General features: G+C 44.7%; 1 protein-coding gene and 1 long non-coding RNA gene across 3 annotated transcripts; one reads left to right on the forward strand and one right to left on the reverse strand.

Moving 5' to 3' along the window:
* Positions 1 to 11193: 11193 nt before the first annotated feature.
* Positions 11194 to 26441, forward strand: LOC144584593 (uncharacterized). The gene is made up of 2 exons (XR_013538950.1): positions 11194 to 11232; positions 24654 to 26441. It is a non-coding gene; the product is annotated as an uncharacterized LOC144584593 (long non-coding RNA).
* Positions 15278 to 113990, reverse strand: INSYN1 (inhibitory synaptic factor 1). Of its 2 annotated transcripts, none has more exons than XM_020803677.3 (3): positions 112604 to 113990; positions 110814 to 111777; positions 15278 to 16057 (listed from the first exon to the last, which is right to left on the reverse strand). In XM_020803677.3, exons 2-3 carry the CDS (start codon positions 110973 to 110975, stop codon positions 15386 to 15388), a joined length of 834 nt encoding a protein of 277 aa, XP_020659336.3. In that variant the 5' UTR covers positions 110976 to 111777; positions 112604 to 113990; the 3' UTR covers positions 15278 to 15385. The 2 variants fall into 2 exon arrangements, with proteins under 2 accessions (XP_020659336.3, XP_020659338.3); XM_020803679.3 differs by having other exon boundaries at positions 112397 to 113990.
* Positions 113991 to 144179: the final 30189 nt, after the last annotated feature.

Consider the following 144179-nt stretch of genomic DNA (forward strand, 5'->3'; position numbering starts at 1 on the left):
GCCCATTAACTGCTGGACTCCAAAGCTTGGTGCTCTCTCTCTCTCTCTCTCTCTCTCTCTCTCTCTCTCTCTCTCTCTGTGTGTGTGTGTGTGTGTGTGTGTGAAGTCTGCAAAGAGAGCCCATTGGAGCGAATTCCTTGGCATTTTTAGCCCTGATCTGCTTTTCAGTCTATGCATAACTTTGCTGGGGTCTCCCTCCAGAGCCTTGAGCAATGTTCTTCCCTGTATAAACCATCTCTTCCTTCAGTTCACCTTGGAATCAGGAAAAGAACAGCGAACAAACAGATGTTGGAAAGGAAATCTCCAAAGCCTGATTTATGTCTGACTCCTGCCTAGCGGGCAGGGATGAACGACTGCACAAGGATAATGGTTCCTCCAGCATCCTTTCCCACACGTTTCTATTAAGAACAAATTTACAACAGTGTGAGCTTTATTTCATGCTCTCCAATAAATCCCAGCAATAGAGGCAGTAAGAACGGTATTAACCTTTACGATCAATGCAAGCAAAGCGCCCATAAGGCTGGGGTAAACAAGCCAAGGGAGGGGATAAGGGCTCTTCTCACCTTGGTGGAGAAAAGCTTCTCTGTGCAGAGGGGGAGTTATTAAAAATGTGGAGTCTGTTGTGTTGGGGGAAGGAAAAGAAAGAAAGAAAGAAAAGAAAGGGCAGTTGTCATGCAAGCCGTGAAGATGATGGAACGTGGAGGGGTTCACAGAATGCTGAACAGCTCAACAATAAAAGCCCTGCGCTTTTAGGCTGGCATGGACACTGTTCATTCCCACCAGATTTTGAGTTTCCCCACACCTTCCTGTCCCCTCTCGCTTTTGCCACGAGGCTGGCTTGCGGGAGCACAATTTATCTTGAAAACATGATTTATGCTCCTGTGTGCCTTGTAATTGTAATGGCATGTGTGCTTATAAGGTTTGCTTCTGTCACAGCTGGGTCTGCATAAGATGCGGTTTGCGAGATGTTCAGGAGGGCGTTGTAACTCCGTGTGCCCAGAAAATGAGCAAGCCGACTCTAGATGGACAAACCTATCATGAGGTTTCCTACAATAATTCCCCCCCCCCAACAGCAACAAAAAAGAGTATCTTTTTATCTTGCTTATGAAAAATGTGTAGGGTTAGAACATTCTTATATATACAAAAAAATTAAAATAAACAAGTCTTACCCATTATAATTTAGCAGTCATGACTGAGTCCCTGAATGCCTTTTTAAAGTTATGATAGTTTTTAATGTTCATGTGCTTTTGAGTACTCAACTGTATTTTAATTAGCTTATAGTTTAATTGTTTTTTTATTATTTTTCACTTATTGTATTTTTTAATTCTATTCTTTTTAATATTGTGAGCCACTTTGAGTGTCCTTATTGGGAGAAAGGTGGCCTATCAGACAAACAAACAAACAGACAGGCAGGCAGGCAGGCATTCAGGCAGGCAGGCAGGCAGGCAGGCAGGCAGGCATTCAGGCAGGCAGGCAGGCAGGCAGGCAGGCAGGCAGGCAGGCAGGCAGGCAGGCAGGCAGGCAATTCTCATCATGCATGCATGTTCTCTAGTGAGGACAAGGTAAACTCTTTCGACCAGCAGTTCCCAACCTTGAGTCCCCAAATGTTCTTGAACTACAACTCCCAGAAATTTTGGTCAACATGGCAAGTGGCGATGTCTTCTGGGGACCCAAGGTTAGGAATCACTGCTCTAGAGCAATGATCCTCAACCTTGGGCCTCCAGATGTTCTTGGACTACAACTCCCAGAAACCTTCATCACCACTTCTGTTGGCCAGGATTTCTGGGAGCTGACGTCCAAGAACATCTGGAGGCCCAAGGTTGGGGACCACTGCTCTAGAGGAAGTGGTCTTATATAGACCCTGGACTTCTGGGATGTAGGATACCGCACTCCCTGAAAGGGGGGCAGAGTCAGAAGAGGATCTACGCTGCCCCCCCCCCCGGTCGCTGATAATGGAAGACAATGAAGAACTAGGGTTAGGCGTCAAGTCCTCAGACTGAGCAGAAGGTCTTCATGAAAAGAAGCTCCTGCTCAAGCGTGGATGACCCATATCTGAGCCTTGGCCACGGTTTCCAACAAAGCTCATAGTCCACCCGTGTCTAGTGCTGGGAAGAAATTGTTCAACACGGTTCGAACCGGTCTCTGCCAAACTTCAAACTGTGCTGAAGAGTTTAACCCAATTTGTTCAACTGTCTGGATTCCTTGTACCCATGTCATGCACGACCTGGGCTGTTTACTGTTGTGCTTTATGTTTCTTCCATTGGATTATCATGATCTCTCCTGGCTGAGTCTAGCAGGACTGCCGTATCCATGGGAATCCATTCCAGCAGCTCCTCCATGCCAAAAAAAATATGCAGAAGTATCTAATGCAGAGACATTTTACGGTCTCTGCCTCCCTCTAGCAATTAGCTCTGGTAAATACACCTTGGATGCATTTACCTGAAATGTGTATTTCTGGGTTTTTTTTCTTTAGTATTTTCAGGCAGCAGATAAATGTATCAGTGGATACTGATCCTACGGATAGAGGGGTTCCTACTGTTCCCCTTAGTGTGAATATTCCTTGCTTGGAACAGCATTATTATCAGGATGTTACTGCTTGCTACTAAGGATGTGCAGGACCCCCTCCCTGGAGTACAAGCACTCTTATTGCACTGCCTAGCTCTTGCTGGTAGGGACCTGCTGCAGTGGCCCTTAAGAAAATATCTGCCTTCTCAAAATGTGCAAGTACTGATAATCCGAGAATCTAGTGCTACAGCAGAGCAAGCTTTATCAGTTGGGTGTCACCCATGCATTGGGAGGAGGGGTATGAGATTTAGCCCTTCCTCAGCATCCATGTTCTTGCAAATATGTGACTGGGCTATATATGCACTTCCCCGCCTATTAGGAATGTACTCATTGGTCGTTATATACCTGCATTTCCATGTAACAGGCAATTACTTAAACTGAGAAATATGGGCAATCAGAATGGCAAGTGGCACATCTGAGTGGCAGGGTTTGACTATGAATCTATGTATTGTGGAGAAGGGACCAGCGGGCTTACAATCAGGGATATAGGAATTCGTTGGCTTCATTTTTTTTTTACACAAATATCCAAAATCTATACCTGCCAAATTTATCAGGAAAACAGAATGCACTTGCGTGCGGAAACTGGCATTTTCCAGAATGTAGGAAGTTTGCAAGTCAAGAAGTTTGCACAAACACACCTGGACAGAAATGTTTGGACAAAAATATGTATATTAAAGGGGAAGTCCGTAAAGATGCATTCAACATTTCATGCAGCATTTTAAAAATAAACTTGGTTGCATTTGCTAATTCATGTGGATGCAGCCCGAAATGAAAATGCAGTCAGCGAAGTGAGAAATTCGGCCAAATTGGGAATGACAGATTTGCCTGCTTAAGTCAAGGCATGGATGGGGAAAATTTGTGTTCATCAGCTTTTCAAGTCCTTCTTCGTGTGCCATCATTGCTGAGTTGTCCTAGTTTTCTACTGCAGATGTTTTCTGTCCTTACATTATGCTGGAATGGTATGTGTGCATGTGTGTAGGGGTGGGAGATACAGCTGCAGACACAACAGGCTAAGGATGTCTGCTTTGCATCTTATTTTACTAGGAAATATTTGGGCCGCATAGATCCACTTGAGTTTGGATGCGCTGTGGCTTTGAACATGGTTGCTTTAGAGTTGAATGAAGCATTACACCCAGAGTGCGATGTTGAAATGTAATTCCTCGCTTGTCTCATTCCTGTGCAGGGGAATCTGTAACTGCAAAAATGTTCTCATTTGCTAGATGGTGAGGTATCTTCTGTCAGTACTCAGGGGTATTTTCATGAGACATATGCTTGTATAAATTGCAAGGAAGTATGACAGTTTCAGTCTTGTTTATGTGAACCTAGAAAAATTGGAAGCATAGGATGGTTTGCTTCAGTCTTTCTCATTCATTTGCTAGTCTTTCTGTTTGCTCTTTGTGTGCAAAGGTGTGTGGGCTTTGCTCTGCTTGTACATATTAAGCAAATGGAGGAAGGCTTGACAGATAAAAGGGGGACCTTGTCTTACCTTTGTTCAGGTGCCAAGAAATCATGTAAGAAACAGCCATTTCTTGACAGGCTGTCTTGGGATGGCAGGACAGTCCATCTCATCAAGATGTATGTTATAATGCAACCTGGGTTGTTGTGACTGAAGATTATATCACTGTGATCACAGAACTTGTCTCCACGAATTATTACTGTGTCGGTGGAAAAACGAAATGTCAGTTTGGGGAAATTTAGGTTTTGGACTGTGAAATGCAGAATCCACCAGTCACACACAACCACTGGAGAAATATTGGAATTATAGTCTGGAAAATGACATTTCCACAATCTGCCCAGTGTGCACACACGGCCATTTGAAAAGCGCCTCTAAAACAATTGCACAGCACTCAGAAAGCATTTGATGCCGGAAATGGACTCTCTCCTCACACAATTGACGCAGTTCCTTTTCTGGACTGTTATTTTGGACTTGGCTATTAGGGGAGGCTGAATCCGTCAGGTCTGGCTGTGACATCTGTTTTGTAGCTTGGTATCGTGGCTACAGTGAGGCTATAGTTTTTCAGCAGAATGCTCTAAAACCCATAGCTTGGGGAAGTTACTTTGGAGGACTACAGCTCTCCGAATTTGCTGGCCAGAGGCCATGGTGCCTCTGGCGTTCTGGGAACTGTAGTGCATATAAGGAACGATTCCCAGCTTTGATGAAATCACAAAGCTGGTGGTTGGTATATAAATGCCATCTAGTCCAACCCCAGCTCTATGTTAGTAATCCAGAATCAAAACACCTACAAGAACTCGTTGCCCAACTTCTGCTTGAAGTTGGCGATCAAGTCCAACCCCCTGCTCATCGCAGGAATCCGAAACAAAGCAGATCTGACAGATGGTTGTCCAATGTTGGAGGGCTCACCACCTCCCAAGGTAATCAGTTCCATTGTCGTACTGCTCTAACAGTTAAGACATTTTTCCTGAAATTCAGCCTAAATCTGGCTTCCAGCAGCTTGAACCCATGATTACATGTCCTGCACTCTGGGATGATCAAGAGCAGATTGATCTCCCCCTGTCCTCCTTTAATGCCATGGACTTGGAACCTGCTCAAATTTTCATTTGTGTTTTCACCTATCCGATAATGTTATAATGAACCTGCTTACCCCCGTTTTTTAGTAGCTCTCCATGTTCTAGGAACATAACTTGAATGGTAACGGAGATATTACTGGACTCAAAAACTGGTTTGTACTTCCTTCTTGTGGTGCGCAGTTTGCCGAAGGCTGCAAGGGTGGTAGGACCTACAACAGCCCTTCATGCTCTGGGTGACTGCCATTGCCCCCTTGTGCAGTAGGATTGGAACTCTTAGCCCCTTGTGTGCCTATTCATTAAGTCTACCAGTTGTAAAAGCTATTTGAGTAAAAAAGCCCACAACAGCCTGGAGCTAGCCCAGTCTATATACAGTGGTGCCTCACTTAACAACGATAATCCGTTCCAAGAAAATCCCTGCTAAGCAAAAACATCGTAATGCGGAAAAACCCCATTGAAACGCATTGAAACCCCTTTAATGCATTCTAATGGCGTCAAAACTCACCGTCCAGTGAAGATCCTCCATAGGGCAGCCATTTTCGCTGCCTGTCTTGCGAGGAATCCGTCCCAGAAAACAGTGTGGAGCCTTTTTGTTTACCCGGTGGCCATTTTGAAACTGCCGATCAGCGGTTTAAAAAACGTCGTTTTGCGAAGAATTGGTTCCCGAAGCAGGGAACCGATCATCGCTAAGCGAAATTCCCCCATTTAGACCATTGTTTTGCGATCGCAATTGCAATCGCAAAAAGATCGTCATAATGCAGTTTTGTTGTAATGCGGGGCAATCGTAAAGCAAGGCACCACTGTAATGCAGTATATATAAAACAAAATAGAAAGGCTTGCACAAAAATGCAGCATTTGTGAAGACGGGTGGTCTACTGCAGATCTGCCTCCTTTCTTCTCCTTCCCTACCCCATCCTTCTCTCCCTCTCGCCTCTCCCCATCATCACACCCCTAACTTGTGAACCATATTTTCTCATCACTTTCTGCTGCTGGTTCAGCTGAGGCAGACGTGCTCCGCCGATGTTCTTTTTGATAAGGGACCCAGCAAGGAAAGAAGCGGCAAACCTTTATCCTCAAGCGTACACACAGGGATTGTGAATTTCCCTGCTTTTGTGATTTCAGATTCATTTTCTCTGATTGATTAAAACGCCACCACTCCCCTCAAAATAATTAGCAAAGGAGAAGGAGTTGCTAAAGGTGGAAACCAAGACTGAAATCCCCAAGCTGGGGTGTATGAGAAAGCATGAAAGAAGCCAATTACAAGTTTTGGGGGCATATGCCTCTGTGTATGAATATATTTATTTATGATTTAATTTATCCCAAGGTTTTAGCATATATGCATATATGGACACACGCAGTCATCTCATTCTTAACAATTGGTGGCCCCTGTGTTTTTCCTTCCTTCCTTCCTTCTTGGGTGTGGGCTTGGCAAGGTGTTCCTAGCAGACTCTAGAAAAGTTATTTCTTTGAACTATGCAACCCTCCAGCCAATAGGAATTATAGTAAAAAAAGAGAGAGTAACTTGTCAAAGTTGTGGTTCTCATTAGTCTAGGTCTGCCTCCTAAATATAATAAGAGGGACTGCTATGCTTTGCCGTTACAGAACCCGGGAGTATCTCTGGATTTTCCTACAAGCCCTGAAGGATTCTTAGGTTCTAGTCTGGCTCCCCCACCACCATTTAAGCTGCTCATTGGTCCTCCTTCAACAGAGAGGGCTATAAAAGACAATGGATTTGGCTCCTTAGGCAGAGGAAATTCAGTGGTGCCTTGCTAGACAATTACCCCGCATTATAGTTTTTTTTGCTAGACATTGACTTTTTGTGATCGCTATAGGGATTCACAAAACAGTGATTCCTAGGGGGGAATTTCACTGGACAATGTTTGGTCCCTGCTTCGCAAACTGATTTTCGCTAGACGACAATTTTGACAGCTCCCTCCACGCTCGCAAAACAGGTGTTTTCGGGACCTAAGCTTCGCAAGACAGCGATTTAAACCGCTGATCAGTGGTTCACAAAGCGGCTTTCTTATGGCCGATCTTCGCTAGACAACGATGATTTTTCCCCATTGGAATGCATTAAACAGGTTTCATTGTATTCCAATGGGGAAATGCTTGTCGCTAGACAATGATTTCGCTAAACAGCGATTTCAGTGGAACGGATTATCATTGTCTAGCGAGGCACCATTGTATTTGTTTTTGTCAGTTGACAGGAGGCTGGGGAAAGTGTTGATAACTTGTATTCTTGAAGGCTTTCACAGCTGGGATCTGATGGTTGTTGTTGGTTTTTCGAGCTCTTTGGCCATGTTCTGAAGGTTGTTCTTCCTGATGTTTTGCCAGTCTCTGTGGCCGGCATCGCGAAACGTCAGGAAGAACAACCTTCAGAACACAGCCAAAGAACCAGAAAAACCCACAACAACCATCTTGATAACTTCTTGGAGGATGGAACTCACTGTGTACAGTAAACCTCCTGCCCCCGGCTGTACCACAGCATGATATTCTGTGGCCATTTTGAAACCCGACGATCAGCTGTTTGCTGATCGTCGTAAATAGAAAAATCAGTTCCCGAAGCAGGGAACCGATCAATGTTAAGCAAAATTCCCCCATCTAAACATCATTTTGCAACTGCAAAAATAATCGCAAAAATTCAACGTTAAGCAGATTCGTTGTCAAGCGGGGTAATCGTCCAGCGGGGCACCACTGTACTTCCTGGCTTCTGTGCACTTCTGTGGATCCTTACATTAAGTAACTTGTTTCCTCATTGCTGGCTCACACCTTGCCCCATGGGCCGTGGCACAGTGACAATCACACAGTGAAGCAGAAAATATGGGGAAAGGGGTGGGATAAGTCATTGGCGGTGGTGGTTTAATAGCAATTTTATTGCTTCGAAGCCTTTCAGCATAGCATGTGGTTGGTTCCTCCATTAGAAGCCAGAAGGAAAGACAAGAAAGAATCAGAATCCAGTAAGAAAATAAGCCGTAAGGTCTGGGAGCTGAGTAATATAGCTCTGACTTTAAGGCTCCAAACCTAAATAAATAGATTTGGGAATAAGTTCTATTAAGCTCTGAGGGACATGATTTAAGTAAATATGCCCAAGATTTGTCCAGAAGGCAATCAATGATACTGTTTGTGTGTGTTGTTGTTTTTGAATTCTCCTTGACAGCCCTGTGGGCCTGCAAATCAATTTGGAAAAGAAGGCAATGGGTCTATCAATTCAAGTATCGAACGGCATGAGGCAAATCAAATTCATCGTCTCTTCCCACCACGGGGCAGCTCTTTGTCCCAAGAGTATATGTCAGGAACTGGTTTTAATTCTGGACTACTTTTCCCCAAATCCCCCACAGGGACACAGCCAGCGGCCACATTGGTTGGGGGATGCTGGGATGCGTAGTCTAAACCTTAAAAAACCCCTCATCTTTTCCAAACTCTGCCCCAGGCGGTAGTAGCTTCTCTTTTCAGGTGAAAAGCAGCTTGGTGAAAGGCCAGAGAGAGATGGGTACCATCTGGAACATGGTATGGGAAAAGGGGCTGAAGTCCCTTCTTCCTGCGCTGACAGCAAAACTGGGCAGTGCTACCTAATGGATTAAAAGACGCCTGCTTCTTGAGAGGAAAATGATAAGAAACCTTGACAGCATCTTAAAAAGCAGAGACATCACCTTGCCAACAAAAGTCCGAATAGTCAAAGTTATGGTTTTTCCTGTCGTGATGTATGGAAGTGAGAGCTGGACCATAAAGAAAGCAGACCGCCGAAGAATTGATGCCTTTGAATTGTGGTGCTGGAGGAGGCTCTTGAGAGTCCCCTGGACTGCAAGGAGAACAAACCTATCAATTCTAAAGGAAATCAACCCTGAGTGCTCACTGGAAGGACAGATCCTGAAGCTGAGGCTGCAATACTTTGGCCATCTCATGAGAAGAGAGGATTCCCTGGAAAAGACCCTGATGTTGGGAAAGTGCGACGGCAAGAGGAGAAGGGGGACGACAGAGGATGAGATGGTTGGACAGTGTCACCGAAGCAACCAACATGAATCTGACCCAACTCCGGGAGGCAGTGGAAGATAGGAGGGCCTGGCGTGCTCTGGTCCATGGGGTCACGGAGAGTCGGACACGACTAAACGACGAACCTAATGGATACTTTGAGTTTTTCACTAATGGAGTTAAGGCATGTGCCTACATGGGTTTTTAAGCCCATTCTATTATTTAACTCATTCATCGACACATAAGCACTCTTGCAAGATTTAATTCTGTCATTTATTTTGCCAAAACCTGCGAGGGTTCTGGTCGTTATCCCAGGCAGAATGCAGATAAGAGCTTCATGTTTAATGTTCTCACTCATCTAATCTTGTCACTAGTCCTAAATTCCTCCAAGCATTTTTAAATGCTTCTCCTTCTGCATGGCTGGATATTTATTTTCTACAGGCATCGCTCTGCTTTGCTAGGAAGAAAGCGTATTGGGAAGAGGGGTTCTTTCACATTAGAAGGTAGGGATGATGAAGAGTTCGTCACACCCGTCTTTGTACATTCACAACCTCAAAATCAGTAGCACACCCAGAAGGGCAGGGCTAGATTACAGTGGTGCCTCGCTAGATGATGATAATCCGTTCCACTGAAATTGCTGTTTAGCGAAATCATCGTCTAGCGAAAAGCATTTCCCCATTGGAATGCATTGAAACCTGTTTAATGCATTCCAATGTGGAAGAATCGTCATTGTCTAGCAAAGATTGGCCATAGGAAAGCTGCTTTGCGAACTGCCGATCAGCTGTTTAAATCGCTGTCTTGAGAAGCTTAGGTCCCGAAAACACCCGTTTTGCGAGTGTGGAGGAAGCTGTCAAAATCGTCATCTAGCGAAAATCGGTTTGCGAAGCAGGGACCAAACATTGTCCAGCAAAATTCCCCCATAGGAATCACTGTTTTGCGAATCGCTATAGCGATTGCAAAAAGCCAACGTCTACCAAAAAAGCTGTCATGCGGGGTAACTGTCTAGCGAGGCACCACTGTACTTGCCCCAGCAGCCTGTACTTTTGAATTCTTTTCGGGGTGTGTGGCCATGGGGCGCCTCCACTTCTCCATCGCCCACTGCCCGTACGTGCCTTTTTATATTCTCCCCTATACCCCTTCACATTCTAGGCAGGCAAAGGAGCAGCTTTCAGACTGTCTCCTCGTTTCCTTCGGCTTTCTTTGATCGCCCCGACGCCGCTGTCAAATCCTCCTCGGCTAAGTGCAGGAGATGGGAGCATCGCCACCAATTTGTTGCCTTGACAAGTTCAGCCTGCCAAGAGGTGGCTCTCTGGCATGTTGTTTGTTTGGCATGAGGGACTGGGAAATAAATAAATAAAGGCAATGTCAGCCTCGGCTTCTCTCTATCAGCTGCTGCTCGTCATTTTGACTTTGCGACAACTGATCCCATCCTCTGAAAGCACAGACAGGATTCTTGCCATCGGCCTCTGCTCCTTGGCCTGATCATTTTGCTCCATGATGCTCCACTGGATTTCTTAATTATCAGTGAATAACATGACTGGCGTTTAAGGTCAGCCTTGGTAAAATTTAGACATGAAGTCGGCCGATCCCCAGATAATCACTGAGACTCAGTATGAGTTGATTAAGTCAAAGCAAGCTTTGCAAGAGAAGTCAGTTGCAGGCTACCTAAATGCTTATGAACATATGAACAGTGAAAGATACAAGTGGAGGGTGCAATGAGACAGTGAAATCCATTAGGACTTCCTCTCTATCTGTGAGATCAGTATCCACTGATTCACTTATCCACTGGCTAAAATATGAAATAAAAAACTTCAGAAATATGTATTTATATTCCCAGGGTGTATTTACCCAGAACTGGTACTAGAGGGAGCCAGAGACCATGCAATGAATAGTGTTTAATACTTCTGCATTTTCCAGCATCCACGGGGGGGGGGGGGGGAGTTTGAACTGATCCCCGGTGGACACTGCAGTTTTATGGTAGCTCTCTTTTTGGACCGCTTGTGGCCTGTGAACGATTCCCTGGCGATCACACCATGTACAGTACATGAGATCACAAACCTGCTCTAACCCTCTGATCCTTGCCAAGGTGGAAACTTTCTGCCTAGCAGAGACCATTTTATTCGGCTAAACTATTTGCAATCGTTTAGCTATTGAAGAAGGAATTTTTAGCTGGTAAGCGCTTGCTTTTTATTTTTGTCATTTCCTATTGGGGCACTTTTAAAATTCCCATTTAGTTCAGGGAGATGGAAATATTAAAATTTGTTTAATTATAATATAATATTGCAACTGCTCTGGGCCGTTTTATTTTTTGGGGGATCTGGTTTTTAAAAATTCTGCTATTTCACCTTTCTTTCTTGGGTCCCTGCCTTGAAAGAAAGGTGAGATATAAATAAGACAAATAAACAGGGAGACTGACTTGACTCACACTAGTCTGAATGACTACAGGGAACTTCTACCGTCTTGCAACGTTTATGCCTTGACATGTATGAGCCTCTAACCACCATCAATGGGAAGAGACAAATGTAGCAGAGTCTGGCTTGAGAGCCTAAGAAGAACATGCTGGATCAAAAATATATTTACCCCAGGAGCCTGTTTCTCATAGAGGCCGGCCAGATGTTTCTGGGGAACCCATAACTGCACCTCTGGACAACAACTCAGTGACTTAGCCATGCTGCTTCTGTAGAACCTTTATGTCCAGATTTAGATTGCAATAATGTGCCATCCAGTAAATTCTGATATGGTTTCAGGGTTTTCCACGAATACTCAGAAATGATTCCCCATTCCCTTCCTCTAGGGGGAGCCCTGGGACTGTGCAGCTTGCCCAAGGCCACCCAGGCTGGCTCTTCTCCCAGGAGACACAGTGGGGAATTGAACTCCCTACATCCGGCTCCATAGCCAGATACCTAACTCACAGAGCTATCCAGCCAGCCCATTATTACGCAGCTAAAACTGAGAGGTAATCTATGCCTGCACATGAAGTTTCTACAGACACACACATGACTAACAGTCATTGATGGGAAATTTGGCATAACCGCCTAGAAGCAGTCTAGTAGTTGCAGAAAACTTGAACAATGACTGCAAGCTTGTCCTCATTTTACTGGAAAACCCAGCCTCTCTAACTGGTCCTGGATCTGGAAAAACCTCCATTCAAAGTCAGTTCATTTGCACCACGGTATCAATTACCTTTCCTCGTCAGCTTCTCCTTCTGCAGAACGTGCATTAAGAATGTCCTTCAACAATTTTGTCAGAATGAGCCCCTCCTTTCTAACGTGGCACTGTGTAAAATTATGGTATCTTCAGCACAAGATTTAACCATTGTATGGATCAATGCTCTATTTTTTGTTTGATAACAATAATAGCCAAACACTCTCAAGTTGGTTTCAGTTAGTGGCCATCCTTTCCAGGGTTTTCTAGTTACAGAGGACTTGGACATGCACGGCCCTTCTCTTCCTCTGGGGGCAAGCAATATGGGACCATGTCTGAACGGGTTGGTTGGTCTCCTAGGGGGCACAGTGGGGAATCGATCCCCCAACCTCACTGCCAAGCATCCATCTCCATCAACTCTCCATCCAGCTTTTAAGTTTTCTACTTGGTTAATTATAAACCCGCCATCTGTAATTGTTTTCCCCATCCTACTACCTGGAAAAGTTTTGGGTCAGCTGCCAAGAAATACACCACGCGTCCCGGGAAAACCTTGCTGGAAAAGATGGTCAGTTCTTTGGGGTCATCTGGATGCCACAAGAAAGCTTGTGAGAGAATATTTTGCCATTACAGTCATTCCATTCAGAGCAGCTGGGTGATTTTATGAGACATATCCTTATGACCTCTTTGGGAAAAAAATGGTATCATTTCTCATGGGGGAGAATATGTTTCATTATATTTCGGTTTCCTGACTCCTAACAAAACACAGAGGAGGAATAAAACTGAGGCAGACCCTAGGGAGTGAGTAAACAGGGAGAGCTAACAGGAGTTTGATGGAGCTGTTTGGTGGAGGGAGACCAATGAGAAGGTCCCTAACAATATTTTTGGTTTCCAGATATAGTTATACTGTATATTAGTGGACTTTCTCAGATCCTTGAAGGCAGACAAGACAACGAAAAGGCACTCAGAGAAAAAGAAGTAAATAAAAAAGGTAAAAGGGATTATGGAGGGAAGAGATACTGGCGACCTGCAAAGTGTTTGTCTTCATGCTGAGAACAACACAGCATAGAGATACACCAAGTGCAAACTGGTAGCACCGTTAGAAGAAAAAGTGAAAGAACTTGAGCAGCAAGTGTCCATGGCTTAAGGCTAAAAGAGAAGATGAAGAGGACAAAGACTTAAATCTCAAGCAGCAGCTGCAGTCCTGTGGCTGGAAGAACAGCCAAACAAAGCAGAGGAGGAGAATGGTGTGAATAAACATAGTGGAGGAAGCACTGTCGAAAAGAACTGCAATTAGAAGCAAAAGAAGGAGAAGACACTCTTCGCCAGTGGAACTCATGTTATTGAGAACATCTGGATTAGGGTGAAAAACAAATGGATCATGGTAGTTGGAGTCTACCGTTGACTGCTCAATCAAGGAGAAGATGTGGATGAAACCTTTGAAAAACAGGTCACACAAATTTCAAAGAGACATGATGTAGTAGCAACGGGAAATTTCAATCATACTGATATCTGCTGGGAGGCAAATTCTGCCAAATATCGTCCTTCCAAGACATGCTTGGCTTGTGTTGCTGATAGTTTTTTCCTCCAAGAAGTGGTGGAAGAAACTAGAGGAGTAGCTATCCCGGATTTGATTCTAACCAATAGAGATGATTTGGTGGAAGAAGTGACAGTAAGGGGAATTCTGGGGGTAAGTGACCACATTTGACTTGACTTCCTGATTTCAAAAGAAACAAAAGCAGAGCGCTGGATTATAGGAAAGCCAATTTTAATAAACTTGGGGCAGTGGTAAGGTCCCATGGCAGGAGATCCTAACATGAAAAGAAGCCCAAGATGCATTAAAGTTTTTAAAATGGAAATTCTAAAGGTACAATTCAACAAGAAAAAAAAAGACAGAAAAAAACAACAACGTGGCTTCACAAAAAGCTCAGAGAGGACTTGGAAATAATAAAAAAAAGACACATATAAGATGTGGAAAGATGGCCAGGCCACAAAGGAAGGATACAGACAAATAGCAAAGAATTGCAGGGATGGCATTAGGAAGTCAAAAGCTGAGAATGAGCTGAGGTTAGCAAGAGTGCTAAAAGCAACAAAAAAGCATTCTTCAGGTATGTGTATAGCAAAGGACAGAGAAAAGAGATAATAGCTCAACTACTCAATGGGGATGGGAAAATGATAACAGATAACAAAGAAAAGCCAGAAGTGCTTAATTTCTACTTTAGCTCAGTCTTTTCCCAAAAGACAGTTTATGACCCTCCAGGCAAATGTGAAGTATACATGGAGGGGATAAGAGTGCAGCTTGAGATTGTTGAACAAATAGTTAAGGAACACCTTCTTATTTTGAACAAGCTGAAATCTCCCGGGCCAGATCAACTGAATCCAGGACTATTGAAGGAATTGGCGGAAGAATAATCACTGTCCCTTATTTTCTTGAAATCATGTAGGATGGATAAAGTGTTGAATGATTAGAGGAAGGCTAATCTTGTCCTTCTCTTCAAAAAAGGGCAAAAAGGAGGAATCTGGGAACTACTGACCAGACAGCCCGACGTCAATCCCAGGTCGTGCTTAACCTTGAAAAAAGAAGATTGAAGGGAGATATGAGAGCACTCTTCAAATACCTGAAAGGCTGTCATATGTACAGAGGAGCAGCAGGATCTGTTCTCAGTCATTATAGAATGCAGGACACGTCATAATTGGCTCAAACTATAGGAAGCCAGGTTTCCACTGAATATCAGGAGTAACAGTTAAGTGTCTTAACTGTTAGAGCAGTACGACAATGGAACCGATGATCTTGCAAGGTGGTGAGTGCTCCAATGCTGGACGTGTTCCAGAGAAAATTAGACCATCATCCATCAGATATTTTTTGTTTTGGATTTCTGAATTAAGCACGGAGTTGGACTCGATGGCCTCCTAGTACCTTTCCACCTCCAATATTCTAGGATTCTAGGATATTTGTGTATACACATAGCATTTATTAACCTGTGTGTGAGGGAAGTGCCATTCAATAAATAAAACATTTAAATTCCCTGAGTCTTGACATTATCATTATGTAGTTCATGATCATATCCTGTCACCATTTTTTTAATCATATCATTATTATTTATTGACTTAAATATATAGAGAGATTTATATATATTATCTGGAGCTTCCCCCACCCCACCCCGACTCCCCACGTTTCTAGTCCTCAGTTTTTGCTTTTGATTTTCTGTTTGCCCGAAATATAGGGCAGGACGGTCTGAGTGCTTTTGTCCGACACGGTCTGAGTGCTGCTGTTGCGCATCAGCTTCCTTTGCTGAGCGCTACTGAGGTGAGGCGACCGCCACGGCGTCGTCTTGGTGACGGGCCCGCCCTTGTGAGCCGCCTCACTCCCGGTCTCTTCTGGAGGGTCCTCTGGCAGCGGGCTGCTGTCCGCCTCTTCGTCGTCATCACAGCACAAAGCGTGATAGAGGACTTTGTCACTGAACCGCACCCGTTCCCTGGTGCCTGGCGTCCTCTGAGTTTTGTGGCTCAGGGCTGAGCTGAAAGCCTCCTCACTGGAAGAGTCCGGGGTCCCCACTCGGGGTCCATTGGGGATCAGCACCCCGCCGTTCATGAGCCGGTAGTCGGGGTTAAGCCCCTGTTGCTGCTGCTGCTCGGAGCCATCGCCGGAATCCGACGGAGTGGAGGCTTCTAGGAAAGAACAGAATTCCCAGCTGTCAGAGAGGATGTCGGAGGTCATGAAATCCAGGTGCCCGAGGTCAAACATGCCACCTCCTTTCTCGCTGCTGGATGTGCTGCTCACTGTTGCCGTTGTCCAGTCATCGGGTTCCAGTTCAAACTCAAAGTCCGAAGTCAGTTTGTCGATCTGGCTCACCACCTAGGAGAAAGAGAAAGGGTCCATCAGGAAGAGTCCTGCAATAGCTTTGGTCGTCCCCACCGGCTCCTTCCACCCACCATCCGGTGTGCTGGGCCCACAATGCCCAGTTTAATCCACTTGTCTCTTTTCCCAGACCATTGGCCGTGGCTAATATGAGGGGCTCAGGAACTCTGCCAGTGAGAATGTCATGCCTTCTTAGAAGTTATAAGAGAGGTTATGGGGTGGCTGGACAGGGGGCCACCAATGAACGTTTCCTTGGCATCCAAGTAGATGTTTGGACTGCCATTCCCAGAATGCCTCAATCAGCACGGCCGTTCCAAACAACCAGCATGGCGACCCAAACAAGTACATTTCTGTGTGAAATACGGAAAGAGCTAGAGGCCATCTATTCATCTCCTTGATGAAGGGGCTACTAGTTGCACACGCCAATCACAGTCTTTTGCAATCCAAAGCTCTGGTGTGGTTGTACTACTGTAAAAAGGCATGCAAACACAGCAAATGCTGCTATGGCATTCAGATACATAGCCAACGTCCACCAGTGAATGGCCAGATCTCCTCCTCTCACCTCGAGGCTCTTTTTGTTGTTTTTGGAGTTAGAGTATGATGGATTAGGATAGTGGTTCCCACTCTTGAGTCCCACAACTCCCAGAAATCCCAGCCAGCACAGCAAGCGGTGAAGGCTTCTGAGAATGGTAGTCCAAAGACCTCTGGATTCAGTGTACTAGACTATCAGGAGAACTAGGTTCAGATTCACTGCTCAACCACAAAACTCAGGGGAATCTATTTCACAGGATCATTCTGTAGGGTTGGTGTTGGTAAGATTCACCACCTTGTACTCCATAGAGGAAGTCAGGATAAAAATGTCATCCATCCACCCACCCACCCACCCACCCACTCATCCACCACGCTACCCACCCTACCCATCCATCCATCCATCCATCCATCCATCCATCCATCCATCCATCCATCCATCCATCCATCCATCCATCCATCCATCCATCCATCCATCCATCCATCCATCCATCCATCCATCCATCCATCCATCCATGTAATTAATTACATATTTATTGAGTGGGAAACTTCTAGCTGGTCAGGTTGCTGCCGGATTGCAGGTCCCATCAATCCAGCAATGTTGGAAGCAGCAGTGCCGAAAGCTCTCCAAGGATGTTTTGCCCATCCTTGATGAAAAGCAGTGCCTCATTAAACTCTTATCAATTTACTGAAGGCAACAGTTAAAAATACTATATGTGTTTCAAGAATGAATATACCACGGAGAATAATGGGGATCAGACCGAGCAGCAGCAAATCTTTTGAGACTTAGGGGGGAAAAAAATGACCCATCATTTTTTTTCTCCTGCCATTTCAACTCTGCTACAGAGGTTGTCTTTATAAAAGGTAGATGAAAACAACAAATGGTAAATGCGGATGTATATCAGATGACCCTCCTTGTGCCTTTCTAATTGTTTTCCTCTAAATGTCCAGTAGATGGAGACATGATCACGACAAGTCGTTCTAATAGCTTCTCGGAGAGGAGCAAGGCTTCCCACCATGGCTTCACGTACAGCCTGAGCAAAATCATTTTGATCGGGAAAAAATTCCTTTTGGAGCATCTTGCATCCTTTCAAAAGAAAAATGAGTGAAGAAGCATGTAATCTGAGCATCATGATCAGTGGTCCTCTTAGTGTAGCAAAACTGGAGGGCAGCACCACAACCATTTGGGGGGGGGGCTGTAGGAAATGACAAAAATGGAGACCCATCCTAAGACATTCTGGTGCTTGAGATGGAACAGCAAATGGTCCCCACCCATGCAAGTCAAGGTGCAAAACACCCCAAACCAGCCATGTTGCACTTGAGGTAGGAAAGAATCTCCAACATTGGCAGGGAAAATACAATTAAAAATACAGGAAATATCGAGCAGGCAGGCGTCCTTTCATGAAACCCAAATTTGCTGCCTCAGGTGGTTGTCTCGTTGTGCCTAACAATAGGGCCGGCCCTGGCTTCATTATGAATGCAAAACAAAAGAGAACATTTTTTTAATTTAATTTAATTTTTTACAGAAAGGGTGACATAGGAACATGGGAGTTAGGGTTTGTGAGGGAAGGGGATTTGTGAGGGAGAGAGGAAATCATAGCATACTAATATCCAATCTATACCTATTGCCATATCAAATCCAAAATCATTCTATTTACTCTTTTCTGCCTTGTGTATAAGGTTCTCATTTCACTATATATATTCAGCTACTACCTGTTAATTCAGTCCATTTATAAAATAAGTCCCATCTTTCTGTTGCCCTTCATGAGAGAACAGTAACATGACTGAAACGGCTTGGGTAACTCTGAGGGAGCGATGGCTCATCCATTAAAAGGTCCTGGACAAGAATCGTGCCCGTGTTTTCTCACCACAGGGCTTGTCTTGATGGATTATGTGAACTCACTGCAGCTATATGGTCAGTTCCTTCATGCAGCACTTCATTTTTTTTATTTTTGCTTTTCTTTAGCTTTTAGTGGATTCGTGGGAAAAACCTGCTGTGACCGTTTTGGTGGCTGCTGATTATCTTGAATGGCCTGAGTCACTAGAATTAGAGAGGGTTTTATGCCACAAGGTCTGCTCAGGTTTCTTTCTTTTCATTTCCACATTTTTTTCCCTTGTAAATTTGAGGAGCCTAACCTAATCTTCTTTTTGCCTTTTCTTCTAATGTATTTATTTGAGTAATCGCCTATTCGTTTTCTGTGGGCCTTAATGTGTGAGGCAGCCACACTTTTCTTTACCTCGACACACTCTACCTCATAAATCTGTAACCTGTACGCTGTTATTACAGCCTCTGAAAAATGAGGGTGGGTAATACCTTTAATAATCATCATCATCATCATGTGCAGTCTAGTCAATTCTGACTTATAACAACCCTTTTCAGAGTTTTCATGGTAGAGAATACTCAGAAGTGGTTTACCATTCCCTTCCTCTAGGGGGAGCCCTGGAACTGTGCAGCTTGCCCAAGGCTACCCAGGCTGGCTATTTTCCCTGGAGGCATAAGTAGGGAATCGAACTCTTAACACCTGGCTTCACAGCCCGATACCTAACTCACTGAACTATCCTTTATCAGACTATTAAAAATTCTTTGAACCAACCTTGATGGGGTTTGGTGGTAGTTTTCTGCATACCATAGCTTGTGTTTTGCCTTCTTTCACCCAATCAGCAGCCAACCCTCAGCTCTTCCTTCCTAAGCTGGTCCTAATCTTTCTCAGAATTTCTTGCTTATTCGATTGTGTGTCTCTGTTCATCTCAGTGTTATTTTATAGCACTTCTGTTACGAATAAAGGCACTTCTTTTATTCCCTTACACCCTCCCCACATTATGACCCTAATGTTTTAGGTTCTGTTCAATCTTGATTTCACTTTGTATTGCCCAGTGTGTCTGTGCTGTCTTTACGGAGTAGATCTTGTCAGTGTACAATCACTAGACATACATTACAGAGACAGCCACCATGCAGGAAAACAGCTTATACAGTGGTGCTTCACTTAACGACGATAATCCATTCCAGGAAAATCACTGTTAAGCGAAAACATCATAAAGCGAAATTTAAAAAAAACAATTAAAACACATTGAAAACCGTTGTGTTCCAATGGGCTAAAAACTTGCTGTCCAGCGAAGATCCTCCATACGACGGCCATTTTCAGTGCCTGTATAGCAAGGAATCTGTCCCTAAGCACAGCGGGGAGTCATTTTAAGCACCCGGTGGCCATTTTGAAAACCTGACGATCAACTGTTTTTGATCGTCATAAAGTGAAAATCAGTTCCTGAAGCAGGGAACCAATCATCGCTAAGCGAAATTCCCCCATTTAGACCATCATTTTGCAATTGCGATCGCAAAAACATTGTCGTAAGGTGGATTCATCGTAATGCAGAGTAATTGTTAAGCGGGGCACAACTGTATATTAAGCAAACTTGAAGCATATTTAAAAGGAGATTGTAAAGGTGTATAACATTGTAACCACTGCACCTATCTATATGGAACCTGCCAGAAAAGACTACACTCCCACATCACCACCCTTAATGCATTTATGATAAGCAAAAACAGTATTACTGTTTTAACAGAAAGAAAACCCATAGAAGTAGCCAACGCAAACCTATCTGGCTGGGATTTGGCAAGAAAAATACCCCTAAATGAACTGCTGTTGGACCGTTGTCCAGCCTCCCTGCTCATTTTTAAATTTTGGCTTTGCCTGTGTCTCCTAATCTGGAGGCTTCTTCAAGGCTTCTGTATCCCAGTTAGGTCCAGAGAGATCTGTGCCCTATTTGACTAAATTCTTGCCCCGAATCTAAACCAATTCACAAAATTTGTAAAGCCAATGTGTCAAAGAAGCAAAGTGGCTGTAATGTTTGCCTTTTGTTCTACACGAAATTTGGATACATCACGGAGCTTAAAGAGGGAAGGAAACCTGTTGAATTTCAGGTGCTGGGTTTCTGGGTTATATACAAAGCACCTTGAAAATTTGCGTTAAAAATAAGCGAAGAAAGAAAAGCAAGAGGCAGCAGCAATCTGTTCCTCATCTGATTCGATTTGTATTTTGGACACCAGTCTCTTTTAAAATGCATTTTGTTTCACTCCAGAACCAAATGTGGCCTTTCCTTTTTGATTCATACCTTGTGGAAATCATTCCAAATTATCTCAAATCAAAATTTGTCAAAATCCTGCCCCGATGTTTATGTATATCTAGATGAGGATAAAAACAGCTTCGGGTATAAGAATGGCACCCAAAAGGGTTTTCCTTCCTTCCTTCCTTCCAGTGGAAATGGAAAAAAAAAGAGAGAGTCACGTAGGGTGTGCAGTTTATTAGGTTTTGCTTTTATATGGAATGTAGGGTTATGCAATTAACCGAGTAGGCAATCCATGGGAATTTAAATCAAAGAGCGCACCAGTCAGAGCGCATTATAAGCTCTGCATAAAGAGCCAGCATGGAATGCTGTGACAAGACTGAGGTCAAAAGCTTCGATACTCTGGCAAACCATGTACTTGGCATGGCATCTGCCATGAATACGTCTGCAGCAGAGTTTGGCCAAGTTACTGTTGTGGACTGCAACTCCCAGAATCCCCCACATTCTGTAGAATTCTGGGAGATGTAGTTACAAAAAGAACTTTCCCAGGTTCTGAGAATGAGAGGATGTTACAGTCGCCGTGGCCTTATCTGTACACTTCCTCCCGTAATGCTTGTACAACACCACCCATCCTTCTATTTCCATTCTTCAGGCTGCAAATCCCAATCACGTTACTTATACAGCTAGTAGAGCAGCATCCACAAATATATGGAGGTCCAATTGTGCAGAGTGGACTGGCCATGCAATGCTGACTTTCTCTTCTTCCTCTTTTTCTGTGTACAAATGGTGCCTCGCAAGATGAATGTAATTCATTCCGCAAGAAGTGCTGTCTTGCAAAAAAATCGTCTTGCAAGATTCCCTATGGGAACCTCGCAAGACGAATGAAATGTATTCATCTTGCGAGGCACCGGTCTCCGGGAAAAACATGGTCATAGAAGAAACCATCTTGCAAGGCACCATAGCGATCGCAAAAAACAGTCGTCTTGCAGTTTTTCGTCCCATGAGGCATTCGTCTTGCCTCTGTACTGGGAGGGGGAAAAACAGAGGGAAGGTGGGATGAATTTGCTGGATTCCAAACAGGAGAGCTCAGCACTCCAACATCTTGTTGCAGCTCACCCTTCTGTTTTCTTCCTTTCTTAACTGGGGACCAAATTCTGATTCTTTTGATGGGAGAGGCCAAAGGAAGAGTGTGGAATGACAAAGCCAAGTGTGTGCACAGGCGAAGTGAAGAGGGCCAGATGGAAATCCTACCAAACTGCAGAAGCTTTGAAGAATGCAAAACCTGGCCAGTCGGCAAACAGGAATTCCTCCACCGGGCAAAACCTGACCAATGTGCAAACAGGGATTCTTCCACCATGCAAAGCCTTGCCAGTCTGCAAAGCTGAGCTTCTGTGCTGTGTTTATGTGTCACAAGGCAGTGCTCATGCAATGCTGAATATGGCCATGCTGCAGCCAATCAACGCGGATGTAGGACTGCTTTCCTGCATTAGTCCACCATGATGCTCAAGGAGAAGGGGAATGAGAATTTCCAGGGCAATTAGCCATCCTCCCAGAAGCCACTTTGAGTATGTCACTCTGAGAGATTTGGGGGCATGTTTGGCATGAGGATGAACCTTCTGAACACCTTGGCCAATAACCATCTAAGGGTGATTGCTTGTTCTCTTGAACGTGACTAATTCTCTTTGAAAAGCCAATTATCCTATTGGCCTTTGTAGCAGGCCACTGATCACTCGGTGTGTGTTTTGTGTCCGTGAAAATTCAGCTGCAGTAAGTGCAAGCGGCTGTGTTAGCTCAGCAACTTGCCTCTTTGACTGAATTCTTCCTAGGTCCAGTTTCATGGGAGGCAAGAAATAGCAGCTCCCTAGTCATTGGTCCAGCTGTACCACTAATGATCTTATATTTCTAACAGTGCCATTATACCCGTAACCTTTCAAAGAGTCTTTGTTCTTTCTTTCCTTTCTTGTTTCCTTCCTACAGACAAGTCGTGCCAGTTCGCCCATCACATCTGTTTTCCCCCTCTTTGTAACCATGCCTTAGTCTGCTATAGTCTTCCCAAGAACGTCTTGAGCAGAGGCTCAGAGGTTGAGGTTGCATGACTACAGCTCCCAGACGCCTTGACTTTTGATGGCTGGGGCTGATGGGAACTGAAATCAAACAGGCCATGACAGGGAGAGGACTACAACTCCCAGAATCACATGTTTGGTGTTTTGGAATTATTGCAAGTTTCATATGATGTCTTTAAGACAGTGTTCCCCAGCCTTGGGCCTCCAGATGTTCTTGGACTACAACTCCCAGAAGCCTTCACCACCACCTCTACTGGCCAGGATTTCTGGGAGATGAAGTCCAAGAACATCTGGAGGCCCAAAGTTGGGGACCACTGCTTTAAGAGGTTTTGGCTGGGAGGGACCTTTCTAGCCTGGGTTGGCTGTCAATCAATCCAGCAGCAGCCAATTGTTCCCTTTCTGTCTCAGATTTTGAAGAGAGCCACACCTCTCTATTTCAGAGTTCTTTTCCTGCTCTTTTGTTAGTCAGCCTGTAGGCAGCATTTGGTCATGCAGATAGTCATGTAGCTATGAGTCGGTGAACCTCTCTCCGTGTAACCAGTCATTATTTTTCTACAAAATGCAGTCTTTGAACTATTCTGAACTATGAGTAAATTAAGTGTTCTAATCTTTTTCTTATCAATGTTTCAGAGTGAGCTATTGAGACTGTGAGTGCCAGTTGATGAGAACAAAGAGAGAGGGGTGGTCTACTTTGGGGAGACTTGAAACGAATTCTGCTCTGTAGGTCACTGAACTTTTTTTCCACTGCATGGTTAGAGGTTTTTGGTAAAAAAATAAAAAAAATCTCTCACACTCTGCCAAGATGGTGAACACGCGAAGGAGGTCATGAGCTCAACACTATTTCCTGAAAATAAAAGCTCTGTGCAAGCTTTTATTTCTATAATACAGCTTGAACAATTTCCTGTTTTTACAACTACCATTCTTGGGATTCCCTTGGTCATGCTGCTTAGGAGGTGTTTCCGGGAGTTCTAACACTCCAAAATACCCTTTTCACTGTCTGGGAATAGGTGGAACTTTGGTCTGAGCTGGCAAGGCTATTATATTTTTATATCTGGGTGATGGTGATTCAGATTGCCTTATAAATCAATGCCCTCCTTTTAGCAAGCGGCCCAAAAGAAAAATCCCTCTCTGCTTATGCCCCCGAGGAATAGCTGATCCGCAGTGGCATGAGCAGATAGGGAACAAAGGGAGAAATATAAAAGGGTTATATTCATCACTTCATATTCATTGGGGGGTCTCTAGACCCCAAGAATACAAAGCAATGACTATCTGACAAATCAGGAATATTCGCTGAATATCCCTGAATTCATTCTTATATTCGTTCTCGTGTCTAGTAAGCATGATGGATGCTGAGCTGGGAGGCACCAGAGGGTAGCCAGCAGTCATTCAGGACGGCCTCTGAATACGAGCAATTCCAGGCTGACCCTCTTATTTTGGCATGTATTCCCAAGGGCAGATCGACCCGTACAAAGCACTCTGTCTTTTCACTGATTCAGCTGGCCTCTTCTCAACCCACGAGGGCTCTAGTAAGGCTTGAGTGTGCTTGACTTCTATTTCAGCGGTGAAGTGGGAATCCAGGGCTGTGTTTAAGCTGGGCAATGAAGAACATATTAATATGGTGATGATTGTTAACACGGAGGCATCAGGAGCTCCTCCTCTTTGGCCCACCAGTGGAAGTAGCACCTTACGTGGAAACATGGAAGAGGTCCTTCCGTATTTTGAGAATCGGGTGGGCCATGTCCTCTTCCCGGAGGCCTGATGGGCACCAAGACTGACCTCATTTCGGCTCAAAGTTCAGGCTTGGCTCTTTCCCTCAAAGCTTGGGCTGCCTTCTGATCACAGCTTGACTCTCCTCAATTGGGTTGTGAATGTCTGGGGATGGTTCGAGTTTGAAATTGTTTTAATTGTCTGACGGATGTATCATATTTAATTATCTGCAGGCCATGGCGAGTATAGATGGGCACGAACTGGAAGGCTGTGGCTAACAACGAACGACAACCCCCCACGAACCCCTAGAAAAATGAATGGATGAACAGTTCCTTTTCCGGATCATGCCGGGGGGGGGGCTACCTGCTGCCACCATCTCCACGGCCACAGGTTCGGAGGGAGAGGCAGGCTTTTTGCTGAAGCAAATGGAACACCAAAGGGGCGGGGGGGAAATCAGTATTTCATTTTGCATTGACACAATCCCTGAACCGGGTTGTGAAATGAATTGCAAAAAAGCTCAGTTTGTCATGTGTTCTTGGTCCATGGTTCCTTTCAAGCCCATCTCCAATGCCGAGGTCTGTAGATACCAGGTAGGATGGGAATACTTTAAAGCAAGCAAGTTAGCAAGGAAATTTTTCTCTTCTCCCCGACCCCATCCCTCTTACACACACATTCCCTAGAGCAGATCAACCCTGCATTGTGAGGATCTACAACATGGATTCTTTCAGGCCAACATCCTGCTTCCCTCGGTAGCCAATAAGATCCTTGTAAGACCTCTTCATAGTCAAAGCTATGGTTTTTCCAGTAACGATGTATGGAAGTGAGAGCTGGACCATAAAGAAGGCTGACTGCCGAAGAATTGATGCTTTTGAATTGTGGTGCTGGAGGAGGCTCTTGAGAATCCCCTGGACTGCAAGAAGATCAGACCTATCCATTGTGAAGGAAATCAACCCTGAGTGCTCACTGGAAGGACAGATCCTGAAGCTGAGGCTCCAATACTTTGGTCATCTCATGAGAAGCTTCCCTGGAAAAGACCCTTATGTTGGGAAAGAGTGAGGGCAAGAGTAGAAGGGGACGACAGAGGACGAGATGGTTGGACAGTGTCACCGAAGTTACCAGCATGAATTTGACCCAACTCCGGGAGGCAGTGGAGGACAGGAGGGCCTGGTGTGCTTTGGTTTGTGGGGTCACGAAGAGTCGGACATGACTTAATGACTAAACAACAATAAGACTTTCTTATCCTCTTCCTGGTTCTCCCTTTTGTCTGCTGTTTAAAGACACAGTATTCCTGTAGCTAGGAGGATTTCTGCAACTATCATGTGTAATAGCTATGGACAAACGTACTCTCCACAAATGCGCCTAATATCTTTTAAGTTGATGATTATCATCACACTCCAGGGCAGTAATTATGTTGTGAAGAACATCAGCAGGAGTGCTCCTGTTCCCTTCTCAAATAGCAGAATCGCCTGGGTCATCCTTGGCTTACAGGTATCTGCCCACACATTGCATCTAGCAAACTAAACAGAGGGAGAGGGAGGGAGGTCAGTCATACTGGCAGAAAAGGGTTATTTTCTTATTTCTCCCTTGATGATAGCAGCAAACATTGTAGAAAAATCAAGTCAAGACTCTTCACAGAATTCTCTTCCTTTATACAATTTGGAGATTTATCCCAATTTCCACTCCCAGCTCCTGTTACACCAAGTCTGAAAATGATTTCCCACCAATGGAAGGAACAAAACTGGAAGTGCCTGGACCCAGAGAGTTATATGCACAACACGGATATCATAGTTTGACTCCATATTAATTCCCACGACTCCATCTGATGGAATCTTGGATCTGACGTTTGGTGAAGGACTTAGATTTTTCTGCTCTGACTCAGAGGAGTGCCTCACCAAACTACAAATCCCAGCATTCCGTTTGACGTAGGCATGGCAGTGAAAGGGAAATCAAATTGCTATAATTGTACAGTACAAAGACACCCTGATTCCTACTCTTCATTGGAGGGGAGGAATGTGTAGAAACCTGATTTTTTTGTTGCCGGATAAAAAAGAAAGGGAGAAGGTATTGAAGGATTTCTGTGAGGTTTCAGTGAGTGTAAAAATTGCACTACCACCACCACCACCACCACCACCACCATCATCATCGAACTGCAGAGCTGGAAGGGCCCCTATGGATCATCAAGTGTAGCCCAAATCAAGGAGCCACAGTGGGGAATCGAACTTCCAACGTCTGGCTCCACAGCCAGAGACCTAAGCCCACTCCTACCTTGAAGCCTTTTAAATCTCCCCAAGAGCTTATTGGCAGTGAAGACTTTGTCCCTTTGCTACTCTGCACAGCTGAGATCTTTACTGAAACAACTGCCCTTGGTTCCTGGGAGGACACGCTGGCAGCTGTCCAAGGTCCTGAATTGCTTGACGTGGCCTTCACTGCTTGGAAGCTGGAGGTCTTGGGCTGGCTTCTCATTGAAGAGAGATCTCGGTAAAGCCTTTTTCCAGCCCCTGGTGAGCTCACAGCATTGCCAGGCTGGGATGAAACTGATCTTCCTGATCCGTCTCTAGGAGACGGCCCTTGCGTCTTCTAATCACTTTGCTTATTAAAGAACAGGAAATTAAATCCTTGCCAACCTTTTACACGTTGCGATTTGTCTTGGAGCTTCATACAGGCAGGTCAAACCAGGTCCTCCTGTGCAGAATATGGTGTAAGATGGGAATGAAAGAGCAACCTACAATGACCGGAGCAGGGAGAGCACGCCACAGACAACGTAAGGTAGTGTAAGCATGTGTGTGTGTATACATGCATGTGCACATATGTGTGTGTACCTACACATGACAGAGAGAAACATAACAGGGATGTGCAGATTTTAGCAGTAAGCAAAGCTTTAACACTGCTGCTTCTTGGGCTGCAAGAAGGCTCAACAACTTTCCAGGCATTAAATGATCGTGCAGGAGCAGCATTCAGCACTGCCGGTCAGAGGTTGAAAAACAGCTCTGAAAATTGCTTTCTGTTTGGATGAGAAGTGGTTAACTGCTATAAAAAAGGAGTCAGGGATTTTCCCTTGCATGGTGTCACTTTGTGAATGGCTGTGAGCAGAAGAGGGGATCCGGAAGACCCTCTGGACGGCTGCCGTCGGTGTTGTCAACATTCAGGCTGCCCTTGGCTAGGTCAAGCTTGGCCTCCTTTTTCCAGCTAGCAAGATGGGCATAATATTGTACATCAATGAGCCTCGTGGCGCAGTGGTTAAAACGCTGTACTGCAGTTAAAACTGTGCTCACGACCTGGGGTTCAAATCCCAGGTAAGCCGGCTCAAGGTTGACTCAGCCTTCCATCCTTCCGAGGTCGGTAAAATGAGTACCCAGCTTGCTGGGGGGGCAATGTGTAGCCTGTATAATTAAAAATTGTAAACCGCCCGGAGAGTGCTTGTAGTGCTATGGGGCGGTATATAAGTCCAATAAATAAATAAATAAATAAATAAATAAATATTGGGCCATTTCCTGGCTTTTTGAATTGTGGGTACAGAAACACAATATTCTACATTCATAAACCAGAATTTTTTCTTCTTTTTATTATATAAAATCCATCCATGCTGATTTTTGAAGACTTGAAGAGCGCCATTAACCACCAACCTCTGGATAGAGATTCCAGCAACAGAAATTTGGGGATCAAAGACTATAACACACCGGTTCTCAATATTTATTTCTTCTTGTTGTTATGTGGTGTGAAGTCAAAACTGACTTATAATGAGTGGGGTGTTTAAGAAGTGATTTTACTACCTCTACCCACCCTGTGAAGTCCCATGGCCAAGCTGGGGAATAAAATCCAGGTCTCCTGAGTCCTAGATCATTACTCTGTCCGCTAATCTACGACTGGAACTAATGTGGCACTAAGGAGGTTAAAAAATAGTATAGCTTAATGCACTGGGTGCCCGGCTTAAGAATCAGGGGCTGGGATTTTCAATTCCCTCTTTACCTCCCAGGAGAGAAGCAAGCCAAGATTACCCTGTGCGGCTGATGGCAATTACATGCCCCGCCTTATAAATGTTAAAGCTCTTTTGTTTTTTGCCCAGTTTTGATAGCTTTGTAGGAAAAAAAGAATTCTTCTGGTTCTCTTCTCTGGTGTAGTACCATTTAAAAAAAAAAACTCATTTTCTTGTAGACAAGGAGAATAATTTTGAAGTTTCTCATTTTTGCCTGAGGAGACACCCCTACACTAATAAGCAACAATTTCCATCTCTACTTACCTCTTAGTAACTGCATAGCTGGCATATTAGACGCACGCGCGCGCACACACACACATCCAACATTGCCTTCAATTCATGCTTAGTCTAGGAAGAATTTCTCCTTCCACTCTAGTCTGTGACTCTCCTTTCTATGATCAGAATGGTGAAAACAGCAAAGATGAGCATTTAGTCTCCAAATGGAAAGACGTCTACAAGGCGTGAATCCTCCTATGCAACTGGAGGAAGTACAATAGGACCCCATATCTGTGCGATCAGCATCTGCTGATTCACTTATCCACAGTCTGAACATATTAAACATATTATAAGAAAACTCTAAGAAATACTGTATATATTTCTAATGGTGAATCTGCCAGAACTGGACACTAGAGAGAGCCAGATACCATGCTATGTATAGTGTTCGCTGGAGTAATCTAGTGATGTCATTACCAGAACTGGCCATTAGAGGGCGCCAGGAACCTATGCATAGCGTTTGCTATAATCTGTGTTTTCCAGCATCCATGGGGGGGGCTTGGAGACAATCTCCCATGAATATGGGGGTCCTACTGTATTTCTTTCCATACCTTCCTACCCCCCAAGCTCAAACTAGTCATTCTGAATGCATTACCTGCCTGTAATATTTTACTTTTCAAATGAATGAGCGCTGCAATCCAAAGTACAGCGGTGCCCCGCATAGCGACGTCAATCCATTCCAGATTAATCGTCACTATCCGGAAACATCGCTATACGGATAGGAAAACCCCATAGGAACGCATTAAACTCTGTTTAATGCGTTCCTATGGGGCGAAAACTCACCGTTATGCGAAGATCTTTCAACCAGCCGCCATTTTTGCTGCCTCAGTAAGCGAGGAAATCACGCGAAAATGCTTGCGGCGACCATTTTGTTTACCCGGTGGCCATTTTGGAACCACCGATCAGCTGTTTTTAAACATTGCAATGCGAAGATCGGTAAGCGAAACACCACTCATCGCAATATGATGTTCAGCCATAGAAAACATCGCAATGCTGTCGTAAAAATGATTGCAAAAAACGAATCGCTATGTGGATTCATCGTTAAACGGGGCGCTCGTTATGCGAGGCACCACTTTTTGGCTGTTCCGCTTTTGTTGAAGCTGAAGACATGTTCCTGGGTTCTTCCCAATGGGGCATTTCTAGCACCATTAGTTCTGAGTTTTGCACTCATTGCATCAGTATTTTTCCAGATGACATGCTTCCCATCTCACCTCTCATCATTTCAGCCCTTGACTTCCCACACCTTTTGTGTGAGTATGTAAGTACGTGTATTCTGTCAAGCTGATTCTAACTTATAGTGGCCCTTTCCAGAGTTCCCATGTGGAGAACACACAGAAGTGGTTTAGCATCTTTTTCTGGGGACACCCTGGGACTATGCAGCTTGTCCAAGGCTACACAGGCTGGCTCTTCTCTCAGGAGGCACAGTGGCTTTCAGAAGCTTTTAAATACATCTTGGCTCATATTATTTGCTCTACAAGACTCATAAGACTCCATGATCGGCTTTGTCTATGGGACAGCTCACTTGAAAACACTTATCATAATGCCATTGAATGAGCTTTCTCTAGGACTAAACCGTACCGAATTCCTACATTTAGGTGGGCTGACAGTATGAGCCTAGCATTTTTAATTGCCACCCATTTTTAAACATAATGATGTCAATTTAAATTTTACTTTTAAATATCTTTATGTTGTGTTGCTATGTTGTGTTACTAGATGGGCGAAATAGAATGAATGAATGAATGAATGAATGAATGAATGAATGAATGAATGAATGAATGAATGAATGAATGAATGAATGAATGAAGAACTAAAGAAATAAATAAAACCTTTCCTCATAAAATTTGATATCCAGAGCCTAAGTCCATTTAGTCATACCAGTTGGGTAGATCCATTGAATCAAACACTGAATGGCTTGTCAGCACATAAGTGTTGTTGTTGTTTCGTCGTTTCGTCTTGTCTGACTCTTCGTGACCCCATGGACCAGAGCACGCCAGGCCCTCCTGTCTTCCATTGCCTCCTGGAGTTGGGTCAAATTCATGTTGGTCGCTTCGATGACACTGTCCAACCATCTCATCCTCTGCCGTCCCCTTCTCCTCTTGCCCTCACACTTTCCCAACATCAGGGTCTTTTCCAGGAAGTCTTCTCTTCTCATGAGATGGCCAAAGTACTGGAGCCTCAGCTTCAGGATCTGTCCTTCCAGGGAGCACTCAAGAGTTGATTTCCTTTAGAATGGATAGGTTTGTTCTCTTTGCAGTCCAGGGGACTCTCAAGTAATACATATCAATCCAGTGGATTTTTTTTCCTACTAGACTTGGCCGTAACATCTGGCTATTTACTTTTGAAGTGTGAAGGGACCTCACCAGATTATAAGGCCTCTTACTAAGTGCAGCTGTATAAGGCCTCTTATTAAGAGTGACACCTGGTCCTCCAAAAAGCACCTCAATGTGAGAAGCAGGACGAGTGGGCATGATCCCACAGCTCCTTCCATGCAGGAAACACATTAGGGGATGCTGCACTAGCCCCTCTGAAAATCAGTCTTCTGGATTCTAAATGACGCTGGTCTCTGGGCAGATCTGAACCATTCTGTGCCATGGTGATATAGCCACACTGATGGGCCTGATCCCTGATGGACTGCTATCACTCCAGAAAGGAGAAAGAAGTTTTCCCCATGGAAGAAAAGCCAACAAACCAGAAATGGGAGTACTGGAAAGATCTGAATGCGGAAACACTGAACATTTTCCATGGTGGAGGTGTTGTTAAGAAGTCATTTTCGCCTTCCGGAAATGCTGTTTTCAGCAGAAAACAAAACAAAGCAAAAGTGACCCAACTTTTACAGTTCTAAGAATGGGGAATGATAATGGGTATGGTCGTAAAAGCTATTGAGAAGCCCATGAGCTGCTGGTGTTGGCAGCTCACCAGTCAGGTCTCTCAGCACAAACACATTTAGCCGCCCTTGTCATATTGAATAATGGATGCCTACTTATGTCCTTACACATCTTGTTTGGCTAATAAATATTCATGCTTCCTCTGCGCCGGGCTGCATGCGCTGGGAGAGGGAGCTGTTGAATATTAGCACAGAAATCCAGGTGACCACAAATGAAGCTCCCGAGCACAGAGTAGTTCTGGTTTTCAGCTTTTCAGGACTACTTCTTCCAATAGACACCAAATCTAGTGTAGTAGATAGAGTAATGGACTACGAACCAGGAGGTCTGGGTTCAAATTATTGCCTACCCATGGAAATTCACGTGGGTGTGGAATTGGAAAACAACTCCTTAAATATCTCACTGACCTTGAAAGCCCTATTAGGGTCACCATAAGTTGGTTTTGACTTGAAGGTAAAGGTAAAGGTTCCCCTTGACAAGTTTTGTCCAGTCATGTTCGACTCTAGGGGGCGGTGCTCATCCCCGTTTCCAAGCCACAGAGCCAGTGTTTTTTGTCCGAAGACAATCTTCCGTGGTCACATGGCCAGTGCGACTTAGACACGGAACACTGTTACCTTCCCACCGAGGTGGTCCCTATTTATCTACTTGCATTTGCATGCTTTCGAACTGCTAGGTTGGTGGGAGCTGGGACAAGCGACGGGAGCTCACTCCGTCACGTGGATTCGATCTTACGACTCTTGGTCTTCTGACCCTGCAGCACAGGCTTCTGCGGTTTAGCCCGCAGCGCCACCACGTCCCTTCTTTGACTTGAAGGCATCATACAATTGCTTATCCCAGTATCCACCATCCAAAGGGCATGATGGCTGGTAGAAATTGGAAGTTGAAGTCCAGAAGCATAATTTCTCCCAGCTCCAGGGATCTGTCATTGGGATGAAGAGTGATGGAAAATGTCCCTCCTGTTTTGGGCAGAAAGTGCCTTAGCAAAGGAAAATTACTAGCTATTTGGGCTCAAATTGTTGAACGAAGGCATGGATCATTATCCAAAGAAGTAAAGCATGCTTCTATTTTAATCAATGAAGAATGGATACTTGGAGGAGTCAGGAGACTGGGGGATGGAGTCCCTGATCGCCCCCCTCCGCTACCAAGATATGTTGCTGAATGTTATGTTGTACCTCCTGCATCCTGTATTCATTGGCGCTGCAACTGCCAGGCTTCCACCAATTCAAAAGCCAGGACAATCTTTGTGTTTTTTGTTTTTTGTTTTGGTTAAAGATAGACTAGGGAGAGAAAAGGATAATTGTCTTGTAGCAGATGATCAACAGCTCCAAAATATACCTCGGCAGCTGCTGCGGCTTGCAAAACCCAGCAAGCTGCACAGAGTGTGCTTGGCTGTTCCCTCCCAATCCCCTCTGAGGACTGAGCTTTGAGGAAGGAGCAGAACCCTGAAGAAGGATCACACCGACAGCTCACACTCGTGGGCGTGTTTTTAACAAGTTCCCCTTTCATGGGAAGAGTGAATGAACACAGAACAGAGAGAGATGGCCAGAGACACGTAGAGTGCTTTGGAGCCGGAAAGGAAGGACAGCTGAGGTATCCACGCTGCTCCCAGCCAGCTGGGAAGGCTGGACGCCACCATGGATGGAGCCCAAACAGTCGTACTGAGAAAGAAGAGACACTAGTCCGCTCAGGTGGGCCCCGATGGTCAGTTTTCCCCACCCCAAACCTTGGAAAACAACAACAACATCATATCACAGTGGGGACTATGTGTACTCAAGGGCTTCCAGAAGATACCAGATGTGGTGTGTGAAGTCAGGGAGAAAACTGGAAACTTGGGGGGCAAGGGCAGTGAAATGCCTGCTCGAGGTTTTTTATGCCTTGCAATATCCCGCATGGTTGGTTGGCTGCACCCACAAGGGAATGCTTATAAGGAACTAAGATACTAGGCAATATTTTGATCAATTCTTCATTTCAGTTTATGAATGAGAGATACTGTGTTTCTGTGACCCCAAATCAAAACGCCAGAAAATGTCCCAATATTGCTGCACAATATCGTGTCCACATTGCCAGCAGGAAAAAGGGTGCCAAGCTTTCCATAGCAAAGGGCAGCCTGAATGTTGACAACACCCATGGCAGCAGTCAAGATGGTCTGCAGGATCCCCTCTTGTGCTCACTCCCATTCACAAAGTGACACCAAACAAGGGGAAATCCCAGAAGCTGACTCCTTTTTTCATCCATTAACCACTTCTCACTCAAACACAAAGCAACTTTCAGAGTTGTTTTTCAAGATGCATGAATGAGAGGAAGCCACAGATCTTAGTTTGCAAGAGCAGACTTTCTGCTACATCTGTGCCAGATTTGGTGCTGATCCGGTCCAGTTTCAAAGTTTTAATTTTTTGTTTTGGTTTAAGCTGCCCCCATTTTCAGAACCGCCTTGTAGAAAATTGATTTGCTCTGCTGCACAATTACATTGTTGCACTCTTGTGAAGTAATAATAAAACAAGTCTCCATTGTATGTTGATACCCAGTGTAGGGTAGTGGATAGAGTGACAAACTAGGACTCGGGAGGCCTGGTTTCGGATCCCGGCTCAGCCATGGAAACTGACTGCAGGAGTGCAACTGGTAAAACCACTCCTTAAATATCTAATTTATCTTGAAAGCCCTCTTAGGCTTGCTAGAAGTTCAACCACAACACGCCTCTTGAATCCGACAAAGACATACACAGGGAAAGACAAACAAGAGATTCTGAGACCAAGTCAGGCCACAACGCCCTCTAGAAGTGAAAATGATGAAGCTGGTATCATATTTCATATGCATTACGAGAAGACAAGACTCATGGGGAAAGAAGCTGATGCCAGGAACAGGAGAAAGTGAGAGGAAAAGAGGACACAAAGTGGAAGGACTCAGTAAAGGAAGCCACCCATTTGAGTTTGCAAGAACTGAGCTGTACCGTTAATGTTCGAGATCACTCATTCACAGGATGAATGCAACAGTAAGACACACGTACCTAAGTGCTGTGTGTACACAGGCTCATGTGGCATATTTGTGTAATGAAGGGGTTACTTCAAAGGAAACAAAAAGTGTTTCTTTGGTACAGAGAAAAATCTGCCATGGGCGGGGTGTCCCTTCCAGATCCGGCAGCAAGCTGCGGTGGGATTCATCCGGAGGGACGGTAACCCTTCAATCCACAGTCTCTCGACCTTAAATGGCCTCTCTCTTTAGCAAACATTCACTTTTTCTCCTGTTCCCAAAGATGCCTCTTAATTTCTCTTTGTCCAATTAACATCACATGGACCTTGCACTCCTACACATCCTTTTTACTGTGAGAGACCATCGGTGTTTTATTTATTTATTTATTTATTTATTTATTTATTTATTTATTTATTTATTTATTTATTTATTTATTTATTTATTTATTTATTTATTTATACCCCGCCTATCTAGTCATTTCGACCACTCTAGTGACTTATTTAAATATTTTTAGCCCATCTTCCTCTTTTAAAAAGACCCAAGGCGGCTTCTATCATTAAAAGACAATATTTAAAGCTAAAAGCAGTAAGTTTACAAATATTGAAAAGGGTCAAAGAAACGCCACACTGAAAAATGGTAAACGGAAGCAATCCCAAACACACATTCAAAGAAATAAGGCACAACAATGTATTTAAAACCCCACCCACATAGCCAATCATGAAGGGAAAGCGTGCCAGAAGAGCAAGGTCTTTTGCCTGCTTGCGGAAGGACAGCCAAGACGGGGCCCGCCTGGCCTCTTGTGGGAGGGAGTTCCAGAGTCTGGGAACCGCAATAGAATACAGAACTCCCTCCCATAGGCTTGAAAGCAGGCAACAATCTCAGTGAGGATTAAAGCTTAGAAAACTCACAACCAAGATTAGAAAAGGAATACAGAGCACAAAATGATTTCAAAGAACTATGGAATTTCATTTTGGTACATGTGTTTGAGAAAGGGAAAGGTTATATCTCTGGACACGAATCATTATATTTCTGGAGAGAAACGGGGAAGTGACACAACATAAAGGAAAATAAAGAAGTAAATTAGTCCAGAGGGTGGTGGCTGGTACAGAGCTGAAAGTCTACCATATGTTATAGTTGTGTTTCCTTATTCTTTTTAAGTCTATATGTTAGTTGTGTTTTATTTATTTGTTATTGTTATATTATTGATTAAAAATATTAAAAAAGAAAGTTACATTTCTGAATACAGTTCCTAGAATCTTCTGTTTGAGCTGGGGTTTCCCCAAAGTAAAATCTCTAAACTCTGCTTAGGAGGAGTGCAGGACTCCTATTTATTTATTTTTATTTATTTCATTTATTTTATTTACATCCCGCCTATCTGGTTGGTTAAGACCACTCTAGAGATGAGCAGGGGTCCGATGTGCTGTTTTGATGACCGCTCTCAGATCAGCGACAGAACTCGGAGGAAACTATGGAACAGGTGAGCACAACATACGTGGGGTGGTGGTACGGGTGCCTTTGGCCCCACCAAGAGGGCAAGTTTGAACTGGGCGTAGTTCCAAATGCTGGCATGACTGGCATGGTTCCAAATGCTATTTGATCATTACTTGGTGCTCACAGAGACCATGAGAGCGAGAGCTATTAATGGCACTAAAATCTTCGTGCTAGAAGAAGTGTTTCGCTCCCAGCATTTCAAGCAGGCAGAAAGGAAGAAGCTATAGTTGGGTTGGAAAAACCTTTGGGCCCAGATGCACGCTGGAATCAATGGAGGGAAATGAGCACACACAGTGCATGGTTATGCATGAACTTTTTCTATTCAGAAACATCATCTAAGCACAATAGCTAAGGATGGGGGGGGAGTTGGTCCTCCAGATCTAGGTGGGGGCTGCTTTGGATGATGTATACTTCCATCCTTCAGGTGGTGCCTTGGGAGACAGGTGAGATTCATTCATTTGTTCGTTCATTCATTCATTAATTTGACTTTTATCCCACTCATTGTGTGGCATGCTACTACTCTGGGCAGCTTCAACACCAAAAACAGACATAAAAATTATCATTGCTTTGCACAGGAAATGGCCAAGTTCTTCTCAGCTTAATGTGCTTTCCAGGGCATCCTGCACAGGAAAGATAGCCCTCTGCATAACAATCCTGCACAGGAGTGCCCAAGAAACATTCCAGAAATCCGGTGAGACAGCCTGCGAGATTTCTCAGGGGGGAAAAAAGAGAGAGAAATGGTAAAAAGGAAACTCTCTGTCAGGAGAAAGACGTGGTCCTTCGCCCACTCCCAAAAGAGAGGCTTCAAGAATCACATCCCTGTGGTGGAGAAGTGTGTTGAGACACAGCTAGTGATGGGGATGAACGGCCAAATGGGAGGGTTCTAACAGAAGCAGAAGACATCAAGAAGAGGTGGCAAGAATACACAGAGGAATTATACCAGAAAGATTTGGATGTCCCGGACAACCCAGATAGTGTGGTTGCTGACCTTGAGCCAGTCATCTTGGAGAGTGAAGTCAAGTGGGCCTTAGAAAGCATGGCTAACAACAAGGCCAGTGGAGGTGAGGGCATTCCAGTTGAACTATTTAAAATCCTACAAGATGATGCTGTTAAGGTGCTACACTCAATATTCCAGGAAGTTTGGAAAACTCAGCAGTGGCCAGAGGACTGGAAAAGATCAGTCTACATCCCAATCCCAAAGAAGGGTAGCACCAAAGAATGCTCCAACTACCGCACAATTGCACTCATTTCACACGCTAGCAAGGTTATGCTCAAAATCCTCCAAGGTAGGCTTCAGCAGTATGTGGACCGAGAACGTACAAGCTGGATTTCGAAGGGGCAGAGGAACTAGAGACCAAATTGCTAACATGCGCTGGATTATGGAGAAAGCCAGAGAGTTCCAGAAAAACATCTACAGTACTTCTGCTTCATCGACTACGCAAAAGCAGCTGACTGTGTCAGCAAACTATGGCAAGTCCTTTAAGAAATGGGAGTTCCTGACCACCTTATTTATCTCCTGAGAAATCTATATGTGGGACAGAAAGTAACAGCTAGAACTGGATATGGAACAACTGATTGGTTCAAAATTTGGAAAGGAGTACGACAAGGCTGTATATTGTCTCCCTGCTTATTTAACTTATATGCAGAATACATCATGCAAAAGGCTGGACTAGATGAATCCCAAACTGGAATTAAGATTGCCAGAAGAAATATCAACAACCTCAGATATGCAGATGATACCACTCTGATGGCAGAAAGTGAGGAGGAATTAAAGAACCTCTTAATGAGGGTGAAAGAGGAGAGTGCAAAAATGGTCTGAAGCTCAACATAAAAAAAAAACTAAGATCATGGCCACTGGTCCCATCGCCTCCTGGCAAATCAAAGGGGAAGATATGGAGGCAGTGACAGATATTACCTTCTGGGGCTCCATGATCAGTGCAGATGGTGACAGCAGCCACAAAATTAAAAGACGCCTGCTTCTTGGGAGGAAAGCGATGACAAACCTAGGCAGCATCTTAAAAAGCAGAGACATCACCTTGCCGACAAACGTCCGAATAGTTAAAGCTATGGTTTTTCCAGTAGCGATGTATGGAAGTGAGAGCTAGACCATAAAGAAAGTAGACCGCCGAAGAATTGATGCTTTTGGATTGTGGTGCTGGAGGAGGCTCTTGAGAGTCCCCTGGACTGCACGGAGAACAAACCTATCCATTCTGAAGGAAATCAACCCTGAGTGCTCCCTGGAAGGACAGATCCTGAAACTGAGGCTCCAGTACTTTGGCCATCTCATGAGAAGAGAAGACTCCCTGGAAAAGTCCCTGATGTTGGGAAAGAGTGAAGGCAGGAGGAGAGAAGGGGACGACAGAGGATGAGATGGTTCGACAGTGTCATTGAAGCTACCAGCATGAATTTGACCCAGTGGAAGAGAGGAGGGGCTGGCGTGCTCTGGTCCATGGGGTAACGAAGAGTTGGACACGACTTAACAACTAAACAACAACAGGATGTGCTTGTGAAGAGATGAATGAGTGTTAGTTTCTGGTTCAGAGGTCTGTGCCTATAAAGACTTTGCAATTTGCAAGGAATGAGTAGAGTATGAGAGGAAGCTCCGAATGCAATGCCTTAAAAGCTTTACTTTTATCTCAGGTGCTGTTGAAACAGGTTGCTCACTAGACGTTCTTCTTACTGCAGTGATAACTGTCCTGTTATGCAACTTCTTTGGGGTCACAAAGAGTCGGACACTATTTAACGACTAAACAACAAAGTACCTCATGGGTAGCAGAAGATTGCACTCTGTTGACACAACTCAGAAATTCACTGACTTTTAATTCAAATCCTGTTGCCCTTTGTCTATGGCCAGACTCTGAAATGTTTAGGAAAAATCAATTCCCAGCCTTTTCCTTTGCTCTCTTATGCCTCCTTCAGCTGCAGCTAGATGGTAGGACTCAGCCTTCTCCATTTCTGCTGAAACAAAATCTGTACAACTCTAGAAGGAGACATGGCTAGCCATGGAAATGCAGACACCTCTTCTGACAATGGGAAGGGAATTAACGAGACAACTTTGGGACCATTTGAGGAAATCAGAATGGGTAAAAAAACAAGAGATTCAGGGGGGGAGGACACTCACATACAAAACAGGATCAGTTTGCTGTTGGAAATCCTTGCATATATGAACTTGCACTGTTATTTTCAAAACAAAAAATATATGTATGGGTAGGAGTGGAATGCATAAATTGGAAAACACTCTAGTCAAAAGAGAAAATTGCAGTGGTTTTGGAAAAAAGCAGGAAAAGGTGCATATATTTCCACACAGGAAAAGAGCTTGCTCTTAATCATGGAATCACAGAGTACAAAAGAAAATTAATCATCCTCATCTTAGAATTGCAGAGCTGGAAGGGACCCTATGGATCATCAAGTCCAGCCCCTGACAAGGTGGCACAAGAGGGGAATCAAACCTCCAATCTCTGGCTCTTCAGGCAAATGCCTAAGACACTGAGCCATCCAGCAGTTCTTTTGGAAGCCATCTAGCCTTACCTGCTTTGAAAATCTGCAATGCAGGATGAGGCCACAGCATCCCCATGAGATGGTTGCTCTGCCTTTGTTTAAGCGTGACTAACAAAGGAGAACACATTCACCACCTTTGGAGACAACCCATCTCTTATACCCCTTGGATGTTCCTCCTCATGTACAGTGGAAATGTGATTCCTTGCCCATTCTGCCTCTGAAGGAACAGAGAATAAAATCTGCCCCCCCCTCGTCCTTACGAATTTAGTGAATTTGCTTTGCTTAGCCAATTGGCCGAAAAGTTGTATTTCCCCGCCCCCCGAAACAGCACCTCGGTTCCTCCACCAGGGAAACCTTGATACATTGAGAGCTGTGGTTACTTCAATATTGACATCAGTCGCATCAAGTCACATATTAAAATAACCACCCATGCACACACACACAAAATAGTCAAAATTCCTCTACAAATTCGAGTTTTCCACCTGGTTTGCATCTGCATCCATGGTGAGCTGCTCCCAACCCCCTCGCCCCAAAGCTCGGAGAAATTCATCACATTGGAATGCTAATTTGAATATTCATCTCGGCTCGCAGAAGTGATGAGAAGGATCAATTTGAAGGGGGGGAGAATGAAAATCAGCAGGACTTGGCGCTGGTGTGATTATTCCCAACGGGAAATTGAACACACTTTTTTGGCCTGGGGCTATTAAAAGTTACAGTCAGGTGGTCTGTAGGATAAACCATCAGCCGGACAATTGTACAGATTCCATTCACTTGAGCTGCATTTGGAAAGTGGAAGTGGCCAGAGGAGTTCGGGCATGGAAGAGGCTCAGGTCTTGACCCACCAGGGATGGCTTTAAAATAACTGCTACAACAACGACAACCATAATGTACTGCCAAGTCAATTCTGAATTATGGTGGCCTTTTTCAGGGTTTTCTACATAAAGAATATACAGAAGTGGTTTACTATTCCCTTCTCCTGGGACAGTGCAGCTTGCCCAAGGCCACCCGGGCTGGCTCTTCTTGTAGAAGGCACACAGTGGGGAATCAAACTCTTAACCAGATACCTAGACCGTTGAGCTCTCTAGCCAGCAAACCAAGGGATGATTTTAGACCTCTTTAATTCTAAACAGGACTACAATGGCATGAGCATGTAGTTTGGTGATAGATCGCATGCCTCGCACACGTACAGTCTCAGGGCTAACTCTCTGTCATCTTTCAGCAGGGCACGGACAGAAGATCAGAAAGGTGCTGATATATGCCAGTGTTCTTCCAACGTGTGCCTTCCAGTCAATGGAGGGGGACGGCTATGATGTCAGTGAGGCCGTGAATCCATTCTGGTTTTCAGTCCAAACTTTACGGGAACTAACCCAAGGGTCAAACCCCTATCCCCCAAATAGGTTTGACCCCTTAGATTGCACCTTTAAAAAGTGGATGCAAAACCCCAGCATGGATTTACCACTGGACATCAAAGCCACATCAGAATCATTTGCATATATATGGAGATTTCACGGCAGAGTGAGCGGGTGCATTTTTGAACTCAATCCGTCAATTAAGATCCCTTTAATGAGATCTGGCAGCCCTAAAAGAAATCCCCCCACACATCCCTGCCTCCCACTGTTCCAGTCTCAGGATCCCACCCACATCTCAGCCAAGAGTCACTTATGTTTCATACAGAAAGCTGCCCCCTTGTTTCTGAGTCCTTTTTAGGGCCAAGCCAAATTCCACATTAGGTGGAACATCTGTGATTAGAGCTGACTTTTTAAATTTACGGTGAACCACAGCTACGGTTGGGCTGCCAACATCTCCAGAGCAGCAGGGAGAGGAAATGAATCATGCACTTGAATCTCTCTCCTTCCCCACACGTTGCAGTTTGCTCTATACACACAGGCCTGTAGGTGTTGGGGTGTTTCTGTATGCACATATGTGAGCAATGATAAGGTCATATAGAAAGCTCTGGTTTTTAGTTCTTCTTCCTTCTATGGTCCTAATAGCAGATAAGTGTTGGTGATTCAGAGAAATAGCAGACAGCCAGGGTTAAGCACTTCCTCCCCAGAGCTGTGTTTCAGGGAAGGAAGGAAGGAAGGAAGGAAGGAAGGAAGGAAGGAAGGAAGGAAGGAAGGAAGGAAGGAAGGAAGGAAGGAAGGAAGGAAGGAAGGAAGGAAGGAAGGAAGGAAGGAAGGAAGGAAGGAAAAAAGAGTGAAGTAGGAAAGTCAGGAAAAGAGAGAAGGAAGGAAGGAATTAAAAAAGAGTGGAGGAAGTAGGAAAGTCAGAAAAAGAGAGAAGGAAGGAAGGAAGGAAGGAAGGAAGGAAGGAAGGAAGGAAGGAAGGAAGGAAGGAAGGAAGGAAGGAAGGAAGGAAGGGAGGGAGGGAGGGAGGGAGGGAGGAAGGAAGGAAGGAAGGAAGGAAGGAAGGAAGGAAGGAAGGAAGGAAGGAAGGAAGGAAGGAAGGGAGGGAGGGAGGGAGGGAGGGAGGGAGGGAGGGAGGGAGGAAGGAAGGAAGGAAGGAAGGAAGGAAGGAAGAAAGGAAGGAAGGAAGGAAGGAAGGAAGGAAGGAAGGGAGGGAGGGAGGGAGGGAGGGAGGGAGGAAGGAAGGAAGGAAGGAAGGAAGGAAGGAAGGGAGGAAGGAAGGAAGGAAGGAAGGAAGGAAGGAAGGAAGGAAGGAAGGAAGGAAGGAAGGAAGGAAGGAAGGAAGGGAGGGAGGGAGGGAGGGAGGGAGGGAGGGAGGAAGGAAGGAAGGAAGGAAGGAAGGAAGGAAGAAAGGAAGGAAGGAAGGAAGGAAGGAAATATTAATCATAAATGCTCCCTACAACATGAGGTAGAGCAGTACATAAACAGAAATAGACTCATTTGTAGGTGACAACAGTAGAAACATTGCTTCGTACCACCTCTGCACACCCTTTCTACATTTCCAGCTTGCCCATAATTCTGACACACTGCTGTTGTGGGAGTCTGCCAGCGATCTGTTGTTACGCTTATTATCACTTTCCCGCTGACAGCCCAGGGACAAGAGCTTGCGGCTGCCTAGTTCTCCTCCCCATCTTCTATGAAGGCAGGCAATGTCTTTGCACCTTTTCACTTTGGTGGGGGCCTGCAACTTGATGCCATATTCTCCTCACCCCCTTACTGAGTCCGTGGAGAGGATACTCAGAGAGGGCTATCCTAATTCTTATTCTGCCCCAATGGCATCTTCCACGGTCTTTCCACGGTTATTAGGGTGCATTTCCTGGAACAGAATTAGTGGGGTGTGAATTGTGAACTGAAACATTGCCTGAAAAACCACTTGGCTTTCTAAATGTTTCTGCCAAGCATTTGATGAGAAGACAGCCAAAGCCAGATGGATGAGGTACGGCTCCTTTCAGCCGTCCCCACCTTCCCCCCCCAAAGGGAAACAGCAGCCAGAATCCTGCTGGTGTTTATGTCAGGTTTGCAAAAACTTGCAGTGGCTAATTATATTTAACTGACAAAGTGGTAGGATTTATCTCATTGCTTGACCGTCCTCCCAATGGTGTGACTAAGATGTGCCTTGGCACCTTGTAAATTAGCTACAATTAGCCCTGCTGAATGATGCTAACCTTATATTAACTCCAATATGAGTCTGGTCAATGTCTTTTTCTGGAGATAAGAGACAACGGAAGAAGGCACCGTCAGATTTTCATTTTGCCTAACCATATTGCACAACATTATCACAGGAAAAGAAGACTTCATGTGCTTGCATTTCTACTTAAAATAATCCATTCTTCTCCTTTAAGAGCTAGCCTGTATCTTTCTGTAATCCTTTTAGGATGATTCGTTGAGATACAAAATACAGTAATATTGCAGTATCCCTGGGGGATTGGATCCAAGCCCCCTTCCTTCAGAAGCCAACAAACGTGGAAGCATTGAACACTATATAGTGGTGCCTCGCTTGACGAGGATAATCCGTGCTATTGAAATTGCTGTTAAGCGAAATCCTCGTCAAGCAAAATTAAAATGCCCATTAGAATGCATTAGAAACTGGCTAATGCGTTCTAATGGGCGAAATACCTCATCGTAAAGCGAAGATCCTCCATAGGGAGGCCATTTTCCGGTGCCTGTCTTGCAAAAAATGCCTCCTAAAAACAGTGGGGGGCCATTTTGAGAGCCGGCGGCCATTTTGAAAACCACTGATCAGCTGTTGAAAAAACATTGTTTAGCGAAAAATCAGTTCCTGGAGCAGGGAACTGATCATCGCTAAATGAAAAAAAAAACCATTCAAACATCGTTCTGCGATCGCTTTTGCGATCGCAAAAACATCATTGTGAAGTGGATTCATCGTTAAACGGGGTAATCATCAAGCGGGGCATGACTGTACACTGTTTCCCTCTAGTATCCAGTTCTGGTAAATACCCACTGGAAATACATACAAATATGTATTTCTGGTTTTTTTAATTTATTACTTTCAGGTAGCTGATAGTGGAACAGTGGATAGTGATCCCAAAGATGGTGTGTGTCCGTGTCCCACTGTAGCTCTTTGTTCTGCCTTCATGTGGGTAGCAAGAGCTAAAATAGACTGCACTGAAGATAAGGACCTTTTAAGCCAGGAGTGGGCAATTAATTTCTATAGGGGGGCCACATGAAAAATCTGAACTGCGTTCAGGGGCCAAACCAAATTTACTTAAAAATAAAATGAAACAGTGATGCTATGATTGTTTTTATTTTAAACTTGTTAATCTTCACAAATACTTAAGAGTTTTTTTTTTTTTTTGCGGTATGTTAAAGATAAGCAACTGATCAACTTTAGACAAAAAGCTATACAGTAAATGGTTTTGATGTTCAAAACTGTCCGTGAGCCGGACAGGAGCGGCTCGCGGGCCGTATGTGGCCCTTGGGCCGCACCTTGCCCAGGTCTTTTTTTAAGCACTGCCCAGATCACACCAAATCTCGTAGTGTGGACAGGCCCATACTGTAAATGGAGATGCTCTCCAGCGTGATGGTAGTTTTGGGAGAGGTAGTCCAAAAAACTAATGTTCCTCAGCTCTGGAAGATGATGAATAAAAGCCTAGGAGTTCGACAGGATGATATGATAAAAGCTACCCACGCTTAATCTTTAGTCCTCATCTATAGTGTGTGAACTGAACTGGGATGGAGATTAGGGCCTGCTCCAATAATAGTTACTGTATGCGGTCAAGTTGATTCTGACTTATGACAACCCTTTCTAGATTTCCCAGGTTCACAATCCACTTCTTCTGCGGGGTTGCTCTGGGACGGTGCAGCTGCCCAAGGCTACATAATCTGGCTCCTCTTGAGAGGCACGGTGGGGAATCAAACTCCTAACCAATACTTTACAGACAGACGCCAAACTCACTGAGATATCCAGGCAATCTAGGGCCTTCCGTTAAAAAAAAGAGAAAGAGAGAGAATGAGAGAGAGAGAAACTCTGTAAAGCAGTGGTCCCCAACCTTGGGCCTCCAGATATACTTGGACTTCAACTCCCAGAAATCCTGGCCAGCAGAGGTGGTGGTGAAGGCTTCTGGGAGTTGTAGTCTAAGAACATCTGGAGGCCCAAGGTTGGGAACCACTGCTATAGAGGCCAAATTTTCTGAGAAGCCACAGAATCTGGGAGAGAGATATTTGCAACCCAGGGAGCGTCTAGATCCACGTGGTGACATCTCCAGCTAAAATGGCCCAGGGAGCACATGAGATGAAAGAATCTTTTCTTGAGACCCTGATGGTCCATTGCCATCAGGAGCGGGCAACGCTGGACCAGACTGACAAACAGCCCTGGCAGAAAATGTGTTTTTTTTTCTCCCCGATGTTACTCGAGCCCTGTGCAATCTATCATGGTATCATCTGGCACGGTAACCCCTGATCAGCTACAGGATTTAATTTCCACCAGTCCTGGCAGGGAGACCATCACCAGGCAGGGTGCCAGGACATTAAGAGCTCCCTGGGCATTGTACAAGGACATTTTATTGGTATTTCTTCTGCCTGCTGGAGCCCACATTCCTTCTGGAAATGCAAACCGTTATGAGGTAATCTCAACCATTTTTTCCCCTCACTAAAAAAATCCAGAGCGACATCCACTCCACCCTAGCCCAGAATATGTGTGTGTGTGTTTGTGTGTGTGTGTGAGAGAGAGAGTGAGTGAGTGAGAGAGAGAGAGAGAGAGAGAGAGAGAGAGAGAGAGAGAGAGAGAGAGAGAGAGAGAGAGAGACGTTTTTGTGTTTCAACTGTAACATGTGATTGCAATACCAGGCAAATGTGTGGATTTGATTAATTTTATGTCACAGGGACACTAGTCAACCATGCCGACCGCATTCGTTTTAGGGGCCAGGAACATATGGCCTTCTGGAGGGTATGAGATTCCGGTCCCCATCAGCCACAGTCTCCGTAGCCAATCGTCATGAATAATGGAAGTTGTGATTCCGTAACATCTGGATGTGCTGCAGTCTGAGTGTTTTCATATCTGGCCGCCTGTGTTCCAGCTCAGGTAGAACAACACGGAAAACATTGTGCTGAATCCCTCCTCATTGGATTCAGAATTTTGCTTCCTTCAGCAGCCAATCAGGTGCCTCCAATAAGCCCAAAGGCAGATAATAAAGGCACTAACTCTCGCCTGCTTCTGCTAACATTACAAGAATCTAAGAACCTCGGTGGATTCAGACCAAAGGCCCATCTTGTCTGGAATTCCATTCACACGCTGGCCAGTCAGTTGTCTCTCAGATGCCCCAAGCATGTTATGAGCATCATTGCCCCATTCTACTCATACTTCCTATGCTGCCTCTGGTACGGGATAGACTACAAATCCATCAGGACTAGGAGCCATTGATATACAGCAGGACACCTGCATCGGTGGGGGATCGGCTACAAGCCTTCCAATGCAGATGCTGGAAAACACGGATTATACATACCATGATCTCTAGCTCCTCTAGTGGCCAGTTCTCATAATTCCACCTTTAAAAATTTGTATTTCTAGGATTTTTCTTTTCATATTTTTAATATTTTCAGATACTTGTCCCATGGATGCCAGGGTCCCCCATAAACTTGCTCAATCCACTGTTAACTTTGTCTAAGTGATCAGCTCTTACTAGGCCTTACCAAAAAAGAATACAGTGGTGCCTCGCTAGACGATGATAATCCATTCCACTGAAATAGCTGTTTAGCGAAATCATCGTCTAGCGAAAAGCATTTCCCCATTGGAATGCATTGAAACCTGTTTAATGCGTTCCAGTGGGGAAGAATCGTCATTGTCTAGCGAAAGATCGGCCATAACAAAGCTGCTTTGCGAACCGCCGATCAGCTGTTTAAATAGCTGTCTTGCGAAGCTTAGGTCCCGAAAACACCCGTTTTGCGAGCACAGAGGGAACTGTCAAAATCGTTGTCTAGCGAAAATTGGTTTGCGAAGCAGGGACCAAACATTGTCCAGCGGAATTCCCCCATAGGAATCACCGTTTTGCGAATCGCTATAGCGATCGCAAAAAGTCAATGTCTAGCGAAAAAACTGTCATGCGGGGTAACTGTCTAGCGAGGCACCACTTTATCCTGTTTTGGACTATAGCTCCCTGCATCTCCTGGTAGGACTCTGGAAGTTACAGTCCCAAAAAGTAGTTTGTCCAGACTCTCACCATTACAACCCTTTGTGGTAGGGAAACCCACAATTTTACAGAGTACAGTATGAAGAAGAAAAAATCCACTTTTCTGTGTTGAATCTTCTACTATTCAGGGTTTAACTAGGTGTTAAAAGCCATTTTTCCTCCCAGCCAAGCTGTTTGTTCAGAAATACATGGCCTGATATTTTGATTTGCAAATTATGCCTATGTCTACCTTCACAGTGACCAATCACAAAACAAAACACACTAAATACGAGATACATAGTTGGAGAAATCCACATCCTATAATAAATAAGTCTGTTTAATTTCTTGGGGGCATCTCTGCAGAAAGGGAAAACAAGGGATAAAATATTATCTAATTTGACCCTCATTACCAGGGATGACCCCAGAATCTGTGACAAACTGATAAAAATGTGTCTCTTTTAATTGTAATTGCATCGCAAATCATGTACAATAATAATAATAATCATACACCATCGGGTCAATTTTGGCTTAAGGTGACTCTTTTCCAGGTTTTTCCAGGTAGAGAGTCCTCAGAATGGGCTTAGCATTCTCTTCTTCTGGAGATACCCTGTGGCCGTGCAGCTTGCCCAAGGCCACAGAGGCTGGCTCAACTCACAGGGGGTACCATAAAGAATCAAACTCCCAACCTCTGTCTCTGCAGCCATATATCTAAATCACTGAGCTATCCAGCCAGCTAGCTGCATCCTTTATACACCGCTATTATATCTCCTCACCCTTGCCTTTTCTGCTAAGCCCTGAATATTGTAAACACCAACTCAACATTGTTTTCTAGCGGCTGGTATTCAGTGGCATCCCATGCTTGACCCTGGAAGGTTGCATATAAGCATCATGATTAATTGACATTGATAAGTTAACAATTCCTTGTTAATCCAGCTCTGCCCACCTCTTTGCAAGCAGGACTGAATACCTGTATTAGCCAAAGCTGATTAGAAGCAAGTGGGCATTATCTCGCCCAGTTTGTTTCTGCCTCCCACTCCTGCCTGCACTCTTTCTCTCTTTGCAACATTCCTTTTCCCCTGCTTGATCCGGCAGAATACGCCCCCCCTCCCCGCCCCGGGCAGACGGGGAGCCAGAACCCTATAAATGCCACCGGCATCTGCTGTCTCTCTGTGCTCGCCATCCTACATCCCCACCTGTTTCTATTCGGCATGATCAGCCCATTTAATTCATTCTGAGTCCACCCCCACCCCTTTTTCGTATGTCTGTGTGTAGGCTGCTGAAATGCAGAAGGACAGCAGCTCAGAACAGCAGCTCCTGTTGGATCGACGGTCAGGGCTTTACCCTTCTGCTGGATGTCCTGTGCTTCAAACAGAGGCATTTCGGGATGTTTATTTTAACATCTTTGATAATGGGTTGGATCAGTGTGTTGCACATCTTGGACAGGATGTGATTCCAGAGGCAAATAATCACACATTAATTCCCATTCTTGGCACAATCTCTGTGTGGGTTCGTACGAGGCACCTGGCCGTGAACCTACCTCCTTCAAACTCTTAAGCTTGCAGGCTGGGAGGCAAAAATCCTGGCACTGAGTGGCACGCCAGCAAACAGAGCCCTAGCATGCGTGCCAATGAAACCATTTGTTGATGCAACAAGCCAGAACTTAAATTAATGTCTTTAAAAAGAATTATAGTGATAGTTCCTCTCAAAAGCAGGACTTTGAAAGTTACAATTTGTTTTCACTGCAGCTCCCAGAATCCCCCAACTCATAGTTAAAAAGAGTAACTCTTCTAAGCTGTACTGCAATGTGGTTTGTTATGGTTATTGAAAAGTAACTTGTTACTTTCTCATTTCTCAAAAGTAACTAGTTACCTTTATTTACTTTTAAAAGAATATATCTGAATGCTTTTCATTCATCAGACGAGGCACAGCAAGGGCCAGCACTTGGAAGTGTGTCATAGTCCTCATCCACAATTCAACAATGGCCTTTTATAACTCAAAGTCCTTCCATGAACTGAGTTGTTGGGAGAAAGAATTAACTACAAATAACGATAATGGGATACTTCCGAGTTCTGTACCACACCGACTACTTGTCCTTGGTTCTCCATTTAATTTCTGCTTTTCTTCTTCCAAGTTTGCTCTCCTTGTCACCTCCTGGAAGAGGTAGCTCATTAACCTAAAGCTGATTAATCTAAAGCAAATTGGATTGCACACCCTGATAAATGGGACAAGTCGGACCGAGACTACAAATAGCACACTGCTCCATTCTGGGAGTTCTATATATCCTACAGGCACCCTAGAAATATCTGAATGTGAGGCACTTGGGAGAAAGGCCTAAATCAGGAAGGCTTTGAGGTTTACCTTGGCCAAGCTTTGCTCAAGCGTCCTTCTCAGAAACAAAGCTCCCGGCTAGCACTGAGCCAGGAACAGGACGCTTGGTTGGAGCTTGGCCTAGTAAAGTCTAAAAACTTCTGATTCGGGCCGTTCCCTTAGCGTCATCACACAGATGTTTGGAAGGTGCCCGCAAGATAGATAGGATTCCCGGAATGGAGAATTACGGTGTTTGCTGGCCCGGAAATCCAAAAACTCCTCCGCTGGACTTGGAGTTGCAAATACAGTCATGCCTCGCTTTACGATTGCCCCACATTATGATGAAACCGCATTACGATGATCTTTTTGCGATCACAATTGCGATCGCAAAACGATGGTCTAAATGGTTTTTTTTGCTTTGTGATGATCGGTTCCCTGCTTTGGGAACCGATTCTTCGCAAAATGACGATTTTAAAACGGTTGATCGGCAGGTTCAAAATGGCCACCAGGTAAACAAAATGGCTCCCCTGCTGTTTTCTGGGATGGATTCCTCGCAAGACAGGCAGCGAAAACGGCTGCCCTATGGAGGAGCTTCACTGTACGGTGAGTTTTGACCCCATTGGAATGCATTGAAGGGGTTTCAATGCATTTCAATGGGTTTTTCCCCCCTGCTTTACGATGTTTTCGATTAACGGCGATTTTCCTGGAACGGATTATCGCTGTTAAGCGAGGCACCACTGTAAGTGGGCCTTCAGCACCCTGGACAGCGACTGGTGCCCAACAAAGGGCAGTCACTCCCCCACTTTTTGCTAGTACAGTTTTCCGGAGCTTCCTTTGGGCATTATAGCCTCTGGGTCCACTGACACACTTAAGAGGAGAATGTCTCCCTCTCCCTGTCATTGCTTTGCTCTTGCATGCAACAAAGCTGAACAGGAAAGGTTCTTGCTTATACTTAGAGCTTCCACATGGATACAAATCTCTCCTCTTCAAGCTCACGTGTAGAAACCGACAACAGAGTGAATCAGGATTAGGCACTCCACTCTAACAGTGCTGACAATGCTGGGTTAGATCATGCCTGACCGAAGCTTGGCTCTATCCCTAAAATGAGTCGCTTTCCTCCTTCCTCTTCTCCATTTCAGTCGGATTCTCCTTTTTCACCGTGGGATGCCGTGGCCACACTTCCTGTCCTGCAAGTGTGGGCAACTTTTGGGAGACTGGTGGATCATTTCCCCCTCCCAGCCCTTCCCCCCCCGCACCGAATAGCGCCCACTCTGCAGGGGTAAAAAAATGAAACGGCAGAGTTGGAGATACCCATCCTGATTGGTAAAGTGTCCTGGTAGTTCAATAACCCTTGAACTGTCTAGTATCCTAAAAATATGTGTGTTGGGCAGATCAAAGAAAGAGGAAGTATTCTCTTTTTGTGCATGCTTTTTTTCAGTGGGGGGCTGGGAAGAAGGTCTGTTGCAGACAACAAGAAAAAGGCCTGGCGGGCTGCTTATAGAACAGGAGTCAAGTTATTCTGACCCTTATTAAATTGTATACACAGCACCCCCGGCATTATCATTCACCCAGGTCTTTTCCCACTCTCTGATTTTTTAATGGAGGTAATGGATGTGCTTGTACCACTGCAGGTGGGGCTCCTTTAGTTTTGGCGCACTGCAATTATCGGAGCATTGTACATCACAGCGGGCTTCTCGGCACATAAAGTACCCCATTGTTTGAGTTCAGACGTCGGTGTGTTTTGATCGGCGCGGCGCATCGATAAGTGCTGCGGAAATGTGTCGGAAGCCGCTCGCTCGGGGTGTCGCCGAGCAGCCTTCGTTGGCTTCTCCCTGCCCCTGGAAGAGGCTTCACCTATGTGCTGTGCGCGCCGCCCCAGAAGGGCAGACTGCCATTTTAGCAAGGGCGAAATTACGGCTCCTTCGGCGAGCTTTTTGTGCCTCTTGCAACATCGCGGCGGCGGCGATGGGGGTAGGGAAATAATCAATGTAGTGATTATCCAATTTCCCTTTGTATTGATTCTGGTGGATGCCACTTTTGAAAAGGACCCATTACCCAGCTCTTTATGCCCAGAAGGAATTAAGGAGACGCAAGACGCCGTTGACTCGATGCCAACAAGAAAAAGTCTCTTTCATACGTCCCCAGGGAACCGGAGGATGATCCAGCACTAAATTAAAGCCAAACTATAGCTTGTCAGATAGGAAGCCTAGCAACCATTGTTAGAGCTCAGCAGTAGCAGCAGCAGCTGAAGGGGCAAACCGCCCTTCCTTGAACCATATGGCTCCCTAAATAGGTTGCTGGGGAGCACAAGGCAAAGCAGTCGGTTGCTCTCATGTCCCGCTTGCCGGCTTTCCAGGGAGCCTCTGGTGGGCCACTGGACCAACCGAGGATTGGACTAGATCCTGGTTAACCAAAAGGAAAGCCTGTGGCCCACAGAAGATCCCCCCAAACCATCTGTGGGCCTCCTGACAATCCCCCACCTCCAATTGGTAGGACATTCACAATGGGATCTACAGTGGTGCCCCGCATGACAACGATAATCCGTTCTAGGAAAATCGCTGTACAGCGAAATCGGCGTCATGCGAAAAAAAAATCCCCATTGGAATGCATTGAAACCCGGTTTAATGTGTTCCAATGGGGAAATTACCTCGTCGTCCAGTGAAGATCCTCCATAGGGAAGCCATTTTGGGACTGCTGATCAGCTGTTTTTAATCACCGTTGTGTGAAAATTGGTCCGGAAAACAGTGGGGAGCCATTTTGTGAAGCCGACAATCGTCGGGGAAAAATAGTAATTTTGCAAACAAGCAGTTCACGAAGCACGGACCTAATCATTGTCACACGAAAAAACCCCATTGGGAACATCGTTCTGCGATTGCTATAGCGATCGTAAAAAAGTCAGTGTCCTGCGGATTCGTAGTCATGTGGGGTCGTCGTCATGCGGAGCACCACTGTATTGTCAAATTAAACAAAGTCAAGTTCCTTGCTCCTTCTACCCCCACCCCAACAAAGCCCAAAGTGGCAAGTCACTTCTGATTTGGATTCCACCTACATTTTCAAGGCTGATGTATCCTACTGTGAGTTCTGGAGGTGGACTCACAAAAGGTGGACCTTTAAGAGCAGGGGTCTCCCTGGCAGAAGAGTGAAGAAAAGTGAAGTTGGAAGGGGCCTCCAAGGCCATCAAGTCCAACCCCCTATTCAAGGCAGGCATAGAATCAGGCATAGAATCAGAATACAACCCCCGGCAGACAGGAGTTACTAAAATAAACCAAGTATATAAACACATGCTGATACAACTGTCAAGGGATTTGTCATTAACAACAGCAAAATGAGGGAGTACCTGTCACTGATTTTACCTTTGTATTCATTTTCTATTTATATAATTATGTAAATACGAGCTCGGTGGTATCCATCAATTACAGAACCCATTTTCATGCATTACTGTTATCACAGGCATTACATCTGCATGCACACCAGTTATTTGTCAAACTACACCTGAAATTACTTCTCGGAGTGCCTGGGTCTTTCAAACTTCTTCCAGTCATCTCCACGTGCTTTTGGGGTGCGGTCGAGAGAATGCTGGAATGGGGAGATCCAAGTTTTCTCTCAGCTGTGAAACACACTGCATGACTTTGGGCCCTTTCCCGTTTCTTTACGATCAACCTAACAAGGTTGTTGTGAAGAATGGGACGCAAGGGAGAGGGGACGGTTCTGTGCGACCTTGAGCTTTTTTGGAAGAAAATCAGGGTATAAATGGAGCATACAAATGCCAGAGATTCAATGGGGCCTTCCCCCCACCCATTCCTTTATTTTTTTTACATCTGATTAAAAGTGTAGGCTGATTCATCTTCACAATGCCCAATATTATCTGGTTCATTAGACAGCATTTCTCTGCAGAAGACTTCCAGAATTATGCAATTAGCTTGTTTGTGTGCAACTGGTGAACGATGCCTGTTTATCAACAACCCCCTGCTGCAATACAGAAGATTCCCTTGATTCACAAGCTGTACGATGCTGCAACTAGACTTAAGGGATAGCCACACACGTTGAGCATCTCATCAGATCTCTGTCCTTGTGGCTTATGAATCCAGGAAGCCTATCGGTACAGATTGAATACTTAGCTAGTTCAGCATCCTGCTTTACAGGTCCCACCAGAGACTTTTGGGAAGCCCATAAGCAAGACAGGAGGGCCCTGATCACCTGTGGCTGATGTACAGGGCCTTACGGCGTCAGATCCTGCCGGTAGTGAATAGACAGGTAGTTGCCAAAGGCCAATATTTAGAACTGATTGGTAGACCCTTGTAAAGCCTAGGGATGTGGAGAACTAGGAAAATCTTCAGTATACAGTTGTGCCCTGCTTAACGATCACCCCGCATTATGACAAATCCACTTTACAACGATGTTTTTGCGATTGCAATTGTGATCGCAAAACGATAGTCTAAAGGGGGAATTTCACTTAGCGATGATCAGTTCCCTGCTTCGGGAACCGATTTTCGCTTTACGATGATCAAAAGTAGCTGATCGTCGGGTTTTCAAAATGGCCACAGGGTGCTTAAAATGGCTCCTCGCTGTGCTTAGGGACGGATTCCTCGCTATACAGCCACCGAAAATGGCTGCCGTATGGAGGATCTTCACTGGACGGTGAGTTTTTAGCTCATTGGAACACATTGAACAGTTTCAATGAGCTTTTTAATTTCGCTTTACGACGTTTTTGCTTAACAGTGATTTTCCTGGAATGGATTATTGTCGTTAAGCGAGGCACCACTGTACCTGCAGAAAATCCCCCCCTCCTATCATAGTCCAAGGCGAAGCTTAGACTACCTTTTTCTCCCTCCTGTCAATCTGGTCTCATTAATATTAGCATTGTTTCATCTGGGACTGTCCAGAAGTGGGAATGAGAGACCATTCTGTTACATTCTGTTACCTTACATTACATTATGCTATGTTCTGCTACATCAAGGTGCAATTTCTTTATGGGGCTTTCAAGGAAAATGAAATATTCTTCCAGCATCCCAAGCAGAGTCCTAGCTAAGTCCTAGCCTGGTTTGGGGTCAACAGGGCCACCTGAACCAAGGGTGTAAAGCAGCTCCCGAAGTGGCTTGGTCAAGAATCTCCAACATTACTGAAACACCAGCCTTTGAAAGCAGAATAATGTTATGCAAAACAAGGCACCAGATGCCAATTTTTTTTTTTGTGCTTAATCCGTGCCATGCGTTCTATGTGCAGATTTTAGCTTACCTTGGCATTTGTCATGTCTTTTTCTTTCCCTCCCCCCCCCCCCCGAAAGCCAGGCATACACAGATGTTGCCCTGATTTCCACTAGCATCCAAGTCCTTTCATTCTGCCTCTGAGTTGCTGATTCTCCCCCGGACATAATTATGCAACCAGCGCCTCAGCCAAAGGACACAGACTGGGGGGGGGGGGGAGACACACATACACACATTCTACGCTGTAGCTTTCCTGACCTCATTTGGAGCACGGAACAAGAGGAGGAGGGGACGCGGCAGTACCGCACAGGATCACGATCATGGGCCTTGAAAGAGATCCAAAGGTCATTCGGTCCACCCACCCCCTTCCGGCCCCCTTGGGGCTGCTTCTCCATTTCTTAATATTTCCTACTGGATTTGCCTGTGTAAGCGGATAATAATATAGCCTGCGATCATTCAAATCACAATACATCATAGCTGTGGATTAGGAAGGGCAAAGTTTCATTCACTGCCAGGTTTCAGCGGGAACGCAATGCAGGAAAGGCAGAAATGTTTCTAATCTTCTCTTAGGCTTTAGAGTGATGGAATCTTAGAAAGCCAGTGGTTCTCAACCAGTGGGTCACATACGATTGGCAGGGCATGCAAATGATCAAGGTAGACCTCAGTGGGTTTCTAGTACATGGAATTATGGAATTATTATTCTTGCTTTTGCTGTGAAGGTTTGATTTTTTCTGGTTACATTTCTCCTTCTTGATACACAGTAGAAATACAGTGGTGCCCCGCATAACGAGCGCACAGTTTAACGACGAATCCACACAGCGACGCATTTTTTGTGATCACATTGCGATGTTTAAATAGGGTAAACATCGCATTGCGGTGATCGGTAAGCGTTTCGCTTAGGGATCTTCACATTGCGATTGTTTTAGAACAGCTGATCGGCGGTTCCAAAATGGCCACCGGATCAAGAAAATGGCCAGATCAAGAAAATGACCGCTTACCAAGGCGGCGAAAATGGTGACCGTATGGAGGATTCCTGCTTAGCGGTGAGTTTAATGCGTTCCTATGGGTTTTTTTTACCTCGTATAGCGACGTTTCCGGAGAGCGACGATTTATCCAGAACGGATTATCGTCGCTATGCGGGGCACCACTGTACAGAGACTCACAGAAGAAAACAGTTTGAAGTTCCTCAGATAGTCCACCCCTTTCTAATTAACTGGCACTTACAGTCTCGATAACTCATTCTGAGGCATTAACAGTAGAAGGAATAAAAATGTTTGGGCCGTAGAAATAAATTTCATTCCCAATCATGCTCTATATCGTTTTTGAAAACTATCTTTGTGCTCTGTAATTATCCCAGCAATAAAATATATTCTCAGTATTTAAGATTACACCATTTAATTGCCAATGGAACGATTATTCTTTTGTGTGTATATTTAGTTCCAACAATACTACTGCAATTTTAATGCCCTGAAAATGTGTTATAAAGGATAAATATAATAATGGAATATCTACAAGCATATACAGTAAAAGCGAGTTTTTTACTTCTACTTTTTTTTTGAGATACCAGTTGGAGGGATGTGGTGGCACTGTGGGCTAAACCGCAGAAGCCTGTGCTGCAGGGTCAGAAGACCAGCAGTCGTAAGATCGAATCCACGCGACGGAGTGAGCTCCTGTCTCTTTGTCCCAGCTCCTCGACAACCTAGCAGTTCGAAAGCATGCAAATGCGAGTAGATAAATAGGTACCGCCTCAGTGGGGAGGTAAAACAGCTTTCCCTAGTCACGCTGGCCACGTGACAACGGAAACTGTCTTCGCACAAGCGCTGGCTCTACGGCTTGAAAACGGGATGAGCACTGCCCCCTAAAGTCGGACATGACTGGACTGAAAATGTCAAGGGGAACCTTTACCTTAGATTAGAAAAAGTTGAAAACCACTGATCTACACCACACAACCCCTCGTCAATGCAGGATCTGAATTATACGGTCTAACTATTCCTTTTATTTTATTAATAATATTTACATCCTGCCCTATCTCTGCAGATCTTAAATTAGAGTGCAATCAATAACAAATTTGAATGGATTCAGAAAAATCAAAGAAGAAGCCACAAATTGATAGACCGACCAACCGAAAACCATGAATCACGGGTCTCAAATGTTTTAATGTAGTGTCAATAGGAAGCAATCCATCCATCCATCCATCCATCCATCCATCCATCCATCCATCCATCCATCCATCCATCCATCCATCCATCCATCCATCCATCCATCCATCCATCCATCCATCCATCCATCCATCCATCCATCCATTCTCTGAACTCGTACCCCAGTACAAGCCAGTACTCTGGGTGGCTACAAAGAAAGTAACGTAAATGTGCAACTCAAATGAAAACAAAACACACAAACCAAGCCCACACAAAGCCCACACCTATGTAACAGGCATCCCTAGATCTCAAGATGGCCAAGCAAGAAGAAACAGATCAAACATTCGATTGTAAATGAAATCCCAAGGGGCTGGCACAAAATTGCATCATGATTAAAATTAAAAAGGGGTCAAGCTTCCCAAAGGCCCGGCTAAAAAGCCCAGTTTCAACTTGCTTCCTGAAGTGACGGTGACCCTCCAAGGGAACAACATTCCATAACTGGGACGCGACAGCTAAGAAGCCTCTCTCCCATCCGGTACGTTTCTCCCACTGCTTGGACAAAGCACCCCGAGGTCAGCAGCTTCCCGTTCCTTGAAATTTCAGAGCTAAAACCACATACCCTTCCCAGTCCTGGAGGCCTTTTTGCACAGGCCTCTTTCACCTCTGGCCCGCGGGGAAGGTCAGGTTCCCCCCCCCAAAGACTCACCATCTCCCCAACAAAACCCCAAACGTCAACCTGAACGGCCCGTCTTGCGTCTTGTGTTTCTTTGTTCTTAAATGTGCAATTTATTTATTTATTTATTTTTGGGTCACATCGGGGCCTGGTGCAGCCTCCAGTAGGGCAAAAATCTGGGCCCCACGCCTCCTCCTATGGCCCTATCGGCTAACGCTGCGACTCCTGCTACATCCATACTAGTTTTAGTGCCATCAGAGTGCAGTGCCTCGGATCCACTGCCATTTCCTTGAGTCTGGCACCTAAAATAGTTACATATGGCTCAGAAACGGCCTCATTTCATAAGTGCTGCAGCCATTCATTTTGTGTTACTCATTAATTTAACAGAGCAATTCACCAGCACAGAAACATCTGAAGTTACAGCCACTCGCATACAGGGAGCGGTGCAAGTTCTTATGCTCCCGGAATCTAGGTTTAACTAACAAGGCAACTCATGCGCTGTGACCTTGGAGCCTCATTGCTTTGCACCAAGCAAAGCAAAGGTCGCAGGTGCACGCTCCCAGCAACTCCCTCCTTATCCCCCTACTTGCCGTTGGCTCCTTCCTTTGTGCACCACAATGTTTGTTTGTTTGTGAATTTATTTGCTTCATTTCTAGGCTGCCTCTCTCCCAGCGAAGGGGCGCAAGGCAGCGCACAGTGATTAAAAGAAGTTCGGCTAAAACAGCAATACACGACAGAGTTAAAAAAGCAATTGGACAGATCTTAAAGGATTAAAAAGATGATCTAAAAAACTATAAAAACACACTTCAAAAGAAGAGGGGCTGTTATTAAAAGCCGATCAAAAAAGGCAGGGCACGATGGAAGGATAAAAGGGAAGGTGCTAAGCTAGCCTCCGGTACTCCTGGGAGCAGCCACAGAAAAGGCCCCCCTCTCTCCTCCCCATCAAATACGCTTGTGATAGCAATGGGACCACCGCAAGCTTCTCAAGATTTTTGGACCTGGGAAGTCTTCAAGATGGGGGAGGGATACAGTGGACCCTCTACTTACGGAATTAATCCGTATTGGAACAGTGGCTGCAGGTCTAAAAGTTTGTAGGTCGAGTCTCCATTGACCTACATTGCACTGAAAACCAATCAATCCCGTAACCAGCTGTTTTTGTTCCATTTTGTGTTTTTTTTTTCCAGTCTGTAGGTCGATTTTCTGGCTGTAAGTCGAACCTAAATTTTGCAGCCAGAGAAGTCTGTAACTCGAAAAGTCTGTAAGTTGAGCCGTCTGTAAGTTGAGGGTCCACTGTATGGTCCTTGCACAAATGTAAGACATACAGGAACACCTTCATGGTGGATCAGTGAGCCCTGTCTCCAATGAGGAACCAGCAATACTGTACAGTATTGGTATTGTACAGTACTATCCTACTGGTTTGGCAGTTCATGCGATTTGTGTTCGGCGGTTGCCAGCCCTGCCTCCTCCAGCAGGTGCCCATTTAGAGACCCTGCCCAGAGGAGGCGGGGCAGGGAAGCCAGTCCTCCACCTCTGAGTGGGCGCCTGCCAAAGGAAGGGGGAGGGTGCTGGGAGCCGCCGAACATCTGTTTGGCCAAGAAATGAGCCAGCACAAACTGCTGAACTTCAGTGCTATATATTTTGAAAGTGACCTACACCAAAGAGGACAGCAGGAGATGCAAAATCAGGCAGCAGCCCCCATGGGTTGCTTGGATCACATATGCACTGCTTGTCAGGGAGAAGGGCTCTCGCTGAAGTTTCTTCTGATATTCGTTTTCTGTGCATGACAATGATTGTTTGCTTGGGGAGCATTCTCTTCGTTTAGGTCCCATATACGGTGCAAAGAAGTTCAGACCTAGAAACAGAATTGCCATCTCTTTTTGAGAGTGTGTTGGAAGCACAACTTGTCATGTTCATTGCTGGACTTCTTGATCATCCTTCATATTCCATGGTCTGGCTGTGTCAGAGAAAGTAACACTGATGCTGAGTGACCTGCTGGCGACGACCCAGAGAAAGCGGGTGGAGTTGGAAAAGAAAAGGGAGATAATGGTGCTGAGTAATCAGGACTGGCACAGATCATATCCTACGTGACACCATTACAAGCTATGGGCTGTCACATTAACTGCGATGGTTTAATCCAACAGAATGTTGGACTTTGTAGTCTGGCAGAGCGCTTAACTTTCTCTGCTAGACAGCTCTGGAGACAGCGTTTCAAGCATGCCACCCAACTGCCAGCTTCAGCATTCTGAGGGACAGAGCCACGAGAATTGGTGCAGCGTGAAAGTCCTGGAACTGTGGAGTCAAGACGTTAGACTGGTGCATCTACAGGACAGATCTTGAAGCTGAGGCTCCAGTACTTTGGCCATCGCATGAGAAGACTCCTTAGAAAAGACCTTGATGTTAGGAAAGTGTGACAGCAAGAGGAGAAGGGAACGACAGAGGACGAGATGATTGGACAGGGTCTGCGAAGCAACCAACATAAATTTGACCCAACTCTGGGAGGCAGTGGAAGACAGAAAGGCGTGGCGTGCTCTGGTCCATGGGGTCACGAAGAGTCGGACACGACTTAACGACTAAACAACGATGATGGGTGGTCCATGGTTGGCAGCCAGTGCAGGCAGGTCCAAACTATTTTGCGGCCTGGGACTTAGAACAAGATGGCACTCACCCATGTCATGCCCAGAAGGAAATGATGTCGACATGAATTACGTTAAAGGAGATGGAGCAGCATTTTTTACCACACCTTGAAGCATCTGACTCACTCCGTCGAATGGTAGGGCTGACCCAAATCTCACCTTGCGATCCTCTTTTGCCACTAGTTATCCCACACAAAAACTTTCACCTATTATTGTGTGTGAAACCGCTTACACTGAGTTTCCGTGTTGTCTGCTTTGACTGGTAACAGCTCTCTAGAGCCTTCGTTTAAGCTTTGCTTTTATAGCACAACCAATTTATCTTCTGTAGCTTCCCTTTTGACTTCATCCTTCTGGCTGGCACTCAGTTTCATGTCATCAGGAGATCACACCAGCCTTTTCCTATTGGCACAGTTCTGAAACCTGAAAGGCAGGAGCTTCAACATGACACTCAAAAACACAGAGAAACTGGAATCTTAGGAATACCACATGTGACTTTGAAGGACCCCCTCCACCTCCTGATGTTCCTCCTTTACATTTCTCCAATGTACCAGAGAGAATGCCACTGGGGAATTCATCAAAGAACCCGTCACACCATCTGGACCAGTTGGTTAGCTGGTTTCTGCCATCTGCTGTACTTTGCCCAAGGCATGGCAGAAGCAGAGACAGAAGTGGTCAAAAGAAAGGAAGGAAGGAAGGAAGGAAGGAAGGAAGGAAGGAAGGAAGGAAGGAAGGAAGGAAGGAAGGAAGGAAGGAAGGAAGGAAGGAAAAGAGTGGAGAAAGTAAGAGTCAGGAAAATAGAGGAAGGAAGGAAGGAAGGAAGGAAGGAAGGAAGGAAGGAAGGAAGGAAGGAAGGAAGGAAGGAAGGAAGGAAGGAGGGAGGGAGGAAGGAAGGAAGGAAGGAAGGAAGGAAGGAAGGAAGGAAGGAAGGAAGGAAGGAAGGAAGGAAGGAAGGAAGGAAGGAAGGAAGGGAAAGAGTGGAGGAAGTAAGAGTCAGGAAAATAGAGGAAGGAAGGAAGGAAGGAAGGAAGGAAGGAAGGAAGGAAGGAAGGAAGGAAGGAAGGAAGGAAGGAAGGAAGGAAGGAAGGAAGGAAGGAAGGAAGGAAGGAAGGAAGGGAAAGAGTGGAGGAAGTAAGAGTCAGGAAAATAGAGGAAGGAAGGAAGGAAGGAAGGAAGGAAGGAAGGAAGGAAGGAAGGAAGGAAGGAAGGAAGGAAGGAAGGAAGGAAGGAAGGAAGGAAGGAAGGAAGGAAGGAAGGAAGGAAGGAAGGAAGGAAGGAAGGAAAGGGGTCAATAGGTCTTGGCACTTTTTTTTCGATTGTAATCCATATGGTCAGTCTTCTCCTCCATGGAGGCATGTCCAACTCTCCATCAAATGTTGGCCTCCTGCCACATTAAATTACATGCCTTTACTGCAACCAGGGACTGAAGAATCTATTTATTATGCTTTCTATAACACTTACAATTTATTTGCTTTATGCTATTTCCGCATTGCTTTCTATTTTTTTTAAAAAAGTCTATGTAAAAAGGAACGAAAAGCCAAAATAAGTTGCCTGGACTTGGCTAATATCCACTGCGAATGGAGGGGGGAATCCATTCCCAACCCCCAGAGCTCATGAAATATTTTGGTTGTGATGGGATTTCGGCCTTTTGGAATGCTTCTGATGCCCGGCAGCTGTCTCCAGCAACCTGCTAGGTGTCAGCAAGCAGAGGGAGGAGAGGCCTCTTCTATCCCACCACTTCCAGAAGAGCAGCAAAAGTTATCCAGAAAGAAGGTGGATAGTTCTGGAAGTTGCTGTGCACAAAAAAAAAAAATTAAAATTCTTGGGACTGGATGTTGAAAGGAATAGCAACTGAACTTGCCAATAACCAGGAATACTTTTGCACAGTTAAAGCTGGTGCACCAGTTGCACCCATTCCCGGAGAGGCATGATTTGCTTATGGTGAAACATGCTGTAGTTGCATTCCGCTTTGATTACTGTAACACACTCTACGTGGGGCCACCTTTGAAGACAATTTGGAAGTGTCAGCTGGTTCAAAATCCTGCAAATAACTCCTCTATTACAGCACTGGCTGCTTGTCCATTTCCGAACCCAATTGAAAGTGCTGGTTCTAACCTATGCACCTTGGCGCCAAGCTAACTAATGGACCATATAAGCCTCCTTCTCTCTTAAAATTGCCAAAGGAGGGTCCTCTCTTGGTCCCACTTCTTCCACAGACATGTCTGGGGAGAAGACCAGAAAATGCCTTCTCTGTGGCTGCTCTGAGGTTGTGGAATGCCCTCCCTTGGGAGGCCAGGTTGACCCCCCCTCCCTCTTGTCCTTTTGACAATAGGTGGAGGCCCTCCTTTTAAGACAGGATTTTAACAAACACATCAAGACTAGACTCTGACTGAGGTTGTGGTTATGATGGCAAGTGTGCGCTCAACAGTTCTCGTAACATCTTTGCATAATAATTTTTTAATATTATCACTTGTTTAAAAACTGTGTATTTATTGTCTATCTATTATTCATGATAATCATCTTAGAACTGCAGAGCTGGAAGAGTTGATCATTGAGTCCAGTCTATTTGTGTATTTATTTACTCGCCTTGTATTTCAATTATGGTGCCCCACCTTGAGTTCCTTTATGGAAGAAAGGCTGCACAGAAATGAAATGAAATGAATGAATGAATAAATAAAATGAAACCAGGGAGGAGGTATAAACCACTGCTAGGAAAACCAGTTGTGCTGCAGGGCACAAACGAGACCAGCCTGAAACTTTTTGAACACAGAAAAGCACATGGGAACCGGCTAAGATCATCTTGGCAAAGAATCAGATTCTTACCCTTCCCAGTGGTGCCTCGCATAACGAGCGCACCGTTTAACAACGAATCTGCATAGCGATCTATTTTTTGTGATCGCTAATGCGATCGCATTGCGATGTTTTGAATGGGAAAACATCACATTGCGATGATTGGTAAGTGTTTCGCTTACCGATCTTCACATTGCGATGTTTTTAGAATAGCTGATCGGCAGTTCTAAAATGGCCGAGGGTGCCCAAAATGGCCGCTGAAAGCATTTTCGCGCAGTTTCCTCACTTACCGAGGCGGCGAAAATGGCAGCGCTATGGAGGATCTTCACTGAACGGTGAGTTTTCGCCCCATAGGAATGCATTAAACTGGGTTTTTAGTTCCGTTTAGCGACGATTCTGGATAGCGACGATTAATCCGGAACGGATTAACGTCGCTATGCGGGGCACCACTGTACATAAAAATGGATTCGCCCTGTGGTGTAGTAGATGGATTGATGGACTAGGACTCTGGCGAACAGGGTTCAAATCCCTACTCAGCCATGGAAACTCACTGGGGGAGTGGAATGGGTAAAATCACTCCTTATTTATTTATTTATTTATTTATTTATTTATTTATTTATTTATTTATTTATTTATTTATTTATTTATTTATTTATTTATTTATTCATTCATTCATTCATTCATTCATTCATTCATTCATTCATTTATTTATTTATTTATTTATTTATTTATACCCCACCTATCTGGGTGGCTTAAACATCTCCTTAAACATCTCACCTCAAAAGCCCTATCAAAAAGGTAAAGGTTCCCCTTGACAATTTTTGTCCAGTTGTGTCCAACTCTAGGGGGTGGTGCTCATCTCCGTTTCCAACCCAGATAGCATTTTGTCCAAAGACAATCTTCCGTGGTCACGTGGCCAGCGCGACTAGACACGGAACACCATTACCTTCCCACCGAGGTGGTCCCTATTTATCTACTTGCATTTGCATGCTTTCGAACTGCTAGGTTGGCAGGAGCTGGGACAAAGCGACGGGAGCTCACTCCGTTGTGTGGATTTGATCTTACGACTGCAGGTCTTCTGACCTTGCAGCACAGAGGCTTCTGTAGTTTAACCCACAGTGCCACCATGTCCCCCCCCCCCAAAAAAAAGCTTTACTAGGGTCACTGTAAGTCAGTTCTAACTTGACAGCAGAGAATTCACCTCCACCCACCCACCCCCACCCTAGAAACAGATTGGGAATGTTCCAGTTTTGGGACTACCACTCCCAACTGAGGGTGTCCTGGAACAGCAGTCCGAAAGAGGTGCACAAACACTATCTGTTTTGATTCATCCCAAATTATTTGTCCAACAAATCAAAACCAATTCATTCCAAGCTGTTTCAGAGTGTGTGCAATTTGATTTGTCCCTGCCTATTTTAATATATTTTATACATTATATACATTTTATATATTTATATATTTTACATATTTGTATGGATTCTCTCCTACAATCCCAGAGTGAGCTGTGTGTCATTGTAAGTATATACACAGTATACCCATACAACGAAATTCACAGAAAGAATTTCTGAATTTACTTCTTTCCCAGCTCCCACCCTTCCATGAATCCATTCTGCAGAGGCGGCTGCTGATGCCAACAACATCTTCCATCCACCCTCATCAGGTTGGCACTCTTGCCTAGAGGATGCTCATCTCGAGACCTTCTGAAAGGAAAGCTGCGGATGGCTGACGTCTCTGATTCAACCATAGAAGCTGGGCGCTGCCGCCTGTCTTACACACGTCTCTTAATCTTTGAAAAGGAAACCTGCTATTGGCACAGGTCTTCAATCTGCCCTGGATCTGAACCATGGGCATCACGAGCAGCTTATGTAGCAGAGGACCCTGATACAGTTATGTTTGGGCCAGAAGCAGAGGTTTTAGGGGAAGAAAGCAAAACGGTTGATTGTGAAAGAGCCAGCCGTTTGAAGAGCTCCTGATCAGCAGCTTTGAGCTGATCACTTTGGATCAGTTCAGAAATGGACAGACGCCCCAATGTTTCTTGGGTTTCCACATAAATCCTGAATGCAAAGCAGATCTCTAATTTCCAGACGTTGGATGGAAAACGGCACGTGAAGAACAGAGAGTAGATCAACCAACAGTTCAATACTTCTCTGTGGATGCTCCCAGGTTTTTCAGTGGCAGCCCCTTAAATCTTCCATCCTGTATGGCCACTGGCTATATATGGCTAGGAGCCAGACGTTGGAAGTTTGATTTCCCACTGTGTGCCTCGTGGTAGGAGAGCCAGCCTGTGTGGCCTTGGGCTAGCTGCCCAGTCTAGGGTGCCCCCAGAAGACGGGAAGATGGTCAACCACTTCTGAGTATTCTCTACCTAGAAAACCCCGGAGAGGGTCACTGTAAATCAGAATTGATGGCACATGATCATTGTTATAAGAGCTGGAGATTATGGGAGCTGTAGTCCAAAAATAAATTTCCCAAGCTCCATAGCTCAATATGCATGAGAAACATTAGGACAGTTAAAGCTCTATGAAGTCAACATTGCAGCTTTAAATTCATGGCTGGTTCACAAGGAGGAATAAGCCCAGACCAACAGGGCAGGATCAGGGTGCCAGAGGCTACAAGAACGGTAGAGTTCCGAAGTGATTAGAAAGTATTAGAAGGGCACAGACAGTGGGGGGGGGCTTATTTGTATTGTCATGAATGGACAGTTTGTCTGAATGACAGGGGGCTGGTTTACATTTTGAGGCAGAGCCATAGGGGGGGAAAAAGCCGTGTCAACTGGAGAGAATGGGACACGGTTTAATGTAAGCAAATAATTTGGGTTCATTTGTTTTTAAATGAAGACTTTGTCCAGGTTTAAGAGGAGAGTTCTCCTGTGGTATTTAGATCAGCAGAAAGGGAATGATATATAGGAATAACAATATAATATGTAATTTTAGAACTGCATAGCTGGAAGGGATCCTATAGATCATCAAGTCCAGCCCATCAAGGAAGCACAGCGAGAAACTGAATTCCCAGCCTCTGGCTCTGCAGCCAGATACCTAAACCACTGAGCTATCCAACATTTTTCATAACGGTTCTCAGCCTTTGGCTTTCCAGATGTTTTCCACCTCATCTTCAGAATCCCCAACTGCTGCCCATGCTGACTGGGATTGTGGGGAAGATGAAGTCCAAATCTGTGATAATTACTGTCCAGCATGGACATCACCTCGACTAAACGAAAGTGATAGTTCAATGCACACTTAGGCAGGAGTTAGCACCATTGAACACAATGAGATATCCGTATGGAGCTGGCTAGACACTTCAGTGGGAGAGGCATCTGGCAGCAGAGCCAAAAATTGGGAGTTTGATTCCCTACGGTGCCTCCTGGGGGGAGAGCCAGCCTGGGGGGCCTTGGACAAGCTGCACAATCCCAGGGCACCCCCAGAAGAAGGGAATGGTAAACCAGGGCTACCTAGAAAACTCCAAAATGGGTTTCCATGAGTCAGCATTGACTTGATGGCGCATGCACACGCGCGCACACACAAATGTATAATCCTTAGTGAATAGGATTCCCTTGACACATCAAGAATCCCAGTCAAGAATCGGGTCAACTGCACAGAAGCTATCCAAATTGAGAAGCTATCTTACGGATGAGTGCCTGCAAAGGTCAGGCTAAAACCAGAAGCGGACCACCTCGGGGGAGTTGGACTCCCCAGCCTTCACTGTGTGAGAGTGAAAGGCTCACCACATTTTTCTTTTGCCAGCAGCAGCGTTAGCAACCCTCCCCCTCCAAAAATAAGAAAACCTTGTATTTTGGCATTTCTCCACCTATATCAAGGTGAGTACAAGGGAACCACAAAAACTGATGGCCACTGAAGCTCCCAATGCAGTTGCTGCCTGTCTTCTATGGCACAGGGAAGTGCCACAGGATCCTCCCACACCATAGAGCTCTCTAGAGTGGTTGAACAGACTGTCTGCTTCCTTCAAGATGGGAACTCAAGGGAAGGGAGAAAAAGCAGCCGCCACACAAATGGCGAGGTTAACTGCCATGTGTATGTGTAAAATCAAAAGGTTTGCTCATCCAGGAGAACGTTCAAACATGAAGTTGCTTTGAAAATGCTGAATGTCAAAAGTTCTGCATTAATAGATAAATCCTAATTAAAACTCAGATAATTGGGTGGGGGTGGAATAGCAGTATTTGCTAAAGGAGTGTTAAAGAAGATATTAAATGGAAGGCTTGTTTTATAAAGACAGAACTGTAATCCATGCGGGTAGAGGCAAAGGGACTGCGGATCCTGGCATGCTAATTATAAGAACCTAATAAGGCAGGAAATGAAAGATTTCGTGGAGGAGCTGGAGAGAAACATTAAAACAAAAACACAGAGCCGATGCAAGGATTTAGGTTGCTCCTGCAAAAGATAACATTTGGGAAGGGCTGTAGGCATGCATGCAAAAGAGAACCCCCCCTAGTGCCCCTGTTTAAGTCCTGTACCTGACTTTTCCACACTCAGGGGGGAGATCTGCGCTGGCATGGTGGAGCCAGAATGCCCAGGGCTGAAGCACTGAAATGTTTTGATCAGTAGGTATGATGACCTTGGAACTGGTGACTCCAGTTTCATGGGGTTGGTGGATCCGCTCCAGCCATTAGTCTGAACTTTATTAGACAATGGTTCCCAATCTTGGGTCTCCAATGTTTTTCGACTACAACTCCCAGAAATCCTGGCCAACACAGCGAAAGGTGAAGGCTTCTGGGAGTTTTAGTCCAAGAACATCTGGGAAGTCAAGGTTGGGAACCACTGTTATGGGTCTGTACAAGATGCTGAACTCGGTCCCCCAAATCAGTTCAACATCCTAGAGAGCCATGTAAAATTCCAGCTGAAACCCGTAGTGGATGACCTGCCCCCATGAAAACACCAGCCTCTGTTGCCTCTGCACCACCTCCCATAGGTTTCGCTGCTTCTACTGACCAGAGCACTCATCCTCGCAAGGGAGGTGAGAGAACTATTCCCAGCGAAAATGTTTCCTCCCAAGCTATTTCTCAACTAACGCGAAGTCTTCTGGATAGGAGTAGCTTAGTATTGTACAGAGAATAAGACTCACAGGTTTTGCAAAAGACCTGTTTCTGGTAAAGAGGAAAACTGTCACAACTGGTCGGAATCCTGGATGGGGTCGAGTGCAGTAGCATACACTGCAGTGGCCTTCACGTAACGAGCTGCCACTTATATGATGTTGTATGGCACACCTAACTGGTGCGCAATAACAGATAGTGACAACTTAACTGGTGGCTATTCCCCTCTGAAATTTATACCATTGCAACTAATAATGTTTCCCCCCCACTGTTTCACAGATATAGATCAGATGATCCATTACTGGATTCTCCACGAGGCATCTGATACAACTGTGAAGACTGTCATAATGCACACCTGCATATACAGTAGGACCCCCTTATTCACAGGATCAGTGTCTGCTAATTCATTTATCTACAGTCTGAAAATATCAAAAATATTAAAAGAAAAATCCTATATAGAGGGAGCCAGAGACCACAGTATGTATAATGTTCACTAGAGATAGGGGGTATTTGTATTCATATATGAATATCCCCGCACATCTGGACTTAAGAAGGGTCTGATCCCTGGGGCCGAACTGTCCACTCAAATTTCTGGTGATGGTGGCTCATCCTTCCAATCGTTCCCAGAGCCCCGCTCTCTTCCCGCTTGGCTGGCCACTCGGCAGCCATGCAGGGAGACTTCTCTTCTCTCCCCCTGCCTGGAGTGGCCAGCTGACCAGGAAGAGAGCGGTGTTCTGGGTGCGACTGGAAGGATAAGTGAGTCTACCACCACTGGACATGTGACCGGATGATCTGCCTCTAGAGGCCAGACCTTCATTAAGTCCAGATGTGCAGGCATATTCGTATTTGTATACAAATACAGTGGTGCCTCGCTTAACGAGTGCCCCAGTTAACGACAAAATCGCATAGCGATTTGGGTTTTGCGATAGCAAAAGCAATCGCATTGCGATGTTTTAAATTGGAAAAATTGCTTTGCAATGATCGGTAAGCTATTTTGCTTACCGATTTTCGCATAGCGATGTTTTCCCAATAGCTGATTGGCGGTTCCAAAATGGCCGCCGGGTAAAAAACATGGCCGCCCGCTGTGCTTTGGGATGGATTCCTTGCATACCGGGCAGCAAAAATGGCCGCCGTATGGAGGATTTTCACTTAAAGGTAAGTTTTTTGCCCATAGGAACGCATTCCTATGCATTCCTATGGGCTTTTAAAAATCGCTTAGCGATGTTTTCAGTTAGCGGCGATTTTTGCTGCACCGATTAACATCGCTAAGCGAGGCACCACTGTACCACCATCTCTAGTGTTCACTACAGAAATACTATATTTCCACTATGTCATTAGCAGAGCTGACCCCTAGAGGGAGCCAGGGACCATGCTATATAGAACATTCACTATTAAAATAGTGTTTGCTATAATCCACCATTTTCAACATCTGCAGGGAGGCTTGGAACTGATCCACTGTGGATACAAGGATTCTACTGTAACATTTAACAAGTTTAGTGTTGCAGACTGGAAACAGATTTCTACCAGAAATGGGTATCATTTCTTGCTTGGACTAAAATCCCAAAATTCTCCTGCCAGCATGCTCACTGCCCTGATGATGATGATGATGATGATGATGATGATGATGTTGATGATGATGATGATGATGATGATGATGATCTTTGAACTGCACAGCAGGAAGGGACCCTATGGATCATCAAGTCCAGCCCTTGTCAAGGCAACACAGTGGGGAATCAAACTCCCAACTTCTGGCTCTGCAGCCAAACGCCCAAACCTGGTGATAGTAGCTCACCTTGTCCAGTTAGCTGCAGGGTTCTGGGTATTGTGGGGAGACAGGGAAGCCATGCATCATTTTTTGTTCTGCATTCATTGTGAGTTGGATGCAAGTCTCATTCAGTGGTTGGTGAACTCCAAGTGCTATCTTCCCTACCAACTCCATGTGCTGGCTGCTGACAACGGAAACGTCAGTTTGTCAATAACTGGAGAGCCGCCGTTGTTCACTCCTGATATAGTCCAGCCCCTTGCACCATGAAGGTGCCATATAGAATGCAGCTTCAGCATCTGTTCTGTCCAATTGCATCTTACATATCTCCAGCAAAGGAGAAGACACCATCTCCCGATCTAGCAACATCTGGAGTCCAAAAACATAACATGGCATTCAGGAACATATGGAGGTACCCAATATGTTAAAAAAAAGAAGATAGATATGAGACACGATAGCACCTCTTAAATACTTAAAAGGTTATTATACAGTGGAGGGGCAGGATCTCTTCTCAATCATCCCAGAGTGCAGGACACATAAAAATGGGCTCAAACTACAAAAAGCCAGATTTAGACTGAACATCAGGAAAAACTTCTCAACTGTCAGAGCAGTACGACAATGGAACCCACAACCTTGGAAGGTGGCGAGTTCTCCAATGCTGGAGGCATTCAAGAGACAATGAAGGAACCCCTCTGTTAGATCTGCTTTGATTTGGATTCCTGCCTTGAGTACGGGGTTGAACCTGAGGGCCTTATAGGCCCCTTCCAACTCCCTTATTCTATGATTCTATGCTTTTTTGTGATGTAATTTGGCTCTTTTAAAAAAAGCTCCAAATGCATACTAAAATTGATATTTCATCCCAAAACACATACACAGTAATATGCATCTTTGACCATTAAATGCATCCCAATCCCATTGTGAACTACTGTGGGCATAAGTGGAATTGGGCAAGCCATTTTTGCATTTCTCCAGCCATCTGTCACACCTCTCGGCATGCAACCAAGTGCGTGATGGAGCACACAATCAGGGCATGCCCAAGGGTGTGTGAAAGGCAGCCGTCAAGACTGCTGACACTGCTAGCTGGACGGGCGGTTCTGTCTTGCATGATCCCGACAAGATTCGGACCAGGCGGCTAAATTATTTTTGAACTTCTTCATCCAGATGCTGAGGTTATAGGGTCTGCCTTTGGGTAACCAACCTCCAAAATGCTTGCGGAATGATTTACACACCTGCGCCAGGTATCGTGAAGAACAGCGAGAACATTTGCAGCCCAGACTGGAAACAAAAAGAAGCCTTCAGAAGATGTACAACTTCATTGCCGAGGAGGCAAACCTGAGCAGAATTTGTTTGTCGGCAAGTCTGCATCCAGCGCGGTCCTACGTCTCCTTGCTTGGCAGGTGTTCAAACCCATCCGACAACAACACAATAAAATCCAGCCCCGACAGTAGAGGGAGCAGCGGCAAGCTATTAGCGCAGATGAGATTCCTCGCTGGCAGTTGATTCATTTGACTTATAAAACAGCTGAGAAACTAAACTGCGCCGGGTAATCACCCCAGAGTCAGCCAGGCAAAGCAATAATGCCAACGAGAGAGCGACCGTTCAAGGAGCCCCACTGACACAATCGCCGAGTCTAAAGAGGAGCCGGCGGTGGAAATGAAATAATTCCCATACATTCAGGCACACTTTCAAGGCACATAGTCGTGAAAGGTAGAAATGAGTGCAAGCATCGGGAACCAAACCTCCCACCTCTAGAATGACAAAAGTCAAGACTGAGTTCAAAATCACGAGGGATTGTTTTGTTTCAATTGTTGGGTTCTGGCAAGGCGCTCTTTTCTTGACAGGAGAAACAGGTTCACTGTAATCGGCACGACTCCAAAGAGTTTAATGTAATAACCAAGCACCACACAATTTTTCATATACACAAAAGCTGCCAGAGTATAAACTGAGTATGTCTGGCACTATTTGTCATGGGAGGAGAAGTTAGTTCTTTGAGAAGATATCTATCTATCTATCTATCTATCTATCTATCTATCTATCTATCTATCTATCTATCTATCTATCTATCTATCTATCTATCTATCTATCTATCTGTCTGTCTGTCTGTCTGTCTCTCTCTCTCTCTCTCTCTCTCTGTGTGTGTGTGTGTGTGTGTGTGTGTGTGTGTGTGATTTTGTCCAGTTGTGTCCAACTCTAGGTGGTGGTGCTCATCTCCGTTTCCAACCCATAGAGCTAGCGTTTTGTCCACAGACAATCCTCCGTGGTCACATGGCCAGCGTGACTAGACACGGAATGCTGTTACCTTCCCACTGAAGTGGTCCCTATTTATCTACTCGCATTTTTGCATTTTGCATGCTTTCGAACTGCTATGTTGGCGGGAGCTGGGACAAGCAACAAGGGCTCAATCCGTCATGTGGACTCGATCTTACGACTGCAGGTCTTCTGACCTTGCAACACAGAGGCGTTAGCGGTTTAACCCGCAGCGCCACCACGACCCTCTTAAAAATATAGTAGTTAGCCTTTAAGGTGCTATTACACTCTTGGGTTTGTGTGTCGTTTTTGTCTGATATTACTATAATTGGTATGGACGTTTCTTGACCAGTATTGTCTATTCCAGTTATTCCCCAGATATTGTTTGAGTACTACTCTTAGGATCTTTGAGAACAGGCAATGACAGCTGGGGTTTTTGGGAACTGAAGTCCAATAGCATCCTACATTTCAAACCACTCTCCTAATCTGATTGGCAATCGTCTTCCAAAGTCTTCTCCATCCCCTGCTACCTCACTGTTTCACTGGTTCTTCCTTTCATTGCTTTCCAAAATCCTGACACCTGAGGCTACCACTTCTCTCTGCCTAACGGTAGACCTGGTTCTGTTCCCTCGGCTTCAGAACTGATGCTCTGTTTTCTGGAATCAACTGGCTGGCTTCCCCATCCAGATGGGCTGCTGCCCGGATGAAGTCGCACACACCACGGACTGTTTTTGCAGGTTGACACAGGCTAGGAACATCTCAATCAGCCCACCGACTTCTCACTCTGCGCTTCCTTCCTCCTGTGCTGTTTGGCCAACGTGCCATGCCAAGGAGGGGTTCAGCTGTTCTTGAAATGACATCCTTAGATAACCTTGGAAGAGCCAGTCTGGCATTGATGATAATCCAGGTGCAAATATCATACGGCCAAAGATTTTCTTCTCGCTGAAACTGGCTCTCAGCACTCATTGGAGTACAAACCTCATTGTGTTCTGGTTTTGGGGACGTTTGTTCCATAGTAAGTATTACAGTTCTAGCCTTCACTGACCTTCCTGATCAAATGGCTTCTGTCCTTGCATTTTGAGAACAAAAGCTGATTGTAAAGTAACTAAGGCGTATCACGTCTCTATGCTACCCATATAGCCAGGGGAAGGACACCAAATAAGACTTCAGTGCAATACTCTGTTATAAAACAATCATATGCTCTGATGCCATTTAGGAAAGACAAAGTCCAAGAAGATTAATATGATATTATATTAATATGATAAAACTCTCAGGATTCTGGGAAGGTGGCAGAGTGGGAGGGGGATTAGAACTTCAAAAACTGCTCAGGCTTCTGCCTGACCCTGTTAGTTCCACTGGGGACTAGTGAAGAGGAACAGTGAAGGAATCCCACTGCAACTTACTAGTGCTTGGGGGGGGGGGAATGCACAACTCCCAGAATCCGCCAGACAGTCAGGCCAGCGGCTGAAGGCAAAGAAAATCTGTTGGATCAGCTTTTGTCCTTTTCAGGAGATGGGTGATTGTGGTGATCACTGTGTTTTTGTCATGATTGTATTGTTGTGATAAGAGGGGGAGAACCCTAACCCTAATCTCTCCCTCTTATCACAATAAACCCACAACAAAAAACACATTGATCACCACAATCACCCATCTCCTGAAAAGGACAAAAGCTGATCCCACAGCTATAAATACTCAATTACCCAAACAAACTGCACCAGAGCACAGACAGAGTTCTGACTTCTGTCCTCCGAAGATGCCGGCCACAGAGACTGGTGAAATGTTAGGAAGAACAACCTTCAGAACACAACCAAAGAGCCCGGAAAACCCACAACAACCAAAGAATAGAGTGTCAAATGAAAAGAAGAATTGCTGATCCAGTTAGATGTGGACCAGAATTGTATTGCCAATTTACTCAGAATAAGGAAAATTAACTAACTCTTCATGACGAATTGCAGCTCATTTAACGAGGTGCTGGTTGCATTCCTCTCTGCACACGCATTTGCACAATTAAGTGCCTGTCCAGGAGTGCAATCAGCTCCTGATTGATAAGTCATGATTCGCTGCCAAGACTTTCTCAGTTTTCCTTAGACAAGCATAAATCAGCAATAGGGTTTTAGCCGTGATGCCCAACATGCTGTGTCTTCGCTGCCAGCCAACTAGTCCAGCACCCCATTATATAGAGAGAACTCAGATACATGCATTGTTTGAGCTGTTTCATTAGATTTATAGTCAGTCCTCTTGCCAGCTTCGGAACCAGCATATGGTTAAATCCACCAAATCTTGTAACCTTCTCAGGATATGTAAAAAAGGTAAAGGTTCCCCTTGACAATTTTTGTCTAGTCGTGTTCGACTCTAGGGGGCGGTGCTCATCCCCATTTCCAAGCCACAGAGCCAGACAATCTTCTGTGGTCACATGGCCAGTGCGACTTAGACACGGAACGCTGTTACCTTCCCACTGAAGTGGTCCCTATTTATGTACTTGCATTTGCATGCTTTCGAACCGCTAGGTTGGCGGGAGCTGGGACAAGCGACGGGAGTTCACTCTGTCGCGTGGATTCGATCTTACGACTGCTTGGTCTTCTGACCCTGCAGCACAGGCTTCTGCGGTTTAGCCCGCAGCGCCACCACGTCTCAGGATATGTAGATGGAGATAAATTTTGATAAGGGCACTTCTATCCCTCAAAATACTATATAGCTCCTGATGCCCTGACGGAAGTGTAGTTGGACTCGATGGTCTTCTAGGGCCCTTCCAACCCAGTTAAATTCTGTGATTCTATGATGCATTTGAAGTGAGGCACAGCAGAGCTCCTAACAAGCAAAATGTGGAAAAGGAATGGAGAAAAAACACAGAGCATTCTTCTAGATATTCCATGTTTGCCAGTTTGGCTGTGATCCAGGCAAGGTTAAGCACTTTTGAGTTCCTTTGGCGAAGGGAAAAAAAGATTAAAAGGTGCCAGAAGCGTACTCCATCTTTCCACCATTTCAAATATAATGGCATTTGAACGTTCTCCTCATATTGGCTACATCCTGTTCTCAACCTGCCCTTTGCATCGACAGGAAGTGCCATGTCCTTTTGCTACATAGGCAACGGGCAGGATTCCTGGCCAATATGCTACCATTTGACCGCTGCCCTCATATTTCTCCTCCTGGCCACAACGACGGTTTCGGTGGCACAAAGTATGCACAAAATTTCCACATTTCCAAGCAGGCGGGTGTTACATACAGCACTGATGTTACCTGTCTGTCATGGGTTTGGAGGGAAAGTTCCATCCTATGGGGAGTGGAAGGCGGGACATCAGGAGGAGGGGCTGTACTGTATATATATGTGGAGCTTGTGAGGAGAAGCTCAAGAAAGGAGAGCTGAGAAGAAGAAGCTGGTGTGGGAGTCTGTGTGTCAGACAGGGTACTACTGTGTGTCAGTCAGTACCAACCTGATAGGTTCAGGTGTCTATAGGGTTAGCCAGAACTGATAGGTTCAGGGTCTGTGCTTCAAGTTAAGGGTTCTGTGTGAACCAAACTGTGTGTATGTATGATTGAGACTAAGCCACGTTACTGTATCTTATCCACTTGATCATTTTATTTTCCCTGTGTGTTATGTAAATAAACCTTATTCCTTTATTTGTTAAAAATCCATTCCTGGTCTGTGTGACTCCTTACAGGGAATGGTTGGTGGCAGCTTAGTGAAACTGTGGCATCCTCCAGTAGGTCTGGGTTTGTCACATTGAGTCATCACAGTGTAAGGTTTGTGTAGGGTTGCCAGATGTCAGGCAAAAGGAGGACATGTCCTCCTTTTTAGCCTAATGTCCTCTGTCAGGCAGGCAAAGATAAAAATCTTTAAAATGTCAGGCTTTTGTATATTTTATGTTATAATTTTGGATGGAAGGAGGAGATGTGGAAGGACCCCCTTCCCCTTGGCTTTCCCCACCCCCATCTGTCTGCCGACTCCTCGTATTTTGAAAAAAAAGCCTCCATAGAATTTATTTTTATTTTTTAACATGACCGTTTCTTCGTCGGTTCACTAAGATACATTTATTGGCAGCTATTGTAGTAAAATTGTAATGATTGTGGGTTTAATCTGGAACGATTCAAATGAAACGTTCAATATGTCCTCCTTTGTCCTCCTTTTTGTCTTTCTATGTCCTCCTTTTAGTACCCATGTATCTGGCAACCCTAGGTTTGTGGGGCTGACATTTTAAGTTGCCTTTTCCCAACAGACATGAATAAGAGGCCTGAACAGTTTTGCAAAAAAGCAGTACAATCAAAAGAAATAAAAAAAGAGAGAAAGCACAAAAACAGATACTAATTACTCGCACGTATTTAGACACTGTATAAAGTTAAGTGCTGGCTGGATAGTTTAATGACTTAGGTATCTGGTTGTGGAAGAAGCTGCACAGTCCTAGGATGCCCCCAGAAGAAGAGACTGGGAAGCCACTTCTGAGTACAGTGGTGCCGCGCAAGACGAATGTAATTCGTTCCACGGTTAATGTTGTGTTGCGAAAAATTTGTCTTACGAAACACGTTTTCCCATTGAAATCTAATTAATGAGTTCCTATGGACAAAAAAAGTCAGAACAAAGTCAAATTTGGTTTACAGAGGGTTTATGAAGTGCTCTTTAAAGCCATACATATTGTGCAGATGATTTCAAAAATTTCAATCAAAAAACTATAACTTTTTAAACATCATAGAAAAACATTTAAAAATCAGCAAACATGAGGCAGGAACAGAAAACGGAAAACATTCGTCTTGCGAAGCACGGCCATAGGAACATTTGTCTTGCGAGTCATCAACCCCATTGCCAAAACCATTTGTCTTGCGAGTTTATTGTTCTCTGAGGCATTTGTCTTGCGAGGCACCACTGTACTCTCTACTTAGAAAACCCTGAAAACGTTTGCTCTAAGCCAGAATTTACAGATTTACAGTGCACTATTATTATTATTATTATTATTATTATTATTATTATTATTATTATTATTATTATTATTATTATTATTATTATTATTATTATTATTATTATTATTATTATTATTATTATTATTATTATTATTATTATTATTATTATTATTAACCAGGCACAGTTAATCAAAATTATAAAAACATTCACGGATATTCTCTAAAAGATAAAAATTTAAAACAAAAAACTAAGGATCAGTGCAATATGTACGCTGTTCCTAATACTGCTGTTTTTGTAGCTCTGATGGTGTTATTTCTGAGATCTGCAACTGCTTATAATACTGTGTGAAATTTCTCGGTATTGTCCCCAAAGCCCTGATGACTACCCGGACCAATGAAGTGTGTTTCAGCCACAAGCAAGGTGTTCTGATTGCCAGGTCTCTGTATTTTGCTAGTTTTTCCAATTCTTTATTTTCAACTCTGGCATCCCCCAGAATTGCAATGTCAATGATCCAGACATTTCTTCATTCTATTACTACTATGTCTGGTGTGTTATGTTCAAGGTGTCTCTTAGTTTGGATCCGGAAATCTCATAAGATTAAGATCCAAAAATATCCATTTTCACAATGCATCGCTGAGTGTGCATTAGGCTGGGAAATGTGTTTCTTTGTTCAGAAAATGAGGTATTTTAAACAGTCTTGAGGGGTTTGTTTATTTTAACTCAATTGTAAATACAATTTATTTTGAATCATTTTGGCATGTATGCTCATTTGCGTCAGAGTAAACTGTGTCTGTGAAGTTTGACAAGTACTGGATACTAGGATAATGGGCTCCAACATACAGGGAAATTTGTTATTTTTTCTCTCCATAATACTGAATAAGCACTATCTCAGTTTGAAAGAAATTTAAAAATATATATTTATAATAACACCAGTGGTGGCAGCAGTGAGAGGCAGCCAGTGTGAGGGTGGGCAGGACCAAGAAATAGCCTCAAATGCAATGAATTTGTGGTGCCCATCCTGACTTGCATTAGCCACTTCTCACAGCCAGTGCTGCTGATGCTGGTGTTTTCATAATAGATATATTTCTTTCAAACTGAGATAGCGCTACTTCACATTAGAAAAACCCAGATCAGACTGTAAGGTTTTCTTGCAGCCCCAACCCCATGGTTCTGGCATTATTGACAAACATCACACAGTTGAGCACACATGCCAGCGCGAGGGTGGGTGGGCATAGGAAAAACCCTCAAATGCAAGATGTTATATGTCCATGTAGCTCCTTCGGTTGATAAACAACATAGCTTAAAAAGAGATTAAAAGTTATCCCAAGAGGATGCACACACTACCTCAAAACCCACATAGTGACTTTAAACCAACTTAAAAACTCCCAATTTATTTATTTGGGTGGGGTCATCAGGGGGTGTGGAGCCCGGTGTCATCAGTATGCTGATGATACTCAGCTCTACATCTCCTTTCCACCTACCGCAGGAGATGCCGTTCTGTCCCTTCAGCGCTGCCTGGGGACCGTACTGCAATGGATGCAGGAGAACGGGCTGAGGCTGAACCCGGACAAGACGGAGGTGCTAAGGGTGGGCGACCCCACAGTCGGGAGTTTGGGAAACTCCCTCTATTTTGGGGGGGTGATCCTTCCTGCGAAGGATGGGGTACGCAGCTTGGGGATCCATCTCAACCCGGCGCTCACTATGGAATCCCAGGTGACGTCGGTGGTCCGAACCGCCTTCTACCATCTCAGGCGGGTAGCCCAGCTGCGGCCCTATCTTGATGTTGGGGCGCTCACCACTTTGGTGCACGCGCTCGTAATCTCAAGATTAGACTACTGTAATGCGCTCTACGTGGGGCTGCCTTTGAGGCTGTTGCAGAAACTACAGGTGGTGCAGAATGCGGCGGCCAGACTTCTCAGTGGAGTGAAAAAATTCCAACATATTTCACCCACTCTGGCCGCTCTGCATTGGCTGCCCATCCGATTCCGCATCGACTTCAAAGTGTTGATGCTTACGTAGTATAAAGCCCTAAACGGTTTAGGGCCTCGATATTTGGCGGAACGCCTTCTACCACCACGATCTACCCGTGTCACTCGCGCGAGCCAGGAGGTGAGGCTGAGGAGCCTAACGCCGAGGGAGGCCCGGAAAGAAAAGACAAGAAATCGGGCCTTCTCGGCGGTGGCTCCTCGCCTCTGGAATAACCTTCCCCTGATATTCGCGCGGCCCCCTCGCTGGGTATTTTCAAAAAGCAACTAAAAACACTGATGTTTCGGCAGGCCTTCCCCACCCCCCAGCTAATTCCTGACTCCTCTTTCCTTTTATCCCCTCGTGTTTTATCCAATTGTTGAAAGTTTCTCTTTGTAAAATGGTTTTTATTATTGTTGTCCCCTCTGTTGTGAGCCGCCTAGAGTGGTCAACCGACTAGATAGGCGGGATATAAATAAAATAAATAAAATAAATAATAATAATAATAAATAATTTCAATAGTGTAACCGTACCCTGACTCCAGTCAATTTTGCTTTGCTACAGTGTCTGAAATGAAAGCTTTCTACAGTATTTGCAACTGGTGGCTCCTTTCGGAAGAGCTGTTCTTCCCTAAATCAGACTGGGCTTGTTTTATGTCAGTTTGCAATTACTCTGTTCCTCTCGTTTGATGTGGCTTCCTTTTTTCCCCTCCATCGTGCAGATCAAAAGACTTCGCTTTCTGGCATGAGCAAGTCTGACTGTTCTGCCTCCTCTCTCTCTCTCTCTCTCTCTCGCTCTCTCTCTCGGCTACTGCAAGTATGTTGCAGCTTTTAATTCAAGCCAAGTGCAGACGTCACAGCCTTGGGAAGCTGGAAACAACCCTTCGTTTGATACAGCTTTCAAGCAAAATTATGTGTCTACTGGAGCAGAGCACGTTCTGCCCACACCATCTGAGAGAAGGCGGTCCTGCAGGCTTCCAACACGTTGACTGCGATATGATGAAATTAATTAAAACTAATTAATGCATGTTCAGAATCAAAGTGTCATCAAGTGCACATCCCAAGGTTCCTCGTTAGCGTGACTGCCAAGTATCGGATGTCCACATTTCATGATCCTAAAGCTGTCACAGACAAGTTGACTGACAGACTGTGTGGTCTGAGTAAGGGGAGGAAGGAAGGGATGTTGGCAAGCCTTTGGGTCTGAGTCCCAAGTCTCAGCCTTTTGTACCAAGTCCCAAGTCTCAGCCTTTTGTACCAAGTCCCAAGTCTCAGCCTTTTGTACCAAGTCCCAAGTCTCAGCCTTTTGTACCAAGTCCCAAGTCTCAGCCTTTTGTACCAAGTCCCAAGTCTGAGTCTTCGGTACCAAGTCCCAAGTCTGAGCCTTTTGTACCAAGTCCCAAGTCTCAGCCTTTTGTACCAAGTCCCAAGTCTGAGTCTTCGGTACCAAGTCCCAAGTCTGAGTCCCTATTAAAAACAAGCTTTCTCTCCCAGAAAAAAGGGAGAGAGCGAGCAGGTTCTGAGTTGCAATTTGAGTCTGAGTCATTTAAAAAAACAACCTACAACCAGTCAAGTCACCGGTGTGACTTAAGTATTACTTGATGGCAAGTCTTGAGACTCAAGTTCATATCCCTGGATGAAGGTATCACCACACTTTAAGATGTCCCTCCTCCATCTTGGACAATGTGCTGCCAGGACGAATATGTAACTCCATGGCCAGAATCCTGCTGTGAAATCATGCACTCTAGGAAAACAGCGTTAAGCAGCTTATCCAGTTTCTGCGTCGTCTTTCATATGTGCTACTGAGAATGCAATGGATTGTGTGACAGGGGAATGTTTCACCCTGAAAACAGCTGGAGTAATTGTGTGTACCAGTCACACAATTCTGGATTTATGCTCCACAAACCCAATAGAATTCTTGCCTATAAAGTGGACCCTCTACTTACAGAATTAATCCGTATTGGAACGGTGGCTGCAGGTTGAGTCTGCATTGGCCTACAATGCATTGAAAACCAATTAATCCATAATTGGCCGTTTTTGTTCCATTTTGGAGTTTTTTCTGGTCTGTAGGTCGATTCTCCAGCTGCAAGTTGAACCTAAATTTTGCAGCCAGAGAAGTCTGTAACTCAAAAAATCTGTAAATCAAGCTGTCTGTAAGTCGAGGGTCCACTGTATCACATAATGCAGAGAAAAGAGACTGAGGAAATAAAGATGAGATAGATGGTTGGAAATGTTTTAAATATGATTTAAATTTTATTGCATGCGGGGCTCAATGAAGACATGCTAAGGCTTTAATACCTCACAGATTTAAGAGACCCTATAGTATTACCCCAATCTTATATTATTTCAATACAAAAAACAATGAAAATAGAACTTAACCTGTTTTGGCAAAGCAAAAAGAAGCACGGAACTTTTTTTTGCCTTTGGCGCTTCATTTGAAGCCCACCCCCTTTCTACTATCTCCATCGTCTCCCCACATGGTTCTTGTATCTCCTCCATCACTAATGCCATCATCAGAGACGGCGGGTTGGATTCCCTTCCCAGAGCTGGCCCTGCTGCTTTTGCGCACGCCCCTGCCCCCCCCCCCAGATGATAGGCAGGCGCAGAGACTGCAGGCAGGCTGTCTCCCTGGCACCCACCAGAAAAATGAACCTCAAAGAGGTTTGGTTTTCGGGGAGTTCGTGATGGTTCGTGGTTCGTGGACAACCATCACGAACCACCTGTTTTCCGTGTCCATCTCTACTTACGTCCATTCTCTTCCCCATTTTCCTGCATCACAACCCTGTAGAGCAGTAGAATGAAAGACAAGGAAGAGCCCGAGGCTCTACAAACCTGTGAGAATTTCAATCCAGTTCATCAAGGATCCTGGAGCAAAACGTGAACTACAGGATCACATTGGCTCTTCACGAACGAGTTCGGCTGGTTCACTGCGTTCACTGCAGCCCCTGCCCATCAGTTCCTCCAGCTTTCTACCACTGAGGCCGAAGGGGCGAAAGTGAGCACCGCTGGTTGAAGGGGGTTATTTGGTCCATTATGTTCTCCTTCCCAGCTCCTCCACCACAGGGAGGAACTCTAGTTTTGCATTTCAGCCCCTAGAGCAGTGGTCCCCAACCTTGGGCCTCCAGATGTTCTTGGACTTCAACTCCCAGAAATCCTGGCCAGCAGTGGTGGTGGTGAAGGCTTCTGGGAGTTGTAGTCCAAGAACATCTGGAGGACCAAGGTTGGGGACCACTGCCCTAGAATCTGTCTTACCGCCAAACAAACCAAGCCAAAGGCCAGCAGATGGAGTGGTTGAAGGAGCAGGCTGCCTCGTAAGGTGGTCAGCAGGCCCTCTGCTCCCATTGACTCTTGCTCATTGAAAACGTGTGGGATGGGGGTGGGAGAGGGAGCGGCACCCCCCAGCCGTCTCCATGGCAGGTGCTGCTGCAAATCAGAAGGAAGAGCAAAGCAAAGTGCCATCAACTTTTTAGAGCCGTCACTCAAAACGTGAAGGGTGAGGCACCGTGTCTTGCTTGGACCATGACCCCCCTCTGCTGACAGCTCCTCCCTTTCCTATAGGCCTCAACATTAGCAAAACAAGGGGCAGGGAATCCCTTCCTATTTAACAATGTACCGCCGAGATGGGGAACATGTGCTTCTCCAGATGATGCTGGACTACAGCTTCCATGATCCCTCATTACTTGCTGTGCTGGCTGATGGGAATTGTAGAGAACAACACCAGGAGATCCACGTGTTCTGCATTGCTGCTGTGGAACCTGAGATGAACTGAGAACAAGCTTGATACCATGATGGCCAGTATGGACTGGGCCAGATGGGGAACCCGGTTCAAGTCTCCACTCACCCATAAAGTTCACAGATCCCTCTTTCAAAGTTCACAGATCCCTATCCTGTTGCTTAGTGCAGTGGTCCCCAACCTTGGGCCTCCAGATGTTCTTGGACTACAACTCCCAGAAGCCTTCACCACCAACTCTGATGGCCAGGATTTCTGGGAGTTGAAGTCCAAGTACATCTGGAGGCCCAAGGTTGGGGACCACTGGCTTAGTGTAGTATGTCACTATATTATGCTAAAATAAATCATAATTAGATTAGGACCATTTGAATCAATAGAACCGGCGAGGTGATTCACCAAATCCCCACTGTTTCAGTTGGCCTTCTCCAGCGTGATTTCTTATGCTAAGCAATAGGATTTCAGCCACCCAGTTGTTGCTAGGATAAACGGGCAAAATAAACATAATAATGGGAAATCATTCCTGGGGAATGACAGATACCCAGGGGCCACAGAAAAGACAAGCTGAATTGCAATTAAAAAGTAAAATGACTACATAAAGGATATTGCACATTTGGGTATTTAAGGAGAAGACAAGGATCGCTGGAAGAGACAATGGCATAAATTCCATTGGCATACAGGTGATATTACACGCAAGGGGATATGGCAAAGAGTTTCTGTTTTGGTTCAGGAGCCTGATAACCCATGTACAATCAGTCTCATTGCATACAAGTCATTCACGTCCTGGAATGGAACCAGTAACTCTTTAATTAGTGGCAATCTGCTGCTAGTAATGTCATCCAGCAGGAGACTGCTGGCAGTTAAAGAAGTCCTACTTCCATCTTGGAGCTCACATGACTTGCACACAAGGAGACTGATTCTGGTAAGTCATGTGAGCCCCAGGATCAAAGGAGGAACTCTTTAACTGACAGCAATTCCCCCCTACTGATTATGATAGCACTCTGATGTTGGTATAATGCAGGCAGCATGATCTTGTCCAATAATCCTAGGGAAAGTGAGCGGCAATAGGAAAAGAAGATCTAACACATGAGATATATAAACTCAAACCAGGAAGGCATGGCTTTATTTTGTGAGATCTTAGCTAAATTAATGATAAGACCTTTCAGAGATCACTAATTCAGAGCATTGCCATAAATCTGAAATGTGATGGTCCATAAAAACAGCAAGAACAGTTGCAGCAGAGCATTTCAAAGGATAACAGCTTTTCAACAGATGAAGGTTTCCACGCTATCATTGTTGACCCTCTGCTGCAATGGGAAGGGAATTGTTCAGCCCACATGCTAATTGTAATTAAGAAGGTAGTAGTTCCCTTTTATTCAGCACTGTTCAGGCCTCATCCAGAGTACTGTGTCCAGTTCTGGACATCACACTTTAAGAAGGATGCCAACAAACAGGAGCAAGTTCAGAGGGGGGAAACCAGGATGATCGGGGACTAGAAACCAAGACTGAACAATCTGGGCATGTCTTGCCTTGAGAAAAGAGGACTGAGGGGTGATACGATAGCTCTTTTCAAATAATTGAAAGGTGCTCATAAGGAGGAGGGACAGGACGTGCCAATGCCATCTCAAATGATCTGGCTAAAAGCAGACCTGGTGATGACCCTCCCTATGTTTTTTTTTTAAAGGAAAAGGCAATACTCATAGCTTTTTTTCCCCTTGGAAAAAGAATCCTGTCCTGGTCTCTCAAGCCTGCCGGCAGAAAGCAACACGTGTAAATAATTAAAAAGGCCCTTCATGATGAACTGGAGCGAGTTCTTGAGTAAACGGCTGCGCGGCGGCCGCAAGCGCCTCGCACGGGAGGGCAAGGATAAAAAATGACGGCGCTCCATTGTCTATGCGGGCGCACGCTTTACATCATTTGCCGCACAATCATCTGTTAAACCGTTTCAAATCGTTTACACAGATCTCAATAAACCGCCATTAGAATAATAGCCCTTCTCTCCCTCCGTTCGCCTTCGGAAAGCAATTGCTCTCATCAGCTATTGATTACGAGCGCATTACGGTCGTTCTTTGTCAGAACTCCGAGTCTCAAAAGCACTTGAAATCAAGGCAAGGACAAGACGCAGGGGAGCCGGTTGACAAATAAGGCAAGGTGGCTGATGGTGTTAGCGGAAGCTGAGCCTAGGGAAGTTATTCTTCGGGACAATAACAGCTAGAAGAGCGATGGTGAACTTTCGGGACTTCAGATATTATTTATTTATTTACCATATTTTTCTGTGTATAAGACTATACTTTTGTCTGAAATCTTTAAACTAAAAATTGAAGTACACAGAAGTAAGCTGAGGAGAGAACAAAAACAAGTAGAGGGGGAAAGCAGGGATCAAAGCGATTCTGCAGTGCTTTTATCCCTTTCCCCCTACACTTGCTAAGCCCCACTTAGATTTCTTAATTTTGGATTAGACAAGGGGGGCGTCTTATACATGGGGGGCATCTTATACATGGGAAAATACGGTATTTATTTAATAAACATGCATACACTGCACAATCTAAGCTTTGAAAAAAAATAAAAGCAGAAAACAAAACCAAGTAAGACACAGATACAGGACTTCAGATATTTTAGGCTACAACTCCCACTGTCCACAGGCTGGGTTATTCTGGGAGTTGAACGTCCAAAGCATCTGGAGTGCCAAAGGCTTTTCACCTCCTGAATCCTCCATCCTGCATGTGTTGCAGAGTTTTGAATGTTTGGTTAAATTCCTGTCGTTACCCAGCAGAAGTGCAGCCACTCGCAGGGCAGAATAGTTTCAGGATCCCCGAAAAAGTCCACCCATTTTCTCATTAACTGGCATTTACAGTCTCAATAACTCATGCTGACACATTTGTAAGGAGAGTTCCGTACTTACAATTGAAGGGATCAAACAGCAAACTGACAAACATGATTGCTTTCAGCAACAGACTACAATAGACTAGAGGGGGGGGGGACAGAGAGGTGGAACTCTCTTTGAATTCGGAGGAAGGGGGGAAAATCATTGGTTTTGCTCTACGGATTGATAGCCACCCTAGCCCTGAAAGGTCTCTCCCAGACAAACCTACTAAAGACAGAATGTGAGGTTGCATAAACTCCAACAGTAAGAAGCCACACTGGTTGGGGAATTCCAAATACTGTTCTCTTAAAAAAAGGAACTTTTTCAAAGAGACCAAGCAAGGCTGATTTTTACTCCATGTTACATGCGGTATTTCCCATGAGTTCTTATTTGGCTCCCCACCACCACCCCTATTAAAATCTTTCCAAAGTTCACAATTTTCTTCATCATGTCAATGAAATTCAAATTGATTATGTTCAAATAATTTGAAATGACAAACACCTGAATGCAGGAGCAGATAAAACAGACAGATGCATTTGAGCAAAACAGAGGGCTTGGCTTTCCTATATAGCAGATGTATGGTATTGAATTATGAGTGCTATAATTTTGCTTTTTTAAGAGAGGGTGTTCTAATCTTTAACAGCAAATAGCTATGTGACACTACGATTCTCTCTCTGTTAAAAATACCTGTGTTTATGGAATCTGATCCATGTAGGTGGCTGAACATTTTGCTCAGTTCGCTTTTGATAAGAATGCTTCAACATTTGTGAATTTCTTGCAAAAAAAATGAGGAGAAAGAACTTGGAAATATGGCAGAAAATGAAATTAACAGATTTCACCCCTGTCTCCCCATGGGAAAGAAATTTGGACCTAGCTCTTATGCGATGGTAGATTATCTATTGTATACTTCTGCAGAATGCTTCCCCTTATCTGGAAATTTACTATAGTGAGGTTAGGATGCAATTGCTCCAGATTTCAGTGACATTTATATATACATACATATATATACATACAGTGGTGCCCCGCATAGCGATGCCGTGCAGCAAAAATCGCTGCAAAGCGATTTCATCGCTATGCGGTTTTAAAAAGCCCATAGGAATGCATTGAATCCCCTTCAATGCGTTCCTATGGGCTTAAAGCTCACCTTTAAGCAAAAATCCTCCATACAGCGGCCATTTTCGCTGCCCGGTAAGCAAGGAATCCATCCCTAAACACAGTGGGCGGCCATTATTTTTACCCGGCGGCTATTTTGGAACCGTCGACCAGCTGTTGGAAAATCATCGCTATGTGATAATCGGTAAGCGAAACAGGTTACCAATCATCGCAAAGCGATTTTTTCCTATCTAAAACATCGCAATGTGATCGCTTTTGCGATCGCAAAAACTTAATCACTATGTGGATTCGTCGTTAAACGGGGCGCCTGTTAAGTGAGGCACCAATGTAGTTAATTCATTCAAGAAGACTTACGGTAATTTCTCATCGCACTGACTGCTCAACTTCATCTTAAGTAATTAAGTAATTAAGTGGGAAGGCAAAATTCTCTAGAGAAGACAATAATGCTTGGAAAAGTTGAAGGCAGCAGGAAAACTGGAAGAGCAAATGTGAGATGAATGGACTCCCTAAAGGAAGCCACAGGCTTGGGTTTGCAAGAGCTGAGCAGGGCTGTTGAGGACAGAACATGCCGAAGATCTCTCACGCACAGGGTGGCCTTAAGTCAGGGGCAACATGACGTCACACAACAGCAACAACAGCAACAACAAAATGGCATTGATTAGCTTTTAAATGTTTAAATCAGGGTTATATTTTTGTTTCTGTCCTATATCTTTCTTTCTTTACTCCAACAGGTATATTCTTTTAATCCTGTAGGATGTTCATGAAAAAAGGCATGCAGCAGGGGAAATCAACCCACCAAAATTTGAAGCTGAAATACCTGCCTGCTTGATTCACAAGCCACCCATATTTTTCCTTCTCTCTTTCTCTGCCATGAGTATTGTGGTACATTATTGTTTACTTGTTTTTTAAAAAAAGCCAAATTGAAGAGTTAAATATACAAACAATGTTGTATGAGAAAATTGGAACTGTCTCTCACAAGCACATGGAGTGCATCATAATAAACACTCTTTCTTTTATTAGCATTGTCAGCTCTGCTGGCCTACAAGAGGCAACAGCTGATAAAAAGAGAGGCCTGCGGTAATGTGAATTTTAAGGCACATAGATCTGGCACATTTAAACTGCATGAAAAATCAGCTAATTTTCTAATGCACTTCGCCACCCACGATCCCAAAGTCAAGGGACTGTAATACAGGTAGTGATTTATGAATTCATTGTCAGGAATGAGGAGGCCCTATATAAAGATCTCAAATTCATGTAATACATTTCATCCTGAGAGTTCTTTGGCGCAGAATTACAGACACAGAAGCAAAGGCAGGAGATAAGAGAGAGAGGGGGTTTCTTTCAATCTAGTCTGTAATAACAAGGAAAACTCTACATGGAGAGAAAGACCAAGTAGCCATGACAAAAGTGGGGAAGGTTTTTTCTTCTGGTTGAATGAGCAGAGTTCCACAGATTTCTCAGGCAGGAAGAAATGTTCCTAACCAAGAAGAAAAGGAAAGCCAAATTCTTCAAGGTCAATGACAGTAAAATAAAAGTTTGTTTGAGTAAAATGGATGCAGCAAGGTGAGGCCAAGAGATTTCACTGCCCACAGGAGAAGTTGGCGTCCACACATGAGAAAAAAAAACTTCTTTGGTAGAAGAACAGTATTTTGAGAGCAACAGGCTCCCTCAAAGGGCAGCTTATGGCATGGCGGCGTATGTGCCTCCCACCAACGCTATGGGGAGAGGTGGCTCCCATCACCACCCATGAGCCACTCCTGCTGAGGTGGCACAGGGCTTTCTATGTGCTACATTTGTGTTCTTTACTATCTTGCCCCACTGAGGCGCCAGTACTTTGGCCATCTCATGAGAAGAAAAGAGTCCTTGGAAAAAACCTTGATGTTAGGAAGGTGTGACGGCAAGAGGAGAAGGGGACGACCGAGGATGAGATGGTTGGACAGGGTCATCGAAGCGACCAACATGAATTTGACCCAACTCTGGGAGGCAGTGGAAGATAGGAGGGCCTGGCGTGCTCTGGTCCATGGGGTCACGAAGAGTCGGACACGACTAAACACACAAACACACACACACACACACACACACACACACACACACACACACACACAATCTTGCCCCCTGTGTGTTCTCCACATCTGCCTTACCCCACACCATGCTTCAACATTGAAATAGTCCAAAATTAACACCCAATATAGCTAAATATAATAATCATGCGCCATCAAGTCAATTCTGACTTACGGCAACCCTTTCCAGGGCTTTCTAGGTGGAAGATACTCAGACATGGTTTGCTATTCCTTCTTCTGGGGGTGCCCTGGGACTGTGCAGCTTGCCCAAGGCCACCCAGGCTGGCGCTACTTACAGGAAGCACAATGGGGAATTGAACTCGTTGAGCTATCCAGCCGGCCAGTACAGTTACCGTATTTTTCGCTCCATAAGACGCACCTTTCCATAAGACGCACCAATTTTTTAGGAGAAGAAAACAGGAAAATATAATCTGTTTTCTTCGCTCCATAAGACACACAGACTTTCCACCCCCCCTGTTTTGTGGGGAAAAAGTGCGTCTTATGGTGCGAAAAATACAGTATATTAAGTGAGAAAAGAAGCTGAAGATTCTTAAATCAAACCTGAGACCGCTGCCTCACTCTGCCTAATGGTAGGGCTGGTAGTTAGTGCATTGTAGGTAACCATGCAGTTCATTACCTTGAAGTTATAAAAGCCTTGTTGGCCATACTCCAGCTGACAGCACTACAATAATGTTTACTTAATATCTTGAATATACCAGGATAAATATATGGCAGCCTGTCTAATTTGGAAAGACCCTGTGGAGGAAGATGGGTTTGGAACTGACTCAAGATATTAATTCTGGAAATTCAGGAAAGGATGCTTCTCTCTCCTTCCTGCCTCCCCCCGCCCCATCTGCAGACATGGTGCCCAAAGGTTGTCAAATAGTTTTTGAATTGGAGAGAATAAAATAAGATAAAATAAATCCCACAAGTGACTTTCCCATTCCCTTGTGGAAAAACCCGATGGTCATTAATCAAATGGATGGCGATTTGCCACCCATTCCTGATATTTATAATCAATTGCCTGAAGTGGGTGCATTTTCTCTTTACCCAACGGTAGGGCTGGCAGTCTCACCGGGCGCATGGCTCATAACCCATGGTAGTTGATTTTGAACAGGCACGCCGGAAAGGTAAAAGTAAGTGGGTGAGGTGGGAACAGGATGTGAGAGATTAATTTTATTAAGAAGCAAAAAGAGGGAGCATTCTTAATAAATAGGAACCCTGGACACTTATGGGGTTAATTAACGTGGTCCAGTGCGAGAACGATCCTCAGCTTGAAGGTGCCTTTATTGTATAGTCCAGTCCTGATTGAAGATCAGCTCTGTTGGAAGGATTTCTGAGTAGTTGAAAGATTATCAAAAAACCCAAGGGGGATTATATGCATCTCCACATACATGTGGCGCAAAGTGTCTCTCTCTATGTAAAATACATTCCCCACCTCTGTTTTGTTGATGCATGTATGTCTCCTCTCAGTGCAAGTGTAACAGATTCCCCTACTTATGCCAGATTACACTTCCCACACTCTCTTATTTTTTTCGTGGGGGAGAATGACATAAATTAGTCATGCTAATTCCTCAGGACAGGATAAAGACATGTTGGAGACCCTAAATTCTATCAGATTTAAGATTCTCCATAGCACCGACCCCCTCCCATTGCATTATTATCAATGATCCTTCATTTATTTATTTTTTTATTTAGAGGCCTATCATAACCTGGGGCCCTAGACTGCAGCTTCTTGAGTGTGCGCATAAATGCGGGGCTGACCTCTCATATTGCATGTTCAGTTATACTCAGGCGGCTTCGTCAACCACGGAGACATGTTATCTCGTCCAGCCTGGCATCCTGAATAGTCTTCCACGATGCTTCTGAGTGAAAGAAAAGATTTATACTAAAAGTGCAATTATTTATGATAGCTTGGCAGATGTCGAAAGTCTTCTCTTTAAAAAAAAAATAGAGGAAGGAAGGAAAGGATACACATACATTGGTAAATCGGAGGTATTCTGTGTTTTTAATTAATTTGACCTACTGAGGAAGGAGTCAATTAAGATGCTGTATTTAACACATTTGAGGAACACTGGGAATATAAATCACACAGTTCAAAAGATTTGATATTTGCTTTGGGCTGCCTGCCATGGTCACTCTGATCACCATGGCAACAGCGAGAGGAGAAGCCGGTCCTCCTTTTTTTTTTTTCTTTAAAGAGATAGTCCTCGTCAGGCTGTCACAGAAGCAAACGGAGAAATGGAAGCTCAGTCCGGACCCTCCATCAGGGATCTGTGACGTCGCCAGAGCAGTTCCGACAGCCCTCGGCAGAGGGCAGCAGGCAGAGGTGGCTGGTGTTTTCCTGACGCCTGTCAAGAAAAGATGTAGACATATGCGCCAGGCATGGTGCTGGTGGAGGTTTTGCAGGTCCAAGATTGGTGTAAAAATAATAAGCTTCCTTTGTCACTTCACTCAGCGTGTCCTGGCCTCTTTTCCACACTTGTCATATGCTGGGCACTTTGGGGCCTCCGCAATATAAAATTTCATTTTAATGAAGATTTACTTTTAATCTCAGCAAGCCCCCCCCCCCCCGAGGGCTGCGCAAGCAGCTTGGCAAGGGATTCTCGGCGAGCCGCTGTGGGATCCGGCACAGGCGGCGTGCCATTTGGAACACAGCCCGGCTCGCTGGGTCGTGAGACAATCCCAACGTCTCCTGGGCGATGGGGCTCTGTAAGAGAGGCATCAGCAGAAAGCCAAGCTGCCTTTGTACTGGGGGAACGGTGGTGTTGAATCTGGAGACAGGAAGGAAAGAGGGGGGGGGAAGGAATCTTCTCCATTGTAATCCTGCGGCGTTGAACGGAAGTCCTCAAACCCAGGTTTTCAAATAATTGAAAGGTAATCCTGCGGAGTAGGGGCAGGATCTGTTCTTGTTCATCCCACAGGGGAGGACACATAATAATGGGCTCCAAGCTACATGAAGCCAGATTTAGGCTGAATATCAGGAAAAGCTTCTGAACTGTTAGAGCAGTACGACAATGGAACCCACAACCTTGGAAGGTGCCGAGAAAATTGGACAACCATCTCAGATCTGCTTTGATTTGGATTCCTGCATTGAACAAGGGGTTGGAGCTGATGGCCTTCTAGGCGCCTTGCAACTCAATTATTCTATGATTTTATGACAAGCTCCACAGACTGCCGTAAGCCTTTTGAATGTCACGGATCTGGGGCAGGAATTGAAGTTTTGTGTTTTTTTAGGGTATTGTACAAAGGATGGGCCCTCTCTCTGCCCCACGACTGGGGGCTGAAAAATGGAAAACTGCTCATCGTGAAAGGCTCTGGAAGAAGCCACTCACTTCTAAAATAGGACAAGTGTGCTATTTTTTTGGTTTTAAAAAACAGAAATACGCTTGTATTACCTATGGAACAAGTCACTGGCTGGACAGTGCAGTGAGTTAAGTTTCTGACTAAGAACCAGGGTTGGGAGTTCAATTCCCCCCCCCCCCCGCCCCCCGTGCACCTCAGGTGGAGAGCCAGCCTGTGTGTGTAGCCCTGGGCAAGCTGCCCAGTCCCAAACTGTGTAGTTCTGAGAAGAAGGGAAGGGTAAATCACTTCTGAACACCCTCTACCTGGAAAACCCTGAAAACGTTCACCATAAATCAGTAAGCCGCCCAGAGACCTTTGGGTAGAGTGGGCGGCATATAAGTTAAATAAGTAAATAAATAAGTGCCTTGATACAAGTAAAATAGGATTGTCTGTACAGTGGAGATTTATAGTCCATTCTGAGAAGAACAGGTGTTTGATTTTTGCCCTCACCCTAGCACCTAAATGCTTCCCTGGTAGCAATTTGGAGAAGCGAAATACAGTAGTGCCTCGCTTAACGATTGCCTATATGATGACTGTTTTGCGATCGCTTTTGTGATCGCAAAACAATGTTTTAATAGGCAAAATTCGCTTCTCGATGATTGGTTCCCTGCTTCGGGAACCAATTTTTCACTAGACGATGTTTTTAAAACAGCTGATCAGCAGCTTCAAAATGGTCGCTGGCTGCTCACAATGGCTCCCCACTGTTTTTTTGGATGGATTCCTCACTTTACAGGCACCGAAAATGGCCGCGCCTATGGAGGATCTTCGCTGGACGGTGAGTTTTCAGCCCATTGGAATGCATTGAACAGGTTTTCAATGCGTTTCAATGGGATTTTTTATTTCGCTTAACGAGGATTTCGCTCTACAGCGATTTCGCTGGAATGGATTATCCTCGTTAAATGAGGCACCACTGTACAAGAGAACTGGAGAAGCAGGGAAGTTAAATGGAGTCAGGAAAGATTGCTCTGTCATGACCTTTTCCACATGACCCCTTATCTGATTTAATCTTTTCCCTGTTCTACTCCATTTCCTCCTCTCATCTTTTTCTAGGCCCCTCCGTTCTTTTCTTTGCTTGATTGCTCTTTCTTCATCTTCTCAATAAAATCTCAGAATGTTGAAACATGCAGATATAGGCCATGGCTATATTGAGGATCATGCCTCTTCTTCTTCTGGAGGAAAAATGGCTTGGCTGAGTGGCTGTCTACAAATTATCATCATTGTGACAAACAGCTGACAGATAATTTCGGAAATAAGAAAAAAGGCCACTCCATTCAGCAGAGTCTACTGTGTGGTCATCATCTCAATTACCACAGGAGCTGTTAGAAACATTTGGGCTCCATAACAGAATGCATTTGTCACAAAGGAGATACAGTGGTGCCCCGCTAGAGGCTTACCCTGCATGACGTCAACATCGCTTTACGATGAGTTTTTTGCGATCACTATTGCGATGGTTCCTATGGGGTTTTTTCACTTGACGTCGATTAGGAGCCTGCTTCGCAAACCGTTTGTTTGCTAAACGACAATTTTTCCAGCTCTGCAAAATGGCTTCCCTTCATAAAATAGCTTCCCTCCCTTCACAAAATGGCTGTTTTCCGGACCCCTGCTTCAGGAGACAGCGATTTTAAACAGCTGATCGGTGGTTCTCTATGGGCGATCTTAGCTGGACAATGAGGTATTTCCCCCATTGGAACGCATTCAATGCATTTCAATGCATTTTTTTTCACTTGACGACGATTTCGCTTAACAGCGATTTTACTGGAACAGATTATCGTCGCCAAGCGGGGCACCACTATGTTCCTCATGTGTACCAGATACAAATATACACAGTATATAAAATGCACAAAAATTAGGCCAGTATTACTTAGGTATAAAGTTATCTATTCTCTAGTCCATGCCATTTTCTGATGTATTTTCCTCATAAGTAAGTCTGCTCCTTCCCATTCCCACATTATTCTGAAACTGTTTGAAAGCAGTAGGAAAAGAGGAAGACCAAATACATGACAGCCTCTATAAAGGACTGAGTTTACAAGAGCTGAGCTGGGCAGTTGAGGGCAAGTCATTCTGGATTGGCTCAGGCATAGGCTTCACCGAAAGTCTGAGGCAGCTTGATGGCACATAACACAACAAACATCAACATGTGTATTTCTTTTCATATGAGATTTCTCCTAACATCTGCTCCCCATACATGATAGGTGATGAACAGCTTTTGTTGTTGTTTAGTCGTTTAGTCGTGTCCGACTCTTCGTGACCCCATTGACCAGAGCACGCCAGGCCCCCCTGTCTTCCACTGCCTCCCAGAGTTGTGTCAAATTCATGTTGGTCGCTTCAATGACACTGTCCAGCCATCTGGTCCTCTGACGTCCCCTTCTCCTCTTGCCTTCACACTTTCCCAACATCAGGGTCTTTTCCAGGGAGTCTTCTCTTCTCATGAGACGGCCAAAGTATTGGAGCCTCATCTTCAGGATCTGTCCTTCCAGTGAGCACTCAGGGTTGATTTCCTTCAAAATGGATAGGTTTGTTCTCTTTGCAGTCCAGTGGACTCTCAAGAGCCTCCTCCAGCACCACAATTCAAAAGCATCAATACTTCAGAGGTCAGCTTTCTTTATGGTCCAGCTCTCACTTCCATACCTCACTACTGGGAAAAACCATAGCTTTGACTCTGCGGACCTTTGTCGGCAAGGTCATGTCTCTGCTTTTTAAGATGTTGTCTAGGTTTGTCATCACTTTCCTCCCAAGGAGCACGCGTCTTTTAATTTCGTGACTGCTGTCACCATCTGCAGTGATCATGGAGCCCAAGAAAGTAAAATCTGTCCCTGCCTCCATATCTTCCCCTTCTATTTGCCAGGAGGAGATGGGGCCAGTGGCCATGATCTTAGTTTGATTGACTTTAAAAAGAGGCCCTCTTGGTGGGTCATTCCTTCCGGAGGTCCGTTCTGTTTGATGCAGGGCCTTTGGTCTGGTGGCATCCTCTGTGTAGAATGCCCTTCCCCAAGTAATTTGACATGGATCCACAATTTGTCGCTTTGGGTACATCTTAAAAACATGCATATTTATTTATACAAGTCTTTCCTGTACAGTCCAGCCTGTACAGGAAGATTAGAGAAATATATTTTAGTTTATGTAACGTGTGCATTATATACTGTATTATTGTTACACTGCTCTGAGTTTTCTGGATTTAAGTGGTTTATACATATTTGTAAGTAATAAGAAAAATAAACCATAATGTAGGCCAAACTGAATTCTCCATCATCCTTAACTGATAATTTTCATGGTATTTGTTACATATGTATTTATGTTGTATTACGTTGGCATGCCATTGTTGGATTTAAAAAAAATCTGCCCTGGCTTTTGGCTGATAATAGATTTTGCTATATTTCATTGTGTTTAATATGTATATTTCCTGGAGAGATTCTCTCCGTGAAGCCTTGAAGAAATTCAATCAATAAACAAAGGCATATTTACTTTGGAGGTAAGCATAGTTAAGAGGCAACTGCATGAGTATTTTATCAGCATAGAACAGCAGCTTTCTAGGCATATGTAGGGACGCTAGTGATAGACAGTGTGTACTTGCATATAAATATGAGCACGATTGGGCTGTTTGGAGAAATACGGAATTGCCATCCCAAACGGCAGCACTAAATCAAGTTCTCGCCCTCCACCACATGGCTTGTGACATTGGCCACATATCCTGGTGTCATCCCGTAGTACATTTTCCTGCTTCTCCAACAACGGCAGTCATTTATATGGAACAATGGTGGGCAACCCACAGCATAAGTTTTGCTGGGCATGTTTCATAACACTCAAACTTAATATCCTTATTCTGAAATTGATTAGTGCCCAAGCAAAATAAAATATGTCTTCATGCGTGGCATATGGCACCAAGGTCCTCCTTCCCAACATTTTCCTTTAATGTTTTCTTGGCGCATCTCAGCTAAACTTGTAGTGGTGTCTCACTAGACAATGATAATCCGTTCCACTGAAATCGCTGTTTAGCGAAATAATTGTCTAGCGAAAAGCATTTCCCCATTGGAATGCACTGAAACCTGTTTAATGTGTTCCAATGGGGAAGAATCGTCATTAAGGAAAGCCAATTTGAGAACCACCTATCAGCTGTTTAAATTGCTGTCTTGCGAAGCTTAGGTCCCGAAAACACCTGTTTTGTGAGCGCGGAGGGAACTGCCAAAATAGTCATCCAGCGAAAATCAGTTTGCAAAGCAGGGACCAAACATTGTCCAGAGAAATTCCCCCATAGGAATCACTGTTTTGCGAATCACTATAGCGATCGCAAAAAGTCAAGGTCTAGCGAAAAAACTGTCATGCGGGGTAACTGTCTAGTGAGGCACCACTGTATTTTTATTAGTAGAAAGCAAAAGAAACAATTAAAGGTTGTTAGTGTACTTCATCTGTGCAGTGGAGGATATTTCTTCTAAAGATAGGCTAGGAAAAATTGTTTTACAAACACTTCATTTCTTTACAATGCACAGTATCAAGTTATAAAATGTGCAGATTTTGTGACTTGACGCGCAAATCATAGAAGAGGCTGTGGTTCTTGCGTTATTGACCTTGAATGAATTTCTGGTTCTTGTTTCCTTTCCAGCAGCTTGGACATTATTTTTTTCAACGATGGCTTCTGAAATCTGGGAGTTCTCGCTTGAAACCTTTTTCAAGTTCTAATGTTAGGTTTGTGTCCCTTTGCACGGGTCCAAATTGTAGCAGATCAAGAATGGCGTCATCATCGTACTGCCTAGGGGAACCTACGTTCTTCTGGGTTGGAATCCTGCCCATGGATTTTACTCCCACAGGGTGTGGCTATAGTAGTGTTGAGCAGTGTGTTCTGGTTGGCGATACGGGGGGGGGGGGGAGAGAAACCATGTTATTTTTGCACAACTTATCAAGGGTATGTGAGTATTGCTATGGGTGAATGGGTCGCTAAGCACGTATTCAGAAATGCAACACTCATCTGACCTTCTGATCAGGATCACTGGAACGGAGAGAGGTTATAACACGACCCGACTCCAGCAGTCCGATCACGATGGGTGTTTCTTTCTTGATAACTGCTATAGGTTTCAGTGATTTTTTTAAAAAGTAAAACTTATATACCACCCCATAGCGCTTCAAGCACTCTATGGGCGGTTTACAAGTTTATTATGCAGTCTAGACATTGTTCCCCACCTCCAGCGAGCTGAGTACTCATTTTATCAACCCTGGAAGGATAGAAGGCTGAGTGAACCTTGAGCCGGCTACCTGGGATTGCACCCCAGGTTGTGAGCACAGTTTTGGCTGCAGTGCAGCAGTTTAACCACTGCGCCATGAGGCTCTTTCCCATGATTATTTCTTTTGCCAAATTTTAAGACACCTCAGGTTCACGGATTTCTTCAAACCTGCAAAGCATTTGCCTCTGAAAGACAGCCCAGAACTTTCTACTACTTAATAGAGAGCAAAACAGTTATGAAGCCACACTTCCTAACACTTTCTCCTGGAAGGGAAACACACTGAGTTCAATATAACGGGAGTCTTTAAATTCCTCATTAAACTACCAGTCCCAGGATTCTATAGGATGAAACCATGTCAGTCAAAATTGTATTAAAGAAGAGGCTCGGATAAATTCATGTAGGGCAGTAGTCATCAATGACTGTTAGCCGTCATAGTTTGCCTTGACTGATTATCAACTTTCAAGAACATTATAGCAATTATCGCAACCTGCACATTACACCTTTAGGGGGTTTGTATGCGAAGGACTTTGGGCGAATGTCAATCACATAGTAGCAGCCAAATGTTCTCTCATCTACTTCAGATTCCTTTTCCTGCCTTCTAAAGCATTGTTGGGGCTCAGTGTCATGGTTAGCAATGGCAGTGTTCTGTCTGTTAGTCATGGCATTAGCACTTAAGAGTCTGAGTTAAATGTTTATGTAACCAGTTAAGTGAAAATAATAAATTTTACCAGTTAAGATATCATACGATGCTCCTCGCAAAGTCTACTTATATGTCAGAATATAAGCAAATATGCTGGTTTATATTCTGACATATATGAAGATTTTGTGAGTAAAAGAGAAACATGTTTTCATTATTTCTCCACATTGTTGTCTCTGATTGAATCTATTGAGACTATGTTACGCCAACTGAGGTAAATCTAACTAAATTAACCAAACAATAAGGGGTGGTATATTGGAGGGAGATTTATAATTAGAATAATTTGCTCTGTGGGCCCTGTCTGGATTTTCTTCTAAAGCAGTTTCCCTCATACTCTGCCCAATAGGCTGTTGAGCAAGAACAATAGTCAGGACCTAATTTCCTTCATGCCCTTCACATGATCTTGAGAACATTCTGTTGGGTACTGGGGAGGAAGCAATGGCTAGATGCTTCACTGTCGGTATCCAATACTCTTCCTATATCCTTAGCGTGTGGTGCTATATCTTAGTAGTGTGCGGTTTTTGAATGTGAAAGATCCATGTTTCTTTTTGGCAACAGGCAAAAAAAAATATCTTCAAGAGTGTCACAAAAATCAGGCTACAGATCATATCCAGCTCTGGATGACAGCTAGGTGTTGCTTCTGTGTCAATATGTTGCACTTGCCAGCTGTGTTGCTGTTGTGGAGGGCTTTATGCAGCACGATATAAATGATCTAAATTGTCGTAAACTTCTATGGGCATGTTATAAAAGTAGTTTAGGAGTTGTTAAGTTTTAGAGAGAGAGACCTCTGTCCTAGTAACAAAAATTCCTTGTAAAAAGAGAATCTGATCGAGAAGAAGGCCATGTGTCAGTCGGGCCATTATGTCGCTACAGATGTACACTAACACCCTGCCCCCATAGGTCTGTGCCTGAATAAGGGGATATAGATTGGCGCCTGCCCTACCTTATGCCTTTTTTGGGAGACATTACTGCCAAACCCTTCTTTGGATATGTGTTAGAGGTATTTGTCCATTTCTGGATCTCCAGGAAAAAAACCATTCCTACAAACGAGCAAATGCAAACAGCAAGCCTGGGTCACAGCAAACGGTGCAACTATGCCAGGCCTCACAGTTTGTTGTAGAGGGTGGGCCATGAAATGGAGACAGGAGAGATGGTCCCTCTGGCCATGCCAGTGACAGTCTGCAGAACTTGGCACTTTTTAATCTTCCCTTCTCTTTTTTTCCCCCAGCCACCAAGATAAAGCCCTGATCTCACTAGTGAGCAGAGACTTCCCTAAGGCAACCACAGGGATGGGAGTGAGGAAAGGGCTTTAAAAGGGCAATGGACACAGTCCTATTAGACTCCTCCTTAAAAGGGTAAATATTTTGTAAGTACGGTTGATGACCTGTTTGTCTCTCTTGTTGTCTGGGAACCCATCCAGATTAATTTAAGGATGTGTCTTTAGAGAATGAGTGCCTTTACACTTACTGAAATTTCACTTAGTCTTCTCCCATTCATAGCACTCTCTTGTGCATCATTGCAACAAGTAATTTTATTCAAGAAAAGAAGTTTCTTTCAAAAAGAAAAGTGAAAAAAACGTTCGGTCTCTATCCATACAATTCCTTCCGTTCTCCCCCAATGTCTCCTTTACTGATTCTGATACTAGTGGTAATGTGGCTCTCTTCTGCTTCTCTGACTGTTAAGGAAGAGGATGTTGGACGACTGCAGAAACAAGTCTCTAAACAAGGCAGACTGATGATTTAATCAATGGCTCTGCATCAGGAAAGGACGGTTGACTTTTGAGATAAACAACATACTCTACTTCTCCATTGGCACCAACTCAACGTCTTCCCTAGTTTCCCTCTCCACGCTTGTAATAGCATCATGTCTTTTAAAAATTATTTTAATGTTTTTAACTTCAAAAATACAGTTACGCAAGGAATCTCTGAAGGTGCTGTTCTGCCCCATGCCTTCTGGTCACCCTGGAAATGCATACATTGACTCGATCCATATTTACATGTTTGTCTGAAGAAACAGCCCTAAATTATTCTAAACAGGTCCACTGGTGATGGTAGAAACAGACAGCTAATCAATAACACCAACAAAATGATAATAATGAGCAGCCTCTGAACTGCCACCTCAAGCAGGATGTCATTGCTCCGAATGACCTCTAAACTGGAAGAGACTGAAAGAAAGGAACAGCGATTAGGGATTAGATAAGAAGGATGAACAGAGCATGCATGATAAAAGGTTAAAGTAGTATGTATGGCTGGTAGACTGTTATATATAAGGGACGGAGAATGAGTGCCCTTCAAGATCAGAGCTGAGAAGTTACATTTGAGATCATTGAATGCAGAGTTTGAAATACTGTACTTTTTTTTTGGAATACAGTGGTGCCTCGCTAGACGATGATAATCCGTTCCACTGAAATCGCTGTTTAGCAAAATCATTGTCTAGCGAAAAGCATTTCCCCATTGGAATGCATTGAAACCTGTTTAATGAGTTCCAATGGGGAAGACTCGTCGCTGTCTAGTGAAGATCGGCCATAGGAAAACCGCTTTGCGAACCACCGATCAGCTGTTTAAATAGCTGTCTTGCGAAGCTTAGGTCCCGAAAGCACCCGTTTTGCGAGCACGGAGGGAACTGTCAAAATCGTTGTCTAGCGAAAATCAGTTTGCGAAGCAGGGACCAAACATTGTCCAGCAAAATTCCCCCCTAGGAATCACTGTTTTGCGAATCACTATAGCGATCACAAAAAGTCAATAGCGAAAAAACTGTCATGCGGGGTAACTGTCTAGCGAGGCACCACTGTACAGCTTCCATAATGGCCAAGACAGAATGGCCACCGGCTGACTGAACATTAGAAATAAGAGATGAGCATTGGTCGTGCATTCTGGGGGATTTGGGAAAGTTGTAGTCCCAAAAGTAATTTTTCTAAGTCTGTAAATATAATGACATGCCGAAACGTTCATAAATGAGAAGTGACCGAGGGATGTCTTAGGTCTCTTTCTTTACATCTCTGTTTCCTAGGCACGGATGACTTCAGTTGGGCTGATCTACTTCCTAAAAGTAACTCTCCCAGCGTTGGTCCGGATGTTGTGGGACTACAGCGTCACACCACCTTGGCTTCCCACTACTGTGGAGGGACAGATCCAAAAGTGCAGACCTGTGTCTGTGTTTAAACCGCCTTGACCTCTGAAACAGAAATGCACATATGCATTTCTGGGGGCAAGGCCCATGGCAAAAAGGAGATCAGGCCAAGTGTTTGCTCTGAAGGATGACTGCTCCAAAGTGCATATGCATTCAAGAAACACAAAATAGGCCAGTTCACTTCAAAATGCGCGGAGAACAATATTCTCCAGCCTCTGTAGGTCTTAGGCAAGTCCTAATTTCTCTGGAACTCATACTCTTTGACCTACCATATTTTTCCATGTATAAGACTATACTTTTGTCTAAAATCTTTAGACTAAAAATTGGGGGTCGTCTTATACACGGAAGTAAGCTGAGGAGAGAACAAAAACAAGTGGAGGGGGAAGCAGGGATCAAAGCGATCCTGCAGCGCTTTGATCCCTTTCCCCCTACACTTGCTAAGCTCCACTTAGATTTCTTAATTTTGGATTAGAAAAGTGGGGGGTCTTATACATGGAAAAACGTGGTATTTTTTGTAAGACCTGTGGGAATCCAAGCTTTCCTTGAGCTGTGAGTGTTGACAGTGCTAGAACGAAAACGGTGTAAAGACCAACACACCATTATTGGTCTTGTTTGACTCCTTTGCTTCCCAAGACATTTCCTAGTCCTATGGTCATTTCCCTCCCTCTCTAATTTGTATCCCATTGATAGTGGTAACATTAACAGAAGGCACTAATCCCATTCAAAGCAAAGCACTTAAAAACCAACTTCGCAAAGTGGTTTTCCTATGGCCAATCTTCGCTAGACAACGATGATTCTTCCCCATTGGAATGCATTAAACAGGTTTCAATGCATTCCAATGGGGAAATGCTTTTCGCTAGACAATGATTTAGCTAAATAGCCATTTCAGTGGAATGGATTATCATCGTCTGGTGAGGCACCACTGTAAGAGTAACTGCACGGGCATACTGTATACAGCCCAGTGACTTCATCTAAAGATCCTCCTCAGTGTCTCCATGGTTGATGTGTGCAAGAGAGGTCTTGGACTTCAGGAAGGGGGGGGGAGTAGTCAATCCCTTCCTTTGGTACCAAATCAGTGTCCTCTTTACAAGCTATTGATTTTTTTTTTACCTTTATCTGGTTTTAAATGTGCCAGATCTTTTTGTACTGCATAATGTTAAACTCCACTGATGCTACATTTAACAGAAGGAATCCATGGGGGATGCTGCTCCACCCCACGAGCACACTTGGGCTCTTGGTTCTGCCCTGAAAAGGTACAAATACCACTTATTTAGGTAATGGTATTCTGCTGAATATGGTGCACAGCTGTACATCTCTCCTGTCTTTCTTGGGATGGGATCTTCTCCATAGAAGACTAAAAATAAATTAAAATTTTAGAGATGAATGCAGCCCCATAACAGCATGCAGTTCAATTTTTCTACAGTTAAAGTAAGCAAGTAAGTCCTTCCTTCCTTCCTTCCTTCCTTCCTTCCTTCCTTCCTTCCTTCCTTCCTTCCTTCCTTCCTTCCTTCCTTCCTTCCTTCCTTCCTTCCTTCCTTCCTTCCTTCCTTCCTTCCTTCCTTCCTTCCTTCCTTCCTTCCTTCCTTCCTTCCTTCCTTCCTTCCTTTTTGCCTCTCTCGCTCTCTCCTGAAACAGCAAATCTGGTTACGTTAGTCGTACGTCTGCACACAATTATAGACAAGAACATTCTGTCATCCCAGGATACTTCTGCTGCTGAGAGCACTCCATCTCAGGAGTCTTAGGAATATAATTTTTGCAAAATACGCACAAACTGAAATGCTAGCACAAGGGATTCAAAGAGAGATCCAAGATAATTCTGCAGTCAACGCCCCAGCTCCACTAATACGCTCTAGGTGATACAGGAACCAGAAAGAAATGATGGCTCTTCACTTTGTTAAAAGAACGGAGACAACTGAAAATAAAATAAAAGGGCAGTAGTGACATGGAGAATCCATTGTGTTTTTCCCTAGAGGGAATACCGGAATATATCAGCAGCGAAATGGAAGAGGCTGCAAAGTAAGGGAGAAAGGACAATGGTTTATGATGAGTCTGTAGGGTGATGAAGCAGCAGCAGGGAAGAGAATGGGGACGTAGGCCAAAGTGAAGAAAAATGAACTGAAAGATAGGTCCTGAGTGATTGTGTGCTAATAGCCTGCAGCTTTTTCCTAGCCCAGTTGATGGTAGATGATCGGCTATTGTGAAGTGTACTGGGCCCTTAATACAAGTGCAGAGCACATCCATGGGGTGGCATGTCCTTAATGCTAAAACAGCCGCTAGCATCGTAAAAGCCCTGCTAGAAGACACCAAGGTCTATCTTGTTTAGAGCACACTGGTTCCATGGTGGCTGCTGGCCTTATTTGTTCACTCACTCATTCATTGATTCACTCATTCATATTTGTTCATTCATTCATTTGTTTCCCTTTTAAGTCACCCACTAACCAGAGTATTCCACACAATATGGAGGCGGTTAAAAATATAAAGCACCGCCGTGGTGCAATAAAACAATGACTAAAAGTCAGCAGAGTATAAAGCGAAAATAAAACAAGGCAGTGGCTCAATGTTCAAAGCCAAATTCAAACCATATACTTTCAGGAAGCTTATGATCAAGACATGATGGCAATGATTAATAGTCACACCATCCACCCAGCCCCTGAAACCACCACAGAGACCTAGAGGCTCTGTTTAGCTTTCATACTAGGACTGCTGACTGATCTTTCCACCTTAAATACCGTATTTTTCGCACCATAAGACGCACTTTTTTCCCACAAAACAGGGGGGTGGAAAGTCTGTGCATTTTATGGAACGAAGAAAAGAGATTATATTTTCCTGTTTTCTTCTCCTAAAAAATTGGTGCGTCTTATGGAAAGGTGCGTCTTATGGAGTGAAAAATACGGTATATCTAATCCCTTTACCCTGCACGAATCTCTTGCTCCCCACTTTTGTCCTTGGAACAACTTGGAAGGTCAGTCAGATGAAGAGACAATAGCTGGCCCAAGGTTTTCCTTTACTAAGTTGCATTGCTCAACAGATGTTCAGAATCTGGATCTGTGGAGTCCTTGACTAGCACTAGAACCACTGTACCACACTGTCTCATAAGGAGATATGATCACAACACAGAATCATAGGATAACTGGGTTGGAAGGAGCCTATAAGACGATCGGGTCAATCCCCTGCTCAGTGCAGGAATATATTGGAATGAATGCCTAGAGTTAATTATGGACACTGTGAATGTTCCTCTACATCCTTTTTTAAGAATTCAACTACTGTGCTTTTGTGTGAGTGTATTTACACATCCAGTTTTAGTTTCCAGGCACATCCACAGAATAGTAGTGGATTCAATGGTCATTCTGGGCTTAGGGCATGACATACTTAATCTACAGTGGTGCCTCGCTTGACGATGTTAATTCGTTCCCGTGAAATCGCTGTAGAGCGAAAACATCGTCAAATGAAATAAAAACAACCCATTAAAATGCATTAAAACCCGGTTAATGTGTTCCAATGGGCTGAATACCTGCTTGTCCAGTGACAATCCTCCATATGGCGGCCATTTTCGGTGCCTGTATAGCGAGGAATCCATCCTAGAAAACAGTGGGGGGCCATTTTGAAAGCCGGCAGCCATTTTGAAACCCGATGACCAGCTGTTTGCTGATCGTCATAAAGCGAAAAATTGGTTCCTGAAACAGGGAACCGATCAATGTGAAGCGAAATTCCCCCATTTAAACCATCATTTTGCAATTGTAATGCAGATTCGTTGTAGAGCGGGGTAATCGTCCAGCGGGGCATGACTGTACTGCCTGCCATCCTACGAGAGGAAGCTTTGCACTTGGGAGACCAACCAACCACCAGCCCACAGGCCTCGAAAATAATTTATGGACATGGGCTCGGGTTTTTCCAGGAACAGTGGTGAGAGAGCAGTTTCTTTGGCCATAAATATTGCTGCTGATTTCTAGGCCTTTGACAACATGTTTCACTCACGGACTTCAGACTTCTCCCAAGGAAATTCGCAGGTAGCACAAACAGACCGCAACAATTTATCTCACACTGACGCGCAGCCTTGCTCCCTTGTGAACTAACAGAGGGTGGAAACGTGGAGGAGACATTTAGCAAGACATTGGCCATAACAGGAAAGAGAGGAGAAGGAAGAGGACGAGACTAGGGGGAAAGGGAAGTGGAAGAATGAGAAGAGCCTCTAATTAAGACTGGGAAAGAGAAGCCTTTTTTTTCCCAGTCCAGGACTGACTTCCTCCTGGGATACATCTCAGGCTAGAGCTCAAAGTAAGCACGACTACATTCTCTCCCTTTCTGAGATTCCGCTTCTCTCCAGAAGAAGGTCCAGATGTTGCAGAGATAGTGGATCTGCTCCAGTTTACAGAAGCCATTCCTATAAATGGATCACAGGGCCAGGATTTCTGGACTTCTTGGGCTATAAATTCCTGCTTTCCCCATTCTGGGATTTCTACTTGACTTGTACAAACTTGACAGACAACTAAATGTCCATTCACCTGGCAGAAAAGGCCTCAACTGGAAGGCTTTGACACTTAAGCTAGGCCCTAGCTCCACCCGAGCTTCCTGTTCCTGCCCTGGTGCTAGTGGGGGCTTCCTTTTTGAACAGGAAACTAGGCCTAGCTAAGTTTCAGAGCCTTCCGGTTTAAGGCTTTTCTACCAGGCGAGCCACATTTCGCTGTCTGTAAAATGTGTGTTATGTCAGGTGGAACTCTCAGACTAGGGAATTATGGGATTCGTCCTCCAATTTAAATAAATAAATCCCATTCCTACTGGGTAGATCCTATTAACATTCAGATTCACTGCCCCCATGAAATTGTAGTTACTGGTCTCCACTGAGAAAAGGAGACACACCCACCCACAAGTTTCTACTCCTTCCTCTCCATTCTTGCCTTTTCTTTCTATTTCTAACAGCCTTCTCCCCTCTCCCTCCTTCCCTCCTTTTCTCTCTTTGTTTGACACACCTCTCTCTCTCTCTCTCTCTCTCTCTCTCTCTCTCTCTCTCTCTCTCTCTCTCTCATCCCACCTGCCAAGTTTCCAGGGGAAGGGCAGATTGCTTTTGCCAGAGGCCTGAACGGATTATTTCCAGAGGGCTTTGGAAATTAGGCCAAGGGACCTGTGTAGGCCTGGGGTCACAGGTTGCTCATCTCCAGATTAATGTCACCAGAGATAATCTCCTTAAACGTTCATTAGTCATCCTGGAACTTGGCCAGGCCTTTGCCTTCCACAAAGAAACCCAAGGAGCAGTCCGATGGATCCACGGTGCCTCCAAGTGCCAACCACAAGTTCTCCCAGAAGTTCTCTGGAATTAAGACATCACTGGTGACTGTTGTGAAGGTCAAGCAGGACAAGCGTCTTCACACTTCCCTGTAGTTCCTAGACAGTGATCCCGATTCCCTACAAAGTAGCACAGAAAACACACAGGACCCCTGATCCTTCTTTCCAGAGAGAGGGGCTCAGCTAGCTCCCTTGCTCCAAGAGAGGGCAAGGTTTTAGATGTTTGCTACAGAAAACAGGGAGGTTTGTAGAAGGGCCAACGAACTGCATGGCCACGGTTATGACCCCATCTTCTTGCTCAGGAAAAGCAAGTACAGTGGTGCCTCACAAGACAAAAAAAACTTGCAAGACAAATAGTTTTGGTGATGGGGTTGATGACTCGCAAGATGAATGTTCCTATGGCCATGCTTAGCAAGACGAATATTTTCCGTTTTTTGTTCCTGCCTCATGTTTGCTGATTTTTAAATGTTTTTCTATGATGTTTAAAAAGTTTAAAGTTTTTTGATTGAAATCTTTAAAATCATCTGCACGATATGTATGGCTTTAAAGAGCACTTAATAAACCCTTTGTAAACCAAATTTGACTTTGTTCTGACTTTTTTTTTGCCCATAGGAATGTATTAATTAGATTTCAATGCATTCCTATGGGAAAACGCGTTTCGCAAGACAAATTTTTCGCAAGACGACTTTAACCGGAGAACGAATTAAATTCATCTTGCGAGGCACCACTGTACTAGAAGCAAGGGCCACATGGGTGAGAAGGGCAGCAGTTGAGATCATGATCCCACTTCCCTACCTTCCTTCCTTCCTAGACATTGTTATCTTCTCCTTCCACTGACTTTTCAAAAGTCATCTTAAATATCACTCATAACAAAGGCCTCTGTTTCTAATCCACATCCATATATCAGCTGATCAAATGGTGCACAAAATCCCAGCGGACAAGTGAGACATTTCACTCACAGACTGGTCATCGTGGGTGCCATTATCTTTGCTCTTGTGGATTTTCAATTCATTCGGTCTATCAGGGGCAAAGTTTGTTGAATGCAATGAATCACCCTGATATAATAACAACCTTTCCAGTCTCTGATATACAGCCTAGAGAGGCTAATCAGATGCTAGAACAAAGGAAAGCTGTGATAGACACACCTCCCCACTCTTTAAACGGAAAAGCCCACTGGACTCCTTCTTAGTCACCTCTTTAAAAAGCTAAATTCTGATAGCAGTTTTACCATTTATGGTTTTTGTTTGAGTAACAAAATGTTATCTAAAAGGAACAGCACTTTGCGTTGCTGATGCTTCAGCCTACAGAACACAATTGCCCTTTCGTTCCTAACCTTTCCTGAATTTTGCAGACTCGTTCCCTGCCCAACTAATATATCGAAATGTCTAACATGACCTGTGTATTCTAGGTTATGGTATACATTTGGTAGTATGCTTATATACATATAAAATCCACTTTCAACTAAAATGCACACAGACGTGTTTATTTTGGACGGAAAAGATAAGAATGCACCTTTTTTGTGCTTTAAAAAAAATTAAGGAAAAAAGGTTGATACAGTAGCCTTGTGAATAGCATGGGATTTTGGGAGGTAGCCTGATCTGCCCACCTTTACTCCAACAGGATATCATTTGATGGAATCAATGTAAGAACATATTTTTACTTTTAAATATTTGTTAAATGTCAGAAGGATAGATCGTTTCAAAGTTGCTTGTAGCTGCATGTTTTCCACATTCCAAATAAATTCTCTATGAGTTATAGAGCGCAGCAGCTATAGCTCAGCAGCAGAACATGCATACAGTGGGGTCTTGACTTGAGAACTTAATCCGTATTGGAAGGTGGTTCTCAAGTCAAAAAGTCTGTAAGTCAAGTCTCCATTGACCTACAGTGCATTGAAAACCGATTAATCCCATAACAGGCCGTTTTTGTTCCTTTTTGGTTTTTTCTGGTCTGTAAGTCAAATCTCAGTCTGCAAGTCAAACCTAAATTTTGCGGCCAGAGAAGTCTGTAACTCAAAAAGTCTGTAAGTCAAGCTGTCTGTAAGTCAAGGGTCGACTGTATTTCATTTTTTTTTACAGATGTAAAAAATTCCAGGATCAGGGAAGCAGATCTGAACATCTAGACATCTTCTTCTTTTTGGTACTCAAAAGTACAAGGATGGAGAATGAATGACGTAGCCAAGAGAAACATACAGAAGGGCTGAGGGCCTGTCCACACTGTGAAATTTGGTGTGATGTAACTGGTGCTTAAAAGGTCCTTCCTTATGCAATCTATATTAACTCAGGTACTCATCCGCAAAGGCAGAACAAAGAGCGATTTTGCACCTCAATGAAGAATCTCCAAAAGATTGCATGCCCTAGCCCTGTGCCAGAAAGATACCAGCCAGCTCTTAGAGGGGAAGGATGGATTCTTTTAAGTAGAAACACAAATGGATGAGGTCTTTCTGTCCCATGCCAAACAGTGCTATTAAGGAACCACATATCGTAACTATATGACAGTGTGGACAGGGTCTGATACAACCTAAAAAAAGGACAGGTGAGACAATCTCAAAGGCTATGGCTCATGAATTCAGCCACCCAGGGCGCAAACAACACCCTGCAAAACTGGGTTCAGTTCTACAGCAAGACCAGAAGCTGTGCATCTTCCATTCTAACTCTGTAGACAATCACTAACAGTACTAACCAATAGTTCTCTCCTGTCAAAGAGAGCCCCGCCTCTCTGCTCAGTGTTTTTTTCCACCTATCCTTCGTCTTTTGGAAGCAGTGAGTCTGTTGTTGAAGGCAATCGTGTTTATCAGCTCCCTGATAGCTGCTCAATTGTAAGCAACGAAACCTTTTATTCTTTCCCCTACGAATGTCTCGGAGTGAGTTATTGAGATTGTAAGTGCAAGTTGATAAGAAAAGGGGTTGGGCAAAACTGAAGAAATTGAAGCAATTTTCCTCTGTGAATCCCTGCACTTATGCTAGAGGAGTTTAACCAGAAATTCAAAACTCAGTAACAGACATCACTTCAAAATTGATAGAACGGCTCTCAGTTATTTGAATTGACAAATAAGGTATGTGTCAGGGGTGAACATAAATAGCTATTTTTCAAAGCCCATATCCTGGTGGGGAAGGGGGAGTGTCAATTACTGGAGCCTTCGCTGTTGCTGTCTAGTCGTCAAGCAGTGAGTGAAGAAAGAAATAGATTGGCTTCTAGATGACTTCTCATCTAGAAGAGATCTCATCTCCCTCTTCCTCCCTCCCTCTTTCTAATGGGGGGGTGTTACTGAATCCGGAGCTTGGAAACATTGCTCGTTTGGACTTCAATTCCCAGGATTCCTCTATTGGTATTAATCCCCCAAAAATGTCAAGCTCTTCCTAGAGCATGAAACTAGAGAACATGTCATGGGGAGACAAAGGTGGGCCCATGGGCAGGGGTGGCGCATGCCCAATGCAGCCTGCCTACTGTTGATTTTGATGTTTATGTTAAACGTTTATGCTATACTTTCTTTTAGCAATGTCTTAAGGGTGGTTTCTCAAAACATTAACAGCCACAATTAAAGCAACAAGAAACAATGGCATTCAGAGCATTATCGCTGTTTCTCATGTACGGGCCTTGAAGATGACGAGAGTCACAGTAAGAAAGATGCATGCCAGATACTGGGACAATCACACATTGAATGATACTGTTAAAAAAAAAATCTATGGCCCAACCACCCTGTCATACAGCAAGCAAGCAAAAATCCCACTTTCCAACACATACCAGTGTGTGTTAGGTGTATATACAAAATATCACCAAGCTGACAAAGCCGTTGCATACTTGCAATCATTATAATGCTTTTAAGCTCAGTTGTTAAGGTAAGGTGTCCAGGTAAGCCATGCCCTATAATAGGGTCCTGTAAAGGGAAATGCAACCCTACAGTGATATGGACAAGCCTGACTTCAGCAGAGAAATATATGCACCCTTCCGAGGCAGCCAAACTCAGGATGCAGTGCAACTGCGAATCAAATTCACATCCATGGAACATTTATACAACCAGAAAGTTAAGCCGCCTGTCATCCACTGTATGGACTAGAGAAATGCCCACACACAACTGGGACCTAAAAGGATTTAAGACAAGGTCAAAACCCAAAAGAATGATAGAGGAATGGAGCAAGGCATTCAAACTCTTCATTGGATAAGATGGTTTAGGATCTTTTACCCAATGAAGCTTCCTGGAGATCATGGAAGCTTGCACCTCCTTTGATGTCTTTCTGGTGCGCCTGATAAAAATATGACCACAATATAGTTTTGGGGAATTTAGACACAATTTTGTTTGGGTCATATAATAAAGAACTAGTGATGTGCCCCATTCCTTCTGCAAATTCTTTCCCTTTCTCTCCCTGAATCCAGTTTAGACTCAAACAACCAGGATCCTTTCCCACTTCTGCAGAGCGCAACAATCCGACTTGCAGAGCCCCCCCCCCCCGATGCCCTCTCTGCAGCATCAGCAGGAATCGTTGAAAGCAACTGTGCAGTCTAACAGAACCACACTGGACTCCTCCTGACCCAATCTCTGCCACCGACAAAGGTCTCCACAGGATGAGCGGCACCAGCAAGCAGTAAACCAGCCAATCCATTGAGAGGCTTAGCTTGAGCAGATCGTCACCGGTTTTCTCTCCGATCCCCTTCTCTTCCTGGCACCCTCCACAACCTCCCACCTAGATCATGGCAAGCCACACTTACGTCACGGAGTTCCTTGGCCACTTCCTTGAGTTCCTGCAGGATACCCTCCAGCTGCCCGATCACCATCTTCATGCGCCCCCGGATGCGTTCCCTCTCACTGGTGTGGCTGCCGTCGGTCGCGTGGTCAGTGGGCTGCCTATCCTGCAAGCCCCGGGAGTTCATCCTTCACAGGGTGCCAGGGCGCTGGGGCAGAGTGGCGCTGCGCATTCTGCTTTTGCCCAGCCAGACTATGCCTCCACGGAACCCCTCTCGGCTGGGGAGATCTCCACATCTTAACGCTCCCCAACCCTGCCCCAGAAACTCCCGACCTCACGCTTCCTTCCAGCCAGCCCCGGATCTCCCCCACCCTAGCTCAGTGGGGGCCACAAAGCCGCCACGGCCACGGGGAGGGAATCGTGGGAAGAATCAATCCAACACACCCCATGTGTTCCAGTTGGAGAGCAAAGCCTCAAGGGTGGGCCAAGCTGGAAGAAAAATTGGTCAAGAGAAATGACCGGGAATGGCCAACCCAAAGGGTTAAGGCTTGCTTTTCATGCTTCACTCTGCCAACTCTTGAAATGCCAGGCTCGTGATAAAATGCAGAAAGAAGCTGCGCCGGTCTATGCCATGTTGGCTGTCTCAGCAAAAAGGGCATCCCCACAGTTAGTTTGTCCACTGTCCTTTCCAAGGATTGCCCGGAGAGATCCTGAAGGCAGCAATGTTGGCTTCTCTTCTCTCTCAGGGTCTTCTCCCCACGTCTTCCTCTGCAGACCCCATAGAATGGGTCAACTTTGGTGTTCCTGCAATCTCCATTCTCTTGGCGATCTCGGAGGGTGGATCAGGAGAGACTCCCAGCCGGACCAAGATTTCTTTGTGGGGATCTCAGGAAGCGCCTTTAAAAAAAGACCAACTTGATTTTCAGCATTAAAAAAAAAAGGCGGGCATCCACAAGATGCTGGAAGCACAGAGGATTTGACACCACTTCCTGCAGATGAGGAGAGAAGAGAGAATGAGAGAAGAAGGAAAGGGGGGGGAAGAGTCAAATCACACAAAGGGGTGTCTCTTGGGAGAATGCCACTGATCGTTCAAATTACTAAATCTGACCACGGTACAGATATTCCCGGGGGTAATTTCCAGTGGAGTCTCCCCATTGGCAAAGGTCCTGCTCAGATCAGGACATGCCTGCCCTCTTGGGAAAACAGATCTAGGCTGTGGGATTAACGCCCGTCTTGACCCACAAACTCCTTCACCTTCCCAGTGGGGCTAACTTCCTCATGAGGGTTGATATATTTGGGTGAGGATCACGTCGGATTGTTAAACATCGAGACCTATTCCTTTCTCTCTCTCTCTCTCTCACACACACACACACACACACACAGACACACACCACACCACAACGCAGAACTGAATCCGCTTACTTGATCTGTTGACTTTTGCATGCCACCAAAGCTAAACTTTAGTACCATTGGCCCCCAACCCCCAGTCGGGCCCATAAATAGGAGAGGCTGCATATGGACTTGGCCGTTTTAAGAAAACCCTCTTGAAAGGGACAAAAGCACTTCCATTTTAAAATCCCCCTACGATGATTTTAAGAGCCAACTTACTCCCAAAGCAGCTGCTCCGGAACCATGTAGGGTTGTTTTCGATCTGACTAGATTTCCCGTTCTGCTTTCTCCGGGTAGCCTCCCTGGGTGTTAGGAGCAGATCCTTCAGTCCTATTTCCTTTCTCTAAGGCTGGGGTGAATCTGGACATTGGTAGTTAGTCATCCGGTACATCCAAGAAAACAAAACATATATATATAAATAAATACCTCAAAGATGTGGAGTGGAAGCCAGGGGATGGATGATAATGCTCCTGTCCCTCAGCTCAACCGTTGGATCACATGGAGATGCATCGTGATGATAGCCCTTCTGGTTTCTTTTGAGTAGGGAGGAGAGAAGTGAGGAAAAACAGTGTGCGGGGGGAAACTGGGCTCATGAAGAGAGACAGCAGAGAGGCCACCCCACCACACACCGACACACACACACACCTTCCCCGCAACCAGCTCGCCAAGCAGCTGGGGGAAGATTAATCAATTCAGTTCAGAAGCTCCAGTTTCGCAGCATCTCCATCTGCATCGCAGAAGGGTGCACCCCCATCGGCGCAGGGGTCCCCCCTGGTCTCCAGTCCACAGGTGACATAGCCCCAGCCCAAGAAGAGGTCTTTGGGAAGAGGGAGGAGGAGGAGAAGACGACCCAGAAGAGGGGGTTGCCAAAGGAAGTCAGCATCCTTCCTCCCACCTCATCTCCAGCTTCTTTTCTCCAGAAGCCCCCCTGCCTGGAGCGGTTCGGCTGGGCAGCGCAGCGTCGGAGGAGGAGGAGAAGGAGGCACCATCAAGGTCTTGCGTTGCGCTCCTGGAGGCGACTGCTGGACCCATAAAGAGGTGCCTTGAGATGCGGGCTCCCTCACATCCTGGCCCGGGCAGCCAAGCTGGGAAGACGGAGGAGGCTCAGGCCAAGCAAGGAAGGAGGAGAAGAAGAGCGAGAGGGAAAGAGAAGCAATGGAAGAGTGTCATCATCTTGGCTGTCCACGTTTGAGGTTCTTCAGCATCGGCTGGACCACCAGCAGCAGCAGCTTAGCGCGCAGTTCCTGATGCCTGATGCTTCGTCGGGAGGGAAAGCCATCAAGCCAAAGGGAGAGATGCCGATGGCTCCTTTTTATTTCTCTCTCACAAGTCTGAGCTCACTCGGGCCGGCTGTCCAGCCGGGGTGCGGATGGATGATGTGTGCAAGTGTGTGTGTGTGTGGATGCGTGCGCGCTGCAGCTGCCGGAGACATCTCCTCTCCTGCTCGCGAGCGGCGGGGAACTGCACTTCTTTCTTTCCCCCCCCCCCCGCGTCCCTCCCCATCCCCACCAACATCCTCCTCCTCTTCCAGGCTGCCAGCTTGAAGGCTATTGCTCAGCTTAAGGATGCTGGGCTGGTGCTGTGTCAGAAAAACGAGGCGTGGCCTCCTCTGAGCAGGAGGATTTAAAGAGCCAGAAACTCTGGCCTCCGGGGCCGGCTGCTGTAAGCGGAGAAGTTTTGTTTTTGCCGGGGCTGTTTTTTTTTAAAAAAATCATGATCGGAAAACAAAAGAAAACCCCTATCTGGGCCATTTACATTTAAGTGAGCAACTGATAACTTTTTTTTTAAAAAAAGATCCTGTGCGTAAAATGCCCCTGTAGGACCACTGAAGTGATTTGAAATCCACAATCAGATTAGAATTCTCTAGATCATCTTGGAAAAGTTTCTTTTTTTCAGGAATAGCAATCCTGAGACGGTGTGACAAAGAAGGCAGGTTTTCCCCCAAAAGGGGCATTTTTCTGAAGGCCATTCTCAACTAATCGCCCTCTGTCAGCACTTTAAGAGCAGAGGCAGAAGTGGGTAGAGGAGAATCCAGGGGCATCTTGGAGTGCGTTTCTGCATCTTCTGATTTATTTTGAAATACAGCTTTGTTGTTGTTGTTGTTGTTGTTGTTGTTGTTGTTGTTACATCCTGTCCACTTGCTCCCGACTTAGGGCGACCTTATGAATGAGCTCTCTCCAAGATGTCCTGTCTTCAGTGGCCCTCCTCAACTCTTGTAGACTCAACCTTGTGGTTTCCTTCAGGGAGTCAGTCCGCCTTGCGTTTGGTCTTCCTCTTTTCCTGCTGCCTTCCACCTTTCTCAGCATTTTTGCCTCCAGAGATCGTTCAGGCTTGATTTGATCTAGGACCCACTTGTTCATCTTTCTGGCAGATCAAGGTCTCCGCAAAGCCCTTCTCTAGCAGCACATTTCAAACAAATCTTTTTTTTTTTTTGGTCCTGTCAGTTTTCTTTACTGTCCAGTTTTCATACCCATACATGGTGACTGGAAATACAACGGTGTGGATGATCTTGATCTTGAGCTCAAGGGAAACATCCTTACACATTGCATCCTATTTTTCGTTGTGCAATGACGATGATGATAATTGCAGAGCAGAGAGTAGAAACATGCATGAAAATTCATGCATCTATTTGTGGCTTGGGCACGTCGTGAGAATGGCTGATGGTCGGATTCCAAAAGATCTCCTGTATGGAGAATTAGTGCAGGGAAGCCGCCCCCGAGGGAGACCACAGCTGCGTTACAAGGACATCTGCAAGCGGGATCTGAAGGCCTTAGGAATGGACCTCAACAGATGGGAAACCTTGACATCTGAGAGTTCAGGCTGGAGGCAGGCGGTGCATCATGGCCTCTCCCAATTTGAAGAGACCTTTGTACAGCAGACCGAGGCAAAGAGGCAGTCCCGAAACAAGCAAACCAGGGAGCTGGACAGGGGACAGATTGGATTTGTCTCCAGTGTGGAAGGGATTGTCACTCTCGAATTGGCCTTCTCAGCCACACAAGACACTGTTCCAAGACCTCCATACAGAGCATGATACCATAGTCTCTCGAGACTGAAGGATGCCTACATTTGTGCACATTTCTCTTCATGCATTTTTGTGATGACCTCAGAGCCCAACACAGACACATAGGCTGTAGGTGGGGCTGATCAGAGCTCAGAAAAGTTACCTTCTCCAGCTACAGCTCTCAGATCCTCTAGTTCAGTGGTCCCCAACCTTGGGCCTCCAGATGTTCTTGGACTACAACTCCCAGAAGCCTTCACCACCACCTCTGCTGGCCAGGATTTCTGGGAGTTGAAGTCCAAAATCATCTGGAGGCCCAAGGTTGGGGACCATCGCTCTAGTTAACATCACTATATTCTCTATAAGTGCCAGCATGATCTGTGTTCATAATCAATGCATCCAGCCAAGGATACAGTCTTGTGACATCCATGCTGCGTGTGCTCTATATTAATACAAAACTTTGCGAATGTTAATACACTCTTACCTCAAGTAATCTGAATAAAATTCTTCAGTGAAGGAATTCACACAAGCAAATTCAATATCTATATGATCGTGTGACTGCTGGCCCTGGTCATATCAAAGAAAAGGAGAAAAGGGATTCTAACAAGAAAAGTTCTCTAACAAGAAGCACAGCTACTGTATGTCTGTTTTGTTTTGGGGTATATTCAGTGTTCTTTTTAAAATCTCAGATATTTCCAATTGACACTTGGGGATTTCAGAAAGCTCATAATTTCGGGGGGGGGGGGAAGCGCCAAACAAAACTCTGAACCATGCCTAATTTCTAGGCAGTGGTTTTCAAGCTGCGGAAATGCACAGTATGAAAACAAAATTGTGCTCTCTCTTCTGGGAGTTCCACCTGTGCTGGAGTGCATGAAAAACTAGGACACATACACAATCAAAGAGATGGGAGAAATATGTGTGTAATCTCATATTTGTCTTTATTCAGTTCATATTCTCAGAGATGTTTTACCACTCAAGAGTAACTGTCAGTCTTTAGTATTCTGTAGTGTCGGCTGGAGCTGTGGAACCAGTGACAAGAAGCCACGGATGGATTAATCACCCTGAATTGTTATGAGAGGCTCATTGGATGACCTCTCTTCACATGTTCTCCCTTTCTCTCTCCTCCTCGTTCCCTTCCATGTTTATTTATGATTTTCGTTAGAGAAATGATTCATTGGCTTATCTGCACTTGTGCTAATGAAAGAGTTTCTGCCGATCTGTTCCGCCAGCTCCTTTTTGTTTGCTGCTTCAAGACATCATGGTTGAGAGTCTAGAAAACTTACTTCTTTGGACTACGAGTCCCAGAATCCATCAGCCAGCCTGCAAGTGCAAAAAAGCCATTATCCACCCCTCCTCGACCAAGTACAGTACTGCTAAAGAGCTGCTTTATGCATGAATGCATTCCAAGATAAAGTATATCTTTGTAAGAGCGATTTGCTTGTACACTTCCAAAATGCAAGTGCTGCCTATAACACACATGCATTATAGGTCAGTGGAAAAAAAAAACAACCAAATGCTTCATAGGTAAAAGGTATAGGTTCCGTTCCTAGCATCTGCAGTTCAAAAGGACCAGGTGGCCTGTGATGGAACACTGAAGACCCTCAAGAACTTTTACTAGGATAGGTAGACAAACACAGTTTGCTGGCCGGGGCGGGGGGTGGGATTTTAGGAGCTACAAACTCCAAAAGTAACTTTTACAAGCTTTTCAGAAAGTCTGGATTCTGTCTTTCTCTGCCTCCTTATCGCTGTCAACTGGCAACGTATTTCACACCTGTATCCATGACATCTTCTTGGTTGGAAGGGTGTGGCTCACTCCAGTTTTTAAAATACCGGAGAAGCCTCTACCCATTGGGTAGCTTTCTCCAGAATCACCTGCTCTCATGGATGAGAAACCAAGCCGCCTTCCCGGCCAATTCAGCAAGCATCTGCCCAGGCAAAGAAGAGCTGCCCAGCCACTATCACCAAATTTTTACACACACATACACACACCCCGAATTTTCTATTTGGAAGCAACCCACTGATTCTGAAATGCTGATATAGCTGCTTAGAGTGGTCCTAATGACCAGATAGGTGGGATATAAATGAATGAATGAATGAATGAATGAATGAATGAATGAATGAATGCATGCATGCATGCATGCATGCATGCATACATACATACATACATACATACATACATACATACATACATACATACAGTGGTGCCTCGCTAGACGATGATAATCCGTTCCACTGAAATAGCTGTTTAGCAAAATCATTGTCTAGCGAAAAACATTTCCCTATTGGAATGCACTGAAACCTGTTTAATGCGTTCCAATGGGGAAGAATCATCATTGTCTAGCGAAGATCGGCCATAGGAAAGCCACTTTGCGAACCGCCGATCAGCTGTTTAAATCGCTATCTTGCGAAGCTTAGGTTCTGAAAACACCTGTTTTGCGAGCGTGGAGGGAGCTGTCAAAATTGTTGTCTAGCGAAAATTGGTTTGCGAAGCAGGGACCAAACATTGTCCAGCGAAATTCCCCCATAGGAATCACTGTTTTGCGAATTGCTATAGCGATCGCAAAAAGCCAGTGTCTAGCGAAAAAACTGTCATGCAGGGTAACTGTGTAGCGAGGCAGCACTGTAAAAATGATATTCGAGATGACACGGCCAGCCAACCGACAAGCAGCCAGCATCGAAGATGTCAAAATACAGATGGAAGCAGAGGTCCAAGTGATGGTGCTATCTCGTCTCAGATGAGATTCTGAACAACAGATGCTCTTCCCGCTTGCTCCCATGCCACCTTCTCCTCTTTCCACACAACACCCCCTCCCCCATTCTGTATCTCTTTTGTTGGTCTTGTGGACGCAGTGGCCTGGGAAGAATCAAGGTGTTATCCTTCCCTCCCCACCCCCTGCTTTGACACCTAGCAAGCTGATGCTTAGGACACATTCTGGAAGGCTAGTCTCTTATACTACTTCTGACAGCGTGCCAGGCAGCAGAAGCAATCTGTAAAATATGGGTCCTGGTGTTACCAACATGTTCCATGAGCACTGGGGGCGGAGGGGGGGAACCTTTTCTCAGTGCCACTGCTGTGCAGCTGTATGCACGCAGCCTAATATATTTCACTGCCTCTAACAGCGGAGTAAATAGCCCTCTTCTGCCAAATCACCCACATCAAGCTGAGTTGTTTTGTGACATGCGGCAGAAAATCCTGGAAATACCTTTTCCTCTTCTTCCTGTCCAGGTGAAACAATAATCCGCATAAATCTGCAACAACCTGTTGCCATTTCAGGGTGCTCCGACTCTTGTTACCTGAGGCAGTTGCCTCACTCTGCTTAGTGCTTGGGCCAGCTGTGTAGCTGGACCACTGTGCCAGGAATCCGGGGAAATAGACGTTTTTTTCTGGTTTTGTTTTGTTTTCCCCCTTTGGCCCAATGCTGGGATACAACAGGACTGGATGTGGGCTTGGAATAAATCTTTTAGCTTGTGCCACACAGCTGGCCCCCACGTCACATTAGTGAGTCTTTGGCCTCTTCCAGAAGCCACAAACCTGGTTTTGTTCCTTCCCATCTCCCATTAAGGTGAACGTGGATTTCTGGTCACATCCAGACTAGTTTGATTGTCCAGAGCTTATGTACTATAGCCTATCTTGGATCCAGGGTCCCAGAATCTCTGGAGCTTACCCATAGTTTGAATCAGTTAAGCTCTTGTCTGAGTCTAGGCCAAACAGTTCTCTTTGAGGTTTTTACAGCCTCGCATGCTGCTTTTAGTAGAGAGGGACCCTTCTCGTGACTGTCCCTCTATCCAGTAGTAACCAATCATTGATTCCCTGCCTCTGAATTCCGAGAGAGCCCCGCCTCTTTGCTCTGTGTCTTTACCCTCTCTTTCAGTACGTTGAAGTAGCTGAAGTCGTCATGTTTGTTAGTTTGCTGTTGGTCTGTAAGTAATCAATTTTTTTTTTAAAAAAAATATCTACAACTCATATGTCAGAATAAGTTATTGAGACTATCAATGCCTGCTCATGAGAAAAGGGGTGGGCTACTCAATGGAACCGGAAGCTATTCGGCTCTTTGAATCCCTGCACATCTGCTGCACGGTAAGTGGAATTGAAACAGAAATTCAAATCTCTGCAGCACTATCCTCCATCAAGCCATTTCCAAAGAGACTAGAGGAATCCTCCCCATTGTTCATTTTAAGTAACATCAAGACAGCTGTCATGGCCAGTTTAGTGACACCTTCTGCTTCAGAAGCCAAGCCAGGCGATACTGTTGCTAGGTGCATGGATGGAGGGGTGGGGACGCCGCTCAAAAGCCATCACAATCCTTATTGCCTGAAGATGTGAGAAGAGGCGGATATTTCATGTATCCAGGGCTGTCCTCAATGTTTTCTTCTGTGTCATGTTGGAGGTTATGTTGTCTTGAAGATTGCTAGCGATTATGCTGGTGCCGGCCTCTGTAGCAATTGCTGCTAACTTTGTTCTACCCAGTCAATTGTATATTATTTTAGCGCTGACTTGACCCAGCTGTTTTTGAACATCTTTTTGAGCACGTCTTGGTTTTTTTGCTCCACTAGTCATGGAAGTGATTAAACTTGGCTAATGATGATATATAGGCACAGGTTGCATTAGTACTTGAGCAGCCTTTGGTATTTTAATGATTTGTGGTAGGGAGAATATGGGCTGCTTTGGCTGTATGATTTGCTCTCATTGGGCTTAAGTAGACTGTTGCTCTGGCATAGAATAAAACAGATGTGTGCATCTGCATCTACCCTGCACTGAATCTTTTCAAGAAAGAAAGGAAATCATGTTATAGTGGAGATTGCTAGCCTTCAGGGGATGGATGGAACAACATCCTGATGAGGGATTCTCGCCCACATATTAGGATTTGCTACCTCCAAAGCCGAACCAGGAGAAAGGTCTGTGTCGAATGAGGACTCCCCAATAGCCTGTGATGGCCTGGGGAAGATGGGGCACCTAGAATAACAACCCCATCAAAGGAACAAAGAGTGGAAAAATTAATGTCTCCTAGATAGACATACCCCAATTCTTGACCCCACTGCAAAATCATCACTTGTCAGTCTTAGGCAGGAGGATTCACTATATGTGCAGTCAGATGTGCTGTGATAACTGATGGTGATGAGTTAATGACGATGTTGATGACAATGATATTTTGCTGCTCGGTTTTGGAATAGATTGATTCTCTTTTACCTTGCTCCTGCTTTTTTGGAGGAAGTAGTTTTTAAGTGTTCTTTAGGGCTTTGAAGCACAAAGAAACATGAACGGGGGAAACACAAAATGAATGGCCTGAAAAACAGTGATGGGAGAAAGCATGGACTGAAGCTCATTTCTTTTGCTTGGTTCTAGGAGGCATATCTTAGCAGCCTTATACATGTGGATAAACTATGCAAATAGTCAGGATCCAACCTCCATGAGTACTTGAGAAAGGCTTGGCCAACCAGCCTTAGTGTTTCAGTTGCTGCCTCGAATTTGCTGATGTCGTAGCTACTATGCATAAACTTTTTTCTATATACTTACTTGCTTATTTCATTTCATTTGTAGGCTGCCTTTCTCCTGGTGAAAGGACCCAAAGTGGCTCACAATGTTAGAAACAAGTCACGCTAAAAATAGAGTAAATGATGATGATGACAATGAGATTTAGTTGTTTGGTTTTGGATTAGATTGATTCTCTGTTGCCTTGCTCCTGCTTTTTTTTATTTTTTTGATGGGGCAGTTTTTAAGTGTTCTTTAGGGTTCTGGAGCACAAGAAAATATAAAAGGGGAAACACGGAATCAATGACCTGGAAGAGTATTTCCTTTTTGTGTAAAATGAAAGGAACAGTGCATGAAAAATATGAAAAAACCCCCCACAAAAAAACAAAGAAACAGCCTTGAAAAGAACCGTCAATGAAACAATTGCAGAAACTTTTGCTGTGCACATCCTGAACCACCATAAATTGTGCAAAGAATCAGTTTACTGTAGTGATTTAGTAAGTTGAATTTAGGCTCAAGAGACTCCGTTTCAAATCTCTGCTCAGCCACAAAGCTTACTGAGTGACCGTGAGCCCGTCACAAAGTCAGTTTAAGGATAAAACAGGGAACCATTAGCTGTTATCCTAGAAAGATGGGATCAACATAAGTATTAATAACCAGCTCTCAGTATTGTCCCTGTATTAAACTCAGTGGCTTTATGACTGGGGGGAAAGACAGGGGCTTACTTCAACAAAAGGCAGGTAGGAAATTATTATTTCTATGGCTGTTTCAGCATTGATGAAAAGTAATAATAGGTATGAATTGGCTACACATATCTTGTCTTTCCTCCAGGCCATTCAAGGTGCTCTAAATGGCTTTTCTCCTTCTTATTTTTCTCTTACAAGAAAATTCTGATGTCCATCAGGCTGAGAAAGTGACTTGCCTAAGGTCACTCAGTAAGTTTGGTGGCTCAGTGGGGACTTCAACCTGGGTCTCCCAAATCCTCGTCCAGCGCTATAACCACTACACCATACTGGCTGTCTCCTATCCAGCAGAATTCTCTTGCCAAGAAGCAAAAGTCAACTTCACCCTTCATTCTGGATCCAATCACCATGGCCAACTATATGCTTCTGGGAAGCCAACGAGCAGGGCACAAAAGTAATGAGGACCGTCTTAAGTTGTTGCCCTTCCTTAGCAGCTGGGGATAAAAGGCACGGAGCATCTGAAGTTGGATATCCCATAGGTAGCCATCAGAAAGAGTGGACCCTTGTCCAGGGGAAAGCGATCACTTCATTTGGTTCCTTCTACAACTACAACTTTCCAAAGTCTGGAAATGTTTGCATCAACTCCAAGAAGCGAATTTATGCTTAAAAATAAATTCAAAGAGGGAGAACGCAAAGCAGATAAATTCATTTATCCTGGGCCAGACTTCTGGGACTACAAAGGACACATATTTGCATACAATTTGCATATGATTATAGCATCAGCATTTGGAAATCATTGCCAGAACTTAAAAAGAAATACAGCACCTCTCTCCATGAAGTATACCTATAATATGATGTAAAGTAGCACGTAGGTAATCCATATGGCTGATGACTGAGTTTGTCTTTTCTTTTCTAAAAAGTTATGAACAGGTGCAAGGGGCAAGATTCTTACTGAGTTCTTTATCAGGACACCACAAGTGTGAATACTGACTAATTTATTTATTGTCTTTAGTGTAGGCTTTCTAGTGCAACAAGACACCATATAATCATCATCATCAACATCATCATCATAGAACTGCAGAGCTAGAAGGGACCTTATGGATCACTGAGTCCAGCCCCTGTCAAAGAGACACAGTGGGGAATCGAACTCTCAGCCTTTGCCTCTGCAGGCAGAGACCTAAATCAACAAGAAGCTTCAATCCCAGAGTGAGCCCTCAGGTCTCTGCAATTTGTACAGAACGTTTCTGCACAAAACTGGTATTCTTCCCTTTGCAAAGCAAAGCAAGCTGAGAAGGACAGAGTGCTTGTTCAAAAAGTCACGAGCAACCCATCCGATGCTTTTAAGGCTTTAAAGTTCAGGAAACGAAAGAACAGCCATTGTAGTTATGAAGAACTGAACAATCTTTTGAAATTTACAAAAAAATTGAGATCTTTTGTTAACAGCAAGGAAAAAAAAGTCTTGCTGACATCTGGAAAGAAGAAAAATGCTTGGGGGGGGATCCTCGTCCTCACTTATATGGATGAGACCAGCAAAGATTTAAATCTTTACTTTAAACTGCACTTTGGTGGATAGCTTTTCCAATGGTAAATAATTTCAAGTAGCGGACCCTATTTGTGGGGAAGTGCAATAGCACTCTCTCTCTCTCTCTCTCTCTCTCTCTCTCTCTCTCTCTCTGTGTGTGTGTTCTGTGCTGTCAAGTCAGAACCAACTTATAGTGACCCTTAAAGGGGCTTACAAGGTAAGTGAGATATTTAAAGAAAAGTTTTACCAGTTCCACTCCCCCATTGAGTTTCTATGGCTAGGTGGGAATTCAAACCATTCTTCAGAACCCTAATCCACCACTCTACCCACTATACCGCATTAGGAATATAGGATGGCTATTGTCCTGCGTGAAGAGCTGGCTGGATAGCTCAGTAGTTTAGGCATCTGGCTGCGGAACAGGAGGTTGAGAGTTTGATTCCCCCACGGTGCCTTCAGGGAGAAGAGCCAGCCTGTGGGGCCTCGGGAAAGCTGTGCAGTCCCAAGATACCCCCAGAAGAAGGAAAGGGTAAACCACTTCTGAGTACAGTGGTGCCCCGCATAGCAAGGTTAATCCTTTCCGGATTAACCATTGCTATGGGGAAACATCGTTATACGGAAACATCGCTATACGGATAGGAAAATGCCATACTTAGTTTAATGCGTTCCAATGGCTTCTAAACTCACCGTTAAGCAATGTTTCGTCATAGCCATTTTCACATCCTTGGTAAGCGAGGGCAGGGCTTGAAAATGGTTGCGGTGGCCATTTTGGGTTGTCTGGTGGCCATTTTGGAACAACCAAACAGCTGATTTCCCGACATTGCAATGGGAAGATCGGTAAGCGAAATGCTTACCGATCGTCGCAATGCGATTTTTGGCCATAGAGACCATCGGTATGCGATCGCATTAGCGATCTCAAAAAAGAGATTACTATGCGAATTCGTCATTATACGGTGTGCTCGTTAAGTGAGGCACCACTGTATTCTCTAACTAGGAAACACCGAAGAAGATCACCATAAGTCAGAAATGACGACACATGATATTATTATTGTCTTGTGCAAGGGCCATGCAAAGCTTGTAGTAGTGTACATGTCTTGGGATGCAGATGGTCCGAGGGTCTATGTATGGGTTGTCTGGTCGGGTTGCAGAAATCCTCTGGTTGACACCTTGGAGAGCTGTTGCCACCAGAGTAGATGTGGCATAAGCAACTGTAGCCCTCCAGATATTTTTGCTGACAACACCTACTCTCCTCAGTGCCAACCAGCCTTGCTAAAAGAGATGGGTTATGGAGGATGATATCTAAAAATATCTGAAAGGCTCAAGTCAGAACTCAGAATGTGACATTTTAGAAGGCAAGTGTGTTCTGTTACACAAGTTCTCAGCTGTTAGCTTTAGGCATTGCTCCAGCTATGGAAGTAGTTGGTTGTACTGCATTATTTTGAATTCCTTGCCTTCTTGTGGCCAAGGAAATACAGAGAAAGACTCTCTGGTTCCCTCTGATGGCCAATTCTGATATTGTCGCTTGCAAATATTTATGAAAACTAGAAAAGATGCGACTGAAGAATATTTCCTTCGTCACTTTGGACTGGTTACAAAATGGCATAAAACCTGAACAAATCCCTGTCAAAATGCCCATAAAAATATCTTAAAATGTTCTTTAGAAGGAACATTTGAAACTAAGTTGGTGTTTCTCATTACAGCAAGGTAATTTAGCTGTTAACTTCTTATACCTAAAAAAGTAATTTTGAAACTGCTTGAAATATTGCTTATTGCCCCAAAGTAACAAGTTACAGATAATTACATTAGACTACTGTACACCTCTAAGCTCTGGCTACAGTGACCCACTCTGATTAAGATAATACTAAGTTAGTTGGACTAAGGGGACGTGGTGGCGCTGCGGGTTAAACCGCAGAAGCCTCTGTGCTTGAAAGTTGGAAGACCAGCCATCGTAAGATCGAATCCACGTGACGGAGTGAGCTCCCGTCGCTTGTCCCAGCTCCTGCCATCCTAGCAGTTTGAATGCATGTAAAAATGCGAGGAGATAAATAGGCACCACCTTGATGGGAAGGTAACGGTGTTCCGTGTCTAGTCGTGCTGGCCACGTGACCACGGAAGATTGTCTTTGGAGAAACGCTAGCTCTACGGGTTGGAAATGGGGATGAACACCACCCCCTAGAGTCGGACACGACTGGACTAAATGTCAAGGGGAACCTTTACCTTTACCTAAGTTAGATGGACTAGACACCAGGCAGTCCCTTGTGTTCTTATCAGACAGCAACAGAGAGAACATAGAATTCTCAGATGTTGGAATCGTAAAAACTACGTTCTATGGTAGTTGGAAGTTTTGACCCCCCCACCAAAAAAAAAGATGAACAAGAAGCTATCCCAAATGGACTCAACTGACCACTCATGGGCTTGTGTATCTCTTTCCCTGCCGACCTGCCCTGCTCTAGAATCAATGCTCTCCGTGTTCTGCAATAATGTGCTTCCTAAAAGCATTATGAAATCGATGCAAGTCCTTCAGACGGTGGTGATGGTGCATCAGCCTTAGAGGAACAAAGGGAAATGCTCGATTTTGTTTTTGTTTTATACTCTCCTGAATGGATTCATCCCTTATTGCTGCTGTCTGGCCAACATTGCTGGCGTAAATCCTCTTGTGTTGTATTCAGCTGGAGTGCCCTCTGCCACCGGGTTTAATCTCTTGATGTCTTTTGGTAAGAGGTGGCCTGAGGACATGCTTTGAAGTCACAGAACCATAGATGTAACTTTGCTGGATTCATCATGAGAAGGGGTGACTCTTAGCTTCCTGCGTTCTTCCCAAACTGTGCCTCTGATTGGTTCTTCACGACCTGGATGTCCACACATACATCGAGAATGGGTCCACCCACCACCTGCCTGGCGTCTTAGAATTCATCAAGATAACAGTGTACCTTTCAGTAATGAATGGATGGTGCTTGTTTCTTAGCTACGACGGCCATGAAATCTCTTCATTCAGAGAGGCGGCTCATTCCAAAACACCGGCTGCTGGCACTGATGCAGTGTTGGTGCTCATCATGATAACCTCCATAGTAACTGCTTCACCGTAAGGAAAGTACAAAACTGCTGAAATAGTCTTAGGTAAAGGTAAAGGTAAAGGTTCCCCTTGACAATTTTTGTCCAGTCGTGTTCGACTCTAGGGGGCGGTGCTCATCCCCATTTCCAGGCCATAGAGCCAGCGTTTTTTGTCCGAAGACAACCTTCCGTGGTCACATGGCCAGTGCGACTTAGACACGGAACGCTGTTACCTTCCCACCAAGGTGGTCCCTATTTATCTACTTGCATTTGCATGCTTTCGAACCGCTAGGTTGGCGGGAGCTGGGACAAGCGACGGGAGCTCACTCCGTTGCGTGGATTCGATCTTATGACTGCTTGGTCTTCTGACCCTGCAGTACAGGCTTCTACGGTTTAGCCCAGAGCGCCACCACGTCCCTTAGTCTTAAGGAGTTTTTTTTAAAAGAGCAGATATTTTGTATAACTAACAGCTCTTAGTTGCCCATCCAAGACCAAACCATCTTCAAATACTTTGTATTACAACAAAGGTAGCTTTCAATGATATGCCATTTCTGGGAAAACCATTTTTCTAGCCCAGCTAATGTGAGGGTTGAAACTATAAGCTCAGGAGGAACAGGGATGGCCAAGGGTATGGGAGATGATGTTGCACTCCCTGCTACTCAGGCAGTCCTGTGGTTTGATCCTGCAAGCCCTGCTTCCACTACTCCACTGGTTGCTAGGGACGAAATCCTTTTGCCTGAATCATATGGATACCCTCCATGAAAAACAAAATCACACCTGGCATGAACAGAGTTCTTTTAATATACTTACAAGTATGGTGTCTGTCTCTACTTGCTGTGGTCTTTCCATTTTCTCTAAAACTACTCTAAGATGAGAGTTTACGCACTGCAAGCGAAGGTTTCTTTCTGTGCTTACATGTCAGATGGTCTCTAAGAAACCTGGGTGGATCATACGGAGGGGTGGGAAATTGTTAGCCCAAGATAAAGCTTGGGTCCAGCCCGGAATGTTTGCAGATGATGAAGGTTGCTAATTAAAATGAAGCCTCTAATTGCACCTTAAAGAATAACAAGTTTTGTTTCGTAAGCTTTTGTGGACTTCTGCCTACTTCTTCAGCTGCAATTTGAGGAACATTTTAATTTTAAATGAGTCACGAGACACATTGCTGGTCGGGCTACAACAGATTAATATGTCTTATCTGCCATGAAATACCTGTTAGAATTACCTGCTAATTTATCTCTGGTGTACAGGTTTCAAACTGGTTAAGTAATCAATACACAACAGCAAGAAAAGGCCACTTCTATACACTTTCTGTTGAGCTGAAGGATGCTTTCGAACTAAATTAAACATGAATTAACATCTGGCTGGATTGCTCAGTGGTTAAGGTATCTGGCTGTGGAACCAGAGGCTGGGAGTTTAATTCCCCCACGGTACCCCCGGGGAAAAGCACCAGCCTGCACAGTCTCAAGGTGCCGTCTCTTCTGAGTCCTCTCTATGCAGAAAACCTTGAAAAGGGTCTCCATAAGTCAGAATTGACTTGACAGCAAAAAAATTATTATTGTTAAATTAACACCAAACAGCTTTGGGTAAAACTCTCAGCTGCTGCTTCAGAGCAGCTGATGCCGATCAAAGCTCGGTGGTTTGGAGTGGGGGGTAAAATACAGGATGGTGGCTTTGATGACAAGCTGAATGGGATAAATCTCATTTCACTCATGAAATGCTGTGGCAGAGCTCCGTAGCTGGGTTCATACTTGTAGCGTTGTGTTTCATCACTTAAAAAAAAGAAAAGAAAAGAAAACCATATACCCAGCAATTGGCACCTTGGGAAGCTCTTGTTACTGTCCTTATTCTGTTGCTATTTATAAGTCTGTGATGACTTTGGATGACTTAGAACTTCGGTGCTGTTAGCAAAATGAGCTTTCTTGAGAGCAGTCAAATATGCTAACTGTTCTACTATCTATGTGCCTCTTAGTCATGCACACCCAGCTTAGATTCAGCCCACTCCCATGCAAAGTCTGCCACACTTTAAGGGTTCCTGGCTTTAAGGGTATTGTTGGTGAGAAATGTAGTGGATTTTTATTCTTCCTGTATGTTATCTGTCTTTGCAGTCCTAGACCTCCAGCCACTAGAGGACAGAATAAGAAAGGACGCAGAAGCAGTGATGTAGTGGAATCAGGGTACACAGAGTCAAGGCCAACAGTTTCATTACAGTGGTGCCTCGCTAAACGATGATAATCCATTCCACTGAAATCGCTGTTTAGCGGAATCATTGTCTAGCGAAAAGCATTATCCCCATTGGAATGCATTGAAACCAGTTTAATGCGTTCCAATGAGGAAGAATCGTCGTTGTCTAGCGAAGATCGGCCATAGGAAAGCCGCTTTGCGAACCACCGATCAGCTGTTTAAATAGCTGTCTTGCAAAGCTTAGGTCCCGAAAACACCCGTTTTGCGAGTGCGGAGGGAGCTGTCAAAATCGTTGTCTAGCAAAAATCGGTTTGCAAAGCAGGGACCAAACATTGTCCAGCGAAATTCCCCCATAGGAATCACTGTTTTGTGAATCGCTATAGCGATCGCAAAAAGTCAATGTCTAGCGAAAAACTGTCATGAGGGGTAACTGTCTAGTGAGGCACCACTGTACAAGGTCTTTTGAATAACCCACCCAGCCTGGCCTCCCTGTTTCCTCCGAGCTTAACTGCAATAGTCACAATAGCTGCTGGAGAAACAGATTTCCCCAGGAACAATGTATTGTTGAAAGCTATCTTTATTGTGTTCCAAAGTATTTGAGGGTGCTTTGGACTTGAATAGTCAACTAAGAATCATTAGCTGTACAAAAGACCTGTTTTTGGTGTCAACAAAACACAGCTATCTGTCATTTGTTGAGGCCGATTGATCCAGCAGCCTACATTTTGGGCTGTCCTTGTGGGGCAAGGGGACTGTTATCATGAGCATATGCACTTCCAAATTGACTAGAACTCCACAAGCAAGGAAGCGAGACCATGAAGTGAACAGTGATATGGACCACGGCGTGCTCCCTGCCTCCCAGTCTGTCATTCCCCCTTTTGCAGTGTTTTGATGCATCTCTGTGTCATCTTCCAGGAATTCCTTTGCCACCTGTCACTGGAAGAGGCACAGTTTTTAGTTAAACACAATTATGGCAGAGCAATTTCTTTCTTTTGTGTGTGTTTTGATTTCCATGTCAGTCACTTTTTCATGAGTTTGTTGAATTCCCTTTCCCCCGGAGATGAACTATTGCTTTTAAAGGCATTCAGACGCAGAAAAACAGCACCTGTAATCGTATAGTATATCAGACATAAGCTAATTTTGCAAAAACTGCTAAAAATATATGAACGCATGTGCCATGAATTCTGAAACACAGTGACCTGACCTAGACCCCCAGATCAACAGACAAATCAGAAGTCTAGTGCTCTCCCGACCAGAAGCAGTGGTGTAGTAGCACCAGAGCGCATGGGGTCATATCTCCAGGATTGTCTATACAGCAGGGACTATGACATCATCTTCCGACACCCTTCTGTCCTCGTTCCATCTGAGCTTATCTGGGATCCCCACAGTAGCTGGGAAAGAAATTATTTTCCTAGGAACTGTATATGTTCACCAGCTAGCTCTGCTATCATGCAAAGTATTAGAGGATGGATCAGTATTCAATGGGCAATTAAGAGCTATTAACTTGATCAAAAAAAATATCTCTTCTCGGTGCTGACATGGCTGCCTTTTGGAAAACGCGACGGAAAGAAATAAACTGATGTGCTCTTCTTCACACCCGTCCCTTTCCACTCTTAGGGTGCTTTCAAGTAATACTCTTACGTTGCAATTTTCTTGGCTCAAATGTCAAGAAAGAGCGAAGGACATCATAAGACTCTTCTGTTTCCTCAAATTTCCTTTTATCTTCTTACAAGGGGAAAAATCCCTCTTAATGACAAAAAGGAAAAACGGATGCATGCTGTCTTTGACTGGTAAGAGTTCATCAGGAAGCATCTTTGTCTTCTCCATGAAACCGTAAATGTGATCTATTTGTGTTTTGCATATTAAAAAAAATCCCAGCTTCAGCCTTTAGGGAACAGGAATTTGGAGGGCCAAGGAATTTCCCTAGCTTGGTGGAAAATATGTAGTAGATAATAAAGGGCAGAAGCTACAGGAAGTCAGATTTAGGCTGAATATCAGGAAAAAAAACTTCCTAACTGTTAGAGCAGTACAACAATGGAACCAATGACCTCAGGAAGTGAAGAGCGCTCCAACGCTGGAGGCATTCAAAGGAATATTGGACAACCCTCTGCCAGATCTGCTTCAATTTAGATTCTTGCATTGAGCAGGGAGTTGGACTCAATGGCCTTTTAGGCCACCCTCCTACTCAGCTATGCTACGATTCTATGAAAATGTATCTAGTGGGGGGGGGGCAACACTGAGATACTGCAACTAGGGATGGAATTTTTGGATTTTCTGGCTAGAAAAACACCATAATTCTCCATTCTAGGAGTTCTAGCTTCAATGGATCACCTTCAATGTGATGCACCTGGAATAAAGGCCTAAATGAGAAAGCGTTGAGTCCACCCAAGCTTCCTGTTCAGAAAGAAAGGTCGCAGCTAGCACTGGGCAGAAACAGGAAACATGGGAAGAGGTAGGCCTAGCTAAGCCTGAAAGCCTTCTATTTTAGGTCTTTCATCCAGGTGAGTCACATTCAGTTATTTGTAAGGTGCCCGAGAGGCAAGTAGAACTCCCAGAATGGAGAATTATAGTATCTGTAGTCCAGAAAATCCAAAAATACCACCCATACTGAAGGAAATCAACCCTGAGTGCTCACTGGAAGGACAGATCCTGAAGCTGAGGCTCCAATACTTTGACCATCTCATGAGAAGAGAAGACTCCCTGGAAAAGACCCTGATGTTGGGAAAGTGTGAGGGCAAGAGGAGAAGGGGACGACAGAGGACGAGATGGTTGGACAGGGTCATCCAAGCTACCAACATGAATTTGACCCAGCTCCGGGAGGCAGTGGAAGAGAGGAGGGTCTGGCGTGCTCTGGTCCATGGGGTTATGAAGAATCGGACACAACTTAACAACTAAACAACAACACCAAAAATACCACCCATGCTCCATTCAGAAGCCGAAAAGGAGCTATTGCCCACTCGGTTTAATGCCTACTGCAAACAGTCAGAGCTGTCAAGATAATGGAAAGAAGGAGAAATATAATAAAACTCTGAACCAGTGCATAATTGAGCTGTGGTAGGATGATGCTCTGGGACCCATCATCCAAGTGCTGCTCAGTTATGGATGGTTTCAGCATGTCATTACATCCATTCTCCTTCAAAATAACTTTCCAGCTCAGCCTTGGCAGTCCGTGTGAGCCTCTTGTGACCTGCCAGGAGGGGGGCAGAGGGGTGCCCTGACAGCAGTTCAGTGACTCTCATCCGGATCCTGAGGAGGGGGGGGGGGATATAGCGGTGGAGTCCAAAATCAATAGAGCTTTCCACGCTTATTAATTCCTCACCAAGGGAAAAACACACAGAACTAGCATCGAACTATGAAATGAAGCAGGCAGGGAGTAAGGAAAGCAAATATTAAAAGGTCTTAATGGCCTTTTGTTTTATCGGAGAAGCTCTATTAATCACCCCCCGTGTGTGCGGGGAGGAGAAGCTACACAGGGCTTGTGTTGAAACGAGTTTTAGCTCGGCAGACAGTGGAGGCACATGAAGGTGGAGCCAGTTGGCTTCATGGAGATTGTTGGACTAGCCATTCTGAAAATGGGATTCTGGCGTACCCTACGTAATACCCCCCCTCCCTGGTACAGAAGACCAGACTTGGTAATACACTTGCTGCTTCTTTAAAAAAAAACTAAAGCTGTTTCATAGAAATCTCTTCTTTCCATACCCAGATATTTGGGAGCTGCATGGCTGTGTGAGGCCATATATCGTCATCATCATTTAGTCATGTCCGACTCTTTGTGACCCCATGGACCAGAGCATGCCAGGCCCTCCTATCTTCCACTGCTTCCCGGAGTTGAGTCAAATTCATGTTCATAGCTTCAATGACACTGTCCAACCATCTCGTCCTCTGTCATCCCCCTTCTCCTCTTGCCTTCACACTTTCCCAACATCAGGGTCTTTTCCAGGAAATCTTCTCTTCTCATGAGATGGCCAAAGTACTGGAGCCTCAGCTTCAGGATCTGTCCTTTCAGTGAGCACTGAGGGTTGATTTCCTTTAGAATGGATAGGTTTGTTCTCCTTGCAGTCCAGGGGACTCTCAAGAGCCTCCTCCAGCACCACAATTCAAAGGCATCAATTCTTCGATGGTTAGCCTTCTTTATGGTCCAGCTCTCACTTCCATACATCACGACAGGAAAAACCATAGCTTTGACTATTTGGATTTTTGTTGGCAAGTATATGCACACGGGCAATTCTTTGCTGTTATTGCTCACTGGGTAATGGCTCACACATCTCTTAGTTTCACTTTTGCTGGCCTTCAAACTTTACACCTCTGGAGTTACTTCTGTCCCAGATTTGAAGAAATGTGTAAATGCTATAAATTCTCAACCACACGGGTATCTGGTGCCCCTTGTGGCTGGAGGAGTGGAAGGCTCGGCAACCAGTGGAGTATTTGCATATGTATTACACTCCAACACATGTGTGCATGCACACAGATGCAACCAGAGAACTCCACATATAGACATTAATTGTAATTACAGTGGTGCCTCGCTTAACGGGCTCTCCGTTTAGTGACGAAACCGCATAGCAATTAATTTTTTGCGATCGCAAAAGCATTGCAATGTTTCCTATGGGGTTTTTTGCTTTGTGATGATCGTTTCCCTGTTTCGCTTGCTGATCATTGCAAAGCGATGATTTATTAACAGCTGATCGGTGGTTCCAAAATGGCAGCCAGGTAAACAAAATGGCAACCCCTTGTGTTTTCGTGCAGATTCCTCGCTTAAGAGGCAGTGAAAATGGCCACTGTATGGAGGATCTTCACTTTAAGGTCAGTTTTTTGCCCATAGGAACACATTAAACAGATTTTAATGCATTTCTATGGGCTTTTTAAAATCGCATAGCGACAAAATCGCTTAGCAGCGATTTTTGCTGCACGGATTAACGTCGCTATGCGAGGCACCACTGTATATGCCATCAACTCAATTCAGATTTATGGTGGCTCTTTCCAGGGTGGAAAATACCCAGAAGTGGTATTCCATTCTCTCCTTCTGGGGGCATCCTGGGATTGTGCAGCTTACCCAAGGCCACGCAGGCTGGCCTTTCTCCCAGGAGACACACAGTGGGGGAATTGAACTCCCAACCTCTGGCTCGGCAGCCAGATGCCTAACTCACTGAGCTATACAGCCAGCTACACATACACATGTACATATTAGGCATACACTAAAGGTTATGGGGCAGACAAGAATGGGTTAGTTGAGGGCAGCCTGGGGCTGGGGCACAAGGGTGTGCCATTTGATCTAACAGACCAGCTTCCAAACGGTCATCTTTGCCTGTCCGTTTCAAGAGGTATATCTAATTTGTTGTATCTGTCTTGCACAAAGCTGTTAAAGATAAGCAGTGGGTTAGATAAAACTGGTGGTTGACAGCCCTCGTTCAGCATCGCAAACATGGCCAAACAGATGAGGATTCAGACAGGTTGTTAAGAGCTGAACACTCAAAGCTGGGGTGGATGAATCTTTCTTTCATCCTCTTGCTGTTGAGATCATCTTTGGAGAGATCCCAAACTTCTGGGGCCAGATGGCAATAGAGGAGCAAATGAAAACCCTGGCCATTCAAAGACAGGGTCTAAATCCCCTTCTGAAGGGAGAGGAAACCCAGGTCCAAAGTTAGAGGAGGAGGAAGACCCCTTTTCTAGCCCAAGAGAGGGGTGCTGAGCCGAGGGGTGCACAAGCACAGTTGGAGCTGACCCAGAGAAGGGGACACCTCCTTTGGAACAGGGAACGTCTTGTAAGTAGGTCTCCTTGAGAGAAGGGCCTTTCTCCTAAGGCAGAACTTGTGCTGAAGGGCCTACAGATGAGCTCAATGTGGAAGTCATCCCAGCAACGCTCCAAATGCCTTTGTTAAAGACTGAAGGTGCTGCTACGCAACAGGATTTCAGCCACCAAACCATTGATTCTCAACCTTGGCTCCCCAGATGTTCCTGGGCTACAACTCCCAGAAATCCTGGCCAGCACAGCTAGCACTGAAGGCTTCTGGGAGTTTTAGTCCACGAATATCTGGGAGCCCAAGGTGGGGAACCACTGCACTAACTGGTAGGTACTAGATCTTGACTTAGTGGATCTGTGACCTTTCCACTGATTTTGTCTTTTTTCTCAACTGGAATTGAGCTGCGTGTACAAACTTTCTGGTCTTGCATTTCATCATTCTGAGACCTCCTCTTGTATGTACTTCATCATTCTGTCCAATTTGGGGCAGGGGAGGGGAGAGCCATGGCCATCTGGAAGTTTTCTAAGTCATTTCCCTTGGAAGATTTGCATTTCGGATGTCCACATGTGTAGTGCTAGCTTTGACTGCAAAATGGGGATGGTGTCAATGATCCTAAAGGGGGAATAAGGCATTCGCTGGTAGAAGAAGCTGAATTGAACAGCTGGGAAGGTAGGCATAGCACCGATCTTGTGGGATGTGACTCACTTTGCTAAATCCAAGCAGCTTGTTTTGAGCTATGGTATTATTTACAAGACACACCGAAGACTTTGGGTAAGCCGCCTAGGCAAATGATGGTTTGAATAGGATTTGCAAATGGAGATGAATAAGAGGGGGGGGAAGTCTGTTAAATATTATAGCAGAATCGATACAAAGCTTATTTGTTTTTCCATATCATATGCAATTTAATATGATTTCAAGGAAGGTACACAGAAACTGTTTGTTTGTGTTATGGTCACCATAGGCCAGGTAATAGAGACCAGAGATGTATTTCTGTACAGTCGTGCCTCGCTTAACGATTGCCTCACTTAACAAGGAAATCGCTATACAATTAGGTTTTTGCAATCGCTTTTGTGATCGCAAAACAATGTTTAAATGGGTTTTTTTCATTTAACAATGATTGGTTCCCTGCTTTGAGAACCGATTTTTGCTTTATGACGACCAGCAAACAGCTCTTCATCGGTTTCAAAATGGCCGCCGGCTGAAGAAAATGGCCCCCCGCTGTTTTCTAGGACGGATTTCTTGCTTTACAGGCACTGAAAATGGCCACCGTATGGAGGATCTTCACTGGATGATGCATTTCAATGGGCTTTTTCGTTTCGTTTGACGATGTTTTCGCTCTACAGCGATTTCGCTGGAATGAATTAACATCGTCAAGCGAGGCACCACTGTATTTAACTACCTTTTGGAGTTTCAATGCTTAGGGCCAGCCCTACCATAAGACGATATGAGACAGTTGTCTCAAGTGGTAGATGCTGGGTGTGTGTGCAGGAGACAAAGTGTGAGAGGAAAGAGCTGTGTTTCTCCTGTGCCTATGTCGGGGCACTGTCCCACTGCCAGTATGAGCCAGGTAGGTACATTTGGAGATCCAGCGGTCAAACCTGTAAAGGGGAATAGGCACAACAAGTTCAGAGGAGGGCGACAAGGATGATCAGGGGGACTGGAAACCAAGCCCTAGGAGGAAAGACTGAAAGAAGTGGGCCAGTTTAGCCTTGAGAAAAGAAAACCGAGGGGAGGTCTGACAACACTTTTCAAATACTTGAATGGTAATCATTCAAAGAAGGGGCAGGATCTGTTCTTGATCATCCCAGAGTGCAGGGCACATAACAACAGGCTCAAGCAATGGGAAGCCACATTTCAGCTAAATATCAAAAAACACGTCCTGACTGTTAGAGCAGTACGACCATGAGATTCATGACCTTGGGAGATAGTGAGCGCTCCAACACTGGAGGCATTCCAGAGAAAACGGGACCACCCTCTGTCAGATCTGCTTTGATTTGGATTCCTGCCCTGAGCGGGGGGGTTGGACTAGATGGCCTTCTGGACCCCTTCCAACTCCATGATTATTTGATTCTGTGATTCTAAGGGGGCATAGGTAGCATCTTCTGGCTGTTTTCTTCTTCTTCAATGGCAGGGCTTTGGAAGGGCATTGAAGGGATTCAGAGAGGTCTAATGAATGAGTGAGCGAGTGAGTAAATAATTAAATATTGCATTTCCCAGAGCCAACATATCAACGTCAGGTCCTGCAAATGGTCTGCTTTAGCAGCTGGAGTGGAAGACGGTCCCTTTCCCTTGACTTTGGAGAGCTAAATGTCTTGAGCTGACCATGATCCTCACATTCAGGAAGCAGCACTTCCCCCCCCTCCCTCCTGGGTTTTCTAAAGTTGGCAAGGCTTGCCCCTTGTCAGCCGAACAATGTGTTACAGTGCAGAAGGAAATGCAGCCGGAGTGGAAGATTAAGGTGCCTTTGATGGAAGCTGTTCTGACCTTGTCATTGTCTTGACCTCTGCTCAGAGAATATCAATCAGATGGAACCACCGGCTTGCTGACCCTGTTCAAGGAGACCTTGTGCTAATTAGATTTTTTTTTTTAAAGTTCTGCAAAGTAGCCAGCTGCCTCCTGAAAATTTGAGCTGGCTGAGAAGAGATCAGCTCAGCTTTCTCTCTGCCTGTGCATTTCATTTCCATTTCCATACAGCCTTGCAATTGCATTCGCTTATTTTTTTTTTGTCCTGCTTCTCCATCTCCTGTATCTCCTTCGAGTTCTGATGGATTAAGGAGCATAATCGGTACTTCCTGGATGAAAGTGTCAATTAAAACACAAACAAAAGCAGAGATAGCTGGGCAGGCCACAACACAGGTTCAAAAGCAGGATGGGGGCACCATTAAGCCACACACACAAACGAACAAGCAAACGAAAATCTACAAAGCCGAAGTAGATGGGCCCTTGGCCTGATCCAGTGGGGCTCTTCTTATGTTCTTATAGCTCAGTGAGTAAGAGTTCTTGGTTGGGGAGTTAGACTCTCCTGCTGTGTCTCCTGCGAGAAGGGCCACCAGAGATCTCCCAGAACACATGGGTCTGAAAGGGTTAAGTGCTGCTGTCACCTGTATAGCCCTGGGCAGACTGTACAGAATGGCACCAGAGGAAGAAGCTGGACAGCTACTTCTGACTACTTTAGACCTAGAAAACCCTGGGAAAGGAAGACAGAATTATTAATTAAAACATTATTTTACCCATTTTTTTGTGAAGCTGAATTATTTTTCAAAATTGTAGCTGCAATAGCAACTAACACCTTTCTCATCCTTGATACCATGGCTGTAATTACATCTAAAAGTAGATTTCTAAGCTGTGGATATAATACAGCTAGTATGGGGAGAAAGCTGTTTTTCACCACCATCATTATAATCATTTATTGCCAAAGAAAAGAGAAACGGTAACCTTAAAAACTAAAATATTCTCAATGTGTCTCAACTAATCAGATGTAATACAATTCAAACTGATTACTCCTACATTTAAGTACAACCTTATTAAATGCAAGAGCCTACACATAGATTCATGTATATCTTAGACCATAATGCTATTTGTTCCTTCCAGTGACATGGAGGCAAGGTGAAAGAACTTGCACCACTGCAAAATGGCAGCGTGTTCAGTTTTGCAGAGACCGATCCACTGAGCGCCAACGGTGATATTTTGGCTCAGAGTATTGATTGTAAGCAGGGCAGTACTCTTCAGTATTCCTTCCTGTGATGAAAAGCTTCAGGTGAATAGTTTTCCCTTATTTAACTTAATGTAAGAAGAATGTAGGGACGTGGTGGCACTGCGGGCTATACCGCAGAAGCCTGTGCTGCAGGGTCAGAAGACCAAGCAGTCGTAAGATCGAATCCACGCAACGGAGTGAGCTCCCGTCGCTTGTCCCAGCTCCCACCAACCTAGCGGTTCGAAAGCATGCAAATGCAAGTACATAAATAGGTACCACTTCGGTGGGAAGGTAACAGCATTCCGTGTCTAAGTCGCACTGGCCATGTGACCACGGAAGATTGTCTTCGGACAAAACGCTGGCTCTATGGCTTGGAAACGGGGATGAGCACCGCCCCCTAGAGTCGAACACGACTGGACAAAAATTGTCAAGGGGAACCTTTACCTTTAAGAAGGATGTAACAGATGTGCATGGCTTCAGGAAGAGGAAATCAAGATGACAGTGGGATGGAAAGATCGAAAGGGCTGGAAAGAAAAGAGAAAAGGTTTGGGGTTTTGGTCTTCAATTTCCAGAGGAGCCAAGTTGTTTTGGACTACCACTCCTAGAACACACCTTTTTTTTGACTAGATCTCCCAGTGTTCTGTCTTGAGAACATTGCTTATGATAGCTGACATATTTTGGGGATTGTAGTTCAAACAAGTAACTTTCCCCATCTCTTGGGATGGGACCACCCAAGGAAACACAATGAATTTTGGATCACTTGTAGACTGGTCCAGCATGCTCTGTTTCCTGGCGATCAGCCCAATCCTGATCTGTGCCCAAGCTGGACCTTTTTGGTCCAGCTGCAGGGCTACAACATTTTGGAGTGATTCCCTGATAGACAACAGAGTCTCTTTACAAGAGCTTGCTCCCTTTAAAGCTACCTTTTCTGGTGTGCTTAGATGTGCACTGAAGTTGGGCATGAATCACCAAACCAGTGGCTCTTGTTGGTTCATTTCTTGGCCAAACAGGTATTCAGCTCTTCCCATCCCCCTCCTCTGACACGTGCCCACTAAGAAGCATCACCCAGAGGAGGCAGGGCAGGGAAGCCAGGGCACCACCTCCGAGTGGGTGCCTACTACTGTACAGGAGAGAGGAGTGGGAAGAGTCAAACATTTGTTTGACCAAGAAACAAACCAACATGAACCACTGGTTCGCCGCTTCCTGCCCATCTCTAATGTGCATCTTTCACCCTGTCTGGTAGCACCTGATGCTTGGTTATGTTTAGAGAAAAGAAGTCTGGCCAGGGGGACATGATAGCTCTCATTTATGAACTGACACGTTGGGTGCATGCTCAGTGCTTTTAATGCTATTATTATTATATATATATGACATGCTCAGTCACCAGAAAGGGAGGTGGATTTCATTTGCTCTAATTTTTAGAAGTGAACCAACCAGAGTTCTGTGTGGATTAGAACATGGTTGCTCTTTGCTGCATGCCTCCAACTTTTCCAGAGCCATTCTCAACCCCAATATTTCACATGCATATAGATATATTGGGGGAAAAGCTACACGAGGAGTGTGCATATTAGGGGAAATGTATTCAGAGTTCCCTGCATTTTTCAAAAAATTCAGATTTAGCTAAAAATAGGGTAGAACAGACTTATGAGTGAATGTATGTGAACTGATGCAGAATAGAAATAGAGTGGTGCCTCGCTTAACGGCGATAATCCGTTCCAGGAAAATCACCGTTAAGCGAAAACATCATAAAGCGAAAATAAAAAGCCCATTGAAACGCATTGAAAACCTTTCAATGCATTCCAATGGGCTTAAAACTCACCGTCCAGCGAAGATCCTCCATACGGCGGCCATTTTCACTGCCTGTATAGCGAGGAATCCATCCCTAAACACAGCGGGGAGCCATTTTATTTACCCGGTGGCCATTTTACATCCACCAATCAGCTGTTTAAAAAATGTCATTTTGCGAAGAATCAGTTCCTGAAGAAGCGAAATTCCCCCATTTAGACCATCGTTTTGCGATCGCAATAGCGATTGCAAAAAGATCATCGCAATGCGGATTTGTCGTAATGCAGGGCAATCATAAAGCGAGGCACCACTGTATAAGCCCTATTCAGGCAATCAAACGAATGATATGCATGATGGGGAAAAGTATACGCTCATAAGTCCTACGCCTCCCATGGCATGGCAGGAGGGTGATTCTAGGAGTTGAGTCCAAAAAACCAAGAGAAGAAGGAATGTTTGCAGGTAGAGACAGGCATGGAGTGCCATTTTAGTGTTTGGTGCCAGTTTGGTGGATGGCCAAAAAGATGTTCCATTGTTTAGTGTCCCACCCACAGTGAGAGGCAGCACCTGGGGAAGGTGGGCAGGGAAGCCGGGGTCCTGCTTCTGACTGGACGTTCACTGGAAGGATGAGGCACCAAACTGTGGAACACCTGTTCAGCCATCCACCAAACCAGCGCGAACTGCCAAATTTGTGGTTCGTGCCCATCTCTACTTGCAAACATTCCTATTTCCCTTGGGTTTTTTGGGTCTCGACTCCCAGAAGCACCCAGTTATGCTCCAAATTTGGAAAGGTACCTTTAAAAATTCATTTCCATTTTTTTTAAAAAAATGTTTGACAAGACATTACTTTCAGGTAGAGGCAAATATGCTCATGGGTGGTTGATGGCCACATGGCACGTCCCCTCGTACTGCATGTTTCAAGAAAGAGAAAAGTGAAGATTTCCAACCGCACTTCCTTGCTTATAGAAGCTTCAAAGGTGTCCTATGTGATAACCCAATTAGAACAATAGTTTTTCTTGTAGGTATGCCTTTGGAACTAAGGAAAAAACATGGGGGAAATATACTGTGGAGTTTGGGGCTTTCGTTTGCGAAGAAATCCCTTCCCTGAGCCCTTTTGGAGTTACTTTTCCTTGCTTCGACAGCCACAACTTGCAATGTTTGGAAAGTAACTTTCTGCTTGACTCATTACTTTTCCATTACCTAAAAGCAAAACAAAGCAAAAGCACCTTGATAGCAATAGGAGGAGGGCAGGACGCATGAAAAATGTCTGATCAAATGCCTCTGAAGATGCCTTTAAAACATCCTTTAAAAGTATCCACTACCGTTAGTGGGATAAGTATCTGGCTGTGGAGCCAGAGGTTGGGAGTTCGATTCCCGACTGTGCCTCATTTGAGTAGAGCCAGCCTGGGTGGCCTTGGGCAAGCTGCACAGTCCCAGGACATCACCAAAAGAAGGAAATGGTGCACCACTTCTGAATCGTCTCCACCTGGAGAACACTGAAAAGGCTTGCCATAAATCAGAATTGAGTCATTGACGGCGCATGATTATTATTTATCATTAAAAGTAGCTAGAAAACATTGCTCATTTTACCAATAGGGTAACTTAGTTCCCACTCGTTGCCCTAGTTTTGAAACATAACTTTCGTTATGCGCTTGCGACACCGAAAGGAAGGCGCCAACAACCCTATAAAAAGCGAAAGTGAAAACGAAGAAGCAAAAAACACCAGACGAAACCCACCATACTTCTTTACCAGTAATACGCTACATGAACTCTGGCCTTGCTGCCTGAGGGATGTTGGGAAATGTAGTCCAAAGAGAGAGAGAGATTTCTAAGCTCTTCACAGTGTATAAAATGAATGCCAAGAGCCATGCTTCACCTCATCACTAAGAATACCCTCTCTCCGCAATGTATGGATCACTGTTTTCTGGCTACATACAGGATACACCTTCTAGACTCTAAACTCTGGAGATCCCTGTTCTAGAGCAGTGGTCCCCAACCTTGGGCCTCCAGATGTTCTTGGACTTCAACTCCCAGAAATCCTGGCCAGCAGAGGTGGTGGTGAAGGCTTCTGGGAGTTGTAGTCCAAGAACATCTGGAGGCCCAAGGTTGGGGAACACTGTTCTAGAGCAGTGGTCCCCAACCTTGGGCCTCCAGATATTCTTGGACTTCAACTCCCAGAAATCCTGGCCAGCAGAGGTGGTGGTGAAGGCTTCTGGGAGTTGTAGTTCAAGAACATCTGGAGGCCCAAGGTTGGGGAACACTGTTCTAGAGCAGTGGTCCCCAACCTTGGGCCTCCAGATGTTCTTGGACTTCAACTCCCAGAAATCCTGGCCAGCAGAGGTGGTGGTGAAGGCTTCTGGGAGTTGTAGTCCAAGAACATCTGGAGGCCCAAGGTTGGGGACCACTGTTCTAGAGGAACCAAAAAAAGATGGATGCCGAGAGAGGAGACAGACAGCAAACTGCATTTTTCGTTTATTTGAAAAGAGGACTGTTAATAAGCCGACACAAGTAGAAAACATCTGTCTACTCACCCCAGTCAGAGTCTCAAGCTTCAAAGCACAGCACAGTGCAGGGTGTGTGTGTGTGAGTGTTTGGGAAATATCCTTAATTTCATCAGCTGTGAAAAACCTATTAGCATCTTACTCAGGCCTGCCTGAAATATTCATCCACAAGATGGGTTATGCAAAACCATCATCGCCTCTTAAAGGCAGCCACTGAAAATTCAGATTGGCTTTTAAATCCCTCGTCCCTGCTGCCCGTCCCAAATCCATTAACCCCCCCCCCCAAAAAAAGGGTGGTGGTGGTTGAGGAGTGAAGAATAGCATTGAGTTGCTGTTGCAATGACTGTCAAAACTAAGATTGCCTCAAGTTTTCATCTCAGGTTCTATGTGCATCATTTCCTAACCATATTGCATTCCTGGAGTTGTGGACTAATGCTCCCATTATCCCCAGCTAGCATAGCCAATAGTCAGAGACAGAACATGGAGAGAACACATTAAATTTAATGTTTAACATCATCCCATTTGCATTCATCAAGAGGAATTTGTCTAATCTTTCAACAAATATTGTGGAAGTACCATTAAAACACTTTCAAATCATTCTCTAAATCCATCAACAGGCTGGTCTTCCCGTTAGCATGAAAGTGGTGTTTCTAATACTAATAAATTAAATCTAACACATTATTTCCAAGCTTTTGATCAGTTTCAGCAGATCCTTTTACAGTAGACAGGGAAGTGCAAAACATTTCCTCCTTGATACAACATAGGAGGATTTATTTATTCTTTGGCCAGTTTGTCCAAGATTTTTCACATGTTTGAGACTAGCTTTTGTGTATCTCTGTAAAACGTGAATAACTTGTACATGTCTATGCAGAGCACGATACCATAGTCTCTCGAGACTGAAGGATGCCTAGATGAGGTTGTGCCACGATGGCTTCTTAGAGCAGTGGTCCCCAACCTTGGGCCTCCAGATGTTCTTGGCCTTCAACTCCCAGAAATCCTGGCCAGCAGAGGTGGTGGCAAAGGCTTCTGTGAGTTGTAGTCCAAGAACATCTGGAGGCCCAAGGTTGGGGACCACTGAACTAGAGGATCTGAGAGCTGTAGTTGGAGAAGGTAACTTTTCTGAGCTCTGATCAGCCCCACCTACAGCCTATGTGTCTGTGTTGAGGATCACTGTCTTAGAGGGAAGTTAGAAATCCAGAGGTGAGCTAGCTTGGAGCAACCACATGCCATGAATTTTTGGGGCTCCCATTTATAATTTTTCTGCACTATCCACAAGAGATCAATGCATGATCTTAGGACGCAGACTTGACCGACAAAAGCTCGCCAATAGCTTGGGTTTTTTTTAGTGGTCTAATAATGGCATTGCCTGCTTCTTCATTTGTAATGTGTACGGATCATATGGCTTTTTGTGTGTGTGCGTATTTTTTCAGAGAAGAGCTAAAAGGATGCTTTTGAGTGATGAATAACCCATTAACGTGGCTAAAAGGTTGATTGTTATGATGCATTAGCAGAAGAGACATGCATATGTTTCGCATTACCAGTAGGCGATAATTCAGCGATTCTACAGCTCTTCTCCCTTGCTCTCCAGGTGGAACACTGTGTATACTATTGCATCCACTTTCTAGGAGCCTTTGCAAACATTTCCATGGCAACCAAACACCACAGGAAAGCTACCTGCTACTGGGCAAATCTTTCAGAATGTCTTCCTTCCCCTCGGACACAACATATACATTTTGCTATGAATGGCGCTTGCACTATCTGAAAAGCTTAAATGTATTGGAGCAGATTGGTTGATGGAATGGGGGAAGATCACAGGCATGTCATGGTTAGAGCGTGGAAATGTTACTTTTGGATCACAGTTCCCAGAAGTATAGTTCAGAAAATAACTTTTTCTGGCCTCCAGGAAAGTTTATCTAGGAACAGATGTTTTGGCACAGAACTCACCGTTGAGGGTTAAATGCTGTTTTATGTGTCAGGTAAGGAGAGATGAGTAAAAACAAATCAAATTCAGACACTTACCTGAACATGTCACTAGGGTTCTAACGGTGGCTGGAAGTCAGGATAGCATATTTGGATTTTCTGGACTACAAATACCCTAATTCTCAGTTCTGGGAGTTCTGCCTATCTTACAGATGTTAAAAAATTAATTTTTATTAACCATATTAATCGGGAAATGTATTAATAACAGGCACATGCAACTTTGGCCTCTCTACTCTTCTGAGTAGAGATGGGCATAAACCACCCATTTGGAAGTTCGTACTGGTTTGTTAATTGCCCAGACAGGTGTTTGGCACTTCCCAGCCTCACCTCGTCCATGGAGTACCCACTCAGAGGCAGTGGCTTGGTTTCTCTGCCCTGCCTCCTCTACGCACTGCCTCTGAGTGGGCC

The sequence above is a fragment of the Pogona vitticeps genome, chromosome 12 (genome assembly GCF_051106095.1).
Source record: "Pogona vitticeps strain Pit_001003342236 chromosome 12, PviZW2.1, whole genome shotgun sequence".
Classification (NCBI taxonomy): Eukaryota; Metazoa; Chordata; class Lepidosauria; order Squamata; family Agamidae; genus Pogona; species Pogona vitticeps.

Excerpts from the sequence above, each read along its gene's own strand:
- INSYN1 (XM_020803677.3), bottom strand. The coding sequence starts at position 110,975 with ATGAACTCCCGGGGCTTGCAGGATAGGCAGCCCACTGACCACGCGACC. Across the intron at positions 16,058-110,813 it reads TGGCCAAGGAACTCCGTGAC|GTGGTGAGCCAGATCGACAA; the intron begins GTAAGTGTGGCT and ends TCTTTCTCCTAG.